Source organism: Chaetodon auriga, chromosome 17, assembly GCF_051107435.1.
Source record: "Chaetodon auriga isolate fChaAug3 chromosome 17, fChaAug3.hap1, whole genome shotgun sequence".
Classification (NCBI taxonomy): Eukaryota; Metazoa; Chordata; class Actinopteri; order Chaetodontiformes; family Chaetodontidae; genus Chaetodon; species Chaetodon auriga.
Window position 1 is genome coordinate 610,426 of NC_135090.1, and position 144,179 is coordinate 754,604.

At 41.1% G+C, this 144,179-nt stretch overlaps 5 protein-coding genes across 10 annotated transcripts; 2 read left to right on the forward strand and 3 right to left on the reverse strand.

The window, feature by feature from the left end:
- Window positions 1–204: 204 nt before the first annotated feature.
- On the forward strand, window positions 205–29,957 carry tspan13b (tetraspanin 13b). 3 transcript variants are annotated; one of them, XM_076753976.1, is made up of 6 exons: window positions 205–447; window positions 3,874–4,041; window positions 6,533–6,613; window positions 24,959–25,089; window positions 25,258–25,368; window positions 29,207–29,957. In XM_076753976.1, the coding sequence occupies exons 1-5, from the start codon at window positions 385–387 to the stop codon at window positions 25,334–25,336; spliced, it is 522 nt and encodes a 173-aa protein (XP_076610091.1). In that variant the 5' UTR covers window positions 205–384; the 3' UTR covers window positions 25,337–25,368; window positions 29,207–29,957. The 3 variants fall into 3 exon arrangements, with proteins under 3 accessions (XP_076610091.1, XP_076610089.1, XP_076610090.1); XM_076753974.1 differs by having other exon boundaries at window positions 24,959–25,072; XM_076753975.1 differs by having other exon boundaries at window positions 24,959–25,045.
- A 6,965-nt stretch (window positions 29,958–36,922) lies between these two features.
- On the reverse strand, window positions 36,923–40,446 carry agr2 (anterior gradient 2). Its single transcript, XM_076754907.1, has 8 exons — window positions 40,399–40,446; window positions 39,526–39,647; window positions 39,348–39,411; window positions 39,194–39,246; window positions 38,921–38,997; window positions 38,198–38,261; window positions 37,194–37,277; window positions 36,923–37,098 (listed from the first exon to the last, which is right to left on the reverse strand). The coding sequence occupies exons 2-8, from the start codon at window positions 39,638–39,640 to the stop codon at window positions 37,049–37,051; spliced, it is 507 nt and encodes a 168-aa protein (XP_076611022.1). The 5' UTR covers window positions 39,641–39,647; window positions 40,399–40,446; the 3' UTR covers window positions 36,923–37,048.
- A 3,726-nt stretch (window positions 40,447–44,172) lies between these two features.
- On the reverse strand, window positions 44,173–56,596 carry ppp1r10 (protein phosphatase 1, regulatory subunit 10). 3 transcript variants are annotated; one of them, XM_076754285.1, is made up of 19 exons: window positions 56,577–56,594; window positions 56,120–56,405; window positions 52,598–52,706; window positions 52,394–52,480; window positions 51,958–52,093; window positions 51,815–51,866; window positions 51,640–51,729; window positions 51,414–51,542; window positions 51,212–51,317; window positions 50,959–51,062; window positions 50,718–50,845; window positions 50,202–50,358; window positions 49,918–50,061; window positions 48,233–48,479; window positions 47,633–47,708; window positions 46,916–47,134; window positions 46,570–46,693; window positions 46,076–46,444; window positions 44,173–45,718 (listed from the first exon to the last, which is right to left on the reverse strand). In XM_076754285.1, exons 3-19 carry the CDS (start codon window positions 52,702–52,704, stop codon window positions 45,558–45,560), a joined length of 2,436 nt encoding a protein of 811 aa, XP_076610400.1. In that variant the 5' UTR covers window positions 52,705–52,706; window positions 56,120–56,405; window positions 56,577–56,594; the 3' UTR covers window positions 44,173–45,557. The 3 variants fall into 3 exon arrangements, with proteins under 3 accessions (XP_076610400.1, XP_076610399.1, XP_076610402.1); XM_076754284.1 differs by having other exon boundaries at window positions 52,598–56,405; window positions 56,577–56,596; XM_076754287.1 differs by lacking the exon at window positions 56,577–56,594 and having other exon boundaries at window positions 56,328–56,407.
- Window positions 56,597–57,130: 534 nt separating this feature from the next.
- mrps18b (mitochondrial ribosomal protein S18B) lies at window positions 57,131–62,905 on the forward strand. The gene is made up of 7 exons (XM_076753697.1): window positions 57,131–57,239; window positions 57,770–57,944; window positions 58,016–58,113; window positions 58,202–58,270; window positions 60,757–60,823; window positions 60,908–60,967; window positions 62,519–62,905. Exons 1-7 carry the CDS (start codon window positions 57,159–57,161, stop codon window positions 62,713–62,715), a joined length of 747 nt encoding a protein of 248 aa, XP_076609812.1. The 5' UTR covers window positions 57,131–57,158; the 3' UTR covers window positions 62,716–62,905.
- Window positions 62,889–109,892, reverse strand: abcf1 (ATP-binding cassette, sub-family F (GCN20), member 1). Of its 2 annotated transcripts, XM_076753695.1 has the most exons (26): window positions 109,677–109,892; window positions 108,097–108,143; window positions 107,899–107,976; window positions 106,952–107,084; window positions 106,828–106,859; window positions 106,651–106,740; window positions 104,484–104,528; window positions 104,150–104,239; window positions 101,199–101,276; window positions 101,016–101,111; window positions 97,573–97,695; window positions 95,713–95,813; window positions 84,929–85,014; window positions 84,701–84,840; window positions 76,415–76,563; window positions 76,244–76,327; window positions 75,250–75,374; window positions 69,482–69,594; window positions 69,161–69,335; window positions 68,632–68,706; window positions 68,112–68,182; window positions 68,000–68,032; window positions 66,042–66,210; window positions 65,897–65,961; window positions 65,742–65,814; window positions 62,889–63,257 (listed from the first exon to the last, which is right to left on the reverse strand). In XM_076753695.1, the coding sequence occupies exons 1-26, from the start codon at window positions 109,735–109,737 to the stop codon at window positions 63,091–63,093; spliced, it is 2,499 nt and encodes an 832-aa protein (XP_076609810.1). In that variant the 5' UTR covers window positions 109,738–109,892; the 3' UTR covers window positions 62,889–63,090. The 2 variants fall into 2 exon arrangements, with proteins under 2 accessions (XP_076609810.1, XP_076609811.1); XM_076753696.1 differs by lacking the exon at window positions 104,484–104,528 and having other exon boundaries at window positions 109,677–109,890.
- Window positions 109,893–144,179: the final 34,287 nt, after the last annotated feature.

The window sequence follows — 144,179 nt, forward strand, 5'->3', positions numbered from 1 at the left end:
CAAAGTCCTCAGGAGTGCCCCTTGCACTCCAAAGGGCCTGAATATCTTGAAATACAGTCTTTCCTGACCTTTGTTAAATAGTGCGTTTACACTGTCAATGTCACTTAAATTCAAGATATCATAGAAACTGTCACCTCTACTGTGACAAACGGCTTAGATTTATTTTGAAGGCTTGATATCTAACTTCCTCTCTACTCCTGTTTCATTGTTTGGAATTGGCGCATCAGTCTCCGGGTTAGACCTGCAGCCAGGCAACCGTCTTTCCATCTTTCCCCAGCGGGAAGCGGGATTATTTTCGGTCTGGATTTCAATTGTGGAGACAGCACATTTATTTAAACACTTATTTTAAGGATTCACTCTAGGGCCATTTATTTATTGACGAAGATGGGCTGTGCTGGATTCGCCTGCTCCAAACATTCCTTGTGCGCGCTCAACATCCTTTATGTTGTAAGTATCCACTGCCGAATATACTATACGGATTACTGTACTGCAATGCACTGTTATATCACTCAAACACACTGTTTAATCTATCCTGTGAGCAAGTAAATGCAGTGTAGGAAATGTCCTGGTAATACACCGATGAGGTCAGAACGACTTGAATCAATTATTCATAGTTGTACCGGATCAGATGCTCTCCGTACCCGTCCGATAAAAACGTATGAGAAACAAAACATGTAAAAAAAAAATGAATAAAGAAAGAAAGAAAGGAAGAAAGAATAAAAGAAAGATAGAAATAAAGAAAGAAAAAGAAAGAAAGAAAGAAAGCTGACTGGTTTCTTTTAAAGGAGGAAATGTTTGCAAAGCCCAAAATTTAAAGCGTTAAATGTTATTTCATTTCATCGTATTTTATGACATTGCAGATTACGTTTTGCTGCAACATTTAATTGTTCTTATCATCCCTGGTTTCTCTCTTGAACTACAGTATAGGTGTGTGATGCTTACAGGTTACAACAGGGTTTAATTTCATAGCACACACGCGGGACCTCTGAAGGGGCCTGGGCACGTGGACGTGAACCCATCTGAAACCACACCACCGATTTTAAACATTAGTGGGGAGTAATACTGAGCCTGTGACAAATGTTGAATGTTTTCTGTTGATGTGGACATCTGTCAAGTCTGAGGAAATAACTGATGATGTTATTACGATAACAATATTGTAAAAAATTCAGCAACTAAACATTAATACTTTTCATGTCTTGGCCTCTGCTGCTCAGGTTTTTACCATTTCTTTTTAGTCTGTATGTACTAATTTCATGAAAGTGCAAAACTAAATTGCTGTAGTGCTGCATTATAGGGTAGATTTTTTGTGTGGACTATCTTTCTAATTTGTACCAAACTTAGTAGTTTTAATGCCTAAACCCAATCAAGAAGTTTTAGTGCTTAAACCAAAGTGCGACCATTTGTCAACATTAACCATGTACAGCAAAGGTTCAATTCAGCCTAAACTAAAGGAATAGCCATCATTTCACAACGTTAACTACGTGATGAAAATTAAGACACTGACTTAATTTATGTAAATACTACTAGCTTTGACTGAATTTAAGAATGCATTTTTATGCAGGAAGGGGGCCATACATTGCTTTAGGAAGGGATAACTTGAGGGCCAGTATGGACAGGAGTAAATGCTTATAGCCAACAATAACGTATACATATAGACAACTGAGTATTGGTTTAAGATAGACTCATAATTAAATGTTAACCTGTCCTTTAAAGCTGCAGTAGGTAAGATGGGGAAGAGAGCAGATGCCTGTGCAGCTGCCGTGACAGCCAGTAACATTAGCCTTAGCATCAGAAACAAGCTAACTCTGTACAGCTGCTACATCACAGTCACTAATATACCGTAAGCACTGCAAGGTGTTACTGTAACAATCACCATATTATCTTTATGGTTATTTGTTGTCCTAGCCGTATATGCTGTTGTTGGCAGCAGCGGTATGAGCAGTTTCTTCCTTACGGGTGGCTGTAGCTCCGTCAGGCACTAGCCTCCTGACGCTGTTCACAGAGCTGTTTGACTGAGCAGCAGCCAGCAGCATGAGTGGAGGGAGGGGACGGTTCGTAGCCTGTGTCAGTAGTGATTGACAGATGTCAGACACTCCCTCAGACACTCCTCTGGCTCTGATTGGTTGTTTTGTGCCGGGTGCGGTGGAGTCTTGCAAATCGCAGTAGGAGCAGTATGTGGGACCAATGAAGCCTTTTTTTTTTTTTTTTTTTTTTTTCCACATATTACGTTTCATGTACTGCTGTCTGGGCATAGGGACAGTTTTAGCAAATATGACAAAAAAATACTTGTATACAAGTTACCTATTGCAGCTTTAAATGCAATGTGAAGCCTTTGAAGCCAGTGACCTGAAGTACAGGTAAGGCTTGCTAATTATACTATACATAGGATGGTAAACTTTTTTAATCATAGTCCACTGTAGATGGATGGGCATTTATATTTTTATTTTAGAGAATGAACACGTTTGTGTTTTGGACTGTAGATAATAGAGAGGGTGTTTTGAACCTGTTTTTAGTTATTTAAATCCAGCGTCTAAGTACTGTACAAAAGTACATTTTTAGATACTTTAAGGACCAGTGTGTTGGCTTTGGTGTCATCTGGTGGTGAGGCTGCAGAGTTTAACCCTTGCACCACCCCTTCCTTTCTAAGCATGTAGGACAACCTATGGTGGCCAAGAAACTCATGAAAAACATGAAAGCACTTTTTAGAGTCAGTGTTTTGTTTTGTTTTGTTTTGTTTTGTTTTGTTTTGTTTTGTTTTGTTTTGTTTTGTTTTGTTTTGTTTTGTTTTGTCCATTCTGGACTACTGGAGAAAAATGGCAGTGCAACATGGGGACTTCATGGAAGAGGACTCGTTCCCTCTGTAGATTTAAAGAGCTCATTCTAAGGCAAGGAAAACAAAAAAATTCTTGTTTGCAGGTGATTATACACAAATAAAAACATACTATGAATAATACATTATATTTCTGCCAATACATCTTACATACTGGTCCTTTAAGTATTACATTTTATACTTCTACTCCACTAAATTCAGAGGGAAATAATTTAGCTTTTACTCTATATTAAAGAGTATGGTCTGTATCAGCTCTATATGGAAAGTGTCCTGAAACAACTTCTGTTGTGATCTGGCACTATATAAATGAAATTGAATGAACTGAATTTATTTTACAGCCATAGTTGCTAGTTACTTTGCAGATTAGGATTTTCCACATAAATAATGTAATAAAATGCTCATTATATATCATGAGTACATGATATATAATGAGAACTTTTATTTTTGATTGTTAAATATATTTTACTGATAATGCTTCTTTATTTTTTAACTTAAACACAGCACTTCCTTTAATAAAGGAATATTTTTACATTGTAGTGTTATTACTTATATTTAGTAAAATACGTGTTTACATTGTAAATTATATTTAATGTTTCCATACTGTATGTAGGTTGAAGAGATTGAGACAGTTTTACTGTCATGATTTTATGATTTGTCTTCCAGAATGTATATACAGCATGTCTTGCACTTAACACCACATGTGTCACTGCTCCAGGTGAAGGCATTTTGGCTGCATACTTGTGTCTCATTCAGACTGTTGGTAATCAGTGTCCATACAGTGTTGTAAAACAACAGTATACAATATACAAAAGACAATAGAGCTCTTTTTTAACCCAGGACAGAGTTCAAAAGGAGTCATTTGTCTACTTTATGGGGTTTTATCTTTACAGGTTTTAAAAGGGTTGTTTCTTCCAATTGAAGCTGCCTGTAGCCAATATTTTCATTTGATATTAAAATCTTAAAAATATTGCAAGGTTACAAATCATAACTTTTTCACACTATAATTAGAACATTGAGATGCAGTCTGTGTGTCTGTCTTGCAGATGGTGAGCCTGCTGATGATCGGTATCGCAGCGTGGGGTAAGTGGTTTGGTCTGGTCTCCAGTTTTCAAGTAGTGGGAGGCATCATTGGTGTGGGTATCTTCCTCTTCTTTGTGTCCCTGGCTGGCCTCATAGGGGCCATGAAACATCACCAGGTCCTGCTCTTCTTCGTATCCTTCAAACTGCGTGTGTTGATGTAAATATGATGTTAGATGAGAACATGCAGGTTATTTTAAAATTGATGGTGCAATAATCAAAATAGAATTTTCATGAATTGAGAGTTTCCTACACTTACTGTATACATGATGATATACTGTACAACCAAATGAAAGTTTGTGCACTAAAAATGAACCAAAGCAGTTGTTCTGAAACAGTGGTGTTTGTCCTTGTAGCTTGAGAAACTGAGCTTAACAACATAAAGTAAAAAAGATCTGTAATGGGGGGTGGGGGGGTTAGTACCCAATTGCAACACCACCAGAACACGGAAGTCACACAGTCTTAGATACGAGGCTGTTACTGTTCTGTCCGGAACAATGGTGAAGCTCAGGAATTCTTTGGCAAACCAAACAGGCAACAGTCACTCACAGGCCTTGATTCAGGAAATACAGGGCAACAGATGTATTCAAACACTGAAGGCTAAGGTATTTGCTACGGAGCAGGTGATCGGGGGAAGTCAAAGGCAGGCAGGTCCAGGAACGAGAGCTCAATCCAATAAGAAACGCTGGAGAGTCTTCCATGCTGCAAAGAACAATCTGGTAGTGACTGTGTGGGAGAGCCGTTTGAGTACTGGGCTGATTGCAGTGAGCTTCAGGTGTGTGATCAGGTGAGTGGACTGGTAGGTGCAGCTGAGTGTGGAAAACTACTGGCAGAGCAGGCGAGCAGATGACACGACAATGGCAGCAGGTAAGAGGCTGAGTGGACGTGACAAGATTATGAACAAATCAATCCTCAAACTACTTTCAAAAAACCAATTAGATGTATGAGAATAAGCAGGATTATTTTTTAATGGTAACAGCGTCTTAACTTGAATTAGTTAAACTTATTAGCCCTGTTCTGTGCAAGTCAACTTGCTTTGATTGTTGATGATTTGACACAAGCTTGGAGTTTTCAGTTTTTCAAAGCTGACTTTAAATATATCTGGGCCTATTGTCATAGCAACAAACATTTAAAGGAATAGTTTTATTTTATGAAATGAACTCTCTTTGCTTTATTTTACTGTCTTTTTTCTTGCTTACATTTGCTTTCTTTCCAAGACAGAGGTGAGAGGACTAAGCTAAACAAGGTGTAGCTCTCTCCACAACAACGCAGACACAGGTCGGTTCTTTGAAACAAGTGTTTATTGCTTGGGCACATCTCTGCTGCATCCTCTCCTTCATGCCATCACACTTACGCTGCTTACGCCGTGAGAACTATATTCGTAAATAAACACAATGCAAATGATCTAAATGAGTTACAAGGCACCATGACATGAAAATAAAAGTAAACATAAAATGACGCTCAGCGCTGACATGAAATGAAGAACATTTACAAATTAAATAAATACCTTGTTGGCTGCTTGTTGTAAAGAGAGGTTTGAAGTCTATGAAAATCCTCTTACAAGTCTTATAAGTCCCTTAACGCTCCTTTACCGTCTGCTTAGGCTTCAGATGTTAACTTGAACGAAAAACAGGCAAGGCCTCATGAGACGTTCGCCTTGCGTTGTATACAGTCTCACAATGAACTTGACTGTAGGTGCACCACAAACAGACAACCTTGGTTCCAGACAAGAAACGTACAATTTAAACAATGAACTAAAGCATATGTGCTTACAACATTTTTAGTAAATTATGTTATTTACCTCTTACACAACAGATTGTAATACATCAGTTTTAACCTTACATCAAATTATTTATTTATTTATTAACTTATTTATTGCATGAAAATTCCTCACTTTTATGAATTATTTGTCAGTGTATCATGAACACGCCATTTATGTAACAGCACTTGCACAAGGCTAACCATGTCCTGACTCCACCTCTGTACTTAACACCCAGACATGAGAATAATTTACCATCACTACAAATTTTATATTGTATCATGTTAATCATAGTTAATGAAACCTATTTTAAATTTTCCTATTAATTCTGTGAGGAAATGAAACATGTTGGAACAGTTTTTGCAAACAGTATGTTCATAGTTGGACATTAGATGTTTGATTTATTTTGTGAGAAATTAACAAAAATATTTGAATATTTTGAGTTGGAAACATTACAATTCTGACAAGGGTTTTGACTAACAAAAAGAGTATAGATTATTTACTATATACGAATTGTTTTTTGTGGAAGGTAGATGCTTGGTAATGAATTTGCATGTCATGTTTGTGACCCACAAGTTGTTTTTATATGTGTCACAGTGTGCCGCCTCCACCTCAGTGTTTTGGAAAATCCATATTCCATTCGTAAATGCATGTGCAATAAGATCCAGAGCAGCATCGTATTTCACACTGTAGACAGCCATCCAGTTCATACAGCTCTATTTTCAGCCTTACAAACTGCAGATTTTACTGTCTTATTGTAAAGTATCAACTTCATATGGAGGGGTATAGTAACACTAGCTTTGAGCAGGATATATGTGTAATTTGTATGTTGTGTGTATTTGTTGTTCCTTGACGATGAAGCTAAGTACATGATCGTCCTGGTCATGGTGTTTATTGTGCAGTTCTCTGTCTCCAGTGCTTGTCTGGCCATCAACAGGGAGCAACAGGTAAGATGAAAATCTTCAGTTTCTCCATTAAAGCAGCTTTTAGTAGGCCAATCCATCCTCAGAAACTTTAACGCACAATCAAACGAGGACTGGCAGTCATTCTGAATCCAATTTGTTGATTGATAATTTGTGTTTATGTATGTGCATTGATAAGTGGCTAACTTGAAGACTGTTTTATACTCGGAAAAAGAAAACAATTTGTAAAAATGCAGTACTTTTTACAGACCACAATGTAATGCAGCTGTAAGGGTGTGTGTTTAGTCTGAACATAAAGTTAAAGTAATTTAGCCACACAAATTTTGCCACCAAGTTGTTTCTGTAGTCAGTGTTTATTGGCTTCAAACAACATTAACCAGCAGTGCAGCATTAGCAGTACTTACCAACCATGTGTGTTTGTGTGTGTTGACAGCTTAGTCTCAGCCTCTGAGTGATCTCAAAACTCACCAGGAAAGAAAATTTCTTGCCAAATTTCCAACCTTCAGTCAAACATCACTTACTATCTCGTAATGCTTTGTGAGGTAATTCAGTTGTGTTCCATAGAAAATAAATAGAGATGCTTCACCTAGTAGTACATTCAGTGGGTCTCCAATCCTTATCTCCCTCCTCAAAGGAGGCCTCAAAGTCACATGTCACAAAGCGTGTTTGTGACACATAAGGTTTCCCTCTGGAAGCCTGTGGTGGCAAATGAGAAGCCAATCTGGAGGCCGTTGGTGAAAGCAGAATCCCTCTGGAGACCATCAGCAAAGTCGAAGGCAATACCCCTCTGAGTGACGTTGGCAAAGCGGATACCCCCCTGGAGGACATCTGCGAAGGTGATATTCTTCTGGAGGCCATCGGCAAAGGTGATACCCCTCCGGAGGCCGTCGGCGAAGGCAATATCCCTCCGGAGGACGGTGGCGAAGGTGATACCCCTCCGGGAGACATCAGCGAAGGCAATACCCCTCCGGGAGATGTCGGCGAAGGCATTACCCCTCTGGAGGCCTGCACCAAAGGCAGGGGCAGTACCCCTCTGGGTGACGTCAGTGAACGGGATACCCCTTTGAAGGCCGTCAGCAAAAGCGATATCCTTCTGGAGGCCATCGGCGAAGGCGATATCCCTCTGGAGGACGGCGGCGTAGGGGATACCCCTCTGGAGGATGACATTGGCTCTGCCTCTGGCCCTGGCCCTGGCCCTGGCCCTGGCTCGGTGGGTGGCTCGGTGGGTGGCTGTGGCTGCGGCGCTGGCTCAGGCTCAGTGGGTGGCTGTGGCTGTGGTGCTGGCTCAGGCTGTGGCTCGGTGGGTGGCTGCGGCTCTGGTTCTGGCCCAGTGAGCGGCTGTGGCTCTGGCTTGGTGGGTGGCAGCACCTCTGGCTCGGTGGGTGGCTGCAGCTCTGGTTCTGGCTCGATGGGTGGCTGTGGCTGCAGCTCTGGCTTGGTGGGTGGCTCTGGCTCTGGCTCTGGCTGTGGCTGCAGCTCTGGCTTGGTGGGTGGCTCTGGCTCTGGCTCTGGCTCTGGCTCTGGCTCGGTGGGTGGCTGCAGCTCTGGTTCAAGTGTCAGCCACACCACTGATGGGGAAACAGAAGCTGGTGTTGGCTGGGTCGCCACCCAGAGACCGGGAACAGGTGCCAGCCGGACCACCACGGTGCTGGACAGGGGGTCCTCCATGGCACAGGGCTGAGGAAGAGGAGCTGTGCTGTGGCGTGGCATGATGTCTGCATACCCCCTTCCTTCCTGTGGGGGTCATCTTGATGGCCAGCCATGTCCCCCAGAATGAAGACCTCTGGGCCTCTGGTAGGAAGCTTGCCAGCTTGCCAGGAGAGAAAGCTGTTGGCTAGCTAAATTGGCTGTAGTTAGCAAGCTGCGAACAGGCCTTTGACTAGCCCACTCATGGACTGGAACTGGTAGGGAGCTAGTAGGCCGGTGGCTAGCCCACTCCAGGGTCAAAGCTGGCAGAGGCTGGACTGGAGGTGGCCCAGAAGCCGCCTGCTGGGTCTTGGCATTGATTAGCTTCTGGATTTGTGCTACTAATACTGTGTATTGTCCTTCAGTGGCAGAAATTGTGGACATCATCAGGGCCTGATGCTGTCCTCAGAGCCTCAGCCTACTACTTCATGCGAGCCTTTGTCCACCAGCTCTGAGTCTGCACCAAAGGTCGCAAAGGTAGATGCTAGCAGTAAGGCTAAAAAGAGAACATACAGTGAGAACTACCTCAAATTTGGCTTCATCCGTACTGGGGATGAAGCATGCCTTCTCCCTTTGTGCCTAATATTTGGCATGAAAATGTCAAACCAAGCGATGGTTCCGAGTAAACTTAAAAGACACCTGACCACTAATCATCCATCACTTGCTGATAAGGATGCTGAATATTTGTACGAATGAAAAGTCAACATAGCTGTCAAGAACAAATGATGATTAAGTCTGCAAAAGTCTCGGAGAAAGCACTGGAAGCTAGCTACCTTGTAGCTGAAATTGTAGCTAAAGCAAAGAAGCCCCACAGGATTGCAGAGACTGTAATTATGCCAGCATGTACAGTAATAGTGAACAAAATGCTAGGGCCTCAAGCTGCAAAAGAAATTGCAAAGGTCCTGTTGTTGGATTGTACAATAGGGAGGCGAATCAATGACATCTGCGGATACTGAAGATGCCGTTTTACAACACGAGTCAACAGACGTGAGTGGGCACGCTCAGCTCTTGGCAAATGTTCGGTTTGTGGACAGGGACCGTATCAGAGAGAATTATATATTTTGCAAAGTGCTGCCAAACAAAACGACAGGAGAAGAAATTTATCGTGTGACAACTGAGTATCTTGAAAAGGAGACGCACCCATTAAAGAGCCACCTGTTTTCGATTCTATGCGAGGAAATGGGGGCAGAGCATCAGAGCCTGTTGCTACATAAGGCAGTCCGCTGGCTGTCACAGGGGATTGTACAAGTTAAGAACTTAGAGCCATCTTGACAGAAGAGAAATCTGCATATGCAGAGCTACTCGCAGATGAGCGATGGTGTGCAAAACTTGCGTATTTGGGTGACATTTTTAAGCACCTCAATGAGCTTAACATTAAAATGTAAGGCAAAGAAGAATACCTCCTCTCCTCGTCTGACAAACTGCGTGGCTTCAGATCTAAGCTCAAACTCTGGCATTCCTTTGTGGAACAGGGCAGGCTGGATATGTTTCCCCTGTGCAATGTGCATGTAAACAGCAGTACACTCTCTGACTTCATAGCCCAGCATCTGAAATCTCTCGACAAGGGATTTAATCATTATTTTCCATCGGAGTCTTATGCACAGTTTGACTGGGTCCGTGATCCTTGGAGTTCAAGCGCACTGGAGAGCGCAAAGGACTGCTCACTGCCAACACAGGAGCAACTGATTGAGATCAGGGAAGACCGCACATTGAAAATGAGATTGGTGACATGGAATTGGACAGGTTTTGGATATCAGTGGGAAAAGAGTACCCAGTGGCTTAAAGTAGTGCTGTTCCTATTCTGCTACCCTTCTCCACAACTTAGCTGTGCGAACTGAGCTTTTCAAGCTTGACATAGATCAAGAACAAGTACAGGGAGCGACTGAGGACCGTGGACCAGGAGCTCCGTGTCTGCCTCTCATCCATCCCTGCCAGGATAGGGCGGTTGTGTGCGTCGCACCAGGCTCACGTCTCCCATTGATGGTGAGTCACACCCCCTCCTCTATCTCTCCCTCTCTCTCTCAATTGCGGCTTATTTGTGTGAGCGTGAGCGCATGCCTGCGCGCTGCGTGCATATAGGCCTCTCTCTTCCTCTCTCATTGCAGATTATTGTTTGTGTGTGTGTGGGTGTGTGCATGCACGTATGTATGCTACAGAGGCACAGATGGAAACAAGCACTACGGATGGAAAGAAACATTCTTGCTTATCTCTTGTGCATTTACAGTTCGTATTATGCTTATTATTATGACATTTTCATTAATACTGACCCGTCTAAATAAACAGGACATTTGCATTTACATTTAGGCTATGCAGTGTTGTTTTTAATTATATTTTACACTGGGGTGCCGTGAAATTTTATGCACTTTTGAAAGGTGCCGTGACTGAAAAAGTTTGAGAAACGCTGCGCTGGAGGACGCCCTCAACCCTTTCGATGTGGTCTGATGATGAGGTGGAATCTGCTGGGTCCATGACTGGCCAGACTGTACTGTCACAAAGCGAGTTTTGGGCCCATGTGCAGAACCACCACAACACGGGTAAAACTTGTGCCAACCTTTTAATCTTAAATTGGCAGTACCAGATTAGCAGCAACAAGTACAGTCTCTGGTGTTGTGCAGGGAATAAAGCGTCTAGCAGTCACATGCAGGCAAATACTTGGGACTACAGAATACAAAGTCTTGGAGTCTCTGATGTGGCAGACACCAAACACTCAGGCAAACAATATCCAGGAACAAAAATCGAGACTCGTGGTCAGGGACAAAAGGCTAAGGCAGCTACCTGGGAACAGGAGAACAAGCGTGGTCGGAGACAGGCAGGGTTGGCAACGGGAGATCAGTCCAAGAGATTTAGCTTGGAGAGTCTTGCATGAGAACAATGACAGTCTGGCAACCAGTGAGTTTGGCAGAGCAGTTTATATACTGCACTGATTGCTATGAGTCTCAGGTGTGTGGTCAGGTGAGCAGGCAGGTGGGTGTGGCTGAGAGTGGAATAGTACTGAGGGCACTGGTGACCAGATGAGGAAACAATAGCTGTGTCCCAATTCAGCGGCTGCATCTTTCGGAGGACCCAGCCTACGCGGTCTCCGGAGGCTGGGTCCTTCGGAGGGTCCTCCATCGGCCGCATCAACTATCGGTAAATGGGACGGTCTAGCCTTCGGAGCATTTCCTGATTGCGTCACGACGGCATAACTTCTTCCCTCCTAACCCAGGAAAAACACACGTACGGGGTGCAGAGATGCGCCCATACAGCTCCTATCGCTTGTAAGAGGAGCGAAATGTAGCCTATTATACAACTTACAAATTCACCTGATGTGAATATCTTCACAGTTACAATAAGATATTAGTTGACATGCGAGCTTGTAACATTTGTAAGTAAAGGGTTTTAATAAGGCTAACAGTTAACTGAGCTCCTCATATCAACAGGTCACCATTATTAAAAAAACAATCGGTGCGCAAAGCATCTTGGGATATGGGAGGCCACGAAGGATAGTAGCGATGCGTTCTCCGAATACAGAGAAAAGGAGGATGCATTTGTCGGTTGTATTTGGAGGATCCTTCGAATTTGGACGAATTGGGACAGCCTTCGCGCAACGTTATGACGTAATCGGCCTTCAAATCCATCCTCTGAAGGGTGCAGCCGCTGAATTGGGACACAGCTAATGGCAGCAGGTAAGACTGTGACAATGTGACAACACAACCAGTGGGACAACCAGTCTAACAAAATAAAAGTCCGTCAGCTTCCGAAAATTCAGAGAATGTCACATGACCGCATTGAAATTATCAAACATTTTTAATAAGGTGGTCCACAGACACTGGTTTATTCACATGCAAAAACACAGTGCAAGATATAAATAAACTAGTTGTAGAAAGGCATTCTGCACCATGTTGGAAATCAGTGAAGTAGTGGACAATTTGGATGAGAGGAGGTGGCTGCAACAAAAGACATGAAAATGCTTAATTCCTGGAATGATGAAACGTCCCAGACAGGTGATATTTAAAGGGGTACGAACTGCAAGGGAATAGTCTTTCTGTCCTTTTGATTCCTGTCTCAGAGGAACATTGATGCATTAGCTGGAAGTCACCATTTGAAGAAATTAATGTGAATAGTTATAAAACAGACGAAAACATCAGCACCTTGAGGGAACAGCATCCATTACCAGAAACTCAGAAGTGATGAATATCATTTTCCCATTGCTTTGGCTTTATTTGTGTCTGTGTTGTCAGTAACGAGGTGGAAGTGAGTTGTAGGCACTGTTTAAAGATTTGATGACCTAGAAAGCACTCCCCGGCTTCTGCAACCAGAAATAAGACAGAAAGGTTCACAACACCTTTCTACTGCTACCGATGATAAGCAAATAATGTGATCACACCTACTATATATATATATATAATGACCCATATAAAAGTATGTGTAAGGCAGATGTAAAGCAGACTGTTCTAGAAATGGGACACAGTCTCATCAACCTGGCCCTTACAGGCCTTACAAGTTTCAAGTTTCCACATCACTCTTTTGTAAGTTGCACACTGAACCACAGTTGTCTTCCAAATGATTTGTGATGTCATACATCCTGCTGGTACTTCCAGGTGTTAAACTGAGATTTAAAGCCAGCTTACAGAACTTTTCCTCCTTCAACAGACGTATGGTAAAACAGCCTTTGAGTGTCAAACTCTGCACACACATCATACTGCACAATGTAACTCAAACATCTATGTCTAATTTTTGACTGGAGGGAGCCTTTAAGCATCTCAGAATCAACATTCCTCCCACTACTCATGCAGAAAGTTAACCTCAGACTAAAATAGAAAGACTTGAGATTTCTTATGGAACCTTTTCACACTTTGGGAAATGAGGTGTGATGTTGCTGTTAACAACGCTCTCAGCTGCAAAGCAAAGTATTAGTGAGTGAAAAAATTCAATGTGCAGACAGTAGCACTGTAGGCGTATATGTGTATAGGAAAATAGCTTGCTTAATACATTAAATGGTATATAGTTAAGAATATCTCATGATGTTTACCAATACACTGTTTGCATAGTGTATTATGCACATGTGGCGAGGGAGAGTAGGAGGAGATGATTGATCAGAGTACTGTATGTATGCTTGTACACACTTCAATACACTAACAGTTGCACGACAACGCCACCCTGGGAATTTCACCCAGGGAAATAGACACACAGGTCCGTTCTACTGATGGGCAGAGATGTGGTTCCAAGGTTTAAAAAGGACAAGTTTATTAAATTGTAGTTTAAAAATCAAACCATTCATACAGGGAGGAGAAAGGGGACCTGATCAGGAGCTGAGGCGTCGGGGTGGGCGAGTGCTAGTGAGCCAAATAAATATAAGAAAGCAAAACCAACTTAAAACACCCACACACACTTGATGGACAGTGAAGTGACCAAATCCCAGGGGAGCACAGCACACAAACCGGAGGACACCACCACCGTTCACCGGCACCGTCTCCAGCAGCTAAAAAGGGGAGAACAAATTAGCGGGACTGGGACAACAGAAGAAAAATCAACAAAATCATTCAAAGTCAAACAAAAGTTTAAACAAAGTTAGACTCTTAACCAAAAATATACAAAATAAGTCGTTTAAATTAGAACTTATAACAAACAATACCAAAGGACAAAACCCCTCAAATTAACCCAGCAAACCTAAGAAACAAATGAGACAATTGAAATCAAACTAAGTCAAATAACTAAATAAATTGAATGAAAAAAAGAACACAAAATCAAAATCAAGATAAACAAAATACAACCAAATAAATCTAATGCAAATAATGCAGGGGTAGGGAGAGTGGGAAGCACTTCAACTCATGCATACAGTTAAGAAGGGACGAAGCCCCGGTTAAAAAGTTTTATTAAATCCGCGGGCCGAGCCGCCGTGGCAAGACCACTCGTAGAGCCAGAGCAACGAGGAGCAAACTTCTTGTGGAGACAAAACAGCAGTGGCCCCAGTCAGCTGATTGTAGCGGCCTGATCGCCGTTTGACCTAATCAAAACAACGTTAGCATTGCTAAGACAAGAAAACGGATAATGATGCGGCTACAGACGAAATTAAATGCTCACCTGTTGACAAAGATGGGCACACACACGAAGGAAGCGAGAGGGCTGCAGACAGTCACCAGAACTCTTAACCTGCGACCATACTAGCATTAGCCACTTTGTAGCAAGCACCATAACGCCAGCGCAGAGAGGACACTTACCACACAAATGCCACGCACAGGAGTAAACACAGGGAGGCACGAAGCGGCGCACAAGCAGTCTATGGAGTACACCATTACAGTTAGCATGGAAGAATCGGAATAGCCTACCAGCCAGCAAAGAGAAGCAGTGAGCAGCCATACCTGTCGAGGGCAGACAGCCTCTGACCCGGAAATGACACGTCAGGTGAAGTGCAAAGAGGAAGGACCTGGGGAACGAGCTGTTGCTTTTATACGCCGCTCGTTACCCTGATTGGCCATCAGCCCGGTTCGTCAGATGCAGCAACGCATAGTTTGATAAACAATATTTCTATGCTGCTACACACAGATCAAAAATCCTATGCAGCAGAAGTTACGTTTTCAAACCTCAACAGCGCAGTGAGGCTACACTGTACATAACTGGGAATTACACAATGGTGCAGTGGTTTGAAATGTTTGTAGGCAACAGAGTTGAATACAAAGTGTAAACCTCAAATGCTTAAAAGCTATTAGCAAAATACATCAGAAGAATAAGTAGTAGCAGCCTTCCATACACACAATAACTTATAAGAGAATATGTCAGCTTGTGTGCTTGTAATGTGGATTTGCATGTGATTTTCTTGGGGTACAATTAGAGCATATCTGAGGTTAGAAGAGGAGCACCACTTCATTGAGCACCACTCATTTGGCTGAAAATATACACATATGTAAAAATTACAAAAACTGTGGGTTAAAGCTGTGAGATTTAACCCAAGTGAGCCCTTTCCGTCTACAGTTTTTTTGAAGCCCAAATAATTCACCATGTTGCATGTATTATGTAGTATTGCACAGGCAGTGACAATGTTTCAAACCTCTCAATTAAGAGCATGGAATCATGTCTTGCACTGAACAATTCACCTTTCAATGACATGCTTTATTATGGCAATTTACCACCTGTGGACAGTCACCCCCTGTTGGAAAATGCACTGCATAAATATGAACATTTGTAGCCATGTCTTTAAAATATTTTATATAAAGAATATACTTAAAAAACCTAACAGCAGACTTACCTGTCATTAAGTTACCTTGACAGTACCTTGAGGCCTGAGTAAACCTTTGCAGATGTTTTTATTACCATAAGCAGCTGACATACAGGACAGGACCTGACTAAATGGTACATCCTGACTAAATGGTACGACTCACGCACACGGGCCCTTGCCCACCACATGTTTCACCCACACCATACACACCTTTACATCAGTAACCACCTCTCAACCACCAAAAACTCAGGACATTCACTCCGTTAAAACCCAGGAATGTTTTTAGATCCAGCACTGTTTTTAATATTCCTTTAAAACACCATGATAAGCGCACATTCAGCACAGATATTAAATTAGCTGTGCTGAATGTGCGCTCTGTTTTAAACAAATCTTTTATCATAAATGATTTAATTTTAGACAAAAAGCTAGATGGTATTCTCCTTACAGAGACATGGCTTGGCACCGATGCACCTGTTGTTCTCACTGAGGCTTCCCCACCAAATTTTAAATTTTTATTCTCTACTAGGGGGGGCAAAAAAGGAGGCGGAACTGCATCCATCATAGGAATTACAATGTCTGCAAATGCAGTCTCTTTTAACAGTTTTACGTCATTAAAGCACCATGCCTTTGTTTTTAGCAGCCCTCCTATTCTCTGCATAACGGTCTACAGACCACCCAAGTATTCATCCTGTTTTATCAGTGAATTCTCCGAATTCTTATCAATCATTCACACCACCTACAACAGGATTTTAATAACTGGTGATTTTAATCTACACATAGACAACAGCTCGGACCCAGTATCCAGAGAATTTTTCAACCTCTTAAACTGTCTGGATTTTAAACAGCACGTTACACAGCCGACCCATGACAGGGGCCACACCCTGGACCTGGTCATAACTTATGGCCTGTCCGTGGGTGTGTCCACTGTTGTGGATCTGGCTGTGTCTGACCACTATTGTGTGTTTTTTAACATCACCAGTTTTAATCAGCGGGAGGCTCCAGTGAGAACAGTAAGGAAACGCTGCCTAACTCCTGAAGTGGCTGCAAATTTTATCCAGATTTTACAGAGCACTCCTGCAGAGATTTTACCAGCACCCTGTGATTTTATCGTTGACAATTTTAACAGCAATTTGAAGTCAACGCTGGACTCAGTGGCTCCCCTTTTAACAAAAACAATTAAGAAAAAACCTATACCTCCGTGGAGAAACGAGGAAATTAAGCAACTGAAAAGAAACTGCAGGAGTGCTGAAAGGAAATGGAGAAAATCAAAACTGACAGTCCACTATGAAGTTTTACGTCAACACCTCAAAACTTACAATAGCACTATTAAACAGGCAAGAATCTCTCACTTCACAAAACTAATCTCCGACCACAAAAATAATCCCAAATTTCTCTTCTCCACTATTGATCTTTTAACAAACAGTAATTGTAACAGATCTTATATGACAATAACAAATACCCTGTGCGAAGACTTTGCAGACCACTTCAGGTACAAAATTGATAACATCAGATCCAGTCTTTTATCTCAACAGATTTTAACCACCAACACGTCTGGATCACAGGTTCTACCTGAGGAAACACTGGAGAGTTTTGCCCTGGTTGATGCGTGGACACTTGGTCGAGTTTTCTCCCAGGTAAACCCTACAACCTGCCTCTTAGATCCAATTCCCACTCCGTTTTTTAAAACACTCTATGGATTCTTTGAGGAACACCTGTTATACATGGTGAATTGCTCTCTTCAGACGGGTGTCTTCCCCACCTCCTTTAAAACAGCGGTGGTGAAGCCCCATCTGAAGAAGAGCAATTTAGACCCCAACATTTTGAATAACTACCGACCTGTATCCAACTTACCTTTTTTAAGTAAAATTTTAGAAAAACTTGTTTTTTAACCAAGTAAATGACTTTTTAAACAAAAATAACATTTTAGAAAGGCATCAGTCTGGTTTTAGGATGAACCACAGTACCGAGACAGCCCTTTTAAAGATTTTAAACGATATCAGGTCCAACTTGGATAACCACAACCTCACAGTCTTGGTACTACTGGATCTAACCGCTGCCTTCAATACAGTAGACCATCGTATTTTATTAGACAGGCTGAGGCACCTGGTCGGCCTCTCAGGTACTGCTTTTAACTGGTTCGTCTCATACCTCACTGACCAACACTTCTTTGTAAGTTGGGATACATGTTCCCCAGGAACCCATGAGATCAAGTGTGGGGTTCCCCAGGGGTCAATTTTAGGTCCAACTCTTTTTAATCTGTACATGCTACCCCTAGGGGACGTCATCAGGAGGCACGGCATCAGCTTCCATAGTTATGCTGATGATACGCAACTGTACATTGCCGTGTCTCCTGATGACACAGGGCCAATTGATGCCCTTTTTAACTGCATTTTAGACATAAAGTCATGGATGGCAGAAAATTTCCTTCAGCTCAACCAGGACAAAACAGAGGTCTTAGTCATTGGTCCTGAAGGCCAGAGAGAGAAACTTTTACCAAAACTACAAGATCTTAAACCAACACATTGTGTAAAAAATCTGGGCGTGATTTTTGACTCTGAGCTTACTTTTATTCCACACATCAAAAACATAACAAAGATAGGTTTTTACCATCTCAAGAATATAGCTAGAGTCCACCCATTTCTCTCTCAGGCCAGCACGGAGGTGCTGATGCATGCTTTTATCTCCTGTCGCTTAGATTACTGTAATGCCCTGCTCTCTGGTCTTCCCAAAAAGAGTATCTCCAACCTTCAATTGCTACAGAATTCAGCCACACGAGTGCTGACGAGGACCAGAGGGCGGGAGCACATTACGCCAGTTTTAAAATCGCTGCATTGGCTCCCCATGCATTTCAGGATAGATTTTAAGGTTCTTTTATTAGTTTTTAAATGTCTTAATGGTCTTGTGCCTTCTTATTTATCTGACCTACTTTTACCCTACCAACCCTCGCGGACCCTGAGGTCCTCCGGTACTGGCCTCTTAACCATACCAAAAGTAAGAACTAAAACACACAGGGAGGCGGCCTTTAGTTATTATGGACCCCAATTGTGGAACAGCCTGCCGGAGATCCTCAGTGCCGCAGAGACTGTTGATGTTTTTAAAAAGAGGCTCAAGACCCACCTTTTTAATCAGGCTTTCAATTGATTTGTTTGATTTATCTTATTCCTTTAATCACGCTTCTTAGCATGTTTATCTTTGTTATTTTAGTTGCATGTTTTAACGACATGTTTAATTGCTATTTATTTCATTTACTCATTTTATTTCATTTTATGTTTATGTTTTGGTCCCTTGGTTTTTAGCTCCAGTGTTTCCTCATGGGGGTCCTTGGTTTTTAGGTCAAGCGTTTCCTCATGGGGGGCCCCCCTCACTGGGAACTGCTTCTGGCCTACTGATGGGGGTGCTGCTGAGGGGGCGGCTCTGGCCTGGATGGCTGGAGGCCTCCGCACCTTAGTGTGGGGCCTTCTGTCTGCCTGGGTCGGGGTGGTCTCGGGCGGCGCCCCCCGGTCATGAGCCGGGGGCCCTCTCAGTGTGGATGGCCCCCAAAGGTGGCTTACTACTTATCTTATCCGTATGGGTGCGTGTGCGTGTGTGTCTGTGTGTGTGTTTCTGTATGTAGTTATGGGGGCAGGAGGGCTGGGTAGGCACTTTGTGTTGCTTTTTAAGTATGAAAAGTGCCATATAAATAAATAAAGTTTGAAGTTTGAGGAGAATGTGACCGTGTTCAAATAAATCTAATGAATCTAATGAATCTGCTCTCACTAAGACCTCCAAGTTGTGTACATTGTCTGATCTGCTGTAAGAGCAATCAAAGTTTCATCTATATCTATTTGAATTACGTTTTCATTCGGTAAGTCCTCTGTTTTTATACAGGTAGCATACATTCTCCTCTGAATCTCCCACAAATTTTTGTCACAGATTTGATAGTTTTTGCCAAAGCATAATAAGCTCATTATAGCTCTCTCCCTATGGATTGCCGTACCACTGTCTCATGGCAGCTCTTAACATGGTAGGACTCCTCTGAAGCTCATATTCATTACCAACTACAAGAGACCATCCCCACACACAGCTGGGAACCATCAACTGTCGACGACCTGAATACATTCTACTGCAGGCCCAGCTCTTTGGCAGAGGTCACTGCAGGTTTAACTGTAGGTCAGCATAGCAGCCTGCTCACCCACTTGTGGTTTCAGGTCAGGTGCTGTGTTGTCCACATCGAATGAGTCCTAGACGATGTTCAGCTCTTCCATGAGCGATACAGTGGACTGAAAAATGTCCCTGTCTTTCCCTTTGCAGTCAGTGATGCAACATAATCCATTCCACAGGGATGTGGGGTCAGTGCTGTCGTAGTTGGACTCCCTCATTTTGTCCATGTAGTCCCTTTTGGCATCCCTGATGGAATGTCATATCTGGCTGCTTTGTAGGCATCAGGGTCCCTGAGTTGAAGGCGGTGAACCACACTTTGAGTTTGACGCAGATCTCCCAGCTGACGGTTTCTGGTTGGGTAAGGAGCAGATGGTGCTTTCTGGGACAATGTCATCAATGAACTTACAAGTATAGCCTATGACGGTGTCTTTGTTCTTGCTGATGTCTCAATCGGCTCCGTCCTCAAACATCTGGCAATAAGTTGTCTCAAAGCAATCCTGTACAACCCCCTCAGCCTCTTTGTTCCGTTTGTCATGAGCCTGGAAACTGTTTTTGTCTGTTTCATTTTTTTCCTGTATGCAGGCAACAGTAGGATGGAGCAGTAGTCTGCCTCTCCGAAAGCAGGGCAGAGGTTTGTAGCAGTTATCCAGGGTCTGCTTTCCTCTGGTGGTAAAAGTGATATCCTGGTAGTTAACTGTGAGGACTTTTGTTATGTTGGCTCTGTTGAAGTTTCCCAAAACAGTGAATGCAGTGTGAGTTCTCCAGTCCATTTAGAGTCCTGTACAGCTTGGCCAGGGCTAAAGATTTAGCCGCGTCTTGGTGAAAGCCAGAGCACAGCAGCTCCTAATGTCCTGTTGGTGTTTAATCTTGTTGTCCAAGGACTGAACATTAGCCACCAAAATGCTCGGCAGAGTGGGTTAGTTGTTTCTCTGTCATGTTCTGCACAGAGCGGACCTCCCTGTCACAGTCAACATGGGACCGCACTACATGACAAACCAAGATGGTGGCACATGCACAATGCAAGGCTCAGCGTCTCACTAGAATTTGCGATATAGTTATTATTTTCTCACTGATTTTGAGACTGTTCGCTCAGTACAGCTTTGCAAACACTTCCTACAGCAGGCAACGTTTGGATTTAAGATTTCAATGCACAAGCAGTGTATTTGACAAACTTCAGCTCCCCCAGGAGATCTCCGGGACAGCGAGGCTGACCGATCCAGCTATGAGAGATCATAAACAAAGGAAAGGGAAGCACGGAGGTCTACAGACTAAGCTACAGCTAACCCTGCACCGGCTATCGCTACCCAGTATCTTGCTCGCCAGTGTTCGGTCCTTAGCAAACAAAATGGAGTAGCAACGACTTCGGATCACCTCACGGGGTTTATGGACTTTGTTGTGATTTTCACTGAAATGTGGCTTAGCAACAGCGTCCCAGACAACGTGAAAGAGCTGCAGGGACGCCACGTCTTCAGAGACGGGTCCAATATGCTAACTTACAACAACAATGTATTAAACTGTCCATACAAAACACTTTAACAAATAATGCCAACAAATATGAAACAAATAAAAACTTAAAAGTCGCAATTACCGTGTGGGCCTCTCAGACCATGAAGAATGGTTATGTTTGTAGGTCACATCATTTCCTCTCCAGCAATGTTGGCGTATCCCTCTGCAGCCGTATTGCATGACCCACAGTCCCACAGGTAAGACCCTTAACTAAACTGTGGTCATGTGACTTGTTTCATTCTCCATCAAATTAACATTGTAAAACAGCATTACATTTTTAAACCAAACATCAGTTTTAAAGTTGTACATTTTCAAAGTTACCTTTCTTAACATCTAAGTGATTGTGCTTTTAATTAGTTTTAAATGACCATATGAATTCAAATATTTATAAAATGATGACAGCAAACTTGAAAACAGAAATCACAGCAATAACTGTCCCCTGGACAGTTACACCCCCTATAACAGGATGGTTTGACCCAACTTGGCACATGGCATCACCTGTCAATCACTACTGCCTTGACAACTCAGTTAATGGAGTCGTGGTTAAAGCGGAGCAGCAGTGCTGCTGAAAACACAGGTGACAAAGAAGGACAAATCACAACCAGCAAAATTCTGACAATATTCGGAAGAATATGTTTTAATGGGGTTCACATGCACAAGCTGCAACCCACCCTTGGCACTGTGTTTTTTATGTGGGGAAAAACAAGCCAACAGTGGCATGAAGCCAACGCATCTCTAGTGCCATCTCAAGACAAAGCATGTATGTGATGTTGGTAAGCCACCTGAGATTTTGAAAGAAAACTTTCGAAATTCAGGTTATTTCAAGACATGATTCGGAAAGCATCCACAACATCAGCCAAAGCCCTGGATGCCTCGTACGCGGTGTCTTTGCTCATAGCCAAAGCCATGAAATCATTCACTATAGGTGAAGACCTGCTCCTTCCAGCTGCTGTTGTGCTGGCTGAGACCATGCTGGACAAAAACGCGGTGGAGAAATTAAAGACTGTAGCTTTGACAAATGACTCTGTTTGCCACAGAGTAGACAAAATGGGAACACACATTGTCGACCAAGTTGTAGAGAAACTTAGGGACTCTTTTTCCCTCCAGCTGGATGAGTCCACCGATGTCAGTGGAAATGCCCAACTTGTTGCTTTTGTGAGATACGTCGACACTGACGACATTTATGAGCACATACTATTTTGCTAAACTTTGGAGGGGAAAACAAAAGGAGATGATATTTTTAATGTTGTCAACACCTTCTTCTGTGACAATGGCCTCAGCTGGAAATCCTGCAGCCACATCTATGACGGGCAGCGTAAGAGGTCTCATAGTGCACATGACAAAGGAAAACCCCAACATGAAGAGGATTCACTGCGTGATGCACAGGGAGGCATTGGCGTCCAAGAGAATAAGCCCTGAGTTACATGACGAGTTGACATGACTGAGCTTTGAACAACAGCGTCAAAGTGGTCAATTTCATCAAGTCAAGGCCACAAAATTCACGCCTGTTTTGCCACACTGGGCACTGAACACACACAGCTGCTGCTCCACACAGAAGTGCACTGGCTCTATCGAGGGAGAGTACTCAACTGGTTGTTGGAATTACGATCAGAAATACATTTCTGATTGAGCACAAATCCCCCCATGCCACTTTGTTTCAGGACACAGACTGGCTGGCAAAGCTGTGCAATCTGGCAGATATATTCAGCAAACTGAACGAACTGAATATGTCTCTAGAGGGCAAGGACACCAGCATTTTAAACCTGTATGACAAGGTGGGTGGCTTCCTGAAGAAAGCAGACCTGTGGAGAAGGGCCTGTGAAGAGGGACATTTCACCTGCTTTCCTCAGGTGGATGATTTTCTCTCTTGTGAAGATGTGGACAGAGCTCCAGTGAAGTCGGTCATAGTGGAACATTTAACCAACTTGATTCAAGATTTTCATTCCTACTTTCCTGACAGTAACACGTTGTATGTGACACTGCCTATTGCACATGAGCTAAGGCGGATGTCACGTACTCTAATTTAGGCCAAATCAGAAGATATAGTTTCGTTCAGGGAGGATATATAAGACACGGACAGCAGTTTGGGAAAAAAGTAACAAAAATAATTTTATTGGCAGGAAGCCACTCTTTAAACGTACTAACTGAAATAGTTCAGCTTTGACTGAATTTAAATTTCTGTATATCAAAACCAGTTTTCGCTTCAGAATTTACCATCAATTTTCCATTAAACAACCTCAGTTGTAAACAACCACAAAACGAATTCACAACAATAAAAAAAAAAAAATGTTCAAAGTGCAAATGAAATAGAAAAATGGGCCCAAAATTGGAGTCCAGAAATAGTCAAATGTCGAAATAAGTCAGTGTCCACAGTTTGTCCGAAATCAGTGTGTGTATCCTTGTCCTTTAATGTACGGTTGAGTAATTGTTCATCTACCCGGGTAGTGTGATTTTGTTCCTTATCCGTATGATGTGATAGATGTGCTTTCTCCAGATGCTCAACGAAGCTGCTTCCGACGTCACACCCTCCATGCATGTAAGCCGGTGTCCTGTTCCACTTTCCTCGGGTTCGGGCTCTGGCTCGCCATCAGAATCAATTCATACACCAAAAAAGAAAAAATCTAACCTGCATAGAGCAGCAGTTTTTTAGATCCATTATTTATCTATTTATCTCTTTTTAAACATTTATCTAAATCAACTGTACAGTATTTATTCTCTTCTCTAACACATGAAATCCCTGCACATCGTAAATTTCACTGTATATATTGTTTATCGCCTCATTATTCTTTAGATACACTGTTTATTGTTTTTTTTTTTAGATTTTCACACTGGTTATTGTTTCGCCTATTTTTGTTTTTGTCCTTGTTAACCTGTATATCTTTTTTTCTTTGCAAGTACGTTAAGTGCAATGTTTAAACTGGAGTCAAATTCTTGCATATGCACACGTAGTTGGCCAATAAAACAGATTCTGATGTACTCTGGTTAATTCACATATATTTTGTGTGGATGGAATGACAAATCGACATAAACTTGATCTTAAAAAATGTATTTGACAGTGATACTAAAGCCCCCCGCTACTGAAATTGTTACAGTGTTGTGGCCGAGCAAATAACAAATGAACCCAATTATGCAGACTAAAAAAAGGCAGAGAAGAATGCAGTTCAAATGATTATTTAACAAAATAAGGTAAACAAAATCCAATTGAGTACAAAAATCCTAAAGACAAAGGCAAGCTCCAGAGAAACACGACAATTATCTCAGAAATGGGGAAACCAGGGACTAGACTAGAAATACTCACAAATACACAGGGAACAAGGGAAGCCACTCATAAGGGATGACACAACAAAGATAAAGGGAAACACACTCACTTAAATAGCCAGGGGAGGAGAACTAATTACACACAAGTGGACACAGTTTAACAATCACAAGGGTGGGAAAACACAGCAAGTAAAGTAATTTTGATACACCAGGGACAAGGCAGAGGGAGCTACAAAATAAAACAGGAAATAACAAAACTAAACAGTCCCGATCCTAACAGAAATGAGCATTTAGTTTTTGTAATTGAAAAACAAAGCACTGAAAATGGCAGTTCAAGACACTTTGCTGAGGGCTGTATCAACAACGTAGATGACATGCTGTCCACTTCACTAATATTTTTGCAAAATGATGATACAACCCACCCCCAACCATTCGAGCATTGTATGATTAAAAAGTAGAACCTCTCATGCTTTATCGTCCAAACACAGTAAGAGTGCTGGATAAACATGTCAAAATGTTGTATGTATGAAAATGCAGTCAAATGAACGCCAATGCTTCATGTTGGTCCTGTCTGTGTGCTCCAGGATCACCTGCTGGAAGTGGGCTGGAATAACTCTCAGAGTACTCAAAGGGATGTGGAGAAAAGCCTCAACTGCTGTGGCTTCAGACAGGTGGACCCCAACCTCACCTGTGATGCTGTCAGTTTGGATCAGTGGTCCTGCCCCCTGTTACATTTCAGCATGATGAAATAGATTAATGGCTTCCTAGTTGTTAGGATTGAATCATTTGAACAATAACAATGAAATTTAATTTGAAAAAAATGGCTGTCTCAAGCATTTGCTTGATTTTTTTGTGAAGTGTTGTGTCTCTTGTTTTCTTACAGGCTTGTTTTCCCAACCACTCCTGTTTTCCTTGTGCAGATAAGATCCAGGAACATGCTGGAGAGGCTCTCCGCTTTGTAGGAGGGATCGGACTATTTTTCAGCTTCACTCAGGTGAGCAACAACTACAACACCACTGAGGGTTGTTAGATGCTGTGTACAAGTTAGCATATAATTAGCATTAGTAGTGTTAGTAGTAGTAGTATTTGTATCAGTGGTAGTAGCTGAAATTGCAGTAATAATAGTAATAGAAGTAGCAACAGTTGCAGCAATAACAGTAGATGTTGATGGCAGTAGACGCTGTAGCAGTAGTGGAAATAGTAGCAGTCAATAGTGGAGTAGCAATTGGAAGGACTAGCACATTTCCTGGTTTACTATAGTATGGAGCTTTACTGCAGGCTGAGCTGACAGCCTCCTTATTCAAACACATGCATTTGTTACATCAGAACTCTAGAATATTTTTTAAAGAGAGGCCACTTCCCAAAGAGGTACAGTCCTACCTTGACCTGAACTTTCAAGAAGTGGTGGGTATGAAAAGGTGAAAGTAATGGGTGGTGTCGAGAAACTCTTAGGGAAACTGTTGCATTAGGCTGCAAATGTGCTGTAAATGAACAGATACAGTAATATACAAGCAGGTAGGCAGTGCAAGTGTAAATGTTCAGTGGTCAAAATGCTACATGCATTGGCACAATTAAATGGTTACATTTTAAATAGGGTAGGCTTACTAGATTTTCCATTTTGTTATTATCACATAATGACATACTCTGGTGATTTTGGCCTGATAATGTGCACACAATTTGACACAAATGGGTTTGAATGGCTACTAAAGGTAACCATCCTCACCTGTGATCTGTTTGCTTGTAATTAGTATGTTTTTATAAAAGGTCAGTGAGTTTCTTGGCTCCTGACAGACCCTTGCATCTTTCATCCAGTGCTGCACTGACATTTCTGGATTCTGAGTCATGGGGAAAGCAAAAGAATTGTCAAAGGATCTGTGGGAAAAGGTAACTAAACTGTATAAAACAGGAAAGGGATATAAAAAGGTATCCAAGGAATTGAGAATGCCAATCAGCAGTGTTCAAACTCTAATTAATAAGTGGAAAATGAGGGATTCTGTTGAAACCAAACCACGGTCAGGTAGACCAACAAAAAATTTCAGCCACAACTGCCAGGAAAATTGTTTGAGAAACCCACAAATAACTTCAGCTGAAATACGGGACTCTGAAAAAAGTGGTATGGCTGTTTCAAGATGAATTAGGAAGAAAAATGGGCTGCATGGTCGAGTCGCCAGAAGAAAGCCATTACAACGCAAATGCCACAAAGCATCCCACTTACAATATGCCAAACAGCACAGAGACAAGCCTCAAAACCTCTGGAACAAAGTCATGTGGAGTGATGATACCAAAATTGAACTTTTTGGCCACAACCATAAACATTACATTTGGAGAGGAGTCAACAAGGCCTATGATGAAAGGTACATCATTTCTACTGTGAAACACGTAGGTGGATCGCTAATGTTTTGAGAATGTGTGAGCTACAAAGACACAGGAAACTTGTTCAAAATTGATGGCAGATGAATGCAGCATGTTATCAGAAAATACTGAAGGAAAATTTGCACTAATCAGCCCGGAAGCTGGGCATGGGATGTACTTGGACGTTCAAACATGACAGCAATCCAAAACACAAGACTAAGTCAACCTGTTATTGGCTACAGCAGAATACAGTGAATATTCTGGAGTGGCCATCTCAGTCTCCTGACCTCAATATTATTGAGCCACTCTGGGGAGATCTCAAACGTGTAGTTCATACAAGACAGCCCAGGAATTTACAGGAACTGGAGGCTTTATGCCAAGAAGAATGGGCAGCTTTACCATCTGAGAAAATCAAGAACCTCATCCACAACTACCACAAAAGACTTCAAGCTGTCATTGATGTTAAAGGGGGCAATACACGGAATAAGGAACTGGGATATATAAACTTTTGATCAGGATCATTTGGGTAGTTTCTGTTGTCATTATGATTTAAAAAGAGTAAACACAGTTGTTTGACAATAAATGGCTTCACCCAACCACTAACCATGAGTGAAAGAAAAGTTTGTGTTATCATTCACATTCTCTGAAAAATGGCCAAAAAATCATATATTCTGCCAGAGTATGTAAACTTATGAGCACAACTGTATATGGTGTCCTCTTGCATGGTTGAGTCTCAGCTTGCATTTGTGGATGCAGCGACAAACTATGTTCACAGACAACATTTATTAGAAGAGCTCCTGAGCCTATGCAGCGATGTCCACTAGAGAATCATGTCTGTTTCCAGTGCAGTGCCATCTGACGACTGGAAGAACACAGCCATCCAATAGTGGTTTTCGACCGTCTCCCTTGCATACAGAGATTTCTTCTGATTCTTTTAATGACATGTACTGTAGACAACATTATTCTATACTAATCTTGTTCCACTTAACCTAACAAAGTGTGAGATATTCCACCAGGTGGTTTCTTTTAGCATTTTTAGAACTTTTCCAGTCTTTTGTTGCCACTGGCCCAACTTTTTTTGGAACGTGTTGCCGGCATCAGATTCTAAAAAACTTAAAAACTATTCAGGCAGAGCAGTGCAAAAAAGATCAATAACATATATAATAATTAAGTTGTAAAACATATATATACTGTATACTGCACATGCATACACTCATACCAGTGCATACATACACACACACACACCCATACACACAAACAAATACGCACATACCCTGTACACATGCTTCACCACGCATATGCACATAAACATACATGCACATGCAGCCTCATAAAACATTGGGACATTCTAAAAATGCCATGCTTTGTTTCCTTTAAATGTTTTTTTCTTTTTTTTTTTGATTACTTTTTTCAAAGTGGGTACAGATGTTGACTATCTAATCTGTAGAAGAAGTGCATTTTGGTGCACAGGCAGAAAAAGCCGAAATTGGGCCTAGGAACACCAAGTAGTTTCGGACTGGATAATCTTAACCAATTAAAGGCTCATAGGCTGTTAAGGTACTCTGGGGCCAGTCCAAGTTGAACTTTAAAAGTGAATGAGAAGATTTTCTGAAATGTAGAGGAAGCCAGTGCAATGATGCTACAGGACAGAATAGGACAGGACAGTACAGGACAGGTGTGAAGTGATACCTTTTGTTAAAATGACCTTATCCATATTGCTGTCATTTACTTTGAAAATGGTTCTTAATTGTTGGAAACGAGCTTGAAAAACTCCTTTGGCCTGCTTTTCAAAAGTAAGTTTAGAAACAACTATTGTTAGTTTCTGGCACAGTATGTGGCAGAGGGACCTATGGAACACAGCTGGTGTTTGAGTGCTTCAGTTGGGCACTGTGGATTAATTAGTAATACCTCTGTTTCATTGTTGTTTAGCTGCAGGTAGTTTTGATGCATCCATTCTTTTATTTCTGTTAAACAACTATGCAGGGGAATAAGGCTATTAAGGTCATTTGGGATTATGGGTCTACACTGTGTCTGGTCTCGTGCAGAATAGTGATAAAAGACATTAGGTTTTTGCATTACGTAGAGGAAGCATATAAAGTGAGAAGAAGACTGGACCCAGTATGGAATCTTGTGGCACTCCACAAGTGATGTGACCCAATGAGAATGAGCTACCAATCAGTACTGAGGAGTACAGAGAAGGTCATTAGACACTTTAATAAGAGCTGTATCTGGCCTGAGTGTAAAATTAAAGCCTGTGTGGAATTTAGTTATAAGTCTATTGTCACTTAAAAGGGTAATTAACTGATTTCAAAAAAAGTTAGTGTTTTTTTAATAGGAACAATGTAAGTATACACAGTGTCAATTGTCAATGACCTCTTTGAGAACCTGTCCTATGTTGTAAATGAGACTTGATTATCACAAGCAGATGTTACTGTTATCTGTGCACTCAGTATCTAACTGTTACTGTGTCCATGTGTCAGATTCTGGGACTGTGGCTCACACATCAATACAGGAATCAAAAGGACCCCAGAGCAAACCCAAGTGCTTTCCTGTGAGACAGCAACCAGCTTCAGCCCCTCTACACTGTCATCTCACCACCCCAATGGACCATCTCTGGGCTTTAATTGTAAATGACCGACATGTGTGTTTCCACTGATTAGTTTGCAAGAGTGACGTGTTCTGAAGTTGTTCTGTGTGAAGGAACAATGCACATGTTCCTTCCAGCGTCACAGCTCTGCATAAGAAAGGTGTCTGATTCTGAACATGTACATTTAGTACACTCAGCACTCGGTGGTGTAAAAAGAGGGAATATTGTCTGCAGTAGTCTGCTGCATATTCCAAAAGTATTTAGCACTCTGCCTGAATTATTTTGACAATGTATGAATTTGTGAGGAGGTAACTTGGGAGTGTTAGCCTATGTGTGTCTGTGTGCATGTGTGCGTGCGTCACTGGTCTACTAGTTTGCGTTGCTCTTGGCTGGTGCTGTGTATTTGGCCTTTTGCTTGACTGAATGATGATTCTGTCAACCAACAGTCTGAGCCTTGTACGGTAAACCACAGTAAAATGCTAATGGAAGAAAATGATAAGTTTCTCCTTCTTTTTGTCTTTTGTTTCTTCTCCCTAAAATCTTTAGGTTTTTGGAAGTGTATAAAATGTGAAACTTAAATACTACAAAAAATATTCAGGTCTAAAGGTCTTATTTTCTTAAAATAAATGAAAAATATGTCAGCAGTTGTTTGAGTTTGTTTCTAATACAAATGAACCTGATTCATAAGATTCCTAATATTGAGAGTCAGTATCTTGACAGAAGACGAAGAGGACACCTCTGTGGTTTGGGAATGTCGCCTAGTTCAGACCTGTTGGTAGAGGGTCTGTTTTTGAAGTTAGAATATCAACAATCAAAGACTCTATTGATCTCAGGTGACTCAATAATTACAGCTGACAGTGTAATGGTGAGGAGGCAGGTTTTATAAAGGGGCTGGAAAACTCCATGGGAACCATCTTTTCATTAATGTATTATACAGTAAAAGGAAGTTGCCTTGTTCAGAATGAGAAATAGGGCTGATTAATTTGTGACCAAATGCAGTGGCACTTTAAAATATAGAATGCAGGACAAATAAGGCTATACATTATGCTGAAGTTAAATATTTGTGTAAGATGTGCATACAGATTTCCATGTTTATGCATACCAGTATATATATCTATAAAGTATGTACATATGTCTGAATTGTGTTATGCTGTGAGATATTGGCTGAACTCCAAATGCAGAACACAGACAATGGAAGATTAGAATAGTAAAAATTATTTATTGTCACAAAAGTGGATAATGTTAATGGGGAGATGCTCCTAGAATATACAGACACGCGGTGGGCAGGAAGTTTTGGTGAGTCCACAGGTTCTTCAGGTGGTGGACATTAGCTGGGCAGATGTGGCAGACTGGAGACACAAGGAGCTGATCCTGAGACACAAAGAGAGTAGATTAGTCACTCAAAAACCAGACAAGACAAAACCCTGAAGCTATAATAAAGAAAAAGGGCGAGTGGCCAAGACTTGTTACCAGTGCTGTGGTGGCTGACTGGCACTGGGAGCAGGTGTAGGTGAACCGGGATTGCGGAGAATACCCAGTAAACACACACACACACACAAACACACACACACACACACACACACACACACACACACACAAACACAAGGAGAGACTGGCATGACACAAAGTATGTACTGTATGTGTGCAGAGGTGATTTTCTCATTAGAGACATTATGTCTGTTAATATGGCAAAATCAATAAAATAATAATGTAAAAAAACAAACAATTGCTTCTAGACCGGTCAGCTGTTGAAATAGACAAGATGAAATAATTGTTGGAGAGTCTGCGCTATGATAGCAGTCCATGGTGTTACAATCACATGTTCAGCGATTACATATAGTTGTAATGTTCAGGTGTATACTTTCAACCGTGCAGTGTATATATGTAATATATCAGCTTTTCATTGAAGCTATATGTGTAAAAGCTCGTATGTGTAAAAGCATACTTGGCAATAAAGCTTTTTCTGATTCTGATATGATGTTTACATTGAGTGAAACATTTAAATCCACCTGAGAATACTAAGAAAAGGAAACGTTTCTTTATTTTCTTGCTTCATTTTCTTTGTTTTCTTGCTGTTTAACAGAATATGTCTGAAACTAATAACTATGACAAAAAAATAATGTTACTCCTCACTCATTTTTCACTTTCACTCAAAAGTCAGTGTTTCAATGTGATATTTCTAAATGAGAACACATTACCACAATGATGATTGTCACAAAGGGGGTTTTGGGCCCAAGTGCAGAACCACCGTAGCACAGATAAAACGTTTATCAACCTTTTAATTTTAAATTGGGAGGACCAAATTAGCAGCAACAAGTACAGTCTCTGGTATCGTGCAGGGAATAAAACATCCAGCAATCACAGGCAGGCAAAGACTTGGGACATGCTGATTACAAAGTCTTAGAGTCTCTGCAAGTGCTTGGTGTGGCAAAAAGACTAAGGGAACAGGAGAACAAGCATGGTCGGAAACATGCAGGGTCAGCAACGGGAGATCAGTCCATGAGATATAGCTGGAGATTCTTGCATTAGAACAATGATAGTCTGGCAAAGAGTGAGTGTGGCAGACCAGCTTATATACTGCACTGATTGCTATGAGTATCAGGTGTGTGATTAGGTGAGCAGGCAGGTGGGCTGAGAGTGGAAAAGCACTGAGGGCACCGGTGAGAAGATGAGGAAACAATGCCAGCTGGTAAGAACTGAATATACTATGACAGGTGATATCTTGTTTTTCTGGATTAAATAGCCAAGAGACAACATACATGGGCTAAGCAGCAAATGGCCATGTATTGACTCTTCAGGGGCCACACATATGGTGTAAACTTTCCTAGACAAAAGTTCTGTTGAGCTACAGAAAAATCTAATCCCTTTAGGTTAAATGCAAATCAGGCAAGTACTGAGTCAGGAAGCCCCACCCACTCCTATAGCCTTTCAAGTAGGATGTTATGACATTGTTTTAAAGACTGCAAATCAGTGGGTGAAGAAGTACTCAGGTCCTTTACCAAAGCAAAAGTCCAGTAATGTGGAAATATGCCACTACAGTCCTGCATTTAGAATTTTTCTTAAATACTTGAGGAAATGTACTTAGTTAATTACACCACACACTAAAACAGATATCATTATTATTATTGCTATTCACTCACAGCTTGAGAAGGGCTATGCCAGCACTGTGGCTGGAATGGAAAACTGATGTGAATGTAGATGAATGATAAATGTTGAGAGTCATGTGCCAACTACTTAGTGTTCATCACATGCATACACAAACCTTTATCAATAAATGTTTCCACTAAACTGATTGCACTGACTCAACATTGCCACTGACCAAATCAGAAGCTTTTCTAAGTGGAGCCCCACTCACTAGTGCCTGATGGGGCAGTCATCATGTCAGCTGTGATTCGGTCGCCTATCTTACTGCCTTGTTAAAAACTTATTCAAGTACTATGAAAGCCACAGAAATCATAATCTGATAACTCAGTCAATATAACCTTATGTGTTTACTTACAGTGTTTGTAGAGGCTTGGACCAGATACACACTGAACATAGGCATAGTACTGACCTGAAGGCAGTCAGAGTCAGTGCTGAAGTGCCCAATATACTTTACTAATTATGTGTGGCTTGAAAAGGGGTGTTAACTATTCTACATGTTACTTGACAGATATATCTTATAACGAAAAGCTGATGAACAATATGACTGTCATAACTATGACTATAATAATAACCATGGTAGTGATTGTGGTTACAGATTGCATAATTACTTGTATGTAAATGTGTAATGGGTATTATCAGGATCCAAGTGCAGCGCTGACAGAACTGAGAAGCATGTGAGTCTCTTGTTCCTGGCTTCAGGGAAAGTTTGGTTTGCCAACCAACAAACAGTCTCACTGGTTATCAGGTTCAGAGGGGGCAAGATGAAAGACGTAGTAAGGGTCACAAAACAGAGGTCTTTACCAGGGGTTAGGAGAGCCGCTTAAGTATAGTGCTGATTAGTGATGAATCCCAGGTGTGTGTCAGGTGAACCCACAGAGAATTATTAATTATATTTATTGTTTCCCTCAGCTCTACAGAGCTTTATAACGTCTCTCAGCTCATTGTTTTCATTTTGCCGTTGTTTTCACTGAAAAGGTTCTGGAAACCCACTGCACACTGCCCGCAAAACCAAACAGCAGGCACACACAGAGACTAGCTTGCAAACACAGTGGAGCATTTAGCAGCTAAAGAGCCAGATATTTTTCTCAGGTGTTGGTATAGAGCAAAACAGAGCTATGAGCTCAACTCCAGATGAGTCCTGGCCAGAAGTAGTTTTTATTGGTGGGCCTTGACAATCAAAGTCCTTTTTTAGACTTTTTAATGCAACAATGGATTCATATTGAATAGTTCAATACTATGTAGGTTTATATGTTAAAAAACTACCATGAAATGATATGCTTATTTATTGTATATTCTAATGATGACACTTTTCAAAAGCCAGGAAAACAACTTCAACAAAAATGATACAACTAATATGATTGCAGTCTACTTAGTGCTCTTTGGTGGGTTAGGCTATGCCTAATAAAGTTTCAGCCTACATAACACTCCTAAATTATTGAAGATAATAAGGTTGGGAGAAGGGCTGCTGACAGATGCACAATTGTCATCTGGTTCTAAGGTAGCTGCTGGAGGTAAAAGCAGCAATGCAGCAGTGATGGTGGTGGAAGACAGGAGTGAGGAAATAGTGAGAGAGATGACAAGGTGGTGGCTGCACTTGTCCATACAGCCAGAGCCGTCGCATGGACTGTGCGAACTGTGCAACCGCACAGGATCTCGCGCCACTAGGGGGCCTCACGCCTGGAATCCTGCTTTTTTTTTTCCCGTTTTTTTTTCATTTTTTTTAACAAATACATTAGTTATATATGATTTTGTCTGTCTCTGTCAAGCTCACAAGAAAAACAAACAAATAAATAAAAAAAAGAACAAATCAACAAATTAAGCAGGTATTTCATTGTCGCTATTTCATTAGACCTCACTGAAGCACATCTGAGTATGTCCGAATCTCAGGATGTACCGGACCTCTTCGCGGAGATGAGGATACCTCGAGAGATAATCCCAAAGGGAACAAGTACAGCACTTAAAGCACTTTGATACTTCAAGGGGACTGAAGGAACTTTCCCTAACTGTGAGATTGAGCTCAGGATCCTATTGACTTTTCCAGTAATGGTGGCATTGGGCGAGCAAAGCTTTTCAAAGTTGAAACTAATTAAAAACTATTTGCGCAACTCCATGTCACAGGACAGACTGTGTGGGCTTGTCCGTCTTATTTGTTACAGTTACAGTGGAGTAGAGTTACAGTAGAGTTACAGTGCAGTAAATCTGTTGTGTATAGTTGTAATGAAAATGAACGTATATTATGAAATAAATAAATAAATAGCAAAAAGTCATAGCTGAAACTATGTGTATGATTATGCTGTATTATTCTACCTGATAAAAACGTACTGGGACGAAAACCGCATTGTTCCTCCCGGCCGTGGAACACTGGACCAGCTCTATACCCTCCACAGGGTGCTCGAGGGTTCATGGGAGTTTGCCCAACCAGTCCACATGTGTTTTGTGGACTTGGAGAAGGCATTCGACCGTGTCCCTCGCGTCATTCTGTGGGAGGTGCTCCGGAAGTATGGGGTTGCAGGCCCTCTGCTGAGGGCTGTGCAGTCCCTGTACAACCGGAGCAGGAGCTTGGTCCGCATTGCCGGCAGTAAGTCGGACCTGTTCCCGGTGCATGTTGGACTCCGCCAGGGCTGCCCTTTGTCACCGGTTCTGTTCATTATTTTTATGGACAGAATTTCTAGGCACAGCCAGGGACCGGAGGGGGTTCGGTTCGGGAGCCGGCAGATTTCGTCTCTTCTTTTTGCGGATGATGTTGTCTTGTTGGCTCCATCGAGCCAGGACCTTCAGCGTGCACTGGGACGGTTCGCAGCCGAGTGTGAAGCAGCTGGGATGAGAGTCAGCACCTCCAAGTCCGAGGCCATGGTTCTCGACCGGAAAAAGGTGGCTTGCTCCCTCCGGGTTGGGGGAGAGATCCTGCCTCAAGTGGAGGAGTTTAAGTATCTTGGGATCTTGTTCACGAGTGAGGGAAGAATGGAGCGTGAGATTGACAGGCAGATCGGTGCAGCGGCAGCAGTAATGCGGTCGCTGTATCGGTCCGTCGTGGTGAAGAAGGAGCTGAGCCGAAAGGCGAAGCTCTCGATTTACCGGTCAATCTACATTCCTACCCTCACCTATGGTCATGAACTTTGGGTCATGACCGAAAGAACGAGGTCCCGGATACAAGCGGCTGAAATGAGTTTCCTCCGCAGGGTGGCGGGGCACTCCCTTAGAGATAGGGTGAGGAGCTCTGTCACCCGGGAGGAGCTCAGAGTAGAGTCGCTGCTCCTCCACATCGAGAGGAGTCAGCTGAGGTGGCTCGGGCATCTGTATCGGATGCCCCCTGGACGCCTCCCTAGGGAGGTGTTCCAGGCATGCCCCACCGGGAGGAGGCCCCGGGGAAGACCCAGGACACGCTGGAGTGACTATGTCGCTCGGCTGGCCTGGGAACGCCTCAGGGTCCCCCCGGAGGAGCTGGAGGAAGTGTCCGGGGAGAGGGAAGTTTGGGCGTCCCTGCTCAGACTGCTGCCCCCGCGACCCGGCCCCGGATAAGCGGGTGGGAATGGATGGATGGATGGAAAAACGTACTGCAGCGGGGTTATGTGTGCAGTAGAACTAAAATAGCTGTGTCTGTGTGACTGTTATTCATGCGCAATTGCACATCCATGTCAAAGAGCAGGGCCTTGCATTTCAAGTTCGCACAGGGCCTCACACCCCCCAGCGATGGCCCTGCCTACAGCAGTTGCTAGCTTTGTGGCAACAACAGCGCCAGTTCCATTCGAGTAATCTGGAATCAAATTACTGGAATCTATAGAACTGCTGGTGGTAGCTGATTCTTGTAGTGTGACTGCACCTGCTGAGTGACCACCCTTGGGTTAGGATTAGGGTGTTTTTCTTGTGTTTTTCTTGTTTGTCCCAGAATCCCCCAATATCTGTAAACTGCTCCTCAGATGTAGGTGTGTATGTCGCTATATTGCGTATTTGACAGATGATGTCGGTTTCACCTTTTGAACCATGTCCATCACATAATATTTAGGAGTGGGACTCACTCCGTCGACTGGTGCCTGGTTTTGTTCATGGTTTCTCATTGTCCAGTTTCATGAGAACAAGTTGGTTCAGCAAAAGTAGAGTTCTCACTCCATTCCTTTTATTCTAGCAGTATGCTTGTCTCTGTTTGGCAACTGCTTCTGCTTCCCTAACACTCCAAAAACCTTGGCAGTAGGGTTAGCAGCTAGTAGCAGCTAGTATTGTGCTACTAGTAGCAGCAGTGGCATGAGTGGTCTCCCACTGGAGTACCATTTTTTTGTATACGTATTATTCATGAATTCTTTTATACTTCCCTCCAATCTGCTGGCAAATAAAAAGGGATATTATCCATCTTGTTTGGATGAACAGATCCATATTTATTCATAAGACATTCTTGATGTACAGCAATAAAAACAAAGGTAAGAATCAGGAAGGGGATTCTCAAGGAGAAAGCATTTCAAGTGAGGGTGAATTGAAGAAATTTTCCAGTGCTTAGTTTGCCATGTGTAAACTGTGATGACAGCATGTTGTTGGTATCTGTGGGGGCAAAAAACTCTGGATGAGTGTCAAAAGTCGAGTGAGCATCTCGTCCTCTTGCTTACAGCTCAGACTTCAGTAGCTTCTTAGCCTTCTTCATGTTGGTCATCACTGAGGGAGAGGCAGAAACATTTCATTTATTTTCATAGAGACAGACGCTGGTGGCAGATGATAGATTTGTCTAATCCTCACAATTTGTTACTTACAGAGTTTGAGGTCACTTGGTTCATAAGCATACATGCGGTTGGAGTATCGACCATTGATGTCTGCCCTCACTGTCATTGAGGGGTCTGTGGAGACATTGTTAATGGTAGTTGAGTAAAATTTTCTTAAAATTTTATTCAGGCACCATCTTGGAGCAGCCATGAGCCATAAGCATCTACCACTGCTGTATGTTTAGTGAATTTGAATTGCAATCTTGGCAACAATATCAATGTTGTTTGGGAAATAAATATGTTTCTGAATATTGCATTTTGCCAAATGCTGCCAGTTTTACATTGTTGCATGTTTTATAAGGTGCACTGAAGAAATAACACGATTTCCTATTACAAATGTTTAATTGAATCCATATGCAATAAAACAAAACTTCTTCTACTCATTTCACTCTGGAGTTTTGCCTCTGCTATATCCCTTCTTGTTCTGGTATAACCAGAAGTTTATGGTAGCTAATGTCACATAACATATGCAAAACTTTGATAGATACTGCTGTGTAAATGACTTAACTGAGGCATTTGCCTATGTTTCAGCAATTACCATTATTCTGCATTAGTCACTTGTGGCCATAGTGGATGCTGTCCAACAAAAGTTTTTATACATGTTCTATATTTAAATCTTTGTTTTAGATATCTATAATTAGTTATTGCATATTGCCATGCACATAAAGTATGTATGTATGATTGGCCAAATATTTCCTTTACTATTTAAGTACACTTACTCAAGTACTATTCTTAAGTGCAAATTTGAGATACATGAGTATTTCTATTTTATGCTACTTTATCCACTGGATACTATGATTGGCCAAAGCAGCTTACAACTTACACCATAGCTTTATTGAATTACTAAATTTCATACACCATTAGCATACCTTAAAACAATATACAGTGATGTAGTAGGCCTGTTTGAGTCATCTTGTCTTGTCATATCAAGTCAATCTTTGAAAGGGATACATTAACACACTTAGAGGAAACAAGTTACAAGCTGTAGCTCTTACCGACAAAAATGATTCTGGGGACATACTGTCCATCAGGAGAAAGATGTTTGTCTGTTGTTTCATACTGTAAGTGAGAAAAAATAACACTTTATCATCAAACATATCAGAATCTGAACTATATCTCAGAGCATTTGTGTTTTAAAGGCCTGAAAAACCAATCCTCAAAATCAGCTTTTTACTATGATGATTGTGCCATTAACATGAACAAAGAGTTTTTCACCAAAAGCAGAGCAGTTTTGGTTGTTATTTGACATGAGAGGTTTTTGTATGTTGTGTTTTTTATCTGAGCTCTTCTCACTGGCTTTAAGTAGGTATGTTTGAAAAATGTGATGTCACAAAGTTCTGTGTACCAATCACAGTTTAGCAACGTTTAAATGACAATGTGATTACAGTTTGAGCATTGTTAGCTTATGTTGACTGTTAAACTCTTGGTAAATAATAACAAAGAAACTTTTTTGCCAAACCTACGTTTTTAGTCCTGAATATTCAATATTATAGCGAAATATGTAATATTTGAAACCACATTTGCAGAGGCTTTAATGCTCAAGAGTAAAATCAATTAAGAACTTATTAGCTGTCAGACCTGTACCTTGGTATGAGACAAGATTTTATAAAGGCTTTATAGTTTGAAAATGGATTAAACTTGAATACACATTGGGTCTAGCACACTTTAAAAACAATTTGTTTAACCTGGTGTCTGATCTGAGAGGTCCTGTAACTTACCACCAGATTGAGGATGATGAAGTCTTCATCGAGAATTTTCTGGATTTCATTGTCTTCAGAAATAACCTTCTTCAGTGCTGCAGGAGAAACAGGTACTTAATTCCGCCACTCAGTCCAGGATATGTGAAGTGACGTCACACATAAGCAAACAAATGACTCATCAAACAGGTTTGGCTCTTAATTCAACAGAACATTCTTTCTCTGCATGAGTAATTTAATAACTCAATAACTAAACAGTAGGAGCTAGGTTTTTCCCCCAGAGGTTAGACTTACCCTGGCTGTGTGGGCAGTCCTCAAGATGAAAGATAACCATCAGAGGCTTGTTTCTGAAACGCAAATCAGCTTCATTTACATTTAGTCATTATCTTCAATGAACGTCATTGTCAGACTGAAACCAACATCAGTGTCAATCAGAATAATTCCTTACCTTGACCTGGACCAGTAGAGAGCCTCCTCATAAGTCTGAGCCCAGATCAGCTGATCACCCCAACCTGAACAAACATGGATGCCATTAAAGAGAAATGACAGACTCTGGTTTATCTCAGTATTTATCACACTAAACTCTCAATCATTCAGCCTTAGAGGTGCAAATGATGCTCACAGACCTCTAGACAGAGTCTGAGGAATCCTCTTGCCGCTCTTTGGGATGTATTTTCCAAAGGTGGAGGACACAGTCACCAAGACCAAGAGTACCAATAATGTCACTTTGATCATCTTCATAGGTTTACTGTAAAGTAAGTAACAGTAAAGAGAGGGGAAAACAAATCACAACACCTGACCTTTTTCAAATCTTCAAACGATGTGATCAAAGAGAGAACATTATCAAAATGACATCACAATCTGTCAGGAGTGGAATAAACTTAAAAGTTTTTTTTAGATTATTTTGTTGGCTTTTTTAGACTCAGAATCACAGACTATTAAACAATAATAGCTGAGGTGTAAAAAAAAATCATAAAAGACAAAGTGTCTGTAATGAACAGAGATTCAGGACAGTGCCATACAGTGCAGCGTCGACAGTCAAATGAAGACATGTAAATGTGTTGCATGTACTTGGATTTCCCATTGTGCTTTGTTATCTTATAAAGTTTTAATCAGCTAAAAAATTATTAGTCTTCTCATCCTTGCTTCTGGCAAATGAAAACTACGATTAACTTTTCTCTTTTATCCCCCCAAAATGTTTTTTAATACTCATTTTAAGCTAATTTAGTCTACCTTATCTTTTGTCTTTACATTTTCACACCATAGGGTTCAAATTTTACTTCAAGTTCAAGTCCTACTAGACTAAACTTGAAGTTAATTAAATAAGTAATTTAGCAGTATTTCCAGCAATGACAATAACTTCACTGTAGTTGCACTGCATTTGTGGATTGAACTGAAAGTGAAAGACCTATGTAAAATTTACTTTCCCAACATCCCAACAATTACAATGCAGCATGTGAAGAGTACAGTAGCTTATCAGGGCCGTCATTGTATCTTACCTGTTCCTGAGTGGTCAGGCGAGAATGTAGGTGGACCACAGCTCCAGAATGTACTGTACCTCCAGCCTCACCTGCTCCCATATTTAAACACCTGTTACTCTGTGGCCACACCCCCGAGCCCCCCCCCCCCGTTTGATCATTCCCATCAAAGATAAGGTTGGCATTATTCTATTTCTGTCAGCAAAAAAAAAAAAAAGATCAGCAATGTGTTAATCCATTTTTGAATTCTTACTTCCCTAGCATGTTTGTAGAATCCAAACATGCTCATTCAATTGTTCCTACTGATGATAAAAATTTTTAAAAACACTTCACAAATGTGAATGTAACAGTGATGTACATTGATGCGTTTTAGTAGTTTTTGGATAACAATTGAGCTCTATGGCACAGAGGAAGGAAATATATCAGGTTCTGATACATATATATGTGTGTGTGTGTGTGTGTGTGTGTGTGTGTGTGTATTTGTTAGTATACAACAATACTTGATAGTAGGATACATTCATTATGGGTTTTGGTCAGACTAAGGGGTTTGCTGACAAAAAGAAAAATAAAGAATGCCACCAGACTTGTCCTTTAAGCATTAGATGGATTGTCAAGGATGCAGCTCGAGAAAGGTTTCAGTACTGTCTCTATGACAGGACTGTAACTGTAATAAATAATTAATGTTCATTTGTACATAGAAGACATGTTATAGATAACAAACTCTAACACACATTACAAAAAACTCAAAAGAGATGGAGGTGAATGCCAAGACATGAAACCAGCCGATCATAAAAGTGTTTTCCATGACAATGGCATAGTATGTAGCTGGAGCTACAACCAAAGGAAATGTTTTCCCTTCTGCCTTTTAAATTCTTAAATGGACACGACAAAATGTTCCTGTTGGTTAACACTACAAAAGAGTGTTTGACTATGTCACACAATCACCATGATAACAACTGCATTCGCTGAAGACTGTGAGATGTAACTAAAAAATACTAGAAGAAATCTATCAAGAGGACCCTGTGTTAATACTTGCCCTGTTTCCTGATTTATATGGCTTTATGATTTTATATTACAGTCTGGATGTGTAAATTTTTGGAATACTTTATCTTCTTTTGATTTTATTTTATTTCTGCTTTATTTGTCTATAAAGCTGTTTGCTCAAATAGTTTTTTGTATTTGTATTCTGCTGAAGTGCTTAACAAAGCAAATGTCCCAACGCACTAAATAAATAATTGTTTTAGATGCTGTATGTTGTGATGATGGCTCGTAACCAGGATGTGGGAACAGTTTCGTGCTGAGGTGTCCTTAACTCCCCGCTCTTTCCAGCTTTCATACCATGCCTCCTTCTCACCATCACTGTGTGCTGTCATAGAACCATGGTCAATATTTGAACTAAAGGGCAGGGTTAAAGGCCACTCCTATTAACACCTCACATTCACCAGCTGTGCTCAGCCCTGCCCTGATAACACAGGTCTGACAATGACCCTTTCCACACAGACACTACTATTGGCCGACCCACTCAAATAGGATGCAACTTCCTGGTGTAAAATGAAGCATAATGCAGCAACTCATGAGCACCTGAACACACCTGACATAAAGCTGAGAAATACTAACATGGATGTTGTGTGAAGTAACTCCACATTTGTGTGGACTCCCCTGATTTTAAAAAAGGTATATATTTAACACATTAACAATTTCATTGTCTTAATTCATGTAGTATATAGAAATTCAAAACTACAGTGTGTCACTCACTAAGCTAGACCTAAACCTAATGCTAAACCTCTCCAATCCCACATGAACAAGATTCTTTGAGGTTAAGTTTCAAGGTGCACTGACAACTCCCATGAAGTTGTAGTGGTGCTTTGAGCTAAATACTTCAAGCTTCTTTAAGTTAAACATCAGCCTGTTAACATACTCACAATTCTAATATTCTGATGCTGTTTACCATGTTCACCATTTTAGATTGACACATTAGCATGGATGGTGAAAAGTTGTAAATGGTAGAAGTTGTGCATTTTGCAGTGTACAAATATAATACTACCACTACCACTACTACTACTAATAATAATAAGAAGAAGAAGAAGAAGAAGAAGAGGAAAAAGACGAAGACAAAGAAGAAGAAGAAGAAGAATGATAATAATAAACTTTATTTATAGTGCACAATTCCTGCATAAAATGCAACACAAAGTGCTTAACATAAAAAACATGATGTGTCATAAAACAATAAAAACACACAAAATAAAATAAAGTAGAATTAAGACAACAGGATATGACAAGATAAAACAGCCATTGGGTAAAAAGAAAAGACTCTTCAAGAGGAAGCTATGTTAAATTATGGATTTTGAGATGTACTTTGCTTTTTGATGAAGCTTCCAATTAGAGCTCAGGCTTGCCTTGACCAGCCCCTAGTAATGCTGCTAACAGGATTATACTGCATGGGAGTTGCCATTCTTCACCAAGCTCCCCTCTCTCCTCTCAGTTTACTACTAGTCATATTTCATAATATAGTATTGGTATTATGTACATATACTATCTTATATTTATACATATACTATACTCATACAAATACCAAACACTTATATTGTCTTTTACTATTTTATGAGTCATTTACTTGTCATTCACTATATCTGTCATTATTAGTGTCATTGCTGTGCATTCCTTTCTCTATCTCTATCTCCCCCCCCCCCCCCCCCCCCCCCACACACCTCTTTGTTATTCTCTCTCTCTCTCTCTTTCGCCACCTCTCTACCCCTCTAACCTTCTAACCAACTCGTCAAAGCAGATAGCCGCCCACCCTGGCAATTGTCGGGTCCAGACATAGTATGTATTGGTCCTGTCCTGCTCTATAATGAAAGTGTCCTGAGAGAACTTCTGTTGTGATGTTGTGCTATATTTTTCTATAATAAAAATTGATTGATAGAATTGATCGAGGTTGCCTGTGAGAAAATTTATGAATGCGGCTGAACAAAACAGAATTAAAAAAATTCTTTTAAAGCGAGCACACGTTATTTTAACGTGCATGTCTTATAGTCATAAAAGGGAAGGTGGAGCTAGTTCACAGCCATCACAACAGTTTACAGTTTTTTTTTTTGTTTTTTTTTTCCTTTTTTGTATGTTACGACATTTTGTTCCACTAAAAATCTCAGATCTCAAACATTTTTGATATAAGGGCAGTTGGCTGCTTTTCTCCAGTAGTGTATCAGTCTGTGTGTTTCTGTTCTAGAAAGGAATGCTACTGCACATCTGGTTGAACCTCAAACTTTTTTTTTTTTTTACCACAGGTCTGGGGGTTTCTGAGCACATTCATTTTTGCCAATTGTCCTGCCAAATAACTACATTTGTAAGTAGAAATGTATTTTAGTTTCTGTAGAGCTTACACTGTGTTGATTCATGTCTAGTAATTTTAAGGCTGCAGATTGAGCAGTTTTTAATTTATTTTGTCCTGTCCCCATAAACAAAATGGTTATTTGCCAAATGGCCCGAAGGTTGAATCTGCACTTGAGTCTCCCATATTTTACCGAAAGTTGTACTTGGTTGGGATCACTTCATGGCCAGTATGGACAGAAGGAATGACTGAAAACACTTTCAGAGTGCACATGGCATGTGAATGTTGTATCAAGAAAGATCTGAAAAATCTTAACCAATCCTTTAACATATGCATTCCACATTGTACAGGTGTTTGCATTATGTCCCAATTCCCTGTCCCTGTAGTTATTCTTCGCAGAATGTTTCCATTTCATCCAAACTACTTTTGTTTTCAGCAGTCCCACTTTGAAATAAAACACAACAAAACCTATATTTGGACATTTATTCAATACACCGTGTACAAAAGAATTCAAATGAAATATGAAATGTGTATGTATGTGTATTCAGTATTCATAGAAACACATGAATGCAGACATTTCATACAGACAAAAACCTGAACCCATGTTAAAAGGGGCCAACATTCTCAAGATTTTATCCCAAAAAAAAAAAAAAAAAAAAAAAAAAAATCCAAACAAAACAAAAAATCCATGGAGGGTGGAGGGAGCAACGAAAAACATTACATTCTAACAGTCCCACAAGAGACACAACGGTCATTGTTTTCACAGAAAACACTCAATATAGCTGACCCCAGAGTGGTTCATCATTCATCTGACTCCTTAACACTGACAGCGTTACACCCCCTCCCCCCCCCCCCCCCGAACAGATGGGACTATAGAAGACACAAGCAGTAACTCTGAGATCAGGGGGAAGTTGCTCGTCTGACAGGACCATAGCATGTTTGACACTCATGATTGTCACACCACACACATGAAGCTGATGGTCTGACTGTGAGCTGCTGAGCCAGAGCACACAGAGAGAGAAAGCTTACATATGATAACACACTCTGCCGTTGTTTCCTCACAATCACTTCACATTCAATACCAGCTGCTGAAAGAAAAAACAGAAAAGCCACAAGCTTTCCTCATCGGGTCTGCAGAGTTAATTTCTATTTTTTTCGCAGAATTGGGTGAAATTAAGCAGTTTAATTACAAGCAATTCTTCTTCAGGCCAAGTTTTAATACATCACAGTTGTGGTTAAATTCTGTTGGCCTTTAAAAAGTGCCTCCTAAACTTTTTTCTCACATTTAAGAATTGTGTAAGAAGGGAAAAGATTTCTGACTCTTCTGTACAAACCTAACTGATGAAGTAACAAATCTAGGAATATAAAAGCAATATCACTTGTAGTTACCAACAGAATAGCCACAACAAGAAGGGATTCAGTCAGGAGGAAACCTTTCTGCTGAGTAGGAGACCATTTGGTTCATTGGTTGACCTCTTCACTGGTGAAATGACAGAGCAGATAGGTAGCTAGCTCAGACATAGTGGTCAAGTGTGGTGGCTTGTTTCAGTGTCACTGTTAAAAATGATCACAATAAAAACAGACATTCCCATTGGTGATCGTCCCTCAGTCTTTGAGTCTCTCAATTACACTCCCTTCTTTCGCTTGTTCTCAGGTGAGGCAGAGCTCACTGCTCCCGGTTAGTGACCTACAGAATAACTTCACATATACTCAAGAGTGCAGGACAGAACTTGCTTCTCAATCTGTGTCTTCAACAACAGCCCCGACACCCTGCAGTGGTTTGATCACAGAGAATGGCTCTTCCAGAGGCCAACAGATATCAGACTTGTTCCCAGGTTGGCAGCAGTGTCTCCTAGTGTCCATGCTGTGCGTGCTGGTTGTGTTGGTTGTTAGCAGGATGGTTGGGAGGCAGTGGTGGTCCGTTTACCCCAGGGTGGTAGAAGGCACAGTTGCTTTCATACCTGCAGCTTCCCTTCATCATGAAGTGACGACACACAGGTCTCTTGGACATGTCTGACAGGGGGAAACACAAAAATATTACAATCTCAATTTAAATGTGTCAACTTCTCAAAAATTAATCTGCTGATGGGGAGCATGCAATATGGTAGAAAGCTGCTGTTGCTGTTTCCAGCATCAAGAATTAACTGTCAAGCTCAAAAGTTAAAAAGAGAAAGTGAGAGCAGCAGAGTGGTATGACATGACTATTGTTGTACTGACTGTACTGTTTGTGCTGTGGAAAATATTAATCAAGGAAATTTCACCCCTACCTAGTTTTTTATGCAACCTTTAACACTTTGTGCTAGCCATAGTTAATACATCAGGCATTATTTGACAATCTAGGGTAATGCCTATACCCTATGTCTCACATACCGTTCATGCTGTTGTGCCCTCCTCTAGGCCCTCCACGTCCTCGACCCCTAAAACCTGGCTCTCCTCCTCCCCGGCCCCTGCCTCCTCGGTGGAAGTGACCCCCTCGGTGGGGCCCTCCTCTCATGGAGTCGTCTCCCCAGTAGTTGCCATTATCTCCTCGGCCCTGACCTGGTGGTGGCCCCATCATGCGTGGGCCTCCACCAGTGTTGAATGGTGGTCCATGGTTGTGAGGGGGCGGCGGGTGGTTGAAGCGAGGCCCACTGGGTGGGTTGTTGGGTGGGTAGCCGCCGTTCATGGGCATCTGCATGTGCATGTTCATGTTGTTCATACTGTTCATGCCTGGACCATGGCCCAGCAAACCCTGGTTAACTATATATATTAAGAAAAACAGGTTGTGCAATGATGAGCAACAGAAGGAGCAGAACAGGTGGACATCATGCTATGACAGGACCAAAGATGTAACACAACAATGGAATTAAATAGATTGAGTTTACCTGGTGGAGGTCCACCCTGGTTCTGGCTCTGGGTCTGCTGCAGGGAGCCCAGTAGCTGTTTAATCTTGTCTGAGAAGTCAGGCTGCTTGATCAAGTCTTCAGTAGACTGGTTCCCAGAAGCACCCTGATGACACAGAGCAGTTATTAGCTACACACTACAATTGCAAATAGACATTTTTACACCCAACTGCAGAGATGTTTTACATTCAGGGTTTAATGTCACAAAAACTAAAATGTGATTTGGGTGTGCTTTGATTAATGAGTTAAAAGAAGTAAACCAGGATCCAGAATGTCAAAAAACAATATCAATAAAAGCAAATTTCTGACTATATTATCATATATTTACCATGATAGATGAGAGCAGCTCCTGTACATTAACTGTGGGAGCCACAGGGTTGTTGACTGTGTTTGTGGCTTGCGGGCTGCGTGAGCTGTTGCTCAGGTTGACCATAAGGTTAGCCAGGACAGGTGGCAGCTTGGAGCTCTCATTTTGGGCCATGGTAGAGCCCTGCTGTGATGTGGTGTCCATGAGCTCACCATAGCTGTCATCCAACATGGAGGAGTCCTGCAAGGGAGAAAAGAATGACAGACTGGCTCAACAACAAGGTGGAGTTAGTGATTGAAGTAAGCTAAGGAATGAGCTATCTGACTTCCTTCTCACCTCTTGAGAGTTTCACATACAGAGTAATGATTGGGAATTCACAAGATAATGGCAGCGGGTAAAAATGGTTATGAGCTGAAGCACAAATGAACATTTTAGTAATACCAGAAACAGGAGTTTAGTTGGGTGGCGTTCAAGGAAACTCCAACTATGTATTGTGCAATTTGCAACAAGTTTGAGAGCAAGGTGGATAAAAACTGGGTTGTTTTCAAAGGCAAGTCAAGTTTCTGAAAGACTGAAGAGCTGACAGCATCTCGCTCAGATGGCTACTGACAACCCCTCAAACTTGATGTTGAACCCTGAGCTTAACAGGCAAGATATTATACACACATGCACTCAATCTGTGTAAAAAGAGAAAGAGATATGAGAGACAGAACGTGATTGTGTTGTAGACATACTAACCTCATCCAGAGGGATGAGACGTGGAGGCATGGGTTCATACGGCTCTGGGTCTGGTTCATGTGGACTGTCAGGCACACTAGCAGTAAGAAATAAGAGGAAATCATTCACACAAATTGCAGGGCCCAACACATACTTCACAAAAACATTGAATTCTAAGTAATACATGTAAAATGGTCAACAATTCAGACTTCTTACAAGCCTGATTTCAAAAAAAGTTCTCATTCTTTGATGCTGGCAACATGTTTCAAACAAGTAAGGACAGGGTCAACAAAAGACTGAGGAAGTGGTGGAATACTCAAAACACACAAAAAACGCGATAGTATCATGATCGGGTATAAAAGGGGTATTCTCGAAAGGCTCAGTCCTTTGTGAAACAGATGACTGTATTAACAATATTACGACACGGCCATAGTTGGTAAACATAGTTTGTTAGCAAATTATTGATTTTATTCATAGTTAATACAATATCAAAACTTTTTTGGAATCAGGGCTGTATGAACACTGTCTTACATTTTTGCCATTTACAGCCCACATATTTTTGATTGTGGAAAAACACTTACAAATGTCCATAGGTACGGTCGGTTTTCTTTAACGTCTTACCTTTCTTTGCTTAAGAAGATCTCCTGCAGGATGCCCATCTCACGGTCTCTTTGGGTGAGTTTCTCTGTGCTGTTGGCCCCAGGGGTGACCAGGCTGCCAGCCAGCATCAAGGGTCTTGGGGGTGTCCAGGGGACCCTCTCTTCCATAGTGTCATGGGAGAGCCGACGGGCCATCTCAAACGTCTGCCTGTCCATCATAAGCTCTCGTTTGGCAGCCTCACCAAAGTCTTTAATCTTGTTGACGTTGACTGTGAATTGTAATATTAAGTGTAATAATATCATTAGGAATTCATATTTTTAGGAAGAGTGAGACCGTTTAGAGACCCAGTGTTATCTTTTGCCAGGGCATCTTACAGAATAGCTATTATTTCAATGCACAGTGTGTAAACTGGGGTCTGTCAATCAAAACAGCAACAAAAGATGGAATTTGTAATAATTTTAACTTGTAATATATAATGTGACCTTTTGTGTTAGGGTATCTTTGGCTAAACTGCAAATCCTACTGTAGTGAAGGGATGACTTGCCCTACTATGCCTTTGACTGACTTGTATTTGTTGCCTTGTTTTATAGATGCAAGAAGAAATTAAGGAGTGTGGGAGAAATCGATAATAGCATCAACTGCATGGGCACTACCATATAGAGGAGTATGTTTGCTATGAGAACTAGCAATTAAAATCAAACTACAGCTATTTACTTCATGCTTCTTTCTTTTGTGTCTGTGTATTTTATATTCAATTGAACCTTATCTGTAGATATCACAAATATGCAAGCCTCGAAATAATTATTAATATTAGGAAACACACAAAAGAAATCTCGCATATGATTAATGGACTGTCCCTCTCCCACATGCTCAATGCTGAAATGACAAGCAACTGCCACGTTTTTGCAGTTAGTGTCACAGCTATAGCTCCATATTATGCCTTTCACAAAATCTAGGATGTCTCACACCTTAGGCTTCCATTTGGTGAAATAACAAACATCTGATAGGCAAGAAGACCTTCATGTGTGATCAGGTCAAGAATGCATCTCAGAAATTTGGTTGAGAAAAAAGGAACGAGATCCTCTCTGAAGATAAAGAATGAATAAAATCTAGACAAAATGGTTGGAGATTCTTAAAAACGAGGCACTGTTTATTGGCCAATGTAAAAACTAAATAGGCAAACTGGGATTCGGTTATTATTCCATACAACATGGCATAAAAATTGAGAAAAGTATGTTTGAGAGGAGATTTTTTTGGTAGATAACTGGAATAAACTCGATGGATCTTGGCACAAATGTTCACATGACATGCAATCACAATTTATTCATTGGAAGATTACTAACAGAAGCTACTGGACCCCATACAAACTGGCTAAATTTAAACTAAGGAACAATGATGCCTGCTGGAGACATGGTAAAAAGGCAGCTGTGTAAAGCAGCTATTATTAAACTACTTTCACCAAGGTGGTCTATTCTTCTAGAAGGGATTTTATTTGGGTGTGTGCAAGTCAGTATGTTGCTTATGTTTTTGTACATTTGTATTTGGAAGAAGAAAAAAAAAGACATACACTTTGGGACAATTGCCATGTTGCAAGTGGTGCATATGCAATTTGTAAATGTACTAAACTCTCAAGATATCAATAAAAATGTGTCATAGAACAGTGAACACCTAAATTAGACACGATAGGTATTCATCATCTGCCTTACCTCTCTCCGTCTCATCTAGATCAAAGTAGAAGTAGTGTTTGAGCTGCTCCTCCTCAGCCCAGTGAACTGTCTTCTTCTTCTTGCCTTTCTTGGTCAAACTTTCTTCTTCTCCACGTGGTTCTGCCAGAGCATTGGGCTTCTCACCTACAAACAAGAGATAATGAGAAAAATATGTTAAGAGACTGACAACACATAAATCAATCACAAGATAGTATAATGTCATAGAAGGTCATTAAACTCTATTATCATCAAGAACCATGTAGGTGCATATGAAAGAACCATACCATTGTCAGAGGCCTCAGGGTCCTCAGAGGGAACAGGGGTCCCTGGCTGCTCTGCCTCCTGGTTTTCATCAGGAGTGGTGGAAGCAGCAGTTTCTGGAGATGACGGTTTAGTAGAAGATGAAGAATATGTAGAGGGTTTGCTGTCAAATGGACTTGCCTGAAGACAAAAAAAAGGAATGATAGAGAGACAATAGGTGTAAAGTGCAAGTTTTAGATTTAAATAATTATGTGAAAGAACACAGATGTTGACAGCTAATAGTTCCTGATTTTTTGAAAGTGGGGCATGAGGAGACAGACCAATGCTCGGATTCAGCTATTTCCTCATACGCTTGCTTCAGAGAGAGGAAACTATTACAAAGACAGCACAGCTAAGTCTTCCATGCTTGGTTAAAATTCAACACACCATGATCAAATTTATTCTGGGGACTGGGGAAAAATAAAATAAAAATGTAAAACTATCCTGAGGATGTTTTGGACTGACAGTGGCCATAAAACATATCCGATATCAGTCACTACCTTGTTAGACGTAGGGGAGACTGCCTTGGTATTAGCTGTATTACTAGTACCAGGTTTCTTCTTCTTGATCTTAATTCCAGGCACTGGGGCAGAATTCAGAGCATCAAGGAACCCTGTGCACTCCATTGCTGCAGTAAGGACACAAGAGAGCAGTGGACACCACAGCTGCAACATCACTATTATGTCTTTAAAATACTCAAAATGTGTTCTTGCCCTTAAATGCATATATGTTTGAACTTACGTTGTGCTGGAATGATCTTGACTTTGATCTCTTTGGTAGAGTTAGAGGGGGTATTTAGAGGCTTGTATTTTTTCTCCAGAGGCGGAGCATCTGATGGACCAGAGCTGTTGAAGGAAAATAAACATAAAAGGAAACATGTACGTATTTGCATCAGGAACACTTCAGGGCAGCAATGTTTGAGACGGTTGGATAACAGAACCCAAAGTTACTGTGTTAACACAGATACTACAGCAACAGGCAGAGGGTACAATACCTCGGCCTCTTGAGGACTGGAGGCTTGATGTTGTACTTGTCACCGAGCTGTGGGGCCGCGGGCGTCTTCTTAGACGGGGCCACATTGGGAATGTCCATCTCCAATCCTACATGACACAAAAAATATTGATTATTTCACACAGAACACTGTATAATCTAACAATCAGGGACAACTATATCACTACTCGCTAGGTTAAGTTTACCTATGGAACGAATCTTTGTGTGGCTGGGTGCATGAGCTTTAGGTTTCTCCTTCTTCTTCTCCTCATCTCCACTCTTTTCTTTCACATCCCGCACCTGCACCTTGCTCTCTTCTTTCTTCTTTTTCTTTTCTAGAAGATTAATAAAGAGTGTATTACAAACTGTTGCAGGAAGTAGACATTGTAAAACCTACACATGCATTTAAACAGTGAAATGATTGGTCTGTACCAGCAGGAGAGTTGCAACTGCTTGAGACACTCTGGGAGCGGATTGTAGCCATCCAGCCATCTACAAGCACAGATGCCAGTTTCCTCAGGTCTGAAGACAAAATGAGAATATTAGTTGGATACACTCTGCTGTATATGCAAAAGAGTTTAGATCTTTGATTTAAAAACAAACTGACCCTCAGTTTCTGCACTCTTGCTCAGCTGCTTCACCAGCTTGGCTGTGTTGTTCTGAGAGAAAATAAAAGCAACAGTAGGTTAGATGGTAGAGTCACTTATAGGGCATACTGGGGGTGTGTTAAGGTGGATAAACAGACAGTACCTGTTTGAGGTGGTCCACTTTGAGAGGCAACTTCTGTAGTGTGAGCAGGATTAGCTGCAGCAGGGGGGTGTTGTTGGTAGTTTTGGAGTAGGTGAGCCAGGAGTTGAGCAGCCTGTACCCCCCAACTCTGATAAACCTGGGTGAAGGGATGTATGTATAAAATGTATCTATGTTAATTTCAGTAACATTTAACTTTTATAGAACTTAATTTTACAAGAGTGGTCTTAAAAGCTAGAAGGCAGACCTTCACTTTAGCTGTTTTTGTCAAGAGTTCACAGTTCAACCAATTGAACGGAATGTTTTCATATTTTTATCTACATTTAATATTATTAGGCCTTTATTATTAAATACTTTAATATTGATTATATTCTTCAATATATATTATTAAAGACCAAGACTTACAATATAAAGTATACCAAGTAAAAGTAAGACCTACCTGTTAAGAACATCATGGGATTTTGTCTGCAGCAGGATGTTCAGGTACATACATCTACTGACCATCTTCGTAGAAGCTTTCATCAGGCTGGTTTGAAAAACGACAAGATGTTAAGATATACCCTCGTGTAAGAGTCACGATTCAATTGTTATGTTAAGGGTTTACAGTTAAGGCAGTGTGTTATGGCTTATTTTAGTTCCTCACCTAAAAACCTTCGGGACTCCCTCAAGGCTGCGAAGCTCCCCATCTTTTCCTAACAGAGCCTCCACCCCCTTCAAAATCTCTCTGGGGTCCACTGGTCCCCCTGCCATATCTGAAATACACAAACCAAACTAATACATGACAACAGGACACAGGTGCATTACATTTTATGATATGTACAGGCAATATTTTGTCACATTACAACGTATTTGAATAGTGCTGAGGACTATTTTCCCACCAAATGAAAAGGGAGCTCCATGCTATAGAATTCCGTCCAGACTATCTCTAGGACTCAACTTCTTCAATCTGTTTCACTTCAAAAGTTCCACCAAGGCTGAAAAAACAGTTCACATCAAATAACAAAAATAATCTAAGCTGTATCTGACCAACAAGGTCACAGCAGTCAGATTCAACTCACCACTAAACACCATCCAGATCATATTGTGAATCGTCTCATTTCAGTGACCTACAAGACCAACCTATGTGAATCAAGGACATTCCATCAAGGTCCAAAAACTAAAGCACAACACCCAAATTAGGAGATCAACACCATGAACCAACCAACAAGATTTGAGCATCCATAGTTACAAAGCAGCCAACAAAGCAGCGATGCAGGAGCAGACCACTCTGGTAAATTATCCAGTAAATGACTTTAATATCAGGCTAAGAAAGAAACAAGCAAGACAATGTAGATTGATGATCTGTCTGACATGGTCAAATACAAATCCATTTAAAGCATAGGCAGCAGTATTTTCTTCCAGCCACACAGCACTCAGTTGCTCTGGCACCCGAACATCTATGGCGCATGATGGCTTCGGTATGCTGCCTCATACTTCAGATATATGGAGTGGTTCATGCTGCCAGTTTGACACAAGTACGGCAGGGACAAGGGCATGATGCTATAACTTATTCCTCTAAGCCAGAGTGCTTCCTCTCTGGGACTTTTTCTTGTTATTTGTCCTTTGCAGGACAGGACATACAGTCTATTAAAATGTTCTTTGTTGTGTGTGAGGCAACACTTTTTATTCCACTTCAAGCTATGATTAGAGGCAGCAGCAATGCAGACAAAAAACTGCATGTTTATAAACTGATGTACAAAATGTTACAATATAAATTAACTTTTTAAATTTATGCAACTTTTTATTTAACTGATTCTAATATCAAACTTAACCATTAACATGCATTGAATATCGTTAACCTTTATTTATTTATTTTCTTTTACAAATACAGACATTACATGTATCAAACATGACATAAGGTGATAGGTTTAAGTTCTGTTTGAATAAAAGTAGCCAAAGAGAGGAATTTTAACAAGAAATATTACTGGTAATAATTTATCAACTTTTTCATTGCATGTCTATCACAATCATTCACATTTGTGCAAAAATGTAATCTAAACAAGGAGTATGGAAATGGAAACATAAATAGTGCCTCGTGAAAAACTGATTTCACTAATATGGCATCTGATGAAAAGATGAATGGTACATATTCAGACTGTATGCACCACCTCATTGAAATGTGATTCAAGGTAACTTTATAAATAATGAAATTCTTTAAAAACTGTAGAATTTGTTTAATAGTCATCTATGTTCTTTCAAATGTGATCACCATACTGCCAGTATATTGGCCTACAGTGGTGTTAATGACCTCAGTCAACTGTTCCAGCCAGACTGTGCAAGGCAGGCCACTTACTGACACCTACAGGTTGGTTTATGTTTGCACACTGGTACTATACTGTGTTGTCACAAAATAGAGAACTGCAGTCTAATACAATCGTTAGTGCAGCATTAAATGACAGTGGTCTGGAAAACAAACGAATTACTGATAGGCATTTGTGATTTATACTTTCAATAAGTACTTATTATCGTTGAAAATTCTGATGTAATCCAAAGTCAAACTACATAAAATCAATTAGCCTTTATGAATGTCTTTGCACTTATGGATTTGGAAAAAAAAATTGTCACGACAAAAAGTATAATGAATAACCTCAAATGGTTCATGATGTAACTGTTTGGACTGAGCCCTGTAAGCATGCTCTTACTTTTCCATATTTATGCATTTAATAATGAAACTGATTTTGTGCCAATTTGTCAATTCATGTACAGAACCTGCAATTCTGCCGGAAATTCATTGGAAATGTTATGATGTGAGGAATCAGTTAGGTCTTACCCGTGTAATTGTTGTAGTAGAAGTTTTATATTGTCTCAGACCTCCACAACACTGCAAATAACCCAATTCCTGTAAATGTCACAATTGTTACACATATACACAAAATCAGTGTTAAGCATGGCCCTGGCTCCTGGGTCAGTGGAGTAAAGAACATTATTTGTGCATAGTCATACTGTGGTGTTATTTCGTATACCGCTGGTACATTATTGCAAAAAAACTTATGTCTGTACCGACCAACGAAGCCCCATACAACATATATAATCACTGCAATCCGTTTAACGGTTGCGTAACATACTCGATTATGAGTAAAGCAACGAGGCATGTTATCAAGGACAAAAACAGTGGATCAAATAAGTGTTAGACGCCCTCGGTTATGTAAGTAAAGTTCAAGCAACCTATAAATGGCTTGCGCTTAACCTGACATCTGTCATAACTGAGAACATGCCCGCTCCTTTGGCTAACCGGCTTGACAAAGGGGAGGGAGTTGGAAGCCGACTGCTTATCAAAGCCCTCCTTCCATTAACCATTTCGACAACGCATAACTTGTGCCTTCACTGGCAACAATGGCCCTCATGGCAAACACAGTACTGGTTGATCGAAAAACAAGGCGACGTGCACCAGATATCTAGCGAGCTATACGCGTATGACACTTAAGACAATGCGACTGACATCATTCTTTACTTAATCTAGATTTCAGTTTAGTAATAACTTCCAAATGTTGTTCCGAGAACGTATCAAGCCCACGGAGCTGTCCGAGGACAAAACGCAAACCACAATCAAGCCACTATATTTGTCAATCCCAACTGTTTGTGCTTCGAAAGACCACTTCGCTAGAATCTTCCTGCAATCTTTATCCACAGATTGCCGAATACATGGTGCGGGTTTCGATATAATTATCAACATTTCAAGATAGTGCCTCATAAAATATGTCCACAATCCTCAAACTAACGCAATCTTTATGCATAGATTGCGGTGGGTGTTCGTTCCGTGGAGCAGCCCCTACGTTACAAAACAAGTTTGGTTGGCAAAAAGTCCCGACTTCATTAGCTGGAATTTGCTTTCTGTGCCTATGGCAATCTTTATGCGTAGATTGCTTATGGTTAATTTACGAATTTACTGGCTAAGTTTTTATTTGTACAATTCGTCCATTCCGTCTCACACACGAAGAAACGGAGTACTGTGCCTCCGTCCCCTTTCCTGTGTGAGCTCATACTATACCGTCGTCTATTCAATTTGTTTTCCTGGAACCAAGCTAACTTTCGGTGTCTGCTACCCAGCTATCCATAGCTAGCCTATTATCTACGGCTAGTTTCATTTGACTGGTCTCGAGTCAACTTAACTTCAAAATCTACTTACTATTGTTAATATAGATCCTCAGCGTCTCGGGTATATTAGAGTGTGCTTTTCAGGCACTTATATCTCTTATTTCATCAATTTTATATCGACAACCTTCATGGTTTTAATATCATCTGAAATACTTATTATGGGTGGGGCTGTGATAGCTAGACTAGCCTTTCCTTCAGGAACAAACTGGAGGCAAAAATAGTAATCAAATGTCCATTACTTGAAGAAAAAAAATATGAATTTGAGTTGGGTTGTCAAAGTCCTCGACGGTTCTGTCTTCGGCAAAGCGAATTCATACCTGCAAAACACAAAAAAAAAACCCACATGAAATATCGATTCTAACACGTTTCCTCGTCCTTCGTCTGTATCAAAATCCTCTGTTCTTTTTGAATATATTCAGCAGGAATTTCGCATTTAAGACGGACAAAATATTGAAAACACGCCTCGTTGTCTTCCTGACTTGACTTACCTCTGACCAAATCCAGGAGTGAGCTTCAGCAGGAGGGACTTACAATTTATACTACGTGACGGTTTTTACGTCATGGGCGGCGTTATTTCCTCGTTGTCGTTTAAACAAAATGGTGGAGAGCCGACCTTGCTTTTCTCGTCAAGGGCATAATGGCGTAGATCACATTTTGAAAAGTATTATTTTGAATGTTTCTATATATTAGTCGTGAAAGTATTGTGTATTTGTATTAGTAAAGATACACTAAAGAACATCGGCGCATTTAGTTGATTTAGCTGGGTTGTACTAATTCTTTGATCTATACAATTAGTTAATATTATTTCTTCAAAATGGCGACTGGTTTTTCTGTTAGGACCGTGATGGTCACATGCATTAGTCATATAATGCAACATTTTAACAATAATTTTCTCCAACGGACTAAAATAAACACAGTAAAATTATGTATAGATCAAATATATGTCAAATTTAAAAGATTTGTTAGTTATTCTATTTTGAGTTAATAGAAAAAACGCGTAATATAGCTGACACGTAACTTTCAATATCATCTTTCACCTTTCACCTATGACCCCACTGTGACTGAAAAAAATGGCTGCTTCTACCTATCGCACCGTGAGGGCTTTGTGCCATCTATCGCCTTCAATTTTACATCCATTACAACAGTATACGGTATTATATTTAATTGTAGTCATATACCCATCATTTGATCAATGTGTGTTATCAGCATGAACGAATGTTTTTATGTATTGAAGTCAGAAGAAATACTGGACTCTACCATATTGTTATGCTGTGCAGTTAGCTACCTAGCTAGTTAGCCGAGAGTAGCGGCACGGTGAAATGTACGGAAAAGAATCTCCCTTGTGTGACCTTAATTTAATAAGAATGTAATAATGTATAGGTTGGAATATACACTTGTTAGACCACAGGGCGTCGTATAATAATCGAGTGTGTTAATTACTTCGGCTTGACGCTACCTTCTATAAGTAACCTCGACAAAAACGTTTTTGGCATTAACGCAATAAGAAGTGCACGTGTCATAAGTTTACAAATAATGTAGCTAAGGTGTCCGAAAGACGTCATGCATCCATAACATTCAGCGTAACTCATTGTAGACTGAGATGACAGCAAGTAGGCAGTTACGAAGGTTGTGGGGATATTGTGATGATGATGGTGATAAGATGATTTTCGTTTACATTCAGTCCAGTGTGCAGAGGCTGCCGGTAAGAAGATGGCCGGGTCTCCCCCAATTTGTACTTCCTAGTCGTTTTTTCTGCAAAGGAGCATCACTCAAGGATAAGGATGAGGATGCGGCTCAGGTTGCTGAGGCTCTTTCCCACTACAAGGACAGACCCTGGGATTACCTGGAGAGTGAAGGTATGCATATAAAAAAAAAAGTCTCTTAGTTTGTAGATTTGGTTTTGCATTATATTCCTCTTTTCTCACAGAGTACATTGAGAGGTATGGAACCAATCCAGTGTGGGAAGGTTACAGAAGGAACCACAAAGGAGGCATTCCTCCACAGACGACACGCAAGACCTGCATTGTAAAACTTTTATTTCAATCCATTTAACATCTGTTCCATGCATCACATCTGTCATTTAAAGTAACTTTAATACTGTTTGTTTCTGTAGCGAGGAGACAAAATATGTGGCAACCCCTGTCCAATTTGTCGGGATCCAAACATCATTATCCATCATCAGGTGGGTTAGTATCTCACTCTAATTAAGCACACATACATCATTTAGCAACAATGCATTGCAGTATTTTCGTATAGTTCTATACTTCATCGAGGTCCAGGAGTCTATTGGTTTTTATTATAACCACTTTGCTTCTTTCTTTTTTTGTTTTATTCTTTCCTCTCCCATTTATCATTTCATCACCCCTGACATTATATATAAAGTATTTAAAATGAGAAAATTGAAGATACTACATGCACAGCAGTGCTTCTCTTCTGGGTGCCAGCTAGTAAAGCATAAACCACAGCAAACCAAAAAATCAACATTCTGGCACACACCAAGATACTAGGATTGACAACGAAAAAGGAACAAACTCCGCCTTTCACATGTTGCTTGATCAAAGTTGCTCTGTGCTTTATCGCCATCAGGTGTGCCTTTTAAATGATCAGGTGTTGATTAGGTTCACATACTCCAATACAAATGCACTTCAAAAATGAATAAATAAATAAATACATACATAAAAGGGATAGCAGTTTTAAAATAAAAAAAATAGAAGTATTACAGTTCCATCATCGTAAGGTAATGAGATACAATTAATGCTAGACTTCAAAATGTGGCAATTCCATCTCCAAAACAACAGAAAATGAGTAGATCCAGAATGCATACATTAGATACCATAAATATAGAGTACAAAGTGCACTAATTGCATCTTAATATTATACATATCAGAAACTAAGCAAAAAGTAGAAAAAATATATATTTGATGAAAGAGGACTCCGTACAAAATACAGAAAACATAATGCATCACAAATGTTGGGAGGATGTGAAAACTATTGAGAGTACAACCACTATTCCAAAAAAGTTGAGATGCTGTGTAAAATGTAAGTAAAACAGAATATGTTTAATGTTTTTCCTCATCAACTTAATTGATTTTTGTAAAATATATACTTATTCTGAATTTGATGCTAGTAACATGTTTCAAACAAGTTGGGACAAGAGCAATAAAAGACTGGGAAAGTTGTGGAATGCTCAAACACCTCTTTTGAACAGTCCACAGGTAAACAGGTTGTTTGGTAATGGGTGATAGTATCACAATTGGGTATGAAAGGGGCATCCTCAAGAGGTTCAGTCATTCACAAGTAAGGATGCTGTGTAAAATGTATTTAATATTCTATCTCTGTCAGTGATGAATTGTTCACTTCGGTTGTCTCAGCCAGATCAGTGGTACTCAACATTATTATTGTACCTCCCTTAACTGCCTTTTTAAATAATATTAGGGTGAGACTGTAGCTCTATAAGAGCTTTCTACTCCAAAAGTTAACATTAGAAGACTTGGATACAGGATTAGATTTAATTATAGAGGCAATATCACTTTCCACTAATTTGCTAAAAGTGGTTAAAATGGAATTAGGGGGCCCTGTCAGTTCAAAATCAGATGGATAAATAACCGTTTTGTTCTGGCTTTGTAGTATCCATCTGTGGGAGCTTTGGCTTCCTCTTCCTCCTCCTTGTACAGTTTTCTCTGGAAACTGTTTTGGACATTCTCTGCCCTTGCTTCTGACTCTGAAAAATGTTATTCTATAGAGAATTCACTTGTTTGTCCCTGGTCACTCATTTCCTCAACATGTGTCAGTAAATGCTCCCTGTTAACTAGCCACTATCCTAATTTGTCCCTAATTTGTTTCTAATAGTCCAGGTCCTGTTAGAAGTAGCTCCACCTCAAACAACAGAACTACTGCGACAGTAAAATGCTGTGCACAGATTCATATGTCAGTATTATTAATTATCAAATAATGTCAGAATCATTTTTCAGTCACAGGGAACATTCTACTGCATTAAGAGTATTCTTGATACCTTTTGGACATGCTTTTTGCTGATAATACGTCTGTGAGACTTAGCAGGACTAATACTTTTTATTATACTTAATTTTTACATTGTTGTATAGAAAGGATCTGAGTACTTCTTCCACCACTGTTAGACATACAGTCATGACAAAAGTATTGGCACCCCTCTGGAGTTGTTGGTTTTCTAGCAAAAGTTGCACACTTTTGGAGGTTTTTTGATGAAATAACCAAACCAGGATCATTTCAATAACTTAACACAACTAAAACAACAATTGTTTCCCCAAATTCAACACAAAATGCCACCAAATGCTACAGGAAATGAAAACTGCATGGTCAAAAGTATTGGCACCCCTTCACAACAAGTGTCTTTTGTACTGATAAAAGCACATTTCTCATTATCTCTAAATCACATTATTACAAATGTAAATGATCGAAGAGAGTTCCATAATGGTAAGTTTGATGGCAGAAATATTTGTTTTCAATAAAAATCTTATTAATTAGCCTTTTTTCTGGAATTAGATGATAAAATTGGGTAACAAAATCACAATTGGCATCAGCATACAGTGAAACTGAATGTGTATAGCTTTATCTTGAAACATTATGCAGTACAACTGATTGCCTCATTTCCACTCTTATGGTATGTTTACACTATATCTTGTCTTGTAGAATGTGAAATTGTTGGAGCAGTTCATTAGTCCTCATACTGGCATGGTGTACGATCCCACTCGAACTGGTAAGAAGACACCATGTCATCAAAGTGAGCACGTTTAATCCAGTTTATTACTAGGCTGCTCATGTGATGGTGTGCTGTCTCCAGGTGTGTGTATGAAACAGCAGAAGAAGCTAAATGAGGCAATCAACACAGCACAAGATCACGGTATGTAACACAAACCAAGATTTTATATGAAATAAGGAGGGATGTACAACCTTGATAATGAAAAGAAACAAAAGCTGGGACACCAAAAAAATAATGTCATAATTAGTTAACCCTTTTTGATATATACTCAGTTGAAAACAGTGCAAGGAGAGTATGTTTAATGTTTTGCCCAACTAATTTCATTGATTTTTGTAATTACTGAATTGTGTATGTATGTGTATTCTGAATTCCATGCCAGCAACATGTTTCAAACAAGGTAAGATAGGGGCAGCAAAACACTAGGAAAGTTGTGGAATGTTCAAAAAACAGCCGTTTGGAACATTCCACTGGTAAACAGGTTAATTAGTAACAGGTGGCATATTAAGGTTGATTGGGTTCTGTCGTTCACAAGCAAGGATGGGGTGAGGTTCACCACTTTGTGAAACACGATTGTATAAAGCAGTGATTCTTAATTGGTAGGGGGCCTTTGCCTGGGCAAAACAAAAGTGTTAAGAAAAAATCCTGTGCTTTTATTTCGAAGAGGATTTTTTTTTTTGCAACAGAGGCCTCTGTTTTTTCCTCGATTTGGCTTGTCATTGAGGGGTGATGGTGGGTCTCAAAGCCAGACCAGTTAAGAACCATTGGTGTAAAGAATAGTACTACCTGGCCTTGTGAAAACTTTCTACAACAGTTATCAGTAAACAGTTAATTTGTAAATTATTGCATTCTATTTTTTTTTATGCTTTCCCAACTTTAAAAAAAAAAAAAAGGATTGTACTATAGGCTGCCCCTTTGAGATCCTTTTATCATAACCCTAATATTGTAAGTATACCTTAATTCAGAGTAATAAAAATAATCTTATATTGACTTCTAGCCCAACTATTAAGCCCAATGTTAGGAAACTAAAATGTTTTAGTTTCTAAAAAGTATTTCAGGACTAAGGCAATAACAATGACAATTTACCCCCAGAAAATTAAGTGCTCATATCTCCAAATAGTCCACAACTGATTCAGGTTAGATGGAGCCACACCACCTGAGTTGAGAGGAAAAAAAACTGAAACTGACCTGGGAGATTTGAACAATCCCAGCAAATACAGTTGCCTGTTTAGAATTTTTAAGACCTCAGCAGACATTAAGGTAACAGAGGAGTAATTGGTATTGATTAGCAATACTTGACCCTTGCTGGTATGTTTATTTTGTGTAAAGAGCCAATAAAATATTACTGATAGAATTCTGGATGATTTTCTCTCTTTTTTTTTGCATTGTGGTATTGCTTCTATATGAGGGGACATGAGTAAGATAGCACACTATTTTAACATTTATTAAGCAAATATAAATACATATAAATAAATATAAAGAATTTAGTCTGCCCTGGTGGATTACCTGTTAAGAGAGTGCTGACTCATGGGACACTACTGAAATTCTTATGGGTTGGGTAGCAGCCTGTTGAGGCAGAACAAATCAGATTTCAGATCGAGTGAAGTCTTCCCACATCAAACTGAACGGATTTCTTTGTTGAAGGTATTAAAACTCACACTCACCCTCACACTAACACTCTCTGTCCTCTTTCAGGCTTACTTCCCTTTCAGATTCTATATGTGGAATTTTCAGGAGAGGATTTCTCCAATTCCCATGATGCTGTGGGGTCTACACCACGTCCCCAGTCCTTAACCTATGGTGACACCTGGTATAAATGGTACAGTGAAATAATGCCTGCTGAAAATGAAGTGGCTAAAGTCAAGAAGACATACAAGGCTTACTTAAAATGATGGAAACTACACAACCAGTGCTGTACATTGCGGTGATTTTGCTGCCATTAATGCAGTAACTATAGCTGTGTAGTCTTTGATTTGCCACACATATGTACATGTCTATTAGACAGTTTGAATTTCCACTGTTTTATTATACTACAGGTATGCAAATAAAAACGGCACAATGAAACTCATGATGAAAAATGTATTTTATTGTTGAGTTTTATTTGATATTTATCACAGATGATTATTCAAGACATTTTACCTCCCTCTATATTTATAGAACTTAATAGTTATTTTGAGACATTCTGACCGGTTCAGATGGAGTGTAGGTAGCATATGATTCAGGAACAGAGTGTAGCACAGTCATGTGTCCTGACAGCGACTGTGAGATCATGCATTGACCTTGTTGACCATAGTCTCTCCCAGGGCTTCCAGCACCTCGCGCTTGTAATCTTCAAAGTCTCCATCAATCTGGTTGACTGTACAGTCCTCTACTACCCACAGCTGGCACTGAGTCTCCGTGATGAGCCGTGCATCATGACTCACAATGATCACAGCTGGACAAGAAGGGAAAGAGCATTAATAGTGTTGACCCAACCAGTGCACTGGTGTTTTAAAGATGTAGTGGGGAGCTCCATCTATTGATTAATCATTGTAATGCAGTCTTAGCTGTTCAGTGTGTCTCTCTTCAGGCTTGACAATGTGCAATGTATGTCTCTAAACACTTTTAATATAGAGCCTGATCAAAACATTCTAGGATATCACCCAAATTTAGCTTATTACAGACATAGCTAGCAGTGAATTCATTATGAAAGCTCATTTCCACCAAGAAAATACAAAACATGAAATACTGGGAATGGCAAAAGTAGATTGCTAACAGAACTCTGGAATTTATGACATACCAAGTCAAAAATACAAGAGAGTACGTTAAAATAAACTATCTGTGATTTACCTCAATTTCAGTCATCAAGATACACAGCTTTAACTTCCTATGCAGTGGGAAAAACAGCGTAGGTTCAGTATCTTGCCCAAGGATACTTTGGCATGTGGACTGCCAAGGCCAGGGACCGAACCACCAACCCACCAAGAGGTGGACAACCGTTCTATCTCCTGAGCCACATTTAATGCTTTACCGCATCAAATTCAAACAAGTTAGGACCAAAGACTGGGAATGTTGTGGAATACACAAAAAATAATCTTTTGAAACATGCCACAGATAATCAGGTTAACTGGTACCAGGTGATAGTGTCATGATTGGGTATGAAAGGGGCATGTTTGAAATTCTCAGTCGTTAACGAGCACAGACGGGGTGTGGTTCACTATTTTGAGCAACACATTCTTTTATAAAAGATACTATTACATGGTCTTGGGAATACTTCATAAAACTGGAAATGGTATACAGTTTGTTTGCCAATGCTTGCATTCTGGGCCACTGTGTAAAATATAATTTGATTATGGTACAATTATTTTGGCATCTGGGTTTTACTATATTTTAAGTATATCATACTTAATAACATACTAGGAACTCACAGGTACTGTCAGTAAATGTGCCCCTGTGGTGCGATGCCCCCTGTACAAATGATTTTTTTTTTTGGTTTGTTTACTAATCCTAGGTTTTGACTTTGAGCCTAACTACATATTAGGAAACTAAAACAGTATTTCAGGACTAAAGCTGTATACAATAACAATGTCAATTTATTTCTACATTACTACATAGACATTCATAATTCATTCATCATATTCCAAGAGCATTTAAGTTCAACACTGCATTATTTATTGTGCAACCAGAGCAGCTTCAGTCTACGCATTTGTTCCTCTTTGCCTATATGTGGCACAGTAGCCTCAGTGTTTAAAGGCTGATCTTGTGACACGTAAATCAGATAGTGCTGTGGGCAAGACACTGAGCAAGACTACAGAGTGTTGACTACAGACAAAGAGAGATGGCTGAATAAGATCCACAGTAGCACATTTTAAAATTACTTTATTTTATCGGCTATCAGATAAGAAACAATAACATGCAATTTTTTCCCACTGTCGACCGATGTGTTTGGTTGAGGAGTAGGTAGAATTTCAGTTGGCCAAGATTTTCTTTGGTTGACTACAGCCCTAAATAGATCCTAAGAAAGGAACATATACTTCATTCTTTATTTATAAAGAACACCAATAAAATGTAAATTTGAGCACTGTGTCAGGGATTGTTTGACGCTGCCGTATGTGCTATGTGAAAATACACACACTATATAGTAAACCTTTACATAGTCAGCATATTAACTTTGCACATTAGAAGCAAAACATTATTCCCGTCATTCAAGTTGGGAGAGTGAAGATAATAGTATAATAACAGCCCATTTTTTGAAGGTAACATGTCTACTCTAGGAGGCAGAGAGAGACCAGAGTCTGCTCGTTCTTGTCAGAGAATAATCACAATTAGGGTGCTCCTCAACATTATCCTCAGTCTAAGACACATTCTCCTCTGTCACTTTTATCGTTATAATGCTGTGACAAAATCTCAAAAGATCTTTAACCTTTGCTAAGAGGTTCAGAAGGCTGCTGAGCAAGCTCTCATATGTTTTCCCCATTTACCCTCCCCCACAGCATGGGAAATACCAAAGTTCTCAAAGAAATTATGTCGTAAGAATTATCAGGGGTTCTTGACACTAATACAGGTATGGTTATGTTAGATCAAGGCCCAAAAGCATAGGGAAGTTTTTCGAAGATTATAAAATCACCCACAATAGTGACCTCAACACATCAGCCAAAACAGCCTAAACAAGTGTGTTAAATGTTCATATTTCTTCTTATGTTTTATAGAGCTAAAACAGCTTGGGGTCAAATAGACCTCAAAGAACACTGTACTCCTATTCAACATGTGTACAGGACATTGAAAATATACTATCATGTTACTGAGTGATGAGCAGTTGGCATCTTGCCTCCAGTGTATGTGTATGTGAGTGCAGGCTCAAGCTGTCAAGTGCTTTGAGTGGTCAGTAAGACCAAAAAGGTGCACGCACACAGTGAGCATACCAAACCGGTCTTCTTACCTCCTTTGTATTCATTGACGGCTTCTGATAAGGCATCAATTGACTCAATGTCCAAATTGTTGGTGGGTTCATCCTATGAGAGAAAAAGAAGTAGATTAGTCATTGAATTAACTCTGGTAGTACAAAAGTGTGGATAAAAGGCTTGGTGCCCCTACCAAAATCAGTACATCAGGATGCCGACATGCCAGTTCAGCAAACACTACTCTGGCCTTCTGACCACCTATTAAAGATAAAATCCAAACACAATGTTAGAAAATGTCTCCTTCATGTACACAACAATTTAATGGTTCAGGTTCATACCGGACAGCTGGGAGATCTGAATGGTGTGGGCATGGCTCTCAAGGCCAAATCGTCCCAGGCACTTCCTGCCGTCCTGGTAGGGAAGGTTGAAGTTCCTCATCAGGTACTCTGTGGCGGTCTCCTCCATGTTTAACTGTTCAGCATACTGCTGGTTGAAGAAACCCACTTTCTGTAGGCAGACAAAACACCCCAGTTACAGCTTTTCTTCATGTAAACAATACTCTGGAGTTACTAAAAAGTGTTTTCCGTCTAACCATGTGTTCACACTGTGAAAGATGGTCTGTACATTTCAGAAAGAACAGAACACAACTCCACAGGCAGCCCTGCTCGTGTCTGAATGAACAATCTGTGTTGAAAGTCAATGTCTTCCTAGATTTGCCCTTTTTTTGTCTCAATGAAGAGTGACATCTAAAGGCAGTTTAGGCAGATATTGGCCACTCCACCCTGAGGAAATTTGCCAATGCTCCACTATGAATGTACATCATCCATGTTAGCTGTGGCTTTCTGGATTGCGAGAGTTCAGTTGTCCAACAACTAGTTCTCATTTTTTGCCCATTATGTATATTAAAAGAAAATACTGAAATAAGTAACAGGGATACTGCACCATACATGTATTGGACCATGATTTTTTGTTCAGGCAGATGCAGACACAGTTTCACACTGTATACATAAAGAAATTACAGGTAGATGTAGATAGACAGTAGCTTGAATAAAATAGCAAGTGATAGGGGTGAAGTCATTGGACTTGAAAAATTCCTAGAATACTGCTTCACTGGACAGGAAATTTTGTCACTATCAGCCGATGGACAATTCTGCAGAAAGCCTCTCTTGGGTCCACCTCTTTGAAAGCCTTACTGTTTTCTAAATTGCCATTCATGCAGCCTATTTCTAGCTTCACTTTCAGCCCTGTCGTTTTGCACTCAGTTAAAATCTGGATTCAGTTTAGAAGATCCTCCTCCCTTCGGGGCCTATAGCAGGCTGCACCTATCACAAAAAGACCATGTTTGCTCCGCCACTGATGGATACAGCTTTTGGTACATGGTCTTGAAAGTGTATGGTTACAGTCTGATCACTATATTGATTACAGTTTTGTCTATTTCAAGCAGTTAGTACAGAAATGTAATATTTCCACATCACATTTTTATAGGTACTTGCAGCTTCTCAACTTGAACTCGAACTTGGATTGTTTTCCATCATGCCCTCCTGCTTTCCGATTAGATTCAATTTTTAACTGTAAATCTGTTAAAAATGGGATATAAGCATCACGACTCTACACATCCCATTCGTTTTGTATTATCTTTATATATATATAGCAATCTGGTTATGTATATTACCTGTACTAGTAAAATGTGTGTGTCTGGTATTTGAGGAATAGGATGGGAGGAAGTGGTTTAGGTTCTTGTTCTGATGGAATTGTGTTGTAATATGAAAAAGAAAATAAAAAACCTTGATCAAATAAGAAAACACAGTTACAAGTGACATTTTTGGCAAAGATATAATGTACAAATACATTTGCATACCTGCTTTGTGTCTCCACCTCACAATTTGATATTACAAGCAGCAGGTTTGAACAGGCTACAGCTACAGTTTTTTCTATTGAAAAGAGCTGGCAGCACACTCAAACTGTCAACAGCCCAACTTCTCCAATCAACACAGAGGTACACTGGTACAGCTACTTTTATCATAATTACTGTGACTTTGTTTCATGAATACTAGTTTCATCTGGCAAATACATCTTATGCTTGAAAGGCTATAGGAATCTGTCTGACAGCTACACCCCACCATTAGCTCTAAACTCTTGGGTCATGTTAAGGCAATGCTGGAAATCAATGCAAGAAAAATACATATTTTGTCAGACCAAAACCTTGTCACTACAGACACTGTGTCCAGAGGCTTCTGGCCCTACCCATAGTTGGTCACAATAGAGTGACAGTGAGTCATTCAACTAAGTTACTCACCAAGCGATGATTCTTCCTCATCTCACCTTTAGTCTAAACAAAGAAACATTCTGTCAATTCAGCAGTACTTACATTTTTCACAAAATATATTTTTGAATATTTTCACACATACAGGATTTAATTTTCCAGTGAGCAGCAGCAGCAGGGTACTCTTCCCAACACCATTGGGTCCAACTATACAAACTAGAGGAAGGAAGAAGCAGTCATGTCAGAATTGAAATAAACACTGGGAACAGCGAATGATGGGGAAAGTACATCATAATGTGATGTTGGTCAGCAGCAGACTGAACAAACCACATCAACAATGGATGGAAGTTTGACAGAGAAACCAATATATGATGGAGCAGGTATTGCTTCTGAAATGGTCTTAACATTAATAATACACCATCCCTCCTGAGTGCTTCCCTTTGCATTGCAAAATCAGTAGTTCTCAAGAAAGATATTCTGGTGTCAACAAGGGGGTGATTCAGTACTGATTTGACCCCTAGTGGATATACTTTTTAACCCTCCATGGATACATTAAATACACAGGTAAATATGTGAACAATGCCACTTATGTTATAGTTGTTTGTTGCATTTGCCTCAACGTTCTCAGTGTTACTCTAAAATTATAATAGAAGCAGCATACTTACTCCTGGAGTCCATGTCAATACCAAAGTCCACGTTTTTGAAGAGGGATTTCTGACCCTCATAGCCAAAGTCAACACCTGTATAGGAGAGAAACCACAAAGTCAAAATGTTGCACAAATTTTAAGCCAGTTTCCAAATCCAAATGTTTTCATTCGCCACTAGTGTCACTCACAAGGACCTGATGACGATATTAAACAAGCAACAGTAACTCTGGTATATATACACATACACACACACACACACACACACACACACACACAAACAAACAAACAAACAAACAAACAAACAAAATGGAATTTATTGTCAGCTGACAAAATGAAGAGAGGTCTGTAAAAATTGTACCTTGCCAGATTAGAGGATGTAATGCTGCTGTTATCTGATATACATCCTATATATCCATGTGCACCCATCAAGCTCAATTTCATATTTGGGACAGTCAGTTGTCTCCTGTACTACTAAAACACTTTCTGTGTAGTTCTGAAAAATAGCCCTGCGCACTGGGCTGATGCAGCAGTCTGCAAATATTCTTACTATGCAGTCCCAGTATGGGTGGTGAGAGGGGGGGTGGGTTTGGGAAGGTGAACTTGACAGTGTACTCTTTGGGTCTCTTGAGCAGCTCTGTGACTTCCTGGCTCTCCTCCTCCTGACCTCCCTTCTTCTTGCCCTTCTGCTGCTTTCTGGTCAGGGCCTCCTTAGTTTGTTTCTCCTGAGAGGAAACATTTCTTTAAAAAAATGGTGTCAGACACAAAACCAACATGAGACCAAGAGAATGTTTTTTCTTTAAATTCTGGTTGTTTGTTTTGGGCCCAGCTTTTAGATTCATGAAACTGTACCCTGACCAGCCATACTCACAGCCTGTTTGGTTGACTTGCCACCAGCTTTCAGCTCTTTGAGTTTCTTTTCCTGCTTGTCATACTGTTTCTGCAGTTCTTTCTGCTTCTGCACATACATCTTCTTGAAGGTCACTTCAATAAAAGCAAAATGTAAAAAAAAGCACTAAGTCATTTCATAATAATAATCATTGCTGGGCTTTTGTAATCTCCTATTAGGTCTCTGTATTTCAGCAAAGTAATTATTGAAAGTTTACTCCATTCCAACTAAGAGAGCTACAAAAATACACCATAGAATTGCTGGGCAAATAGTAAATTTCAACAAAAGTTTATACAGTGCATTTGGAAAGTATTCACACCCATTCACTTTCCCCACATTTTATTATGTTACAACCTTTTAAAATAAAATAAAAAATAAAAAATAAAATACCCCATAATGACAAAGTGAAAAAGGGTTATTAGAAATTTTTGCAAATTTATTAAAAATAAAACTGAAATATCGCATGTTCGAAATGTACGATCATGGACGAAAGTATTGGCACCCCTCTAGAAGTGTTGGTTTTCTAGCAAAAGTCGCACACTTCTGGAGGTTTTTTGATAAAATAACCAGGATCATTTCAATAACACAACTAAAACAACAATTGGTTTCCCCAGATTCAACACAAAATGCCACCAAAATGCTGCGGGAAATGAAAACTGCATGGTCAAAAGTATTGGCACCCCTTCACAACAAGTGTCTTTTGTACTGATAAAAGCACATTTCTCATTGTTAGAATCTTGTGTTAAGGTTATGGGTAGTCAGACTTCAGCTCTGGTGGCATCACTGACAAATATCAGTCCATTTCTAAAGGACAATAGGCTCCAGTTGACTAACATTACAGTTCAAGATTCAAGATTCAAGATTGCTTTTATTGTCATTGAGCATGGCAATGAAATTTTCGTTGCATCCCCGTGTGAAAAAGAAAAGACAATAAAATAAGATAAAATAAAATAAGATGAAACACATCCAGATAAAATAAACTCACAGATAACATAAATTCACAAATAAGATAAACTTAAAGGACATAAAAAGTCAGCATTTAAAACGTATATACAATATACATACATAAATGCAATGGTAAATATACATAAAATGCAATGGTAGTGTGTATACTTAAATGTTAAGTACACAGAGGTGCGAGTGTGCAAAAGAAGTGTTCTCACAGTCTCTCCCTCCAATTGGTGGGAGTGACTGTGTGTGGCTATGTGGGGGGGAATGTGTATTTGGCAGTGGGGGTGTGAGACGGCGGGGGAAGGGGTGTGTGTGTGTGTGTGACTGCGGGGGGGGGGGGGGGGGGGTGAGTGTGTGGGTGTTGCTGCAGGGTGGTGAGGTGTGTGTGAGGTGCTGCAGGGGGTGACAGCTCTGGGGAAGAAGCTGTCCCTCAGTCTGTTGGTGGTTGTTCGTATAGTCCTGTACCGCTTTCCTGATGGAAGCGGTACAAACAGTCTGTGGCCCGGGTGGCTGGGGTCCGTGGCGATGGATCTTGCCCTCTTCTTGACCCGGCCTGCATATATAGAGTCCAGGTCAGGAAGGAGGCAGCCCACGATGCCTTGTGCAGTTTTTACCACCCGTGCCAGTTGTTTCCTCTCCTGTGCCGTGCAGCTGCCATACCACACTGTCACACTGAGGCAGAGGATACTCTCGATCGTGGCCCTGTAAAAGTTCATGAGCAGCCGAGAGGAAAGTCCAGCCCATTTCAGTTTCCTGAGGAAGAAAAGCCTTTGTTGTGCCTTCTTCACCAGGCGGGAGGTGTTCATAGACCAGGAGAGGTCAGATGTGATGTGGAGGCCCAGGAACTTGATGTTGTCCACACGCTCCACCACTTCTCCGTCCATGAGGAGGGGGGCGTGATCCGTCTTCCTGAACCTCCTAAAGTCCACAATGACCTCCTTGGTCTTCCCTGTGTTCAGAACCAGGTTGTTGGCTGAACACCACTGGGTGAGCTGGTGAATCTCCTCTCTGTAGTGGGTCTCGTTGTTGTCTGAGATGAGACCCACTACTGTAGTGTCATCCGCGAACTTCACGACTGTGTTCGTGGGGTGGATGGCAGCACAGTCATGTGTGAACAGGGTGAAGAGGGCTGGGCTGAGCACACAACCCTGTGGCGTGCCCGTGCTGAGGACCAGAGGGGATGATGTTGTGTTCCCTATTCTCACCACCTGAGGCCTGTTGGTGAGAAAGTCTCCAATCCAGTGGCACAGTGACGCAGGCAGACCCACCGCGTGTAGCTTCAGCGCCAGCTTGTCTGGGATGACGGTGTTAAAAGCTGAGCTGAAGTCAACAAATAGCATCCTGACATAGGTGTTGGGCTGCTGCAGATGGGTCAGGGCTGTGTGCAGGGTGATGGAGACAGCATCCTCTGTAGACCGATTCCCTCTGTAGGCAAACTGAAGGCTGTCTAGGTCCGAGGGGATGAAGTCTCTGATGTACCTGAGAAGAATCCGTTCAAAGCACTTCATGATTACCGGGGTTAGGGCAACAGGCCGGTAATCGTTCAGGCAGGTGGCGGACGTCTTCTTAGGCACCGGTATGATGGTGGAGGACTTGAGGCACTCAGGAACCATGGACAGCTGCAGGGACAGATTGAAAATGTCCAGGAACACTCCTGCTAGCTGGTCAGCACATGTTCTCAGTGTCTGGCCTGACACCTTATCCGGTCCTGTAGCTTTGCGGGTGTTGATCCTCCTCAGGGTGGATGTCACCTGGTGCTGCTGTAGGACGAGGGGCTGGTGCTGCTCCTCCAGCCTGGGTAGATTTGTAGCTTCTCTACTGCCTGATGTGTCAAAGCGGGCAAAGAAGCTGTTTAAGGTGTCAGGCAGAGTGGGGTCGTGGCTGGCGAGCTGAGTGCTGGACTTGTAGTCTGTCATGGTTCTGATGCCTCTCCACATGTTCCGGGGGTTGTTGTTATTGAAGTGGTCTTCAATTTTCTGTTTATGCCGGAGCTTGGCCTGCTTAATTCCTTTCTTCAGCTCTGCTCGAGCCCTGCTGTAAGCCAGCCTATCTCCAGATCTGTAGGCGGTGTCCCGGGCTTTCAGCAGGGACCGTACTGTGCCGTCCAGCCATGGTTTCTGGTTGGGAAACACTGTGATGGTCTTAACAGGGAGGACAGCATCAGTGCAGAACTGAACGTAGGACAATACAGATGATGTATACTCCTCCAGGTCTGCCCCTTCACTGAACACACTCCAGTCTGTGTGCTCAAAGCAGTCCTGAAGTGCAGACGAGGCCTCCACAGTCCATACCTGTATTGTCCTGGTGGTTGGCTTTGTTCAATTGATTTCTATGGAAGGCACGATGTATTTTCCAAGGATTTTCAAATATTTGAATGAATCTACCTCGTTTTCCTCGTCCATACATACTGCTGTTGCATAGGCATGAACAGAACAGAATACTGAACCAAAACCATATAAATGAGTGACAAAAGGTTTGGCAGTTAATTCTATAGAGCAACGGAACAAAACTAGAACTTTTTCAGCCTCCTGACCAGTGGTTATGTCTGGAGGATGAAGAATGAAGAATACCCTGAAAGGTGCACCATGCTTAGATGCTCTAGGGCTATTTTGCTTCGTCTGGCACTTTAAATCAGTAAAAGGCGAGGGAGAAGATTGATTTATTGAAATATTGAGGAGAAAACATCATGCCTTCCATAAAAGTCAATTGAACTGTAATGTTAGTCAACTGGAGCTTATTGTCCTTTAGAAATGGACTGATAGTTGTCAGGAAAGCTACCAGAGCTGAAGTTGACTACCCATAACCTTAACACAAGATTCTAACAATGAGAAATGTGCTTTTATCAGTACAAAAGACACTTGTTGTGAAGGGGTGCCAATACTTTTGACCATGCAGTTTTCATTTCCCACAGCATTTTGGTGGCATTTTGTGTTGAATTTAGGGAAAGTTGTTTTAGTTGTGTTAAGTTATTGAAATGATCCTGGTTTGGTTATTTTATCAAAAAACCTCCAAAAGTGTGCGACTTTCAGAAAACTTTCGAAAACCAACACTTTGTCCATGACTAAGTATTCACACCCTTTGCTATGACACACAAAATTGAGCTCAGGTGTATCCTGTTTCCACTGATCATCCTTGAGATGTTTCTACAACTTGATTGGAGTCCACCTGTAGATTCAATTGATTGGACATGATTTGGAAAGGCACACACCTGTCTTTATAAGGTCTCACTGTTGACAGTACATATCAGAGCAGAAACCAAGCCACGAAGTCAAACGAATTGTCTGTAGACCTCCGAGACAGGATTGCATCGAGGCACAGACCTGGGGAAGGGTACAAAAAAATTTCCGCAGCACTGAAGGTCCCAAAGAGCACAGTGGTCTCCATCATTCAACAAGGACAACCATCTCTGCAGCACTCCACCAATCAGGCCTTTATAGTAGAGTGGCCAGACAGAAGCCTCTACTCAGTAAAAGGCACATGACAGCCCGTCGAGAGTTTGCCAAAAGGCAACTAAAGGACTCTCAGACGATGAGAAACAAGATTCTCTGGTCTGATGAAATCAAGATTGAACTCTTTGGCCTGAATGCCAAGTGTCACGTCTGGAGGAAACCAGGCACCTCTCATCACCTGGCTAATACCATCCCTACGGTGAAGCATGGTGGTGGCAGCATCATGCTGGGAGTAACTGGAAGACTAGTCAGGATCGAGGGAAAGATGAACGGAGCAAAGTACAGAGAAATCCTTGATGAAAATCCGCTCCAGAGTGCTCAGGACCCCAGACTGGGGCGAAGGTTTACCTTCCAACAGGACAACGACCCTAAGCACACAGCCAAGACAACAAAGGACTGGCTTCGGGACTAGTCTTTGAATGTCCTTCAGTGGCCCAGCCAGAGCCCAGACTTGAACCCGACTGCATCTCTGGAAAGACCTGAAAATAGCTGTGCAGCGACACTCCCCATCTAACCTGACAGAGCTTGAGAGGATCTGCAGAGAAGAATCCGAGAAATAACCCAAATACAGGTGTGCCAAGCAAGTAGTGTCATACCCAAAAAGACTTGAGGCTGAAATCATTGCCAAGGGTGCCTTAACAAAGTACTGAGTAAAGGGTGTTAATACTTGTGTGCATGCAATGTTTCAGTGCTGCAGAAATTTTTTTGAACCCTTCCCCAGATCTGTGCCTCGACACAATCCTGTCTCGGAGGTCTACAGACAATTCCTTTGACTTCATGGCTTGGTTTCTGCTCTGATATGTACTGTCAACAGTGGGACTTATATAGACAGGTGTGTGCCTTTCCAAATCATGTCCAATCAATTGACTTGACTACAGGTGGACTCCAATCAAGTTGTAGAAACATCTTAAGGATGATCAGTGGAAACAGGATACACCTGAGCTCAATTTTAAGTGTCATAGCAAAGGTTGTGAATACTTATGTCATGCTATATTTCAGTTTTTTATTTTTAATACATTTGCAAAAAATTCTAAAACCCCTCTTTCATTTTGTCATTATGGGCTATTGTGTGTAGATTGATGAGAGAAAAAAGGAATTTAACATAACAAAATATGGGGAAAGTGAAGGGGTGTCAATACTTTCTGAATGCACTGTACAGAATAATGTGGGCTGAATTTCAGATCCATTTAGGCAGACATTTTCCTACTTGGGTAAAATTAACTCTTAGCTAAAACAGGAAAGTAAGCTGACAAACAAAATGGAGTCAAATGATAGTCCTAGTGGGAAATTAATTGATTTTAAGAGTTATCTTAAACACAGTACATATCACCAATCTAAAAGGATACTTACAGTAGTTCCCTCTGTAGTAGTACAGTTTCTGGTTGTCTAAGTGGATAATATCTGTGCACACATCATCAAGGAAACTCTGGTCATGGGAAACTATAAGGAGAGTCTTCTTCCAGCCTTGAAGGTAGCTGTAAGTGGAAAAGAGAATATACACATCTCTCTGAAAGACCAGCACAGACAATTGCTACAACTATATAGAGCAATATCAAATCATTTGCCTTATTATCACTGCAGCCAAATGACCAAGCTTTCTGTAGCAGATGGAAGCAGATCATCAATGAACAAGACTAAAGACTGTTTTAAGAGTGCCAACAATTGTGTGTTGTAACAAGTTTGGAGGCTGTCATCAAAGTCAAAAAATTACTCACTTCTGAAAGCCAACAGACTCCTCCTCTCCATTTTCAAAAAAATCATTTAAGACTCACCTGTTCAACACTACTTTCCATCCCTGATAGTCTCTTCCACCTATATCCTATTTATTCTTTTTCCTTATTACGTAATTATTTGTTATTCTTGCGAAATGTCTTTGTGTACCCTGAAAAGCGCTATATAATGTATTATTATTATTATTATTATTATTATTATTATTATTATTATTATTATAAAACAGAGGCCAAAAATACAGACGGCCCATCCACTATATATATATCTTTGTTGGTGTTCCATGTCCACAAGTAACATTTCAGAAGTAAAGTGTTCGTTTTTCAGCAGCCACATTTATATAAGATAGACTTTATTTATCCCACAATGTGAATTTCCCCCCATTGTGGGATAAATAAAGTCTATCTTATCTTATCTTATATCATTCATTTATAGGTTAGAGGTGTTTTGCTGACATATTTTCTTTTTGACAAGTACAAATACAAGAATGAAAAAGAACTTTATACTTCTTCAGTTTTCTGACAACAGAGAACAACTATATGGTCAATTTAGCTGCACTGAAACAAGGTGAGAGTGACCACAGAGAGTGGGAGGGGGTCAAAAAGCTGCTTCATACTTGTTGAGCCAGATTACAGCATTCAGGTCCAGGTGGTTGGTGGGTTCATCCAGCATCAGTAGAGTGGGTTCCATGAACAGAGCTCTGTGTGTACAGATGGTGTGAGTGAAAAAGAACTTTAACAGATTTACATTGGACCAGTTCCATTCATGAAGTGTGCACTGGGCATACCTGGCGAGGGAGACTCTCATTCTCCACCCTCCAGAGAACCTCTTGGTGGGTCTGTTCTGCATCTCAGGAGTAAATGACAGACCAGCCAGGATCCTTCTTGCCTTGGCCTCAGCTGCTGCAGCTCCAATTGCCCTCAGCTCTTCATAGACCTGTTAAGGAGGAGAAACGCAGACATTGGTCAAGAAACAAAAGCAGTCAGATGATCAGGCAGGTTGTTAACAATCCAAAAGTTTATTCAGATTATCAAATCCACTTTTTTGGGCATAAAAAATAGAAGTTGAATGCACCTGAAATGTCACTGATCCCTTATTGCAAAGGAAAACGCACAATTACTGCAATGACAGTACATTGAGACTGAACCACGAAGTCCATCTGTAAACTCCGAGTGTGTAAGAGAGTACATACATACCTAGGTGATGGGGGCTTCTCAGATTTAACAGCTTTTTTTTTTTATCTGCACTTGAAATGAAATCATCACCAATTCTGAAATATTATGATTATCTCTATCTACCTAATTAATTAATGTGCAGTTACAGTTAGCTTACTGTCTTCAGTTAGGATACTGTCTTATGTTTCCTTCCATGCCAGGTCCTCCTCTGTATGAAATATGTAGGCCATGATGTGGCAACATGGTATGTTGAATAGCCTAGGTCGTAGTAGACTCACAAATTGCATTTAAAACAGATGACTATTATGAGTATGCTTAATGATTACGTTGAAGTGTAATGTCACCATCAGCACCTTTAGGACGCTGTATTTAGCCTACAAATTTATAGGCTTGCGATAGTCCTCTTTATTCTTCCCAGCATAAAGCAATTTCAGTGTTATTAATTTGTGCTCTTTCTGTCTGTCTTTATTTTAGAGGAAGCATTCCAGTGTCTTGCAAAGAGCAGAAATGGCATCAGATGATGGTGGTGAACTAAAGCTTGGTTTAGGCTTCTGCGTCGCGGCGACGCCGTACCTACGCCGTCGACGCAGACCCCTACGCGGACCCTACGCCGTAGCCTGACGCGCGCCTCCAAAAAATCCTGACTACGCGTCGCGTCGACGCGTAGTGACGTGAACGTCGAGGACTGTGATTGGTCCGTTCAGAACGTAATTTTCGGTTCAGTCGCAGCCCTATGGTCGCAGCACAACAACACCGCCATTTTCAAAGTTTCTGTGGTGAGAGCTACAAGAAAAACTGGACCAAGCCGAAGAAAGAATTATCGAGGAGGTACGCAAGTACGACCACCTCTACAACTCCTCTTCGCGGCAGCAAGAGCCCCCCGAAACCATACAAAGACACAGCCGCACCCCCCTAGCGGCTTGGCGGTGAATTGCGGAGCAACGCGTTCCCTCGACGCAGAACTACGAATGCTCAGTGACGGCGTAGGGTGTACGCCGTAGGTATGGCGTCGCCGCGACGCCGAAGCCTAAACCAAGCTTAAGTGCCATGCCCACCACAACTAATCTCAAACAAGCAACACTCAGCACCTCAGCAATCACCCAAAGGAAAGTAAACTGCTTGGTTCTTGAGTTCATAATTGCAGATGTGCAGCCCTTTTCGTTAGTGGAGAATGCCCCATTCCACAAGATGATTGAAGGAATTAGTGGGGGTAGGACACCCATGTGCAGAAAAACATTGATGCTGCGCATTGAAATTGGATCTCAAAGTATGAGGGAGGCACTTATTGAAACTCTTCAGGATGTTCAAACCGTGTGCACAACAGCAGATATATGGACGGCTCATCATAGGAGTTTCATGGGAATCACGTGTCACTGGGAGGAGCTATACTTTTTTTGCCACCTCACCATCGATGTGCCGCGCATACTTTGAATCTTGTTGCCACAACTGATCTTGACAAAGTTGCCTCACAGAGTGTTTCTTGAAAATTATACAGAAGTGCAACGTCAAAATGTGCTGCAATCTGGAATAAGGCTCATTGCTCATCAGGCGCTGCCGATGGAATTGAGGAAATTGCTCAAATGAGATGTGTGGTACCTTCAGTGACTAGGTGGAGCTCAGAGTGTCATGCAATTGAGAAGTTAATGAGTCTCTCACAGAGTCAGCTCAATGGAATCTGTGACCAGCTGGAAGTGGTCAAACTGCATCCTCAAGAGACAATGTTTCTAAAAGACTATACAGCCATTCTGAAACCACTTGCCTACTCAATCAACCTGCTCCAGGGAGAAAAGAACTGTTGCTTTGGATACATAGTTCCCACCATTCTCAGCCTAAAAGCCAAGTTTGCTGAAAAGTTGACAAGTGCAAGTGCAGTTCTCAACCCACATCCTGTCAGCTGTTATAAAAGCCAATGACACTCGATTTGGGCAGGTGTTGGCCTCCCATGAGGCAAGGATGGCAGCTTCCACCATCCTAAAGTTTACGCTGTGGTGATTTGATGATGAAGAGCGGGAAGCCATGAAAAGAGCAGTGGTCCAAGAGACTCGTCTTCTTCATACAGAGCCTTCTGAGGATGCTAGCACCACTGGAAATGCCGCAGTCAGAGGTGATCCAGAAGATGATGACAACTTCTTCACTTTTGAGACAGCAGGGATGACAAGTTCATCAGAGGAGGAAGAGGTGCAGAGGTATCTCCAAGATCCAGACAAGTCATTGGCTTCATTGAACATGTATCCAATGATCAAAGCCCTCTTCTTAAAGTACAATACTACTCTGCAATCAAGTGCTCCCATCGAGCAGCTCTTCAGCCAGGGACCACTTATTTTCACTCCACACGGTAACAAAATGACAGATAAGCACTTTGTGCAGGCTCTCCTGCTGCGATACAACCGCCTTTACCAGAGTGTTGACATGTAGAGTAAGTGGGTCAAATATGTAGGTAGGTGACTCAAAACATATTGGTCTTATAGGTTCACAGGCATTCACAGGCAATGCATGTACACTGACAACCTCATTATTCTTGGCTGAGGTCTTTTGGGGTGCGTGGGGCACTCCTAAAGACCTTCTATGACTAAAGACATTCTATGACTCTGTTGTGGCCTCTGCCATTTTCTATGGTGTAATCTGCTGGGGGAGCAGCATCACTACAGCTGACAGGAAGAGGCTGGACAAACTTATCAAGAAGGCCAGCTCTGTCCTGGGATGCCCTCTGGAACTAGTGGAGGAGGTGGGGGGGAGGAGGATGACAGCCAAGCTGTCCTCCATGACAGACAATGACTCCCACCCCCTCCAAAACACACTCACTGCACTGAGGAGCTCCATCAGTGAGAGGATGCTACATCCAAAGTGTGTGAAAGAGCGGTATCGCAGGTCATTCCTCCCTGCAGCTGTCAGACTGTACAATAAAAACTACTCCAAGTAATCAGTGCAATAGTCTGGACGCTAAGCTGTGCAATAAAACATGTACAAAACAGTCTGTAAATACTATCTACAATTTCTTACAATTTTTTACGATTTCTTTCTTTTTATTTTTATTTAAAATCCTCACTCTTTTGTATTTGTGTCATTCTTAATGAAAGAACATTAATGTGAATATAGTCAGTTGTAATAATCTTGACATTTTTTATGGAATGTTTCATATCATCCACTTATGTTTTTATCCTGTAAAATCAAGAAACAGTTAAGGGAAAATGCAGGTTTTCTTCTGGTGCTTTTTATTTTAAAGTGATACGTTGCAACACCTATGCACTTAGTCGCTCAGTGAAAAAAAAATGTTAGATGTAACAGCAAATTCTGTAGAGAAATAGAATATTTTATGTTTTTCTATTTTCCCACTTTTAACAGCTGAGTAAATAAAGAAACTGAAAAGGGAAAATCGGGCAATTCTTCTCTTTTTTTTAACCAAGCAAAACATCTTTTGCATTAACATACCCATATAGTCTTTGTTCCTCTACAGCAAATTATAATATATTGCACTTCCAGGGAGACTTGGGCCTAACACATTTTGTCAGTTGGAAAAGAAGAATACACCAGAATAGGCCTGTTTAGTAAGCAGGATTTGATGGCTGCATTCCTACACTTATAAAATGCAATTCAATGTGGAAGTAATCCAAATATTCAGGATACGTTACTCAGATTGAGTAATGTAATGGAATGTGTTACAAATTAAATTTTTCAGCAAGTATTCTGTATTCTGTAATGGAATACATTTCAAAAGTATCCTTCCCAACACTGTTGAGAATAAAATAGTTTTGGAACCCAGTGCAGTGCAAACTTGATTTTTAACGGAGACATGAGATACACTCAGGTAGCTGTCCAAGAGGTGTTGTATAGATTAAACAGAATGCAGTACCATTCTCTACAACTACAATGCAACCTTCTAATACAGTTCATAGGTTCTCTGAATCTAAAGGCAGAATGATAGACTGCATCGTTGCGAATGGGTGAAAAGGTTGACTGGACAATTCACTTTCTATGGTTATGAAGAAAGCCTTGTTTCCATTTTTTTTTTTTTAAAAAAGGAAAAGGGAGTTTATCAGTTTATTATTATGAGTTATGTAAAGCACATCCTGTCATCCCGCCAGAAACCAAGGTTATTTCGAATAGGATACTTTTAAAATGGAGTCCCATTATTAGTAGTAATATTTATTTAAGTGGGACTGAAGCCTTAGACAAGTCAATAAAAAGTGGGGCACAATCCTGCTTATTGTCCAATGCACTAGCAATGTCACTGGAAACTTTGAATAATGCCGTCACAATATTATGCCCCAGTCTAAAACCTGATTGAGAAGGTTTCAAAACTGAGTGCTGAGATAAAAATGTTCGCACCTGGTTGTTTACCAGCTTCCCCAACACTTAAGCTAGACATAAAAGTTTGAAATTGGTTGAATATTATTCAGCTCATTTTACTGAGCCCTGTTATGCAAAAGTGGGACATATGATGCCTTCCACAAGTAAGAGATGCTTTCTGTTTCCACAGACAGATTAGAAATATAAGGTAAGCATTCAACTAAAAAAAAAAAAAAATCAAGCTACTGATAATAACAGCCTTGGTTTTAACTAACCCATTTGCTTGTTATGGCGAATTGCCATTAACAGTATTATTAACAATATATTTTACCAGTAAAGATGTTAATGTGATTGGCAATTACATATGAGCACACAAGAGATTGACATAGCATATTTTAATAAATATGTATTTATTATTCATTGGTATTTATTTAGTGTACTTGAGTGTGTAATTATTGAGACTGGTGTGTATTTCCGGTAATGGTTTTTTGTAGTTATTTATTGTATATGTATAATGTGTAGATATCTGTGTTGCTCTGAGTAAATGGTATGAGGCAGCCAATTAGATGAGCAGACACCCTTATAGAAGGGGCAGTCTATGCACAATGAAAGGGTTCTTCTTGAGGTGGTTGCTGAGGGTGTTGCCATTGTTGGGCAGAATTGTTGTACTTTGTAAGATTGAAAATTAAAGTTAAGACGGAAACCTCACTGTTCTGCTTATTTGCCTCCTTGACTCCTTGGCCAGTATAACAACACTTCAAAATAAAATTTTTCAATGAAAAGATCTGAGTGCCAAGTTTGTTTGCCCAGCAAGGTGCACTAAGATTAGAGCCAGAGGGAGGAGATCTGGTATTTCCAAATATATAACCTGAAGAAATAAAGTGTGCCTCAAATGCATTATATATACTCTTTCCAGTTGAGACAGTGGTAGAACCTAGAACAATGTCACTGAGTATGGATGGAGAATTTGCCAAAACTTGGCTGGGTTTTCTTTTCTTTCAGAAAGTGTAGACTATTGCTGTTGACAGAAATTGTTGATGATTTAGTTATACATACCCTGTGCCAGGCAGCATCCCTTCAATGAGACATATCCACATTTTCTGAACAGACCTAAGGATTGTTCCACTGAAAACTGCTGCTGGCTGCTGCTAGAAACCAGGCTGATCACAGCACTGAGACTGAACCAAAATAGTTAAGGTACCATGAAATGATAAGAATGAGCTAAAAGAGGGCTGCAGAAATACTTAGGTATTAACTGGATCAGGTTTTTCTGCTTTCTAGGCTTCACGTCCCAGATCATGATTGGTCAAGTGAAGTGTAATTTGAAACCTGAGACTCCAAAGAGTAACTGGAGGCAAGCTAGTTCCCTCCTGCATAAGTTTACAGAGGCTGTAACTGGGAAAACACTGACAACAAGCAAAAGACAAGCACATGGCATGCCATTTTCTCTGGATTATTGTCTTGTTATGGACTACGTATCTTCACTGAAGTGGATCATGTGGTCCATTGTTGATGTTTCCAGACCATTTTCGTCGGACTATTATGGATCTGTGGATCATGGAGGGATGTAATGGATGACTTGGGTCAATTTCAGAACAATCCCAGTGTTCTAGTCATGAAATTCTGCACTTTTTCTCTCCAAACACACCTTTGCCAAAAAAGTTCTTTTTCAACTTCATCAGTCCACAGGACTTGTTTCCAAAATGCATTAGGTATGTTTAGATGTTCCTTTGCAAACTTCTGAGGCTGAGTTTTGAGGTAAGGATCCAAGAAAGGTTTTCTTCTGATGACTCTTCCAAGTCTGCTAAATCTTCTAGGTTTCAAAAACATACGAGAGTTCCAAACTCTTAGGCTGTCCAAACATTTGGATGGTGCTACTTTTAATTTGAACCAGGGGTGCCCAAACTCTTGTGCATATATACACACACATACACACACACACACACATATATATATATATATATGATGAGAGCATATGTATACATACATATACACACACATACATATACACACACGTGTGTGTGTGTGTGTATATATATATATATATATATATGTATATATGTATATGTGTGTGTGTGTATATATGTGTGTGTGTGTACATATATACACATATACATGTATATACACACACACACATATATATGTGTGTATATGTATATATACATATGCTCTCATCTGTGAAGAGAATGGGGCACCAGTGGTGGACCTGCCAATTCTGGTGTTCTCCGGTGAATGCCAATCAAGCTGCATGGTGCAGGCCTGTGAGGATAGGTCCCATGAGAGGATGTGAGGCCCTCATGCCACCCTCATGGAGTCTGTTGCTGACAATCTGGTCAGAAAAATGCACACCAGTAACCTGCTGGAGGTCATTTTGTAGGGCTCTGGCAGTGCTCCTCCTGTTCCTCCTCGCACACAGGAGCAGATACCAGTCCTGCTGCTGGGTTGATGCCCCTCTACAGCCCTGGCCATTTCTCCTTGTGTAACAGCTGGTCTCCTGTTATCCCCTCTATGCTCTTGAGACTGTGCTGGGAGACACAACAAACCTTCTTGTGACCGCACATATGGATGTGCCATCCTGGAGGAGCTGGACTACCTGTGCAACCTGACTGGGCTGCAGGTTACGCCCCATGCTACCAGTAGTGACAAGGACACTAACAGAACACAAAAATACCAAAGGAGGATCAGTCAGGAAGGAGAGAGCAATTGTCAGGTGTAATTCAGTCACTATCACTTGTGCTTCCTAAATGGATAGATTGATATCCCTGAGGTTTAACTAACTAACTCTTGTTTGAGCAGTGTATATAGGCTTATATATGCTGCTATGTAAATGTCAGATTTCTATTATTAGCCTCCAAGACCAAAGGAGGCCAGTTTGATGAAGGGAAAATTGTGCTAAGGTTATTTACAGCAGCTAAGAGCAGGACTCTGACTCTAGGGAAGATGTGAAGGGGAGCCATGAACTAGGACAACAGCGAGAGAAGGTCGGTCATCACCAGTATGGAAAATCAGTATGGAATCAAACCAGAGGACATTTCTCCAAAAAGTAAGATCTTTTCCCCTTGTGCAGTTGCGAACCATAGTCAGGCATATCCGTTGGTGGTTTGGAGCTGTGTCTTCTTCCTTGCTGAGCAGGCTTTCAGGTTATGTTGATTGAGGACGAATTTTACTGTGGACATAGGTACTTTTGTACCTGTTTCCTCCAGAATCTTCACAAAGTCCTTTGCTGTTGTTCCAGGATTGATTTGGACTTTTAGTGTCAATGTACATTCATCTCTGAGACAAATACGTCTCCTACCTGAGGATGTGGTCTATGTGGTCCCATGGTGTTTACACTATGTTTGTACAGATGAATGGTGAACCTTCAGGCATTTGGAAATTGCTCCTATTGATATATCAGACTTGTGGAGGTTCAAAAGATGTTTTTTTTCTGAGGTCTGATTTCTTTTGATTTTCCCATGATGTCAAAGAAAGAGGGACTTGAAGGTTTAAAGATAGGCTTTCAAATACATGTATAGGTACACCTCTAATTGACTCACAAGATATCAATTAGCCCATCAGAAGCTTCTAAAGCCATGACATCATTTTCTGGAGACCTACACACACAGACACACCTTTTCCAGTCTCTCAGCCACACTGTCCTCTCCCTTCTCCAGACGAGCCTGGAGCTGTTTCTCCTCGTCCAGAAGTCTAAGACGGCGTGTATCTGCCTTCAACACTGCCTGCACCGCTGGTGTGTCATCAGCTATAACCTCTAACAGAAACACAACAACACAACAGACTCAGTGGGTGGTAACAGCATCAACAGAAAAATGGAGAGCAGATTCTGACAGGTCACTTACCCTGCTCACACAGAAGAACATCAATGTTGGGGGGTATACTGAGAGCTCTATTGGCAATGTGTTTCAGTAATGTGGTCTTTCCTTTGCTGAAATATGAGAAAGACAAGAGGACACTGAATCAGTATTACCAATTTGCAGGTGAACATCTAGCAAGACAATGGCTACATTATCACCTGCCTACTGGTCATACCACAAGGAAACCTGCAGTGAGCCACTGCAGCAGTATTAAGAAACCAGGGACCTCCCCAAAATGGTCATGAAAACATTATGTTACTTTTTTCATGACTACTTATAAACCATCTTGTTACACCTCAAATCCTACTGTACTTAATACTTTGAATGTATGGATCCAATTCAAGTTACTACAAATTTATATCATCTGCATTAGGACCTATCAGCAACAATCATCTATTCCCTACCTCACCCTTTGGTTCTACTTTTTCTAAGTGGAAAGATTTAGATCTTCAGGGGAAAAAAAAAGACTTATTTCACAATGAGTTATTTTCCTACTTTGATGATCTTAATCAAAAATACAATTTATCTTGCTCCATTATGTTTAGGTTTTTCAAGAATGTTATGTTTTTTTTTTTTTAGAAAAACAATTTCCCTCAATTCCGTCTTACCAACCTCAACTTGCTTGGGAAGATATGTTAAACTCTGCTAAGAATTTCTCCCAATGTCATTTTTATATGAGAGCCTCTTAAGTTTAGAAAATCTTTCAACAAAAAACAAATCACACTGGAAGAAAGAACTAGATGTTGAGGTAAGATGTCTGCCTGCAATGTGCTAGCCTAGTACTTTTAACGTTTTACATAGAACTAATTTCCTTACATCCAAGCCAGCTGAGATTTACTAGGACTTAGATGCACTGTGTGACCATCGCTCTCACTGACCCGAAGATCATCCCATATCATTTGGTCATGCTATGCAATTCAAAATTATTGGTCTTTGGTTTTCAACACTCATTCAGAGGTCTTAGGGCCCCCACAAATTAGTGTGTGGACTTGCCATTTGTTCCTATTATTGACTATAAAATATTGCATTCACAACTGTTTTGGCTTGCTGAAGGATTCTGTTGGCCTGGAAATCTCCCTCATCACTATTGCATTGTGGGTCGTTCGAAGATATAACATATCGTTGCTGCCCGATGAAAAACACGTATGTCCAAAAAGTATTTTTTTCAGGAGAGGAAAAAACAGATTTTCTCAAAAAGTAACTTACAAAATATACATAAAACGCTGTAAATACACACATTTAGTGCCATAAATGAACAATCTGTCTTTACACAGTCACCACTGAACTGTTTACTACTTGAAGTGGACTTACATGGATTGTCGTGAAGTGGACATTTTTTTTAACGAGTTCCCGCAATGCGCTGTTAGTCAAGAGCCTCGAATCACCTGTTCATGTCCCACTAAACGATCAATAACAAGTTGCCCTACGTGTGTATATATCACACCATATCATGTTGAACTAATCAAAGATTTGTCTATTATTTCACACGTTAATCAGCAGAATCCACAGGTCAAAAGGTAATATAATTATCCGACACTGACAGAAATCAGAGTTTATCGTCTATGCTCAGCTCAAAACTTATTTTACCAAAACAATAATTTTGGACTCCTTGCATAATTTTTTTTTTTTTTTTTCCAGAAAACTGCACTGTACTACTGTAATTACTACAAGAACCTCCCTTTTGGCAATAATGTGTCCACAGGTTACTGAGATGAAAGTAACTGTACAGCTTTCCTCCAAAACAGATCAATTTGTCTACATTTTATCAAACTTACCAGTAGTCTCTAGTCAACAGCATAACTGATGCTATCTGAGATAATCCACTCGTGCAGGTTTTAAAAACAATGTTACTGATTTAACAACAGGCTTTCTTTACCGTTGCGAATGTTACTAGACAATGATGAGCAAATAATGTAAAAGTGGCTTTATATAAAAAGAATTTTAAAAAAAAACTGAAAATTGGCATGTGCATATGTATTCACCCCCTTTGCTATGAAGCCCCTAAAGTTCTGGTGCAACCAATTACCTTCAGAAGTCACATAAGTAGTGAAATGAAGTCCACCTGTGTGCAATCTAAGTGTCACATGATCTGTCCGTATAAACACACCTTTTCTGAAAGGCCGTAGAGGCTGCAACACCACTAAGCAAGGAGCAAATATCCAAATCTTTGATGATCCCCTGGAGCACCATCAAATCCATCATCTTCAAATGGAAAGAACATGGTACCACAACAAACCTGCCAAGTGAGGACCACCCACCAAACCTTACAGACCGAGCAAGGAGGGCATTAATCAGAGAGGCAGCACAGAGACCAAAGGTAACCCTGAAGGAGTTGCAGAGTTCCACGGCAGAGAGTGGAGTATGTGTCCATAGAACCACAATAAGCCTTACACTTCATAGAGTTGGGCTTAAGGAGGCACGTTTAGAGTTTGCCAAAAGGCATGTGGGCAACTATCCAAATGTATGGAGGAAGGTGCTCTGGTCAGATGAGACTAAAATTGAACCTTTCGGCCACCAAGGAAAACGCTATGTCTGGCACCAACCCAACACATCCCATCACCCCAAGGACACCAGTTTTTCAGCAGCAGGGACTGGGAAACTAGTCCGAGTCAAGGGAACGGACGGAGGTTCACCTTCCAGCAGGACAATGACCCGAAGCTGAACTCATGATTTTAAGACCAGTTGACAAATTGCAAGAATTTACATTTTGCACTGTTGGATCTTAAGAAGATCTAAGTAGAGCTTCAAAATGCAAAAAAAAGAAATGGGAGTGAGACAAAAAAAAATTTGAGTAAGAAATTTATCGCAAACAAGTATTAAAATGTGGATTCAGTGTCATTTTCTGTCAGGTATCCACACTGTCATGACCTCCCGATGGCAAAGGCAAAAAAAGCTTTCTCTATTTGAACGCGGTCGGATTGTTGAGCTGCACAAGCAAGGCCTCTCGCAGCGTGCCATTGCTGCTGAGGTTGGACGCAGTAAGACAGTCATTTCAAACTTCTTAAAAGATCCTGAGGGTTATGGAACAAAAAAGTCAAGTGAAAGACCCAAAAAAATTTCACCAGCCCTGAGTCGGAGGATCCAATTGGCTGTCCGTCAAGACACGGGACAATCCTCGGCCCAAATTAAGCTTGCCACTGGTGCCAACTGCAGTCCCATAACCAGCAGACGGCATCTGCGAGAGAAAGGTTTTAAGAACAAAAAACGCCTTCAAAGGCCTCATCTCCTTCAACAGCACAAAATTGCCCGTTTGGAGTTTGCACGAGAGCACCAAACATGGGACATTGAAAGGTGGAAGAAAGCTTTATTCTCTGATGAGAAAAAATTTAACCTTGACTGTCCTGATGGCTTCCAATGTTACTGGCATGACAAGGAGATCCGACCTGAGATGTTTTCTACACCGCACAGTGGAGGGGGCGCCATCATGATCTGGGGGGCTTTTTCCTTCAATGGAACAATGGAGCTTGATGTTGTGCAGAGGCGTCAAACAACAGCTGGCTATGTGGAGATGTTGCACGGGGCATCCATCATGACTGAAGGCCATCGTCTGTGTGGTAATGACTGGGTTTTTCAACAGGACAACGCTGCAGTTCACAATGCCCGCCTGACAAAGGACTTCTTCCAGAGAAATAACATGTCTCTTTTGGACCATCCTGCGTGTTCCCCTGATCTAAATCCAATCGAGAACATTCGCGGTTGGATGGCAAGGGAAGTTTACAAAAATGGACACCATTTCCAGACAGTGGATGCCCTCAGTGAAGTCATCTTCACCACTTGGAGCAACATTCCCACTAGCCTCCTGGAAACACTAGCATCAAGCATGCCGAAACGAATTTTTGAGGTGATTAACAACAATGGTGCAGCAACTCATTACTGAGTCCTTTTTTCAAAATTTTATTTTTATTTTAGGTTGTTTTTTTTTTTTGAGATATGGTCTTAAACTTTTGAATAGCCTATTTCAGTTTAATACTTGTTTGCATTTTGAAGCTCTACTTAGAACTTTCTTAAGATCCAACAGTGCAAAATGTAAATTCTTGCAAATTTTCAACTGGTCTTAAAATTTTGATCAGGAGTGTACTGCTAAAGTGGGCGGCTAGGTGGCGCAGCAGGTCGTGCGCGTGCCTCACAGCAAGAAGGTTGCTGGTCCGAACCCTGGGTTGGGCAGGGCCTTTCTGTGTGAAGTTTGCATGTTCTTCCCGTGCATGCGTGGGTTCTCTCCGGGCACTCCGGCTTCCTCCCACAGACCAAAAACATGCTCGTTAGGTTAATTGGTCTCTAAATTGTCCGTAGGTGTGAGTGTGTGAGTTGTCTGTCTGTGTGTCTGTGTATGTAGCCCTGCGATCGGCTGGCGACCGGTTCAGGGTGTACCCCGCCTCTCGCCCATTGCTAGCTGGGATAGGCTCCAGCCCCCTGCAACCCCGAAATGGGATGCGCGGGTAAAGAAGATGAATGAATGAATGAATGTACTGCTAAAGCAACCCTTGAGTGGATTAAGGGGAAACATTTAAATGTGTTGGAATGGCCTAGTCAAAGTCAAGACCTCAATCCAATTGAGAATCTGTAGTCAGACCTGAAGACTGCTGTTCACAAGCAAAAACCATCCAAAATGAAGGAGCTAAAAATCCCAGTAGCAAGATGTGGCAAGCTCATAGAGACTTATCCAAAGTGACTTGCAGCTGTAATTGCCGCAAAAGGTGGCTCTACAATACTGACTTTAGGGGGGTGAATAGTTATGCACGCTGAAGTTTTCTGTTATTTTGTCCTATTTGCTATTTGCTTCACACAAAAAAAATAATAAATAATTCACGTCTTCAAAGTTGCAGGCATGTTCTGTAAATGAAATGATGCAAGCCACTGTATATACAATGATGCTTCCACTTCTGAACTTCACTGTAGGTATGGTATTTTTAGGGTCATATGCAGAGACATTTCTCCTCCAAACATGGCACGTCATATTGTTGCCAAAAAGTTGACCAGAGTACATTCTCACAATAATCTAAACGCTTCTCCCAATGTTGTATAACAAACTTCAAATGAGCTTTGATATTCATATCAATTTCTCTGATATCAAGAAATCCCACCAGTGGCTATAAAAGGCTGGACTGAAGGACAGCCCAGAGGCTCTGATCATACCAGCACAGCATGGGGGTGGCTGTGACTCAGGAGGTAGAGTATCCACCAATCAGGATGTCAGTGGTTCAATCCTTAAACATTGGGCTGGGATAGTGTATAGGAACATCTGTAACTGAATACAGATTGTCCCCAAGTCCCCAAGTCCAAAAGGGAGACACTGTCTAAGATCCTGTGAGATCCTATGGGAAGCTGGCTAACAAATATTACAGTGGATGAAAAGGAATAGAAGGGTGGTCAATGTAGCAACCCCAAGCAATAGCAACATCAGGGAGAAAATTCATGAGAAAATAGAGAAATACCATGAGGTCAAAGAAGAATTCAGCTGTGGAAGGCACAATCCACAATAGCCAGTGACAGTGGTAACAGGAGCACTAGTGGTTGTGACCCCAAAACTGGTGGGTGGTGATGGTACATCTGAGGTCTCTGTTCAGATGAGTACAGTCCATGTGCTTAACCATATGTGCTGCTGTCTTAACTATGATGCTCATGGGCCATTTGTTTCTTTTCACCTGGTTGTCTTTCCTCGTTAGAGATAGATTGTGTTCTTCATTTTAGCATTTCCTATGACTCCGTAGGGCAGCAAGGTACTCTTTCCTTCAGAGATGCCAAAAGGTGTTGGCGAGACTTTGCACTTGGCCTCCACTGCTTGCCATAGAGATCCTTCTCATCAAATCCACCTTGGGGAGGAGGAAGTACACTGATTTTCTTTGTGAGAAGTGTTGCTGTTGTCAGGATAAGTGGGGAGTCTGAATTTGTGGATACAGGAGCAAACAGGCCAGCATTCCTAGTCAGTCCTCACTGATTCTATCTGTGGCTCACTGCAAGTCCCCACAAAATCTGAGCCACAATCTGAACTTATCGGTTTGACTGGTCCTCTCATAAAAAAACGTCGCAAGACATTTATAAAGCTCCAAGAGACTACAGACTGGACAACTTCAAAATGTATAGTCCTTCATGAATGAAAAAAGCATCGCCCATTATTTGTTGCTTGCTAGCCCTTGAGTCAGGCGTGCAATGACCATCCATGGTCCAAAGGCGACCAAACCTACAAATGTGAAAGGTGGGTCAGTGCTGAGGTGGTCAACAGGTGGATCAGACATTTTCTGAGTCTCTTGGTTCATCAGTCATCAGTATATGATATGTCATTGCTGGGAACCTCCGATAATCCAGCAGCAGATGTTCGCAGTGTTCTGGAGGGCAAATAGTGAATAGGGGATTTAGCAATGTAGCTTGGTCCTGGACTATTTACAGTTTTGGATGCAAGGAGGCCTTATAGACCATGTTACAGAAAGCTAGTGCAGAGCAGCTATAACTGGATAATGTGCTTTCTCCTCTTGGTTCTGTTCAATAGCAGAGCTGCAGAATTTTAAACAAGCTTAAGTCTCTGTGTTTTTTTTCTGTGTGGCCAGTAAATAATGCATTACAGTAAATGAGTTGGCTTGAAATAATGGCATGCATCACTTTTTCAGCATCTTTTTCATTTATAAATGGTCATACTTTACGTTTCTAAGGTGCAAAATTGAAGTTCTGTTAAGTTGTAATGTCATATTTATTCCAAGGAGTGAATTTTCCCAAACAACTAAACGGTATTTCTCTTTTTACTTTAGGGTCAACTAATATGATGGAGCCTATGGGTATATTCAATCCAGGAAAGTTTTTTGGTCCACTGTCTTTGGTTCGGACCAAAATACAATGTTTCTTTTTTGGTTTGGTGCAGTTCCTTTTCACATTGCAATTTTCGCAAGAGTCCCAGAATTTGTCAACAAACCCACATCATACAGTTACAAATGTATTCAGAAGTTTTGGAGCTAATCAAAACAATATTTCTCATAATGCCTGTGTAATGCCCGCAGCAACAGGAGCCTGTTGCGTCCAAAATGGCATACAGTTTTAGAACCGGGTCGGACCGAGCGCGGTTGCTTTCACATATCAAGCGAACCGCACCAGGGTTCGTTTGGAAGTGCACCGACACCACCTCTCCGGCTAGGTCTCGGTCCGGCTGTTTGGTCAGCACCAGAGTTCAATGGTTTGTATTCACACCAGCCCAAAAGGTCTGCATCAGCGATTTTTTTTGGTTTGGTTCAGACCAAACAAGGCAGGTGTGAATACGCCCTACAGTTGCAGGATCATTTGGTTCAGCACAGACATACAGTTTAGTGTCACCAGGGTAAGCAGAGCTGTCATGCTTCTCAGATACATGATCTCAAGGACTGACATAAAACTTTCTCCTTTCGATGCATGTATGACAAACCAACTTTTCAAGGTTTATCATGGTCAACTGTATCAAACACTGCACTTAGGTCTAAGAGGACTAGAAAGGTCCATGTTGAAACCCGTATCTTTCAGCCCCTTTGCCAGGCCTTCTGTAGCTACCCTCAAACAGCTACACTGTTGGTCAATATTTCATGAAGCCGCAGGTTGGATCACTGTGTGGGTCACTGCGGAGGACACTGCAGAAGGACAGACCATGGTGTTCAACCCTCGAGTTGAATAGCACCCTTACTTGTCCAGGTTTCTAAAGATCCCTAAGTGAGGACGGTATCAGCACTCTTCATTTGGTTGAAAGGGTGGAGCCACTTCAGAGTGTTCATTTTTGCTTGCTTCCTGAATAGGAGTTTTTAGTTTAGATAAGGACTCATTCATTAGTAGCTGAACAGGTTTCGTACTGAGCTCTTGGTGTCTACATGGCGTAGTTCTAGTTATTATGGATTTTCCATGTGTTTTTGGAGTCAGGACACCGACACAGGTTTATAAAACTGGCCCTTGGGACAGATGCAGTAGAGTATCCCATACCTTGAGTTATGAACGGGCTACAATACATTACGAAGTGTAATGCTTTTTAAAGAAATTTAATACTTTTCATAATGTTAAATATACAGTGTAGCTGGAGATCAGACAAATTTGGTTTTAGTGTTGTTTATTTCCTTATTGACCTTGTTGTTAAGGTGACGTTAACTACTGGGAGTGTTGTGTGTTGTTGCTACTGAGTTCACCCATTAATGTTACATTGGAGAATTTGCCATCAGCTCTTAAATCGCAGATATATAATGTGTCTCCTTGTCTATAATACGCAATTTCTACAACTAGTATCAAAGTAGTTGTAAGAATATGTCTGAGTGAGAAATAAATATGGACCAAGCATCTTGTCCAGCCTTGTCTGCCTTGGTTTTGTGCCAGCCTAATCACAAGAGATGGGTTGGTTAGGTAACTAATATTATTTTGTTATCACCAATTGTTCAGGACCTCTGACCTTGAGTAAAAATCAGACACAGACCTTTGACTAATAAGTTTGAGAACCCCTGACAGACATATACATACACACACACACACACACACACATACACACACAAACAGTACACATATATACACACGCACACATACATATGTATACAGTACTGTGCAAAGTTTTAGGCAGGTATGAAAAAATGCTGTAAACTAAGAATGCTTTCAAAAATGTAAGTGTCAATAGTTATTTTCATCAATTAACAAAATGCAGTGAATGAACAGAAATCTAAATCAACTCAATATTTGGTGTGACCATCCTTTGCCTTCAAAACAGTATCAATTCTTCTAGGTACACTTGCACACAGTTTTTGAAGGAACTCAGCTGACATCTTAGAGAACTAACCACAGATCTTCTGTGGATGTAGGTTTCCTCAAATCCTTCTGTCTCTTCATGTAATCCCAGACAGACTTGATGATGTTGAAATCAGGGCTCTGTGGGGGCCATACCATCACTTCCAGGACTTCTTGTGCTTCTTTATGCTGAAGATTGTTCTTAATGACATTGGCTGTATGTTTGGGGTCATTGTCCTGCTGCAGACTAAATTTGGGGCCAATCATATGCCTCCCTGATGGTATTGTATGATGGATAAGTATCCGCCTGTATTTGTCACACCATTAATTCTGACCAGATCTCCAATTCCATTTGCAGAAATGCGGCTCCAAACTTGCGAGGAACCTCCACCATGCTCCACTGTTGCCTGCAGACACTCATTATTGTACCGCTCTCCAGCCCTTCCAGACATTTTTCTGCACCCCAGTTCTTATGTTTTCGTCCATAGTTGAGTCACTTGGCTTTGTTTCCATGTCAGAGGTATGGCTTTTTGGCTGTAACTCTTCCATGAAGACCAATTCTGGCCAGACTTCTCCGCTGGCACTGCAGGACATATTCCAATTTTGAAGGGAAATAAGCTTGATGTGTCTTTCATCTGCTGCACTAAGTTTCCTTGGCCAACCACTGCGTCTATGATCCTCACTGGTGCCCGTTTCTTTGTGCTTCTTCAAAAGAGCTTGAACAGCACATCTTGAAACCCCAGTCTGCTTTGAAATCTTTGTCTACGAGAGACCTTGCTGATGCAGTATAACTACCTTGTGTCTTGTTGCTGTGCTCAGTCTTGCTATGGTGTATGATCTGTGACATGAAACTGCCTTTCACAGCCTCACCTTGGTAGCAGAGTTTGGCTGTTCCTCAGCCAGTTTTAAGGCTCCAACACAGCTGTTTCTGTTTCAGTTAATGACTGTGATTACACCTACATACAAAATTGATGATCATTAGCACCTGTCTGGTATGATTAACTGATCATACACCTGACTATAATCCTACAAAATCCCTGACTTTGTGCAGGTGTACCTATAAGAATTGATGCTGGCTTGAAGGCAAAGGGTAGTAACACTAAATAGTGATTTGATTTACATTTTCCTTTTGTTCGCTCACTTTGCAATTTGTAAATTGATAAAAATAAACAATTATTTATATTTTTGAAAGCATTCTTTCCACACCTGCCTAAAACTTTTTCACATACTGTGTATCAAAAAATATTTGAAATCATATATCATATACATATATCATATCAAAATAGAAACCTTTTGCCTTAATGACAGCTTTGCACACTATTGGCATTATCTTAACCAGCTTCATGAGGTAATCATCTGGAATGGTTTTCAGTTAACAGGTGTGCCTTGTCGAAAGCTCGTTCGTGGAATTTTTGGTCTTTTTAACACAGTTCACACCATGTTTTGTTGGGCTGAGGTAGTGTTGGTATACAGTTAATGGCCCTATTCCACAAATATAGTAAACCATACTTACGGCAAGAACCACTCAAGACAGCCCATCATTACTTTGAGGCATGAAGGTAGGTTAATCTTAAAAATTTCAAGAAAACTGAAGGAACAGCAGCCAACAAGTGCTCAGCATATATGGGAACGCCTTCAAGAGTGTTGGAAAAGCTTTCCAGGTAACCTCATGAAGCTGGTTTCAACAACTGTACGCAAATCTGCCACCAAAGCAAAAGGTGGCTATCTTAAAGAATCGAAAATAAAGAACATTTTGCTTTGTTTACACTTTTCGGTTGACAAAATTGCATGTTATTTCATAATTTTGATGTCTTTAATGTACAATGTAGAAAATAACAAAAATAAAACCATTCAACATGTTTAATCTGTCAGAGTGCATATTCATATTCACCAGATTCATCATTATCAGAGTGTGATCCTATAAACTAATGCCAAATTTGTTGTGATGGTTACATATTCAACCCAATACCTGGTTACCTGAGTAAAGTTATTAGGAGTAGAAGTTTCTGTGTATGTTTTCGTTGCCAGTAAAAACAAGTGAAATAACAAAATACATTTACCCATTTGGTCCAACCAAACCATATCTTCTTCCTGCCACAATCAGAAGGTCAGCATTGACAAAAAGCTCCTTGCCATGAGCAGATATGCTGAACCTCTCCAGCTGAAGGACACAAACATAATTAATTAATAAATAATTAGGTTCACCTTTTCATGTCTGTTCAAGAGAACAGAATTTCAGACACAGGCATTTAACCCTTCCATTATCTTTGGGGTCAATTGTTGAACATCTCTAAATAAATGATTGACGTCATACTCCTTCCCTCATATTTAATTACTTTCCCTTTTTTAACAGGCACAACTATGTAAATATAAAATTAACATTCTGATATATTTTCAATGTCCTGTAAACACTTTGTGTGCAGAAGTGTTCTCTGGACTTTATTTGACCTCCAGGCTGCATTAGTTGTATAAAGCATAACAAATGAACATTCCACACATATTTGTTTAGGTTGTTTTGGCTGATACTGTATGACACACCACATACAATTTTAAAATCTTCAGAAAAATTTCCTTATGCTTTAGGGCCGTGATCTAACATAATACTTGCAGTCATGCCAAGAACCGTTAATATGTCACACAACATAATTCCTTTGAGAACTTTGAGAACAAGCTATGGGAGAGGGAAAATATATGAAAGCTTGCGCAACACCCTTCTAAACCATTCTCTTGGTATTCAGTGAGTTCTCTTTTGTGCGCTCTCAAACAAAAATGAAAGTTAGTCCAACCCCAAAGCAATGGTTAGAGGTTTTGTCACAGCTCTTTGACAATGAAAGTGATAAAAACAAGACTGTGTCTGAAACCAAGGATAATGATGAGGACGACTGTGGCATCCTCCTCTGAGACTAAGACTATTGGGGTTGATTTTTCTGTTGTCTGTAAACCACCAACAGATTCTGGTCTCTCTCAGCCAATAAGAGTGGACACACTGCCTTCCAAAAATGTGTTACTATGAGGGATGTAACGATTTACAGAATCACGCAATATCACAAAAGAAATACAGCTGAATACCAATTACATGGTTAATTACTATTTCTTGTTGTCCTGTCATCTTTTGCGTGCAAGCCAAGCACTGCTAAAAATGAACCCAACAAGAAAGTTACCATGAGACAAAAGCTAAAGTGACACAGAGCCTCAAAGAAGCAGAGTGCATCTCAATAACCAAAGATGGGTAGACTTCACAATCTACTCACAGTGGACTCAATGTAGTGGAGGTTTTGAAATCTGTTTTTTTTTTTAGTGGGAGCTCAACATGAGGAATAATACAGTCATCATGGTATTGCTGTCATTACAGACAGTGCACCAAATATGGATGTAGAGGTGAGAGAGGCCAGAATGTCCCCCTACATCAAATGTTTTCCACACACTTTAAACCTTGTTTCACAAGCCAGCCGTCTGCTTTGTCAAATGACGTGTGTAGCAGTGTTTTTTTTTTTACTACAATTCTACTGCCACAGCTGTGCTGACCACCAAACAGAGACTGTTAAATCTGCCAGTTCATAAACTGATGATGGATGTAGTCACCCAGTGCAACAGCTCTTTTAATTATTATATAAAAAGGACTGCTTCTGACTGCTGCATTGTTTTTGTTTTGAAATTGTACATGACAATTGACCAAAACTGACAATTAATGACCATTTTTGTCTGGCTACTTTTATTTTATGAAAGAAGGAAGCACTTTATATAAAAAACAAGTATTCAGTATTCAGGTAGTCCATTCATTACAATACATTACAATTTTCTTTCAAACTAAATTGCTGGAAATTGAGCCCAAGGATAACAGATTTTAGCAAATTTCTGGGTAAAAGCAGGGTTAAACACATTTTAATCCATTTAATGAGAAGACTGTAATTGTATGTAACCTTAATATCAGAGGCGTTCTCCAGCATGGCCTGTCTGGAAGACATCTCAGCTTGGGAAATGGAAAAATCTCCCTCCAAGGCATTCTGAGCACGAACACTGGCCACCTGACGCTCATACTCCATCTGTAACAAAACACACACCACACCAGACCACAGAGGAGGATGCCTTGAAGATGGGCTGAAGGTGGCACAAGACTTTTTTATTTCCATTTCATACCGTGCATTTTTAATAAGTTTTTGGCTCGACCACAACAGCGGGGCCAGGAACCATGGATGTCCATGACTGACTGAGCAGCTAGGTGATGAAGTTACACGATTGGTGCGGCCAGCAGAGTGTGCCCCCACTGACCATTGTTCTACCAAAATGAGTCTGTGCAAACAGTTTTCTACTACATCGTTGGGGGGTGCTTACAGCGAACAGTTTTCTATCACGTCCTCATGGAGAATTTGTGGTCCCAGTCATGGCTGCTGCGTTCCAAATCTATCGCACACTAAGAAGGGAATAATCTGCTGAATAATGCAGACATCTGAAGTCATTGACCAGACCATTTTGTCCATCAATGTGGCTGCACTTTTGTTCCCAAAATTTTGAAATAGGCAATTAAGTACTAGTACCAACCCTTTACTCAAGCTGTGTTATATTAGAGGCAAGTCTTTCATTTCTAAATCAAAACTGTGACGTGCTTGTTACCATATCATGCTGTTATTACACTGTTAATATCACATTTCCTGTCATCTGCAAGATCATGTTGTGTAAAATTATGTCACTTCAATGGTTTCCATACAGTACTTCAAATGCAGCTACTACTGCCATCTTATAATACAATTTGGCTGACACTTTTAACATATGTATACACACACACACACACACACACACACACACACACACAATGACTGAAATAGGACAATGACACATTAAACAAACAGGGTATTGAAAATAGTGTCTCAAAAATGCAAGAAATGCCCTGAAATTGAAAATATACACTACTGTTCAAAAGTTTGGGGTCACCAACATAATTTCATGTTTTCCATGAAAACTCACACTTTTATTTATCAAATGAGTTAAAAAATGAATAGAAAATATAGTCAAGACATTGACAAGGTTAGAAATAATGATTTTTACTTGAATAATAATTTTGTCCTTCAAACTTTGCTTTTGTTAAAGAATTCTCCATTTGCAGCAATTACAGCCTTGCAGACTTTTGGCATTCTAGCTATCAATTTGTTAAGGTAATCTGAAGAAATTTCACCCCACGCTTCCCGAAGCAGCTACCACAAGGTGGATTGGCTTGATGGGCACTTCTTACGTACCATACAGTCAAGTTGCTCCCACAACAGCTCAATAGGGTTGAGATCTGGTGACTGCGCTGGCCACTCCATTACAAATAGAATACCAGCTGACTGCTTCTTCCCTAAATAGTTCTTACATAGTTTGGAGGTTTGGGTCCTGTTGTAGGAGGAATTTGGCTCCAATCAAGCGTTGTCTAAAGGGTATGGCATGGCATTGCAAAATGGAGTGATAGCCTTCCTTATTCAAACTCCCTTTTACCTTGTACAAATCTCCCACTTTACCAGCACCAAAACAGCCCCAGACCATCACATTACCTCCAACATGCTTGATAGATGGCATCAGGCACTCCTCCAGCATCTTTTCACTTGTTCTGCATCTCACAAATGTTCATCTGTGTGATCCAAACACCTAAAATTTAGATTTGTCTGTACATAACACTTTTTTCCAATCGTCCTCTGTCCAATGTTTGTGTTCTTTTGCCCATAATCTTTTCCTATTCTTGGCCAGTCTCAGATATGGCTTTTTCTCTGCCACTCTGCCCTGAAGGTCAGCATTGTGGAGTCACCTCTTCACTGTGGACATTGAGACTAGCGTTTTGTGGGTACCATTTGATAAAGCTGCTAGTCGAGGACCTGTGAGGCATCTTCTTCTCAAATGTACTTGTCCTCTTGCTTAGTTGTGCACTGGGGCCTCCCACTTCTCTTTCAATTCTGGTTAGAGCCCGTTTGTGCTGTTGTCTGAAGAAAGGAGTACACACTGTTGCAGGACATCTTCAGTTTCTTGGCAATTTCTCGCATGGAATAGCCTTCATTTCTCAGAACAAGAATAGACTGTCGAATTTAAGAAGAAAGTTTTCTTTTCTGGCCATTTTGAGAGTATAATCGAACCCACAAATGCTGATGCTCCAGATACTCAACTAGCTCAAAGGAAGGCCAGTTTTATAGCTTCCCTAATCAGCACAACAGTTTTCAGCTGTGCTAACGTAATTGCACAAGGGTTTTCTAATCATCAATTAGCCTTTTAACACAATTAGCTAACACAACGTGCCATTAGAACATAGGAGTGATGGTTGCTAGAAATGGACCTCTGTACACCTATGTAGATACTCCATTAAAAATCAGCCATCTGCAGTTAGAATAGTCATTTACCACATTAACAATGTCTAGACTGTATTTCTGATTAATTTAATATTATCCTCATTGAAAAAAAAAACAGTGCTTTTCTTTAAAAAATAAGGACATTTGTAAGTGAACCCAAACTTTTGAACGGTACTGTATGTGGCCACGTACACCACAGGGTTTGTACAAAGTCTTGCTTAATGTTAACCATCATGACAAAAACATGCAATCAAAGCTAATATGAACAGCTGGTGAAATAATCAAACTGATATGTATATATATACATACATATACGGTCGGGCTATATGCTAAGTTTTACACTCGTTATCACATTAAAAACCAAGGTGACATTTAGATACCTATATTTTATAGGTATGCAACCAATTACTATATTCATTGCTGCTTAATCCGGTGATTACAGTTTTGATTAATTGTTTGGTCCCAAAGATCACATGCAAAAAGTAAATCCATGCATTGGAGAAGTAAACCAGAAAAAGTTTGACAAAAGTACTTCAATGATCTTTTTTTCTGTAAAAAACCTGATCACTTAATTGTTCATTTGTATGTTTTTAGATAACGTTTTCAAACATGTCAAAATTGAACAAACATATAATCCTGCTGTAATTCTGCACTCAAACAAAACATGTTTCAGTTCTTCTGTTTGTTTTGTTTTATTCAGCAAGTCGTTCTCTGAAGGGAAAAACCATCATTTGCATCGTCATCATGCTTATGACCAGGATGGTGTTCTAAGAAAAACTCCCATTCAAAACACAAGGAATGCCCCACACTTATCTTGCAATAGCCAAGTCCCAAGTACGGTCAAGATAAAGAGCACAAAGAGCATCAGTCTTTTTTCCTGAAACTGAGGAAAAAACACTAGGGGAATGCCACTGTTTAAAAAAGTCTGAGAACCACTGAACCACATTACACAACTGTGTTCACATGCTGAGTTGTACTCATGACTTTGATGTGTAAAATAAATAAAATGAGCTGTCTATAATTAATGCATCGGCATCAGCATATGTAGTGGTTACCTGTTTCTTTTTCTTCTTCTTCTCCTTTTTGCTAAGGTTAGCAAATGGGTCATCTTCCTGCTGCTTGGCCTGTTCTACAAGGACATCCTCAGCACTCTGATGGTTATAGCCAGAGAAAGAGAAAAGCTAGCACATTCATCCATAGCAAAGAAGAAGACACAACTTTGTGGAGCACAAACATACCATCATCATGTCACCTCCATCACTCACGTCCTCCTCTTCATTTTCATCCTCACTTTGTGATCGCCCAGGCTTTCCTTTCTACAGGATTAGAATTAAACCGTATCATGGTTATCTGGAAGATGCTGAAAATGAGCTAAAAATGAAAATAATAAAGCCAACATCAATGCTTATGAACTTGCATTGGGCTGCCCTTTCTTCCCCTTCTTTGGCAAAATCAACACAATTTACTGTCTGTCAAAAACGTTAGTGAAGTCAGCCTTGCGCCAGTCAAATGTTTCAGCTTTCTTAAGAAATATATCTCAGCACCAGAGACCGTTCTTTTCAGCCACCAGTGAATTTCATTGAATATCTTCTCTTATGCCTGGTTCAGACAACACGATTCTAGGCAGATTTTGAGATGATTTTGTGGCCGATCAATTACCAGCATCATGGCCAATTGTGGATGACAATCAGTTGTCTGTATTCGTGTAGTGTGACATACTACACAACCTGTCGTGCGGCGTCTGGGACACCCACCAACACCCTGATGCAAAGATTAACATGTCAGAATTTTTTTGTCTTGACAAATCTTCTGTGACATCTCCCATAACATGTTCCTGAGCATTTGCCAATCAGGTGCTATCTCCAGAGTGCAGTCAGATGACCACAGGAAAGGGAAAGTGGAAGAGGGATGCTGAGCTTGCTGCTGTCAGGTGTGACAACGAAAGAGAGGACAAGTTTGTTGAGCTGTGGCAAACAAATAGGCCATACTGAAAGTATTTCAGGTTGTGTTATACAATGAGTAAATTGACTTAAATTGGTAATTAAGGTATAAATACTGTATGCTTCATTTTATATGCCACAATGTTGCCAAGAGTTTTGTAAAGTTTGGCTGACACTGCAATTCTATGCACTTTGTATGTCGTACCAACTTGCGCTAAAGCTTTTAATCAGGCCTTTCTGCAAAGCCAAAATGTAGGACTTCTAAACTCACACTGAATGGGCTGATTACCCAGTCACAACACTGAATGAAAACACAGAAACGTGGATCTGTATTTTTTTAACATTTCACTATCCCTCCAAAGAATCACAGTAAAATTTAATCTAGGACCAAAACCATTCTTCAATCCAATCCCTTATCATTCCACTAACGTTCCAATCCAATCCATTTTATTTATAAAGCACAATTTTAAATAAAGACAAAGGTTTCCAAAGTGCTGTACAGTAAAACAAACACAATAAAACATAATAAATCTGCTAGGTCTGCTGACCTAAGAGATCGGGTAGGTGTGTAGGGGTGCAGAAGCTCAGAGAGGTACAATGGGGCAAGGCCATTTAGAGATTTAAAAGCAAATAAAAGAATTTTAAAATGAATTCTAAAATGGACGGGTAGCCAGTGGAGTGAAGCTAAAATTGGTGAAATGTGCTCAAACTTCTTTGTACCAGTTAAAAGACTTGCAGCTGTGTTCTGTGCCAGTTGAAGACGTGCGATGGAGGACCCACTAACCCCCATATAAAGTGCATTACAGTAATCCAGTCGTGTGGTCACAAAGGCGTGGATTACTGTCTCAAAGTGCTGTCTCTGGAGAAAAGGTTTTATTTTTGCCAGCTGCCTTAACTGGAAGAAGCTTGTTCTCACCACAGCTTTAATCTGGCTGTCAAACTTAAGATCAGCGTCCACTTTTACCCCCAGGTTATTGACAATAGGTTTGGCATACTGTGCCAAGGAACCCAGATCGACTGTGGGGGTCACCGATGTGCCACCAAAGACCATCACTTCAGTCTTGTTTTCGTTAAAATTTAAAAAGTTTAGAGCCATCCAGGCCTTGATATCATCTAAACAATTTAACAGTGGCTTAAGGGAGAATGAATCAGCCTTTTTCAGAGGGACATAGATCTGGCTGTCATCAGCATAACAGTGGAATAAAATGCCGTGCTTCCTGAAAATGGAACCAAGAGGGAGAAGATATAAAGAAAATAAAAGAGGGCCCAGCACTGAGCCCTGTGGGACCCCACATGAGAGAGGAGCAGTGGAGGACACAGAGTCACCCAGGCTGACACAGAATGTCCGATGAGACAGGTAGGACCTGAACCATTCCAGCGCCGAGCCCCTGATGCCCACCCACTGCTCCAAACGAGCAATCAGGATGTCATGGTCCACTGTATCAAATGCCACAGTTAAATCTAAGAGCACAAGGATTACACAGTGACCAGAATCAGTGGCTAAAAACATTGCATTGATTACCATCACTAACTTTCAGTAAGGAGAAGCAATTTTACTCAGCCGTTGCTAGAAAAAGCTGGACTGAAGGACGGCACAGAGGTTCTGATTATGGAAGCACAAGAACGGGCCCTGAGTGTCAGATCAATAGAGGCAGGGGTCTACCACAGCAGACAAGACCAAAGCCGCAGGCTGCGCGATGATACCCTTCAGTGAAGTCAGCACATAGTAGCAGGGTGTAAGATGCAATACAGGACAGCATACACTGAGTGGCCTGACCAAGTGGCTGCGACAGTGTAGAGGACTATCTGTGTATGGATTAGAAGTCCCCAAGTCCAAAAGGGACATGCCACCAAAAGTAGTTGAGTACAAAAGAGCTTAATCCTGTGGAACTTTAAATTCCAGACTGACAAGCAGACATGCACCACCCTACATGAGGGTGAGAGGGATATTTTTTCCATATACATATATGTACAGTGCATTAAATAGATTCAAGAAGTCAAGAATTGATTCAGGAATTGATTCACACACCCCCCCCCCCCCCCCCCCCCAAAAAAAAAAAAAATAAACACAAAGTTTAACATCTCCTTAAACTTTTGTTCTTGTGTTTTGGTTTTTGGAACAACTTAAACAACCCTCCAAACTCTGTAAATGCTATAAATTACAAATTTACCAAATAGTCAATTCAATGTTAAAATCTTGCTTAATAAGTACAGTATTCATAACATCTCAGATCTTCAAAACCACCCACCTTGGACTTGGCTTCCACCCTCTTGATCCTGTTTGTAGTTTTCTCTTCACCATCATCATTCTCTGTGTTATCCTCCCCATCAGATGCGGCCTGACAATTGCATACACACAAGTCACTTTTAGCAAAGCTTGTGGTATCTGTGAAATGTCTAGACACATATTGATTCAGTCACGGAACAGACCTATGAACTGTCAGTCAGACAACAAAGGGAGAGGAGAATCTGACGTGAGAAGACTCAGAGTTACATTTTATCCAATGGATTAATGAGTGGACGGAAAAGACATGTTTAAAACAAGGAATCAGATGACATAGGAAAAGATTTTCCAGCACCTACCTTCTTGGACTTAGGTTTATCCTTTTTCTTGTCCTTCTCAACCTCCTGTATCGAGATGCACAGACATGTACAGATATACCCAGAGCTTTAAGAAAGTATTGATTCATACATCTGTCAAAGCACAGAAGATGTCATTATAAGCACCAAACTCAAAGGCTTTTTAGGCCTTAAGATTATCAAATTGCACTTTTGTGCCTGTAAATCGTACATACATTATCAACAGTTGTGAGTATTAACAGTGACCTGTCATGCCCCTGTTGATCTGGAAGAACGGTTCAATCAAAAGAAAGATGGTTATCACCTCCTTAACACAGCACTGGGAGATGGGCCCCAGAATCTGCCTCCGTCCCCCTTCTGGGAATGGACAGATACTTTTTGAATGTCCTTGCTACACTGTGTATGGCCATCATGGAACAGACAAAGCTGACTGTTTTTTTTGTTTTCGGGTATAAAGATCCCCTTTCTCCACTCTAAACATCAATGTCAACTGCCGAATCTTCACCTGACACCACTGCAGCAGCAACATCATGTTTTCTCGTCGCCAACGCCCCTGAGCCTACTCACCCGCTACACATAGGGTCAAGTGACATGGATAAAGACATTCTATTTATTTGCTGCACATCAATATGTTTACAATGAAGTTTGCTGTAGAGTGGCGACTTCAAATCTGTCTCAATGGGTGTGCATCAAAGCACAGACATTCACCAGTCTTCACTAGGCAACAGCCAGTGCAGTGCAGCAAGCCACCACGGCCACAGGGCCTCTCTCTCAGCTACCACCTCCTTCTCCACACACCACTGTATCCACAGCTCTATATTTCACTTTGTAACAGTGGTGCCAAATATCTGATCACACTGCTGTTCTTCCATGTACACTGGTATGAAAAAAGCACAGATATTGCACAGCATTTATATTTAGCTCTCATTTGGATTCAACAGGTGGCATATTAGTATCACCAGCACCTGTAATAATCACAATCCAGAATTTATCAACTGTGAGGAGTGGTGTGGACAACAGACATCAGAATAAATAGGGAGAGAGCAAGCGAAAGGGGAAGAGCTCTGGGCAATCACAGCAGCCAATGGCTTTAGGGCAGAAATGAACACTTAGTTTTCAAAAATTCTGGCTTATGCATTATGTGGCTAAATAAGGACAGAATTAGTGGACTGGAGAAACTGAATGGCTGTTGACATTGCTGTCTCATTCAGATCACAACTTCAAGGAGGGAAAGAGAATTACCTGAATTTGCTGCGCTGCTAATGTTATTTGTGGTATACTTGTTTTCAAGCCTGCATTGTAGTTTAGAAGTTTAAAAACTGTAATTACCATTTATAAACTAGACTGTAATGTTCCACAGAAAGAAGTTGTGTCCTGCTGGGGACCACCTTCCAAAGTTAAACCTCTAAATCAGTGTCTGGATAGAACTGGGCTGGTCGATCACAGATGACTCTCTTGTCTTAATGCCCTTTCATTATTTACTCATGCTGCCATTGTTTTTCTTTTCTGGTTCTGTGATCATTTTTATTTCCTTATTTATTACCATGAGTACTAGTCTGACTTTCCATCTTCCACCTGCTCCACACTAGGTGTAAAAGTTACACCCAGGTGCAACACATACAGGGCTTAAGCCTCAATGATGCATTAGTCATAACCTTACATTGACCGGAACTTTCAGTTATAAGTCGGATTTAGCATTCCACCATGTGTATGTCCTTCTGGTGTACTCCGCTCATGCTGCCGGCTGCCGATCAGTTGAACAGCTCTGTGAGCAGCGTCAGGAGGCTAGTGAAAGCTATGGCGGCGCAACAGCCACCCGTGAAGGAGAAACCGCCGCTGCTAACAACAGCATATACGGCTAAGACAACAAATAACCATAACGCTAATATGGTGATTGTCATAGTAACACTCCGCAGTGCATACGGTATGTTAGCAACTGTGATGTAGTGGCTGGGCAGAGATAGCTTGTTTTTGATGCTAAGGCAAACGTTACTTGTTGTCATGGCTGCCACGCAGACGGCGCAGGGAGGAGGGGCTTGGAGGCAGGGCATGAGTGCAGCGGAGAGGGAGGGGGAGTGAAGTGGAACGTGTTGGTTCAAATTTTCAGGCTAAGTCTGCTCTCTTCTCGATCTTACCAACTGCTGCAAGCCATGTTAAATACAAAATGTACCTTTTTTGCTGGTTTATCATCTTCATATAAGTCAGCGTCCTCATCCTCATCACTCTGGCCCTGGCTGAGAGCAGCAAAAATGTTTCCACCCTGAAGGACACCAGAAATGCTTGATTCTGAAAACATGTGAAGAGTCAGCAAAGCAGAGGTGAAGCACAATACAGCCCAACAACAAACCTTATTCTGGTTTCCTTTACTGGGGGTGATGGCTGTGGAAAGGAAATGAAAGTAAATTGAATAATTATATTACAGATGTGAAAATAATTATTTAATTGTGAGGATCAGTCTTGAAATATCAGACCTGGCTCATCTTCCTCATCACTTGCTTGCACTGAAAGATTTTTAAGCTTCAGCATGACATCCTCATCATCATCCTCATCTGCATCTGCATCTCCACCCTTTCCTTTCTGTCGGTCTTTCTTCTTTTTCTGTGGCTGAAAAGAACAGTTTAAAATTGAAATGCACCAAGAAGCAGGAAATGGAGGAGACAAATGGGGGGATATGCAATACGGGTCCCCAGTGGGACTGAAACTAGGAACACTGTGGAACATGTTTGGTGTTTTAATCCTTAAACCACCAGGGCACCGTCTGCCAATGGTTTCACACTATTCTACTGATGTCCAGGTGGCAGAATCAAGTCAAGAAATGCAGCAATGTGCCAACAAAGGCAGAGAGGAAAAAAACTCCTGGCAGAAACATTCCATTTACCATTTACAATTTGAAATGATCAAAAAATCAGCTTTACAAATGTTTGAGGAAGAATAGATGCTCAACACTTTTTTTTTTTTTTTTTTTTAGATCTCAGATATACACATACTTTGGCAAACCTTATTTTCCAGAAGCAAATTGATCCAAATATATAAGGGGGTGTTTCTCCTCACAAAAGATCTTTGGTTGAATACAGGCATAGATTGCAGAAAGCATGTAAAGCAGACAGCAGACAAGTTTATTATGGTTGCCATTAAGTTGCTCACCGAATTAATATCAAATAGCATGAGCTGCTACCTAAATGTTTTCTGCACTGCTCTTTGCGAAAGAGAGACCGAACCTGTGTAACCTTATTTTGGAAAGTCAGTCAGTCAGTCTCACCAGCGCACACATATACATTCACTAGCATGTGAGCAAAATGCTGCACTGTTGAGCCCTGAAGAGCAGTACCACAATACTTAACATCCTGAGGAGAAGACGATAAATAAACTTTTAACAGTGTACCGTTAGCAAAAGATCTACTCTACTAGTGCAGATTACCTGTTTTCCTCGTGTGTCTTTCACAGCCACCTCATTTGCCTTTTCAGGGTTGCTTTCTGTGGCAAGTTCCTCAAAGAACTGGAGAAAAAACATTCACACAATAAATCCACATCGTGCCACAGAGATGAAGAGAAACCATCAGCTTTGAAGCATTTTAATGCTTAGAAACTAAACAAACAAGTAATTGCAAGTACTCACACTCTTTTTCCCCTTTTTATCTTTCTTTCCTTTTTTCACAGTTTTTTCTGTTGGAAGAGAAAGGATTTTTAACTTCACAAAAACATCAATGATCAGGGAAAATGAAATGTTAGGACACTGACTGCTGATATACTTAAAGGTACCAGAGATGTACGGAATTGTCACCCTTTTGGCACTATGTGTGTTTTAAAAATTTTGTCCCTTTCTGATATTTGTATATGCAGCTATTCCTACTTGTACTTCAATTGATGCACAACAATTTCCCTCAGGATAAGTAAAGATCTATCTCATCTTGTCCTGTCCTGTCTGTATTCCTGCACACTCTATTTGAAATTAAAGGTTATGAGATTAAGTTCTCACTCTCAACTTTAGTTTGCGGGTGTTGAAATCAATTAACAGCGATGGACTTTCTGAACATAGGAGACAGAAAACAATTGGACAAATTAAAAGATGCTTCAACTAAAAATAAATAAATAAATAAAGTCACAACTTTTAACACTCCATCAACATCATCATAACACTGAACAAGGAAATATCCTTTAGTGGAATGCTCTATTTCAAGCAGCACTGAAGCTGTTCTGGAGGCACCAAGTGGAGCAACTTATTACTAACACACTTTACCTCAGCAATTCGTTTATCACCCATCATCATAGAGAGCTACTGGTTCTTCACTGTACACTCAATAAGAATGTAAGCATAGTTTCTTTTTTTCCACACTTCAGTTGTTTAACAGTTAAAGAAAGTCACAGCTATGAAGTCATGACTGTCATAATGATATCTGATTTTAAACAAACTAAACTGAAAATGTTTCACGTAACGTTTGTCAATACCTACAATAGTATTGCATCACCTTATCGGTGGACAGACGCGCCATGTCATTGCTAAACACGACGCCGCTAACTATTCCATTTCAGTTTGTTTACTCACTAAACATTAATTACAATGGCATATTGGTTAGTCTTGGCATAGTCGCATTTAGTTGCCAAATGTATGTATCGCCTTGTTAACGTTACCGCAAACCTTAAAAAAGAAAAGAAAAGAAAAGAAAAGAAAAGTAACAGCTAACTACGATTTACTCGATGTTACATTCACGGCACATTGCTTTGGCAAAACCTACTGAATGTAAGTTAAATTCTAACCTAACCCACATAACGTTACATCCAGTAGCATCTGCATAGATTGGCTAGATATAAACCATTTGTTCACTTCTTCATAACATTCCGGCCATTTTAACGGTTGCATTGGCATTAAAGGCCCCATTTATCAAACATTAACGTCAACTTAGCTATTGCAATTTACTTCAGTTATAAAAGTTGAGATTTTGATAAAAAATAAAAGCCCTTACGTGATTGTCGTAAATACGAACTGATCAGAAGATACAAATGATTGATGAAATAGTTTTGAATCGTTTGTGACTAGATATACGTCGTTGTAAAAGCAGTTTAATGTGAAAATGGAAAGTTTTCAACAGAGTTTGGCATAATTGACACCTATCCGGACTACTGCTTGATTAACATTGCCGAGCTAGGTAGCTGTAACGCTTCTAGCTAGGTTTCTACATAACATTAACGTTATCTTACCAGTTGCCGGAGCGACTTCATCGTCCATCCACTCTGCTTCTTCTTTCATTTTCTTGGGCATTCCGTTACTTTAACGACTTTCTGGAAATAACGTACCCTAGCTAAAACTATGTCTCTTTTCTTTCCAGTTAGCTGAGTGTTTCATCCACACACGTCCTGCGGCCCACCGATGTTGGTGCACATGCTGGGTCACCAACAAAGTTCTTCCTCTTCTTCTCTTCTTCTTCTTCTTCCTCTTCTTGTATTTATTTGGCAACGTTGGGTGCATTACCGCCACCTTCTGAAATGGAGTGTGGGTCTGGACACTCCTATATCACAGCCTCTTGCTTAACTCAGTTCTCCCAAAAAATAAAAATAAAAATTTAAAACATAATTCACAAGAATTCTTCTGTAGTATGTCTCTAGTCCTCAAAGGAACTCCCTCTCCTTGCAGTTGCTGTATTAATTGTTGCCTTGCCTGATTATATTTAATACATGATTCTAGCACATGCTCTATGGTCTCTAATGTCTGAGGTCTACACTCACTACAGTAGCCATTATCATGTTTTTTAATTAAAACCAATGTATTATTTAGACCAGTATGACCAAATCTTATTCTGGATATCATATCCTCCTCCTGTGTCATCCTATATGTACTTCTAGCATTGCCCACATACCTTTGGATGTTATAATAGCCTCTCCCTGTGCTTGCCCTATCCCATTCTGATTGCCAGTTTTACTTCAGCTTGGACTTAACTATGCTTTTTATTTCTGATTTACTATAGGTAATATTTAGACTGACTTCAGGCAAGGTGGTAGCTTCTTTAGCATTCCTGTCTGCCAGTTCATTTCCTGATACTCCTCTATGAGCTGGCATCCACAAAAAGGCAACATTAACGCCAGAGCATTGCAATCTATGTGTCATGGTTATAAAGTTGAGCATTATGGTTAAAAGAATAATAATTCATGGCAAGGCTTGATTAAAAAGATAATTCAGAATTTTTCACATGTTGAGATGATAACTCATAGGAACAGTGATAAAAAAAAGGAATAATAATCCATTGTTTACATGTGTTCTGTGTTAAAAAAAAAATGTTAAAATGCTGATTGATCTTCTGTTCTGTGTTCATCTGCTTTTGCCTCGCAGGTTCAGAAACAACAGAGACTGTAACCACAGTTACAGATAAAATGTTTTATTGTATATTACTTTTTGTTTGCAACCTTTTACTTTTATGAGAATGCATTTGCGTAAGTTATTTGTGGCACCTCGATTACACTTGTATTTTCTTTGTTAAGTCTGTGGCGAATGTGCTGCACAGCATTTGATTGTTGTTACCTGTTTCCGTGTTGCGAAAAGAAGAAGAAGAAGAAGAAGAAGAAGAAGAAGAAGAAGAAGAAGAAGAAGAAGCGTGTGGCTAACACGGATAGCACACGGAGGGAATAAAACCGTGTCTTGCCCGCATAGTTTTCCACTTGTCCTGTTTTATCATTTTCCCCGGCAACGGGGCGTAACATTTGGAGGCACCGCTGGGATAGTGTGCAGCGTGCTTAAACATCGACGTGAGGTGTCCCCAGCCGTCACACATCCTTTTTTAAAAACAACCCAGAACATCGGAGCAAGTGAGGAGTCGGTCGCCGTGGGAACCCGACCATCTTCGGCTCCAAGTGATCTGAGGTATTGCTATATACCAGGAGAGCTACTCCTAAGACGATTCATCAGTACCACCTCGCCATTAACACCCATATTCTGCTAGAAGAATGGTGTCGACAGAGATAGAGAAACTACAACTCGAAGTTATAAGAGAACTGTGTTTGCTGCCCAGAGAAAGTTTAGTGGAGCTGTGTGACTATTTAATTCTCGCCGGAGCGGAGTTCGAGCATGTTGGCGGCAAAGGACGAACGGCACTCATCACGCTAATTTCAAGCTACATTCAGAGAGGGGAGAGAAATGAAGAGGAGGAAAAATTATTAAAGGAAATTGAAGTGTTACAACTCCGGCTAGCAAGTACGCAGAACGAGAGAGACAACAAGGAGAAAAGAGACACCCAAAGCAACGGTTACAACAGACAACGGTTTCCTCTGAGTATCTGGCCTCTTAGAATCTAACAAAAATCTACTGAATCCTTTCTAGTACTCTCAAATCCAGTTGTCAACTGACTCAAGTTGCTTTTTATTTGTACTTTGTCTCAACATTGTGGATATCTCATCTATTTGCTGAGCTTGTTGCTGTAGCTCAAGTTGATGGGCTTTTGGGCCTACTAAGCCTCTAACTAACAGACCTGTCACCATCAACATTTTCAACTTTCATCAACCTCCAGTACATCCTGGTAAGATACATCATGCCTCCTAAAAATGCTAAAACATCCCCTTGTGAAGAGGATGCTGTGGTCACGATGAGTGTACTCTCCCAGTTAATGGAGCAGCAGAGAGAGATCTATAAGGATATGCTACTGCAGCAGCAGGACAACTTCAAATGTTTCATTCAGCTGATCATGGATGGAACTAACAAAAGATTGGATGGCGTTATCAGAGATGTACAGGAGCTGAAGACCAGCTTGGAATTTACCCAAGCAAAGTTTGAAGAGAATAAGATGGGATGCTCTGAGATTGAGGCAAAGATAAAGGCATTTGAGACAACCATAACTACTTCCAAGCAGGAATTGGATGCAATGTTCACTAAGCTTGACTACATTGAAAACCAGAGCAGGAGAACAAACATTTTAATTGATGGCATTGCTGATGAGAAAGGAGAGAATTGGAGTGAATCAGAGAAAAAGGTGAGACAAATGTTTTCTAAAGACTTGGGCTTAGATGGAACAAATATGGACATTGAGCGTGCCCAGAGGCTTGGTCAGTACCAGGAGGGGGGAAGGCCAAGGAAAATTGTTGTCAAACTTCTTCGCATTAAAGACAGAGAGCTGATTCTTTCTTCTGCCAAGAAATTAAAGGGCACTAAGATCTATATTAACGAAGATTTCTCTGAAACTGTGCAACTGAGGAGGAAAGAGCTGTGGCCGAAGTTGAAAGCTGCCAGAGAGAGAGGAGATAAAGCGAGCTTGAAGTATGATAAACTGATCATCACTCCCAGGGCTGGACAATGTCACTCACTGGCCTAATGAGCTTTAAAGTTCAATTTTATCTTTTTGCGAGTGTAGTGTTTGTGTACATGCATGTGTGTCTGTGTGCTAGACCAATAAGTCTGATGCAGCCTACTTGATCATGACAAAACAACTCATGGTACAACATGTTCAAATAGATTATACATATTTTTATAATATTTGACTTATTTACCATCAACTAAGATGACCAGTATAAATAAACTACCTAAAGGTTTAATCCTTGCACATATTAATATATGTAGTCTGAGGAATAAAATTCACGACCTTTCTCTATTTTTGCAATTAAACAAAATAGACATACTCATGATTTCTGAAACCCATCTGGACAGCTTCATAGACAATTCAGATGTTGATATAGGGGGGTTTTCAATTTATAGACAGGATCGAAACAGGTTTGGAGGTGGCGTGGCCATTTACATACGTGATCATTTTCCTGTGCAACCAAGACACGACCTAATGGTTGAGGATGTTGAAGTGTTATGGTTACAGGTACAACTTCCACATGTAAAACCAATAGTTCTTGGCTGTTGTTATAGGCCACCAAGTGCCAGGATAGAGTATTTAAATAGTTTATGTAATATGCTGGACAAAGTGACTGAGGAAAACAGAGAGCTGTACTGGCTGGGTGATCTAAATATTGATTGGCTAGCTGATAACTGTCCTCTGAAGAATAAGCTTAAATCTATGACAGACACCTGTGGTTTATCTTAATTAATGTATCAACCCACAAGAACTTCTAGTAATAGTACAGGATCTTTAACATCAAAATGTATTGATCATATTTACACTAATAATCCTGATATGTGCTCAACACCCGTTTCTGTAACAGTTGGCTTTAGTGACCACAACTGCGTTGCTGTCTCCAGGAGAACAAAGCTACCTAGAGCCTGTCCTAAAATCATTATGAAAAGAACTTATAGGGCATTTAATGAGGATAATTTTCTAAATGAATTGGATAATATTAAATGGGATTTGGTATGTGCCATTGATGATGTGGATACCTCCCTTAATTTATTTATGGATCATTTTATGAGAGTTGTTAACAATCATGCCCCGTTAAAGAAATTTACAGTTAAAGCCAAAAGTGCTCCCTGGGTTGATACTGATTTAAAGTGTTTGATGGCTCAAAGGGATGAGGCTAAAAAGGTTGCTGTTCTTTCTGGCTCTCTTGAAGACAGAAAACTTTATTGTACTTTAAGGAATCATGTGACCAAGATGAACAGAGTGAAAAAGAAAAAATATTTTCAAAAGAGAATCTCAGATAGTGGTACAGATAGTAAGAGAATGTGGAATGTACTCAACGAAATCATGGGGAAAAAATCGACATGTACTTCTTTTGTTGAATTGAATGGAGTTTATTTGACTAAGCCAACACAGATCGCAAATTATTTTAATGATTATTTTGTTAATAAGGTTTCTAAACTTAGAGAGAAAATGGATTGTACTGTTGGTTCCAACTCCGATGAGCTGATAAAAAAATTTATTATGAAGGATAAACAGTGTAATTTTGAATTTGATCGGGTTAATGTTGTGCAGGTGGAAATGTTGCTGAGATCTTTAACTGTTGGTGGGTCTGCTGGTACAGACAATTTGGATAGTAGGCTGTTGAAATTATCAGCTGTGCATATTTCTAAACCAATCTGTCACATATTCAACAGATGTCTGATGAGTGGTGTGTGTCCAAAACTTTGGAAGGAGGGCAAGATCATTCCTTTACCCAAAGATACAAAATCAGCTTTCTGTGGTCCAAATAGTAGGCCTATTAGCATTTTGCCTATTCTGAGTAAATTATTGGAAAAGATTGTATTTGAGCAAGTGCAAGATTACTTTTCTCACAATGATTTAACTGCAATGTTCCAACATGCTTATAGGTCTGGTCATTCCACCTGCACTGCAATGACACAAATGTCAGATAGCTGGTTAACATCAATTGATGATTCGATGCTAGCTGGTACAATATTACTTGACTTCAGTGCCGCCTTTGATGTGATCAACCATGACATTTTGATTTCCAAACTTATTAGTTATGGTTTTACTTCCTCTGCAATCAAGTGGTTTACAAGCTACCTGTCTGAGAGGTCGCAAAGAGTTTATTTTAATGGTGCATTATCTTGTAGTAAGTCCCTAGACTGTGGAGTCCCCCAAGGAAGCTGCCTTGGACCTCTTTTATTTTCAATTTTTACTAATGACATGTCATATGTTCTCAGTAAGGCTACATTGACTATGTTTGCTGATGATTCTACTCTTTATTACGCAGCCCCTACATGCTCAGAGCTTAATCAGGTTCTGTCTTGTGAGATCAGCAAATTATATAACTGGATCAAAACAAATAAACTTATTCTAAATATATCAAAAACAATGAGCATAATATTTGGTTCTAAGCATAGATTATCAGATAATCCTAAAATCAATATACAAGTAAATGGTCAAACTATACAGCAAGTAAAAACAGTGAAGCTTCTGGGACTTTGGCTTGATTGCACATTGTCATGGTCGGATCACATCAACAAGGTTGTGACCAAAATGGGTAGAGCTGTTGCCATAACGCGTAAATGTGCACCGTTTCTCAATTCACAGTCGTTAAGTCGTGTTGTTTGTACATTGGTTTTATGTCATTTAGATTATTGTTCAGTTGTATGGTCTGCTGCATTGAACTGTCTTATAAGTAAATTACAGGTGGCTCAAAACAAGGCTGCAAGACTGGTTCTTGGTTGTTCTTCAAGAACTAGTGTTGCAGAAATGCATGAACGTCTTGCTTGGCTGATGGTCAAGAATAGACTATCTGCTAATATATTAACATATTTTCATAGAATTATTAACACTCAGACTCCTAAATTTCTTTATGATAATATAATTTACTGCTCAAATATGCATTCATATTTCACTAGAGGGGCGAATAGTGGACAGATTACTTTACCCCTACCAAAGTCTGACTCTATGAAGAGGACTGTATTCTATAGATCAACTGTGTTTTGGAACAATCTTCCAGTTGTGGTTCGTGAAATTAAGGGAAAAATTGGTTTTAAAAAGAAACTAAGAATGTATTTATTCTCAACACCATAATACATGAAGGGATGCTGTTTTTTCTTATTTTAATGTTTTTATTTTAATAAGTACTGTCAGAGTTGTTGTTTTTTTTTTGATTGAGATCGATGGTAATTGAGTTTGTTTTTATTGTCTTTTGTATGTCTGTGTTTTGAAATTTGTATGTTTTGTCTGGACCCCAGGAAGACTAGCTGTCGTCTTGGTGTTAGCTAATGGGGATCCTTTTAAATAAACAAAATAAACAAACAGGTAACACAGAATACAGCCCACAACCCTCCATCTCATCACTGGCACAAAGACTTTAAAATTGCTGGACAAATTGGTGAACCTGGTCAAAAGGACAAACTGACTTTTTCAAGCTTAGCGAGACAAATTGAACATGGTTTAAGCAAGGGGTTTCCAGAACTAGAGATTGTGCATGCAGTGATCAGAGCCATAGTGCCTGGTATGCAACTTCGCAGCTATATGGAGGGCAAAGTGAACCTGACCTTACCAACATTGAGACGAATCCTTCGTTCCCATTATCAAGAGAAAAGTGCAACCGATCTCTACACACAGTTGACCTCTGAGGTGCAGGGATTTAAAGAAACCCCCCAGAACTTCCTCATCCGCACTCTTGACCTGAGACAGAAGATTTTGTTTGCTTCACAGGAATCTGAGTCGGGTCTTCAGTATGATCCTGGGCTAGTGCAAAGAATGTTTCTTCACTCTGTGTTAACTGGACTGCAGAACGACAACATCAAGCGTGATCTTCAGCCATATATAGAGCAAGCTGACATCTCTGACAAACTGTTGCTTGAGAGAATGAACAGTGCATGTGCCTATGAGACAGAGAGACAGATGAAAAAGAAAATGGCAGGGCAACAGAAATCTGTTACCGTTCACTCAGCACAGTCAAGTGATGTTTCTGCTGAAAAGAATGAAAAACCATCCACTCACCGAAATCCTAAAGTTCCCCCTGTAGTTCTCTCCCAGCTTGAGGAGATTAAATCTGCGATAGCTCTGCTGAAAGACCTGAAAGTTGAAGTGTCTCAAATCAGGGGGTCCATGCTAAAGCCCTAGCATGCGCCCAGACCACAACCACCAGCAGGGGGTGCGGATGGCACATCAGAACAGCAATTCTCAGGTGAACAGGTGCAGGATTTGTCACAGAGCTACTGGTTCAATGCAGGCCCTAGACACCGAGGTGGAACTGCCCAGTACCAGCAAAGATTTGCCCCACAACGCAGCTTCCCTCTACTAAATCGTGGACGAATGAGGAGATGGTGGTGCTGAAGACTATTGTACACACTGCTATAGGTGTGGCGGCAGTGAGCACTTCCTTGCTGGATGTCGAGCAAGGGGACAGAGACAATTTGGAGGTGAGCCTTTAAATGGGGGAAGGTCACTCGCACGGGACAGGGTAAAGTCCCAGTAAAGTCCCAGCAATGTGCACACTGTGGACAAAGGGGAGAAGAGGTAATGTTGAAACAGTGTGCATCCTGTAAAAAAGTGCTTTATTGTTCTGGGCCATGTCAAGTTGATAATTGGGCTGAACACAAAAAACATTGTAAACCTCTCTCATGTATGACTGCTAACACTACCTCAAAAGGAGAAAACCAGGCTAAGAGAACCCCATTGATAGGAGAGAAACACATGGTCAACTGCTTCATCCAAGGTCAAAGGGTTCAAGCTTTGTGGGACTCAGGCTCTCAAGTGGCAATAATTGATGAGTCATGGAAAGAAGTGCACTTACCAGACACAAGACTGAGAGACATTTCTGAAATTTTGGACGTGACACCGGGCCTAGACATAAAGGCAGCAAATGGGGAGAGCATGCCATACACAGGTTGGGTCAAGATAGCTTTCAGATTAGCTTCTGGGGCTGCATCCAAGACAGAAGTAATTGTTCCCACACTTGTAATGAAGGGGGGCAAACTTGCTCAACCAATCATTGGTTCTAATGTAATCAAGATAATTATTGACAGTGAATTGAAAAGGTCAGACACTCTTCACAGGGAACATTTGAGCCAAACAGTGAGGGCATCATTCCCAGGCTACACAGACACTTTTGTAAGACAAGTAACTGCTGTTGTTGAGCAGGTCAGTGTTAACCAAGCAAATGAGTATGTAGTCAAGACAAAAAGGGAGAGAATCAACATACCTAAACATATGTCAGTCCAAGTTGAGTGTCATGTCCACATGGACTCCCCACATGAGGATATGCTATTAATCTTCGAGCCTGATGTGAATCCTCGCTGGACGGAAGGACTTGAACTGTGTGACATGCAAGTAGAGGCAACCAGAGACACAAAAAACCCTCTATTACTGTAAGTGTGCAGAACCCAGCTGATCACAACATAGTGTTAGCAGGGAGAACTGTTATTGGGACTGTCCAGCATGTCCAGGCAGTCTACCCCGCCTCCATGCTGGAGAGATCTCGCCCACCACCGTCAGTCACAACAAATCACATCACTGCTAAAGAGGATCAAGGTGATGGTAATGCTTGCGACCCACCTGTAAATCTGAGTCATCTCAGCGAGCCAGAGCAGGAAATAGTTCGCCAAATGTTGAGAGAGGAGTCTGCCTCCTTTTCAAGAACAGATGATGATATTGGCTGCAGAGAAAAATTGCACCTTAACATATCCCTGAAAGACACTGAGCTTGTAGCAAAAACATATCTCTCTGTGCCTAAACCACTGTATCAGGAAATGAAGGACTACCTGAGTGACCTCATTGCCCAGGGTTGGATAGAGAAATCTAACTCCCCTTCTGCGTTGTGTGTGTCCGAAGGAAAGACGGCAGTCTACGACTGTGCGTTGACTACCGTGAGGTGAACAGGAAGACGCTCCCTGACCATCAGCCTATACCCAGGGTGCAAGATATAATGGATGGTCTAGGAGGCAACTCATGGTTCTCACTCCTAGACCAAGGGAAGGCGTACCATCAGGGATTTATGGCAAGGGAGAGCAGACCTCTGACTGGTTTTGTGACACCATGGGGTCTCTATGAGTGGATCAGGATTCCCTTTGGTCTTATGAACGCTCCAGCTGCCTTCCAGCGCTGCATGGAGAATTGTTTGGAAGGGCTGAAAGATGACATCTGTATCCCTTATTTAGATGACACCCTGGTTTTCAGCAGAACCTTTGAGGATCACGTCAAACATGTGAGGATAGTGCTACAGCGGCTACGTCAGCATGGTATAAAGTTAAAACCAAGAAAGTGTGACGTGTTTAGACGTGAGGTCCGCTATTTGGGGCGCATTGTGTCGGCAGAGGGCAGTAAAATGGACCCTGCTGATACTGTAGCAGTGAGAGCTTTAAAGGAAAAGAGGCCGCAGACTGTGGGAGAACTGAGAGCAGTCATGGGACTCCTGAGCTACTACCGGCAGTACATCAGAGACTTTTCCTGCATCGCTGGCCCACTTTACGCTCTGACAGAATCAGACCCCAAACACAAGAACAGTAACACATGGACAAGAAAAGTGAAAGGAAAGTTTAAAGGGGTACCTTCACACGAGCCGATCACATGGACTGATGAACATCAACTGATACTTGAGAGACTGATTGATTGTTTGGTTGAGCCACCAATTCTTGGATTCCCAGACTTCAACAAATCATTCATCTTGCACACAGATGCTTCACACCAAGGTTTAGGTGCTGTGTTATATCAAGAACAGAAGGGTAAGCTACGTGTAATAGCCTATGCATCAGGCACTCTGACCAAAGCAGAAAAGAACTATCATCTTCATTCAGGGAAACTTGAATTTTACCTTTGACATGGGTGTTACCGAGCAATTCAGAGACTACTTAATTGCTCCTCCTGTACTGTATATACAGACAACAACCCACTTACCTATGTGTTGTCAATGGCCAAACTAAATGCAACAGGGCATAGGTGGGTTGCAGAATTAGCTGACTTTGACCTAATTATTAAGTATCGTCCAGGCAAGGAAAACTGTGATGCTGATGGTCTTTCAAGAATGCCCTGTGACATAGAGACGATGATCAAAGTCACTTTTATTTGTCAATTTCTTCACATGTACTTAACATACAAAGGAATTGAAATTGTGTTTCGCACTGTCCCGGCATAGACAAGACAACAGTAAGTGCAAAAGCACGACAGGACAACAAGACAAACAGGACAAAAAAAATCTAAACCCTAGGGTAATATTAAATAAATAAGTTGTATAGCTTAGGGCTTATCCCATAGCTAGTGCTAACGACATGAGGACGTAACAGGACAAGACAAGACTCTGAGTACAGTAGGTGTTCCACATTGTGCATGAGAAGTATTGTACTGTGAGGTAGCTTCTCAGGTTGTAGTCAACAGTGGTAATAAGTGGAGGTTTGGTTTTAGTGCAAAGATGATCATAGCAAAAGTAGCAGCAGTAGTATAATAGTGTTGCAATGGTAGGGAATAGCAGCAAATGTGTGCAATTTGCGTGTGCAAGAGGTGCAAAGTCTTTACACATTCAGTCAGGTTGGGGGGGCTGGTGTGTGCAGGTTGCCTGTGTAAAGGGGTGCAAAATCTTTACACATTTTATCCATTTCGGGGGGGTGTCCAGTGTGATCCCCTAGACTCCTGTCAGTCTGGTGATCCTGCTGGCTGTGGGTGGGGAGGGGAGAGAGTTCAGCGGTCTCACTGCCTGGTGGATGAAGCTGTTTGAGAGTCTGTTGGTGCGGGAACGGAGGCTTCTGTACCCCTTGCCAGAGGGCAGGAGGCTGAACATGTTGTGTGCAGGGTGGCTTGCATCGCTGATGATTGTGATGGCTTTGCGGGTGAGGCAGGTGGTGTATATGTCTTGCAGCGGGGGGAGTGACACACCAATTATCCTTTCTGCTGCTCTCACGATGCGTTGGAGAGCTTTCCTGTTGTAATCAGTGCAGCTCCCACCCCACACAGTGATGCAGCTCGAAAGGATGCTCTCGATGGTTCCTCTGTAGAATATGGTCATGATGGGTGGTGGAGCGCTCACCCGCTTGAGTTTTCGCAGGAAGTAGAGGCGTTGCTGTGCTTTCTTGGCCAGTGATGCAGTGTTGGTGGTCCAGGAGAGGTCCTCACTGATGTGCACCCCCAGGAACTTGGTGCTGCTCACCCTCTCCACTGCAGCGCCCTCGATGGTAAGTGGTGTGAGGCCTCTCTGGAAGTTGACAACAATCTCTTTGGTCTTGCTGACATTCAGCAGGAGATTGTTGTCTTTACACCACTTGGTCAGGAGCTCGACCTCTTTCCTGTAGTGGGTCTCGTCGCCCTTGGTGATGAGCCCCACCAAGGTGGTGTTGTCCGCAAACTTCACGAGGTGGTTGGAGCTGTAGGTTGGTGTGCAGTCGTGGGTCAGCAGGGTGAACAACAGCGGACTGAGCACCCAGCCTTGTGGGGCCCCTGTGCTCAGGGTTATACTGTTGGAGACGTTGTTGCCAACACGCACCACTTGAGGCCTCTGGCTGAGGAAGTCCAGCAGCCAGTTGCAGAGGGAGGTGCTGAGGCCTAGTGTGTCCAGTTTGCAGATGAGCTGTTGAGGTATTATGGTGTTGAATGCTGAACTGAAGTCTATGAACAGCATTCTCACATATGAGTCTTTCTTGATGCAGGAATGCACAGAGGAAATGTCATCCCACAAGCCACAGTACAAGTGCAAGCCACAGTACAAGCTGCTGAAAGTGATGTCTCACACACAGTGTGGTCTATGATGTCTTTTGAGTGTGCAGAAATCGGTGAAGATACACCTACACCATTCTCAAGAGCAGATATCTGTTGAGCTCAGAGAGATGATGCAACCATTGGTCCAGTCATTGCCTGTAAACAATCAAAAGAAAAGCCGACAAGACAGCAGTTAAAGTCATTCAGTGTACAGACTAAATGTTTGCTACAAGACTGGGAGAAACTTATCTTTGATGAGGACGGGATACTTCAGAGAAAGACTGCAACCAGGACTCAACTTGTTCTGCCTGAACGGTACAAAACAACAGTGTTGAAACAGCTCCACAATGAGATGGGACATCAAGGTGTGGAACACACAACATCGCTCATTCAGGATCGCTTCTTCTGGCCACACATGCAGCGAGAGATAGAGCACTATGTCACACGAAGCTGTACATGTCTGAAACAGAAAAAGCCCTGTATAGAAGCCAGAGCTCCACTCATGCCGATTGTTACCACTCAGCCATTCGAGCTTGTATCCATTGACTTTTTGCATCTGGATAAGTGCCGAGGTGGATATGAATACATATTGTTAATAGTAGATCATTATACACGCTTTGCACAAGCCTACCCCACAACATCAAAATCTGCTAAGACTGTTGCTCATAAAATATTTAATGATTACGCACTGAAGTTTGGATTCCCTCTGAGAATTCACCACGACCAGGGAGGTGAATTCGAGAACCAGTTATTCGCACAGCTGAAGAAAAATTGTGGAGTGATGGGCTCTCGAACCACGCCATATCACCCACAAGGCAATGGGCAAGTGGAACGGCTAAACAGAACACTGCTACAAATGCTGAGAACGCTCACTGAGAAACAAAAGTCAGATTGAAGAGTCATTGCCCAAGCTCATCTATGCATATAACAGCACCAAAAGTGAAGTCACAGGTTTTTCACCTTTTTACCTCCTTTTTGGCAGATCACCAAGACTACCCGTTGACTTGTTATTTGGTTTGACCTCTGAGACTGGAACTGCTGATCATCAGGAGTACATGAAAAAGTGGAAACAACAAATGCAAGAGGCTTACGAGATCACAACAGCAAACGCAAAAAAATGTGCCGAGAGGAGCAAGAGGAATCATGATACCAAAGTCAGGAGTTCTGTATTGCATGAGGACGACCGTGTTCTCATTAGGAATATGACACCTAGAGGGGGAACAGGAAAGCTCAGGAATCACTGGGAAGATTGCATCCACAAAGTAATTCGTCAGGTGGGAAAAGACATGCCCATATATGAAGTGATACCTGAGCAAGGCAAAGAGAGAGGACGTAGGATCCTTCACCGTAATCTCCTATTGCCATGTGACCATTTACCCCTAGAAATTCAGCTGATGCCAGCTAAAGAGAAAAGACAAATCACAGCTCAGACTCGTCGAGACATAAATCAAACAGATCAAGAGACAAACGATGATAGTGATGATGATGATGACTATGGGTACTATCTACTCAGACATCAGCCTGTGCTACAGCCCCAAGTCCACACAGACAGAGAGGATGCTGATGAAGGTGTCACACAGCCCGTGCAGGATGTTGAGCCTGAGCATCAGGACATGCACCAGCTGGAGCAGGACACAAGAGATCCACTGTCAGAAGAGGGCATGTCAGTTCAAGAGGAGATTTCACTGGAGGAAAGAATACCAGCAGCACAATCACCTGTTCAAAGTGAGGACCACATTAGGAATGAACTACAGCACCAGCGGCCAGTAAGAGAGAGACGGCCCCCGAGAGTCTTCACATATGATCAGCTCGGCCATCCCAGTTGCTGTGGCATTGGATTCCCAAATGACATGATGCACTACTATCCTCCAGCATCATATGGAGCCATGCAAGTAGTAAGTACATGGACAGCTCCAGTACAGCACTGGAAATATTAACCTGTTGTTGCACCGGGCTACTGAATGAAGAACACACACTTTGACACGCACAGTATACACATATCATACACTCATTGATGGACTCTTTCACAAACTGAGTGTTGATAAACTTATACACACATTATACACTCATTGATGGACTGTTGGACACTGAGTGTTGATGCACTTACAAATGCACACATGCACTCATGGATGGACTGTTTCATGAACTGGGTGTTGATGCACTTACAAATGCACACATGCACTCATGGATGGACTGTTTCATGAACTGGGTGTTGACACGCACATACATACTTTCTACATTCATGAATTGACTGAGGGACATGTAAAATGCTGATACACATGTGTAACATTTTCCTGGACTTTGAATAAGCTGAGTGATTGTATACATGCTTGTGAATGATTAACCTGATGACATAATGACATAGGTAAATGCTTTAAACATTACTCACCTGTTGGTTGAGATGTCAAGGACGACATCTGTGTTGGAGGGGAGTGTGTCATGGTTATAAAGTTGAGCATTATGGTTAAAAGAGTAATAATTCATGTCAAGGCTTGATTAAAAAGATAATTCAGAATTTTTCACATGTTGAGATGATAACTCATAGGAAAAGTGATTAAAAAAAGGAATAATAATTCATTGTTTACATGTGTTCTGTGTTAAAAAAAATGCTAAAATGCTGATTGATCATCTGTTCTGTGTTCATCTGCTTTTGCCTTGCAGGTTCAGAAACAACAGAGACTGTAACCACAGTTATAGATAAAATGTTTTATTTTATATTACTTTTTGTTTGCAACCTTTTACTTTTATGAGAATGCATTTGCGTAAGTTATTTGTGGCACCTCGATTACACTTGTATTTTCTTTGTTAAGTCTGTGGCGAATGTGCTGCTGATTGTTGTTACCTGTTTCCGTGTTGCGAAAAGAAGTGGCTAACATGGATAGCACATGGAGGGAATAAAACCGTGTCTTGCCCGCGTAGTTTTCCACTTGTCCTATTTTATCATTTTCCCCGGCAATGGGGCATAACATATGCACCAACTGCAAAATATCCACTATAATGTCTTTCCTGGACTTTGAAGACCCATTCTGGATACTTAGCAGTGCAGAGGAGGAATCTGATGCAACTACTACCCTCTTTGGCCAATTATCCTCTACCCATGAAAGTGCAGTGAGAATTGCTACTAACTCTCCTGTATATACAGCTAGATTGTCATTTAGCCTTTCCCTTCTGCTTATCTTGTACCTGGGTATAACAAATGCTGCACCCACTGTGCAATTTTCTGCTTTTGATGCATCTGTATACACTATTACCGTACCACCATAATTATCTTTGATATACAGCTCTACAACAGAGCTATTAATTTCCCCAGTGTTTTTAAGTTCTTTAAGGTCTAAATCAACTACAGGGTTTTCCATTATCCACAATAGGACTGCTGGGAAGTTGACTGCAGGACTCACTTCAATGTTATGCAGATGCATTTCTTCAACTTTTTGAGCTATGATCCATCCAAAGCTTCTGGTCTTTTTTTTTTTTTTTTTTCTCTCCTGACATTTAAGAAGGACAGAATGGCATATATAATCTTCCTTATGCCCCCCAGTACACTAATGATAACTGATCCCTTCTCATACAAAGAGGCATCTCCCCCATCTCAACCTGTAATGCATTTACAGGGGTTGTCCTCCTAGCTCCACAACACAATCTCAATGCTTGATTCTTAATGACATCAAATTTCTTTAAAAGCGTATTGACTGCAGATCTATACACTACACACCCATAGTCAAACACTGATCTTATAAGTCCTATGCATATAGTTCTTATGGCTGGCCAACTTGCTCCCCATTCCACTCCTCGCAAGCAATGCATAACATTCAACACTTTTTTACATTTGGCTATCATTTTCTGGATATGCACAGACCATGTTAACCTCTTATCAAACCATAAACCTAGGTATTTGAAATTGTTAACTCTTTCTAGAGCTTTACCTGAAATTTTTAGAACTACCTCTTGATTAATATTTTTCCTTGTAAAGAACATAGTTTTAGTCTTGTTTATGGATATTCTGAATCCCCACTCAAGAGCCCATTTTTGGACAGCATTTACTGCTTGCTGCATCTTACCTACAACATGGTTGACATTCCTTCCTCTCTTCCACATGGCTCCATCATCTGCAAATAAAGCCACCTTAATAGACCCCTCTATACTCTTAAACACATCATTAATCATTAACAAAAATAATACTGGACTAATAATACTGCCTTGAGGAGTACCATTCTCTACTGAATACTCTTTGCTATAAAACCCATTGATCTTAACTATGATCTTTCTATCTGATAGAAAATCCCTGACCCATTGACACATCCTTCCTTTAACACCTAACATTTGAAGTTTGATGAGAAGGCCCTCCCTCCACATCATATCATAGGCCTTCTCTACATCAAAAAAGATCGATAGCACTGTTTCTCTATTTATCTGTGCCTTCCTTATCTCATCTTCAAGCGCAACTACTGGGTCCATGGTTCCTCTACTTTTCCTAAAACCACTCTGGTAGCTCTGCATTAGACCTTTTGTCTCTAGCCAGAAAACCAGCCTATCATTGACCATCCTCTCCATAATCTTCCCCATTTGTGACGTTAGTGCAATTGGCCTGTAGTTACTGGGATTCTTACCATCTTTCCCTGGTTTCCGAATTTGGGATGATTATCGATACTTTCGATTCATTTGGAATAACCCCTTCTATCCAAACCTTATTAAACAGACATAACACTACATCTTTCCCCTTGACAGTTAAATTCTTTATCATAGCATAACAAATCCTATCTTTCCCTGGCGTAGACTCAGCAACTTTCCTCAATGTCCTGTTGAACTCCTGTATAGAAAATTCTATATTTAACATCCCACATTGCCCATCATCCTCATATAACTCACCTCTATATTTTGCTATTGTTGATTCCCTCCCATTACACTCCTCTTGCGTTAAATGTCTTGAACTGTGCACTTTAACTAACACCTTTGGTACTGCCTCAGCTTTCTCTCTGCCATTAGTAATAATCTTTTGATCCTCTATCATTACTGGATAGTCAAACTCCTGTTACGGTGCGTGTGGCGAAAACATGGCCAGGACCCAGGATGCAGAGACTGAGTAGCAAAGTTTATTTTCACACTCAAAGTAACAACAAAAAAGCAACGAAAATCTCCACTAAGTGGGAAAAAGACAAGGTAGGCTCACACTAAGTGAAAACACAATTTCTTACGCCAATGGAAAAAGCTACGGAAAACACAAAATCACCAATGCTGGGAAATACTAGAAAATCACGAGGAACTAAAAATCACCTGAACAGGGAAAAAACAGTTCACCAAAATAAAGACTAAAGCACTCGAGAAACACTGGAGCTGGAAGCGAGGAAAGAGGCAAGGCAGAACAGCATGGCGAGACACGTGTGCGCAGGGCAAGGAAATCTTTCGGCACTGAGCAGGTGGAAGAGCTGGCTGAAGTAGCCCGCGGCTGATCACCTGATGCCGCTCAGGTGTGTCTTCCCAAGTGGCCCGGAGATCGGCCCCACCTCCCTCCACACTCCAGCGCTGCAGAGGAGGAGAGTGAGAGGAGAAGGGAGAGAACAGAGAGAGGAGGGTGAAATGCAGGCAGGGCAAGAGACAAAACCATGCAAAGACTCGAGACCACAACAACTCCTTTCCATTCCCCCTCATTTTCTTGACCATGCCCCATACTCTCTGTATTGGGGTGGTTCTCCCAATAGAGTCACAGAACTTCTTCCAGTGTTCTCTCTTGGCCTTCTTTATAGTACACCTTACTTTCCCCTGACACCTCTTATATTTGATTAAATTTTCAAAACTATGTGTCTTTTTTAAAACTCTAAACACCTTATTCCAGTCTAATAACTTCCCTACGTTCCTTAGACCACCAAGGAACAACTCTACTCCTTTCTTTTGGCTCGGTCTTAGGTATGGCATCATCTGCAGCAGTAATTACACCATTAGTTATATCTCTACACAACAACTCAATACTTTGATTATTGTTAACTCTCTGTAGCTCACTCTCACTTATCTCTGAAAATGTCTCCCAATCAGCCCTCCCCAGACTCCACCTACCATCCCTGACATTATGTTCTCTGACCAGTTCCAATTCTATTTGAGTCACTGCAGGATAGTGATCACTACCTATACCTACCTACCTAATACTTCCCAACTACACCTATCAGCTACTTCTTTAGTGGCAATGGTAATATCTATTGCAGATTCACTACCTTTTGTCACATCTATTCTTGTTTATGTTCCATCATTCAAGCACACTAATTCATGTTCATCCAAAAACTCTTCGATCACACCACCATTGACATCATACTTATCCCCCCAAAGAGAACTGTGCGCATTAAAATCCCCACACCAAATTAAATTCCCACTTAAATTTTCCCAGATCTCATCTAATTGCCCCTGAACCAATGGTTTACAAGGATTGTAAAAATTGATGACACTCACACTTCCCTCTTTTGTCCACACCTCTGTAACTATGTATTCCAGTTCTTTACCTCTCTTTAATTCCCTATACTGCAAACCTCTTTTAATAAATGTAACACATCCTCCACCATTTCCCTCTCCCCTGTCCCTTCTAAGGCTTGAATACCCTTTAATAACAAATTCTAAAGACTGCTTTAGCCAAGATTCCTGAAAACAAGTTACATCTGGCTTGCTTTCCAAGCCTTGTACAAACCCTTTAAATTCTTGCCCATTAGCAATAAGGCTTCCAGCATTCCATTGCACTGTCGTTAAGAATAATTTTTTGATGGTGAAGGTGATGGTGATGGTGATACAGGCTCAGCTGACTCTCCCTGCATAAGATCTGTCTGAATTTTTTCCCAAGACAGATCCCCCATATTCAGAAATTTTGCTGCTGCTTTCACAATCATTTTTATTTTCTCCATTTTCGTTTTTACTTGGTCTGCACAATTTACCACATAAGCAATAAATAATACTAAATTTTCTGCACCGACTATGTTCTCCCTAGGTGCATCACTCTGGCTTTTATTTAACACTCGTGCTCCCACTCCTTTAGGTCTAGACTTACTCTCTTCATTCACTACTTTGACCGCCTTAGCATAGGATAAATTCCTGTTTGCTCGTACTTGCTGTACAATTACCGCCTGCTTTCTAACTGGGCAGCCACCGTACGCCACTGTATGATCTCCGCCACAGTTACAACATTTCCTACCTTCCTCCTCACACTCTCCATACTCATGCTCCCCTCCGCATTTCCCACACTTCTGTCTTCCTCTACAAACTTCTGCTATGTGTCCATATCTTTGGCATTTGTAACATGGGATGGAATGTATGTTTGCACATAGAAACACAAGTACCCTATCTTTACTTTCTCTGGTAGGACCTTCTCTTTAAACTCTAATGGTACTGAAGTCCTCTCCACCCTTTCCCCTTCTCGTGTTGTCATCAATCTTTTTATGTTCATCACTGTACCTCCTTTCATATTCTTTTTCATGTCCTCCAGATTTTCTTTAATTGGAACGCCTGAAATGACTCCTCTCGCTCCCTGCTCTCCAAACATTCTCACTTCGCTTATATCCTTCTTGCACAGATTGAGCCTTCATAACCTTACCCCTTTGCTCTTCATTTTTGCATTTTACCAACATTCTCCCATCCCGCAGTACCCTAGCCATTTCTACATCCCCAAACGCTTTCTTTAATCCTGTCGTCAATGCCACCAAACCGACTGTAGCAATGTCTTTACCGTCCTTGAACTTTATGACCACCTTTAAATCTGCCCCTTCCTCTACTTTCCTACGCACCTCTCTGTTTGCTACACCCGGTTCCTCTTTAAATTTTCTTTTATTATCCTCATTACTACTTAATCTCCCTCTAAGATCAGGATTACTGTATTCCATACTACTCCATTCCTCCCCATCCTCATCAGAATCCATTCTAACATCCAGACCCAGTCACAAATCAGATTATGGCAATTTACCGCAAATAGTGATTTAATGAAAATTTAGAATCGCTGGATTTCAAACAAACCGCCTCTCCATATCCAAACTTCCACGTCTGCACTTCCCCACCAACAAAGTTTCATGCTTCTTCTTCTTTGAGGTGTAACGGCAGCTGTTCTCCTTGGGAAGCTGACCAAACATGTTCTGCCATGTCAGTTTCCACCACATGCCAGTATGCCCTTTAATTCTTCTCCTGTGTACTCTGAGCTTTTCATTTATTCCACCATGTCCTTTTTATTACAGCAGGAAGCGGAAGAGTGTTGTGGCTGCAGCCCCTGCTGCTGCAGAGTGAAATATCATTTCACCTTTTTAAATGATCTTTCAAAAATAATATTTCAACAGTCTCTGTTCAGGTGCTTGCATAATTCTGTTGTGGGTCAAGTAACCTATGCAAATTATGAAGAATAAACATGTGGTTTTCTGGCCTAAGTATCCTGCCAAGACTGCCTGCCTTCACGCCATTTTAAAGGTTTAGAGGAGCTGCTCAGCATAACTGGCCAAAGCAAAATAATGGTACAGAAAATAGCATATATCTACATGTCACACACACTTTCCAAGAAGATTTTATCCCATAAATCCAGTGTTTTCATATTTTATTGAAACTGAGTCTAGGGGCTCTATTTTGGTGTTGGGTGCACTGACTCACTGACTGTTTCTTCACTTGCAATAGTTTGTTATCTTAATGGCTCTAACTTTAAAAAACAATTTAAGGGAAAAAAAAATAGCAAACTGGACCAAATTTAAATCTTAGGTCTACTTTAATTTTATTTAAGGATGCATTTGTCTGGAGATGGTTATTGCATGGATCAGTGTGATGACAAATAAAATCTTGCATGGAAAAACATGGTAACTGTCAATCTTCAACATGACCAGAAAAGTGAGTTAAACTAAAGAGATGCATCCTGTGGGCTTGGATGTTTGTATTCATATTGAAACGATATGTTTCCTCTGAGGAAAACTCTCTATGGGATTCTCAAACTATCACTGTGTCATGACAAGGGGAGCCCTGCGTTTAAAGGGGTGAAAGTGGCAAATAAAACACCACACAGTACATGGTACTCAACCCATGCCTGTTGACCTGTATTTTTATGTAGTTGATGCTTTTTTTTTCCAGTTTTGTAGTTCTGATGCTTCAGTAGGTGAGTGTGCTGCAAGTTTGAATATTTCCATGCAAGATTGAAATTTATTATATGAAATGAACTACATTTATCAGGTGTTTATTATAAAAATCAATGTCCCCCTTGCTGGAAATTCTTGTGAGCTGAAGGAAGGAATTCCCTAGGAGACTTCAGATGTCTTAAGCAGAAGTATTTATTGCAGGCTTGATGCATCAAGGAGAAGTTGATGAGCAATACAATGTCTACAAGTTAACGAACCACATCACGTGTTTCTTCCTTCTACTCCTTGAATTATTCCCTATTATGGATATTCCATACCTATCTTCTACATTTGCAGTAATCTATTGGATAGTCAAAACTAAACAATAGCTCCTGCCATACCTACGTATGCCCTGACTTTCACTCAACTAAGGACACTTTGACCTACTTCCTTATTAAAAATGTAAATACTTGAGGAATCTTCCTTGAATGGCCCTCTCTATGTGTGTACAGTTTATCTATAAGACCACCGAAGCTGAGACAGGAAGAGACTTCATATCTGCTATCTGCTAGAATGGTCTCTAAATATTATGTTAATGTGTGACTATCAGAGGTCTCGGTGTTGTCCAACCTTGAGACGTTTGGGCCCCTTACTGGACAGAAGGCCTACGATACCTTTCTGGCCCATGGTCCTATGGTGCTGAGCGGACTAGAAATGTCTCCTGTTGTGAAGTTGTATCGTCCTGTTTACTGGAGTAGTGAAGAACGTTTCCATTGCATAAAGACCTTATAGAACGGTAATGATTGTTCTAGGGTATCACTCAAACCATCACGTGTCACCATGGAAATTGAGTGATGGCTTGTGGAAAAAATTTAGATTTGATTGCAAAACACATGAAAATATAAATTAATGATTTTCTTTGGCAAGTGACCATGGCATAAACAAGATAATGTCTTTCAAGGTGTCCATAATCAGGCATAAATGGACTCTGCTGAGGCAACTATCCTCTGCTCATGCAGGATTGTTCTGGCATCCACATCATCCATTAATTCCTGATAATAGACACCTCTTTGGGCATTATCGCTTATATAAATAACACCAGGCTGCCATAAAATAATCACACACACCTCTACACACGTACAACTGGTCAGTTATAACATTGAATTATTCCAAGCTATGTGTCAAAGCTTCCTTTCCTTAAGAGAAAAAAGTAAAAATAAACAAATAAACAAATAAACAAAAAAGAATAAGATAGAATGAAAAAAATAAAAAATTGGCAGCTCATGTTTTATTCTTGAAATGCATTTTGTGCATTATCAAAATAGAATCAATACACAAACAATCAAAAACAAACAAACTAAACACATTTAAAAACCTCAAAAACTCAAGCATTAAGGGACACAACTGGTGGCAGAGAAAAAACAGCAATGATTTCTCCTCCCAGTTATAAGTGCACTGATTCAGGGAAGATTGAATTCACTTATGTCTGGTTGAGTCCAGGCAGCATAGGTGCGCCTGTTTCTCCTCCCAGAGCTCAACTGGGTCATGAAAGACATGGACTTCATCATACATCATCAATTTATGTGTAATCAGGTATTTTGTCGAGTAAGTGGACTCTTATTGGTTAAGCTACTTGTGGTATTCATCCAGTTTCAAACATTTGTTGAAACAGCCCCACTTGTGAGCTCTATAAGTGTGCATCCACCAGCCCCTGCAATCACTAAAACTGTGGATCACAACATACAGAACACACAATGCACATCAACAAATAGAGTTCCCAGATCAGTCTCATGCAGTCATTGATTTTGTAGATGATGGTTGAATCATAAAAAAAAGAAGTTTTATTGAACACAAAAATCACCTTGACAGGGGAAAAAGTCCGACAAAGAAAAGAAAACTCAAAAACACCACAGTGGGAAAAGTAGCAACTCAGGGAAAAAACACAAAAACACCACTAGGGCAAAAAACTCACTCAGGAGATAGTAACTAAGTGTGCCTAGGAGCAAACTCACTAGAGAGAAAAAATGACTATCAAACTCAAAGTGTCTAGGAGCAAACTCACTAGCGGCTGTATAGCAGAACCACAAACACTGGAGGCATGAGAGAGAGGCAAGAGATAGCAACAGGCGCAGAACTCGTATGGCAAGAGCATAGAGAATAGTCTGGCACAGGAGTCAAACTGGAGCTGGCTTAAGAAGCCAGTTGATGAGCTGATGAGGCGCAGGTGTATCTAATAAACTTGCACCTGGAGCGATCAGAGCCGTCTCTCTCGAGCTCCGCCTGCTGACAGAGAGGGAGGAAAGAAAAAAAACGTTAGTTCTGGGAGAACAGAGACACAAGAGCTGAATCATGACAGAAAATCCAATATTTTTTCAACATCAATCAAACCAGAGAAGGCAATTTCTAAAGAAATTGTGATGTGAATGCTGGATTTTGAAAAGTGAAGAAAACTTCACTGCTGTGGATGAAGAAACAGTGTAAACTGGGAGATGGCTTAAATTTGCATGAAAACATAGACGTTACATGAAGAGTTGGGAAAAAAAAGGGAAAAGGTGTAATTACTATGAATTCCATCAATCCCATTATGTCTGAAACGTGGCAAATTTAAGGTTTTGTTATGGTTTTCACCTAATGTTTTAGATAGGACCCAAAGATGCAGACCAGAGAGAAGGTAATAAAAAGAAAACACTTTATTGATAACAAAGTGCACTCAAGAGGAGTGGAGAAATAACTGAGAACAAAAAGCGGACTCGAACAGAGTGGAGAAAACTAAAGGAGCTCCGTAGCGATGGGTCTGAAGCAAGGCATACGCGGATGCGGCAGGCAAGCAACTATAACAGAGAAACACACCTTAAGTGGTGGTACATAAGAGGAACATTAGCACACTCACGAGCAGAGGGAAAAGAGAGTAAGTACTCACACTACTGAACACACAATCATGCCAGGAGACAGGACTCGAGAGGAAGGAGTCTGGAGCAATCCAGCAACAGGTCGGAGAGAGCTCTCCCCTTTTAACCTGTGCCTAATTAGCGTCATTTGCATCAGGTGCGCTCCGGGGAAGGCGGAGCTGGCCAGGTGTAGAAACACACCCAGCTACACAGACAGGGGAAAACAAACAGACAAAATATACATTGGGGAAAGGGAAAGAGGAAACACAAGGATAAGACAGAGTTACAGGACCCTACCAGGTTTGAATGGAGTTTCCATCTGAAAGTATAAATGAGCAGATAGACTTAAAAAATTAGGGCTGTATGTGACTCATAATTTTGTCAAAGTCAAATCGGATCATTGTTTTATCTGCGGCCCCCACTTTTTGATGCACCACAAGTAATTTTAAACACACATCATTCAATGAGTACCTTCATCAATTTGTCAAATGATATGCCAGGATCCAGTGATATCCTTTGAATGTCAGCTGACATTCTTACATTTAAAAGAAAATGTTTGATACCTTTGGACAATATGTATATATAGTTTCTTGGCAAGAGTTACATACAATCAGTGTTGGGCAAGGTCAAAAATGTAATGCATTATTTATTATTTGTTGCTGTCATTTCAAAGTAATTTGTTACATTATAATATTACTGTCTTTGAATTGTAAGGCATTACACTACTTTTGCATTACTTTCACCAAAATAACAGAAAATATGGATTTGCCATTCTCAATAGATCTTCTTGCGTTCATTGCAGCTCATTACACATCCAGCAGGAGGTGATGTGCTATGGCATAATGACTGAGCTAGGGTTAAGGCTGACAACACCACAATATAATGGCCACAGTTATGGCTCATGGCGCAATACATATAATAATAGAAATACTGTAGCTTTAGGCGTATTCATATTGAAATCAATGGAGCTAGAGCCTACAACTGTAAATTGTAACCTAAGAAAGACATGACAAGATACAAAACATTTCTATCCCTTTATTCCCTTTTATTCACAGAGAATTCACAACATAATGACACATAGTTTATGCTTCACCAAAAATAAGAAAAAGATTCATCCTTAGCCTCAAGGAAAGCTATATAGCTATATGGGGTTACCCAGCTTCATTTCAAGGTGACAAAAAAATGGAACTGAAGTGCTTCAAATTCAGTTAAAGTGCTTTGGCCTACTGGCCCTCATAAGAAACACAGTTCAATCTTTCAGTCAGACTTCAAACAAATATACAAACAGAGGTAGCATGCAGCCAAACAAAGCTGGTAAAATGGAATTAACTAACCTATTCCAAATAAAAGGAAAGCAAAGAAATAAAGTCTAAACAGAAAATGTGTTACAAATATGGAAATGGGAACAATGTAGCTGATAGCTAGACCTATGGCTATTGCTTCTGTGGGGACAGCCACATTTTTCAAAATTACAAATGACAATCAAAGTGCTTTAAATGAAATTAAAGTGCTTAGGTCTATTGGCCTTATAGGAAACACAGCTCAATAAATTCAGTCAGACTTCAGACAACAAAGTAAGCTCAGGTATACATGAAAAAATGGAAATAAAAAATGAAGTCTAAACAGAAGACCTGTAATTGCCAAATATAGAAACAGAGGTAGCATGCAGCCAAACAAGGCTGGTAAAATTAACTTATATAGCCTGCTTAAGGTTCTATGGTGGGGAGCTATCCTATACCTAATCCTAATTCATAATCCAAGATGGTGCCGCGTGAGTGGCAGCAAGTTGCAGCAGCTCTGTCTTCTGTCTTTCTTACTTTAGTGTTTTTTTTGTATTTCTGTGTGTTTTTCTTGTGTTCTCTCGTTTTCTGAAACCCCTATGGATGTGCGCAAGTAGGGATTCCACGTTTGTAACTTTGGCACGCTTTTTTCTGTTATGTCTGTCTGCCTTGGGAGACCCTTTCAGCCATGGCTCTATTGTCTACACACGGGACCAGACACAGTGGACTGCTCCACACTGGGAAACCAGCGATTCCAGCGGAGATAAGGAGGAAACGGAGAGGCTGTAGAGGGGGTCTCAAGCACTGGGAGAGAAGACAGATATTTGTTTGCCGACCGTTATCATGGGAAATGTCCGCTCTCTCTCCAACAAGATGGAAAAACTATCGGCACTAATAAGGCTGCAGCAGGAGTACAGGGAGAGCAGTCTTATGTGTTTTTCGGAGACGTGGCTGAACCAGGACACACTGGACTCTGCTGTCTCCTTAGATGGATTTACCCTAGTCCGTGCGGACTGGAAAGTGGCAGAGAGCGGTAAGAAGAAAGGTGGTGGACTGTGTGTGTTTCTTAACAACAGATGGTGTAACCCTGGCCACATCACTGTTAAAGAGAAGCTCTGTAGCAGGGACATTGAGCTTCTTGCAGTCAGCGTTCGGCCGTATTAAATTCCTTGGGAGTTCTCACATGCTATTGTGCTGACTGTGTACACCCCCCCGTCGGCTGATGCTGCTGCTGCCTGTGAGCGCATAAACAGCACATTGCCAACGCTTCCCCCACAGGCCCTCTTTCTCATCTCTGGGGACTTCAATCATGCCTCTCTCTCTGCCACTCTCCCCAACTTCACACAGTATGTAAACTGCCACACAAGGGACAATAAAACTCTGGATATCAGGGATGCATACACCTCCATCCACCTCCCCCCTCTTGATTGCTCTGATCGCAACCTCATCCATCTGCAGCCAGAATACACATCGGTGCTGAAAAGACAGTCTCCACAGAGGAAGGCTGTGAAGACCTGGACTGAGGAGGCATGTGAGCAACTGAGGGACTGTTTTAACACCACTGACTGGGACATACTGTGCAGCTCTCATGGGGAAGACACTGACAGTCTGACTCACTGCATCATGGACTATATCAACTTCTGTGTAAAAAACACTGTGCCATCCAAGAGAGTACAGTGTTTTCCCAACAACAAGCTCTGGGTGACCCCTGAACTGAAGGCTCTGCTAAATGAGAAGAAGAGGACCTTCATCTCAGGGGACAAGGAGGAGCTGCGGAGAGTACAGTGGGAGCTGAAGTATAACATCAGGAGGTGTAAGAAAAACTACAGAGGGAAACTGGAGCAGCGCCTGGAGAAGAAAAATGTCCGAGAAGTGTGGGGATGTCTGAAACATATCCCAGGCTATGGCAAAAGTGGGGATGGACAAGCCACCACTGGAGATCAGGCCTGGGCAAATGAGTTAAACTTGTTTTTTAATAGATTTGACTCTGCCCCCACTCCAGCCCCCTCTTTCTGGGGCCCCACTTCTTCACACCTGTCCAGGCCAGTCGTCTCCCCTTAGCTGCAGTCCTCAACACCTCAGCTCCCCTCAGACCACTCTGCTCCAACCCCCGTTGTCATCAAGGTCCCACCACCACCACCACCACCTACAGCTCTGGACTACCCCCCCCCCCCCATCACTATGGACCAGGTGAGGAGGGAGCTCAGGAAGACAAAGGCCAGGAAAGCCACAGGCCCAGATGCCATCAGCTCCAGGGTGCTCAGGGAGTGTGCAGACCAGCTCAGTCAGGTGGTTCTGTACGTGTTCAACCTGAGCCTCAGTCTGGAGAGAGTCCCAGCCCTGTGGAAGACCTCCTGTGTGGTGCTGAACGGTGCTGTCACCGTTCCTTTTTGCCCTCTACACCTCGTGTCACGGTGCGTGTGAGGAAAAGGCCAGGACCCAGATGCAGAGTACCAAAAAAACACAAGTTTATTTTCACCAAAGTAATAACAGAAAATCACCTTAGAGGGAAACGCGGACACGCGGAAAACCAACAAAAAATCACCGTTACAGGAAAGAACTCATCAAGAGGAAAAACAACTGAAAATCACCTCAACGGGAAAAAGTAGCAAATAAGAGTCAAAAAGGAACAAAAGACAAAACACTTGCAAAAAACAGAAGGCGTCCAGGAGAAAGCTCAAACTGGAGATTTATCAAAGTACAAAGGAAATATATATACCTAAATGTCTATCACAAATAACATGAGGCTGGAGGTCGGCTCGAGAGCGGGGCACATGAGAAGCTAACGCAATACTCCGGAGCAAGTTTGGAGCTGGCTTAAGTAGCTGGCTTGATTGCGTGATGAGAGGCAGGTGAGTATGATCAGCCTTGCTGCCGAGCCGATCACAATGCCTCCGTGCGCTCAGTCTAGGAGCAGAGGGAGAGAGAGAAAAGGATTAATGCTGGGGTAAGTGCACAAGAGTGACAACATGACACCTCGGACTTCATGTACCACTCCACCCTCTGTCATCTGCAGAAATTCTCTGATGACAGTGCCATTGTCGGCTGTGTGTCGGAGGAGAATGAGCAGGAGTACAGGGGGGTCATCACGGACTTCGTGGACTGGTGTCAGCAGAACCACCTGATCCTAAACACCAGCAAGACCGAGGAGATGATTATTGATTTCTGAAGGAAACCTTCCCCTCACACACCGGTGAACACCCAGGGCACGGACATTGACATGGTGGACTCATTTAAGTACCTGGGTGTTCACCTCAACAATAAACTGGACTGGACAGACAATACTAACGCCCTGTACAGGAAGGGCCAGAATCGCCTACACCTGCTGAGGAGACTGAGGTCCTTTGGTGTGTGCAGGGCTCTACTCCGGACTTTCTATGACACTATGGTGGCCTCTGCAGTGTTTTATGCCATAGTGTGCTGGGGAGGGGGCAGCACGGACACAGACAGGAAGAGACTGAACAAACTGGTTAAGAGAGCCAGCTCTCTCCTGGGCTGCCCACTGATTTCTGATTTCTGATTTCTGGACTCCATCGAGGAGGTGGCGGACAGGATGTTAGCCAAGCTGACATCCATCATGGACAACTACTCCCACCCCCTGCACCACACTGTGAGGACCCTGAGCAGCTCCTTCAGCACAAGACTTTTACATCCCCAGTGCAGGAAGGAGCGCTACCACAGGTCATTCCTGCCCACAGCCATCAGACTGTATAACAGTGCACAATAACATCTACTCAAATTCAAGTTGTACTGATCACATCTCACATTTTTCCTGTTTTCATGTGCAATTGTCATTTTTAAATGAGTAGTACGTATAAGTAAATAAGTGTGTACATAATGTATATATTGTAAATTACCATAAGGTATATCACACTTGTGTAATATTTTCTTGTCTTCTTGTCCTCTGACTTCTTGCACTCTGTCTTGTTGCTGCTGTAACATGTAAATTTCCCCCCACTGTGGGATAAATAAAGTCTATCTTATCTTATCTTATCTTATCTTATCTTATTCACCACCCGCTTCCCCAAAATACTTGTTGAAGCGCAACAGAAGAAGGCGTGAAAGCATCCATCACCAAGACAGTTGCGTTTTGGAGTGAGCACAAGACTCCTGAGACTGAAAAGCCAGTAGCACAGCTTTGGAGTCAATTGTAGCAGCAAATCAAGTTTTGATCGCTCCCACTATAACGTCAGGCAACCCAGAGTCCAACTCAGCTGCTGCTGCACACATCTTCACCTCAATCAATATAGTTCTCTGGCACTAACAGGAAGTGAACATTTGCGCAGATTTTTCTCCACTGCTAATCTCACGGTGTTGGCAAATTTGTATGAAAACAACACACCACTTAATTTCAGGTTTAAAATGCATTGTATTTATTGTGTATTTGTACCGAGTAAAATATTACTTTTTTTTTTTTTTTTTTGGTAATGCCTTACATTGTGTGAGATGTGAGAAATGTGAGATGTGTATTCCCTCTGTCGTTGAGTTGTGTTTTATCTCTGCCAGGTGTTTCAATTTGGATTATTGCCTGGCTGCCTTTGTGTTTTGTCTGTTACAATCCTGTGATCCTTGCATGTGAATCTCTTTGAGTTGTGGTCATCACAGGCACACTCACAAAGAGACACTAGTTTGTGTGTAGCCAAAACAGAGTGGAGGAAGTGATAGTGTGTGTGAGCTCTTGCAGGGACTCAGAATTTTAATGTTAAGAGGGTGGAGCTAAATGCACAGATAACCTAGGTAGGAAAATGTGGTTCCCAAAACATTTTGGGTTGTGGGAAATGTTTATTGAACATTCCTATACCTCAGAAAAACAACAAGCCATCAGTCATCAGGGGAATCCGATTGGTCAACACAGTCAGACCATGAACACTCTTTCACTACACTAAGAGACCATGGTCAGCTCAGCTCAGCCTCTTGTGTTCACTGCCCCCACATGCAGACCGGAGAAAGGATTCAAATAAACAAAGGAATTTATTAACAAGAATGTAAACACAAAGAGCACTAAAAAGGAGTGGAGAAAACAAAAACCCAAATCACACTCTAACTTAGTGGAGCAAACAAACATAAAATGCACTCTCAAGGATAGGAAAAACTACAAATAAAAGGAGCACCGTGGAACAAGGTGAGGCAAGACTCAAATGCTGACAATGCAGCAAGGCACTGAAACAAAAAGCACACATAAGTGGCAGTCGATACAAAAATAATCCAACATTTAACAACAAAAAGAGCACACAACGGAGAAACTGGCAAAACGCTATAAATACAATAATACAAATACCACAGAAACAATCCAAGAAGCTACGAGGAAATCAGGACAATCTGGCAACAGCTAACAAAGGGAGCCTCCCTTTTATCCTGTGCCCTTATCAGGCTGATGCGCGCCAGGTGTGCTGCTGACAAGGCGGTGCCAGCTGAGTGCAGGGACACACCCAGCTTAGACAGGGGAACAAACAGACAGCCAGATAACACTCGGGAAGAGGGAAAAGGAAAACACTAGGAACAGACAGGTTTAGCGGATCGTATCATTTACCTTACCATGTGCAATTCTCAGGTACTGTTAGTATAGCTTTTAGGACCCAACATACTGAGCTCAGACAGAGGAGACAGTAGTCAAAGGAAAGTTAACTGTTTTAATTTGACAGGAAGTCCGGTAGCAGACAACGCAAAAAAGTCAAGAGGGAAAAGAAACAGGGGAAAGACAATTTAATATTCATTCTCAGACTAGACACTGAGTAAGCAACACATGCCATGAGGCCAAAATAATTTCTTAAATGAAATGATGAAATTCGGGCAGCAAGGTGGCGCAGCAGGTAGTGCGTGTGCCTCACAACAAGAAGGTCGCCGGTTTGATCCCCGGGTTGGGCAGGGCCTCTCTGTGTGAAGTTTGCATGTTCTTCCCGTGCATGCGTGGGTTCTCTCCGGGCACTCTTCCTCCCACAGACCAAAAACATGCTCATTAGGTTAATTGGTGACTCTAAATTGTCCTTAGGTGTGAGTGTGGGTGTGAATGGTTGTCTGTCTGTATATGTTGCCCTGCAATCGACTGGCGACTGGTTCAGGGTGTACCCCGCCTCTTGCCAGTTGACAGCTGGGATAGACTCCAGCCCCCCCGCAACTGTCGGTAGTCGGTATAGAAGATGAATGAATGAATGAATGAAATGATGAAATTCTCTGTTGAACAAACAATTCCGAAAACATTTATAACATGCTACAGTGCTACTAGAACTGGCCTGACAATTTGTAGTAGGGCAGTCCAGGTATGACAAAAGGAAAAACATAAAAATAAAATATTTTATTGTGAGATAACTGGGAACAGTATGTAAGTGAGTGCGAAAATCAATCTTAAGAACTTAACAAAGGTTTCTATTTACCAGAATACTGGTATGATGATATACTTCCGTTGGGGAGAGAAGCAAATTCAGGCCACAATGAAGCCAGGGTGGACAGGGATTTGTACGCCTGTTGTGTTGACAGGGAGTTCAGCCATAATTGGTTCTGAACACCTAAAAAAGTTTTAGAACCTAAAAAAGAGTCAAAGATCCTAATGTTCAGATAGCTGGGGCAGGATGGCCAGTAGGTGAAACAGAAAAGTACACAGCTATGCCTGAACGGTCAATTGATTTAGGGTAAATGGTTCAATGAGTACAAGCACTCAAGAATGTGTTGGATCCATCTGAATACTGTCTTTGCTATGCTGTCAGATGGTCTGGACATGATGAATGTGTTCCTCCTGGCACGGGGAGAAAATCAGAATGTCATTGAGGTAGACAAACACAAAGCGGTTTAGCATGTCTCAGAGAATGTCATTTACCAGAGCCTGGAACACTGCTGGGGCATTGGTTTGTCCGAAAGACATCACCAGATACTCATAGTGACTGGTAGGGGTGTTGAAGGCTGTCTTCCACTGGCCTCCCTCCCGAATTTGAACCAGATGGTAGATGTTACGGAGGTCCAATTAGGTGAAGACCGTGGCCCCTTGGAGTAGCTCGATGATGAGGCGAGATGAGTGGGAGTAGATACCAGTTCTTGATGGTAATGTCATTTAGCCCTTTGTAGTCAATGTATGGTCCCAGGGATCCATCCTTATTCCCCACAAAGAAGAAGCCTGCCCCTGATGGTGAGGATGTGGGTTGAATAATGCCTGCCGCCAAAGAGTCATGAACGTAGCTTTCCATAGATGTTCTCGGGTGCAGACAGGAAATATGAGTTCTGCTACAAATGACTAGAGGGACCCACAGGCAGGAGTGCTCCTCTCCTACTCCGCTGTTCCCCACAGGTGAGGCTTTCCCGTCAGGTGGTTTATGGCAAAGACTACTTTTGCTTGTTCTGAGGCAAAGGTGTGGGGTTGCAGGGAGAAGAGGATGGAGCAGTTGGTTAAGAAGGCGTTGCAGGTTTCTGGCATAACACTGGGGGGCGGCGACTCTGGGTTTGCTGATGGTAGGGGGTGGAATGGTGTGCGGTGACTGGACTGGAGCCGGAACCAGAGGCCCTGGCTGGGGATGACTTACAGCCATCTGCTCTAACTGTGCCGCTAGCACTATTAGTGCTTGCTCTTGGGAAGCCATGGCATGCCCAAATGCCACTGCGGTGGCCACCATCAGAGACTCATGTTCTTCAATCCACTCAAAGCCTTTGGAAGGAAAAGTTGAGCTGGATCCATAATTGTACTGTAACGGGTATTACCAGGACCCAAAAGCAGTGCTGGCTGAAACCGGATGTTCAGGAGTCCCTGTACAGAGCGATCACAGGCATCAGGGGTGGTTTGGTTTGCAAACCAGCAAACAGCGTCGCTGGTGATCAGGTTCAGAGAGGGAAAGATGGGGGTAGGAGAGCAGGCAAGGTCAAGGACGGGTTGGGTCGATACCGAGAAATCCATTCTAGAATAATAGCTGGAGAGTCTTACATCAGGGCTAAGACCAATATGGCAATGAGTGAGTGAGTGAGTGAGTGAGTGAGAAAGTATAGTGCTGATTAGTGATGAGTCCCAGGTGTGTGTCAGGTGATTGAGCTGACGGGTGTAGGAGAACCAGTGACCTCCAATTCACCTTTCCCTCCCGCTTCCTTCAGGAGAGCTGAAGTGGAAAAACATTCCGACTACAAAGAGTTACTTATCATTTAAACCTATTATGTAAACTGTTGTCAGGAAGATGCTAATCTTTCTTCCTGCTCCACACCAGATGAAGGCGTTAAACCATCAGGATTGACAATGTTGGATTCAACTTTGGATGTTCCCTCAGCACTAAACTCACAATTTGTATGGCATCAATGCTTTTGTCCGGGTTTCTATCATGGAACCATACTGCCATCTAGAGACTAGAAGCAGTTAGGCTTCAGATAAGCGTCATGAGACAGTTATAATTAGTAGTGCTCAATTCACCAAATATAATCTGCCTTTCTTCGTTCCTTTGTTCTATTAGTTATACTATTAGTATTAGTATTGAAGAATGTTGCCATTAATCAATGAAATGTGTCTGATGCATGTATATTGGTGTCAACATACATGTTGTAAACAATGTTGAAGTGTGATTGAAAAATTGGTCATTTAAACTCTGTGATTGACCATAGTGAGAAGCAGATGAGTCCATCGCACCATTACTTAATGTTTCTTTATTTTAGGATGAAATAACAGCGTTCACCTGTAAATCATTAAAAAGCGAGCCAAGGCCTGTTTGTCACAGACACGCCCTGGAATGCTGGAGGATATATGCTTCACAGCCCGCGGCACTAGTCAATTCTTTACTCACTTCACTTCTCTGTACTTTAGTTTTCTTTACTTTTGAATTTGTTGTCTTCCCTCTGTTTACTTCTTTTTCCAGTCTTTTTGCAACTTCAGTTTTTGCTTGCGTGTTATTGTAATCTTTTGTCTACTTTTGCTCACCACGTTAAACCGCATAACTGTTTCAAAGTTAAAGCCAAACTCTTCTTTTCTTTAACCATTAAGGCAATCATATAATAATATTTTTGTAGATGTGTCCGACCGGCCATCGGACGTGTTTTCAACTTTATTACTAGCCGTGAAGTTTTTCCATACGATCATCAACCTCTTCGGACCGAAGTCCTGCAGCCAGCCTCAACCCATCTGTCTGGGTCAAATAGCCGCTGAAAGAGCTGCTCCTCACCTGTTACTGACACTGAAGGGCATGCCCCTGGAGCATCTCTGTCCAACACTGGCTCTCCACCGCGATTCGACTGGTTCTTCTTGTTGGACCGCAGCGCAGATCAGAGCCACAAGCGATGGCCTGGGCCCCCTCCCTTTGTGTCAGTTTGGGACATCATCGGAGCGCTGCTGGCACAGAAGTAGGCATTTTCCATGCTGCATTGAATAAGAGTTGGTGTCGTAGGCTATAACAATCTCAATTCTCATTAGACTCGTGTAGGAATTAGATGACTTACTTATCCCAGGAATCAGTCTATGAATTGTAAAAGTCTTTGTGGCCCTTTCTCACTAAGGTGAGAAAGAGGACAAAAGAACATTCAATGAGGGAAACAGGGTGAAGGGGGAAGTTTAGGGTGCAATTCA

Coding starts and splice junctions, on each gene's coding strand:
- tspan13b (XM_076753974.1), top strand. CDS start 385: ATGGGCTGTGCTGGATTCGCCTGCTCCAAACATTCCTTGTGCGCGCTC. Junction 6,614..24,958: donor CCATCAACAGGGAGCAACAG/GTAAGATGAAAA, acceptor TGTGTGCTCCAG/GATCACCTGCTGGAAGTGGG. Junction 25,369..29,206: donor TATTTTTCAGCTTCACTCAG/GTGAGCAACAAC, acceptor TCCATGTGTCAG/ATTCTGGGACTGTGGCTCAC.
- agr2 (XM_076754907.1), bottom strand. CDS start 39,640: ATGAAGATGATCAAAGTGACATTATTGGTACTCTTGGTCTTGGTGACT. Junction 39,412..39,525: donor TCCTCAGACTCTGTCTAGAG/GTCTGTGAGCAT, acceptor ATGTTTGTTCAG/GTTGGGGTGATCAGCTGATC. Junction 39,247..39,347: donor CTCTACTGGTCCAGGTCAAG/GTAAGGAATTAT, acceptor TTTGCGTTTCAG/AAACAAGCCTCTGATGGTTA.
- ppp1r10 (XM_076754284.1), bottom strand. CDS start 52,704: ATGGCAGGGGGACCAGTGGACCCCAGAGAGATTTTGAAGGGGGTGGAG. Junction 51,867..51,957: donor AAGTGGACCACCTCAAACAG/GTACTGTCTGTT, acceptor ATTTTCTCTCAG/AACAACACAGCCAAGCTGGT. Junction 51,730..51,814: donor CAAGAGTGCAGAAACTGAGG/GTCAGTTTGTTT, acceptor TTTTGTCTTCAG/ACCTGAGGAAACTGGCATCT.
- mrps18b (XM_076753697.1), top strand. CDS start 57,159: ATGGCTGCTTCTACCTATCGCACCGTGAGGGCTTTGTGCCATCTATCG. Junction 57,240..57,769: donor ATCCATTACAACAGTATACG/GTATTATATTTA, acceptor GTTTACATTCAG/TCCAGTGTGCAGAGGCTGCC. Junction 58,114..58,201: donor CGACACGCAAGACCTGCATT/GTAAAACTTTTA, acceptor TTGTTTCTGTAG/CGAGGAGACAAAATATGTGG.
- abcf1 (XM_076753695.1), bottom strand. CDS start 109,737: ATGCCCAAGAAAATGAAAGAAGAAGCAGAGTGGATGGACGATGAAGTC. Junction 84,841..84,928: donor TGTTCTTCTGTGTGAGCAGG/GTAAGTGACCTG, acceptor TGTTTCTGTTAG/AGGTTATAGCTGATGACACA. Junction 68,707..69,160: donor ACCCATACTGGGACTGCATA/GTAAGAATATTT, acceptor TCTCCTATACAG/GTGTTGACTTTGGCTATGAG.